The sequence below is a fragment of the Manis javanica genome, chromosome 15, assembly GCF_040802235.1.
Source record: "Manis javanica isolate MJ-LG chromosome 15, MJ_LKY, whole genome shotgun sequence".
Lineage (NCBI taxonomy): Eukaryota > Metazoa > Chordata > Mammalia > Pholidota > Manidae > Manis > Manis javanica.
The window spans coordinates 76,811,826-76,913,888 of record NC_133170.1 but is presented as its reverse complement, the minus strand read 5'-3'; the positions used below and the strand labels follow the sequence as shown (position 1 = coordinate 76,913,888).

The window sequence follows — 102,063 nt, the reverse complement described above, 5'->3', positions numbered from 1 at the left end:
GCGACTGCAGTGGGGTGAGGACTTAACAGTATGGGTGACTGTTGAGACCACAATGTTGCTCATTTGAAACCTTCATAAGATTGTATACCAATGATACTTTAATGTAATTTTAAAAAAAGGACATTAAACAAAGGGCTTCAGTAAAGTGAGCACCACTTGGGGTCAAACGTATTGCTGCTTGACATCTGCCTTCCCAAAGTGATGGGGCTGCCTCTGCCCAAGTGGGCAGAGAGAGTGAGCCCATTTCTAGCAGTGGCCAGCACACACACCTCATGAGGGGCGACCCCACACTCTGGAGGTCATGGACACTTTTGAGAATCTGGTGCAAGCTACAAAATCTCTCCCCTTCCCTAAACACATATGAACAGCATCTTGCACACTATTTCAGAGATTTCACTGATGAGCCAGGGACTACCCAGAATGCTTGGTTAAGAATTTCTGGTCTCTAATCCAAGTCTCTAGTTTTACAAATGTGCCGAGAGAGGGAAAGTGACTTGCCCAAGACCACAGGGCTGGACCGAAGGAAAGGGAAGGAAACCCTTCTCTGAGCTGTGAGTCAGGACTTTCTTACGTTTCCAGACCCCCACTTCCTCTGGGCAGAGACGCCCGCACATTCATCCAGAGGTGGGTTTTTCCACTGAAAATTCCTTGTTTGAAAATGCATACTCAGAAATTTCTGTGGGACCCAAATCTCCCCAGACTAGACTTAAAGAAAAGAGGGAGAAGAGTTGCACACTGATGTGTGTATTGGCAGAGTTTGGGGGAGAGTGGTTTCTGTTGTTAGTTGGTGGGGTGGGAATATGTTTCTTTTTCTTCTCTTCTTACTATCTTTCCCAGGATTTTCTAACCCAGAGGTGAACCAGAGCTCAGTTCTGCTCCACAAGATTAGTTAACAATCTTGGACAGAGCTGCATTCTCAGTGGAAGTCAGAGCCTCTGCAAAACACTGAATTATTCACACCAAACATGTCACATTTGCTGATGGAGCAAGTAGAATTTTTGTGTGTCAAAGGAAGACTCATTAAACTGAGGGCTTCTGTAAAACGAGCACCACTGAGGTCTAATTTCCTGGCGATATTTGACATCTGCCTCCCCAAAGTGATGGGGGCTGCCTCGGCCTACATGAGCGGAGAGAATGAGCCCATTACTGGCTGCGGCCAGGACGCACATCTCATGAGGGCTTTTCCCAAGCTCTGCCCTTCATCCATGTACTGGCACGTGGATCTCCGGGCCTTCGCTATCCAAAGCCCCACAGAGGGCAGAAAGACAAGACTGTCACTTTTTCAATGTGAGCTCCAAGTCCAGTGATGTTATCAGGAATCATCTGGTTGCAGGAAATGGCAACCTCCTTAGACTGACTCACCATAAATGGAGGTTGGTTGAATGGCTAAAAGGGAATCTTGTGGAAACCAAAGGTCAGAAAAACCACTGAAACTGGGATCATCAAAAGCCACCAAATAACTGTGTTTTCCATACTTTCCTCTCTTTTTCTCTCTGGAGCCAAATGACAGAATAAAGGAATGAATGGAGTGAAAGGATATGTTGGGATCCAAGCGCATCAGTTATGCCAGGTGTCCTCACAACTTCTATTTAAATATGGGCCTGACAACCTGGGGCCATTTACAAATGCTGTCCTGTGATGTAAGTTTCCATTGTTGAAGGAGTGCAAATGCTTGTGGCTGTGTGTGGTCCTACTCACTGAGCACAAATATTTTTTCCCTTGCATTGGGACCGTGAAGACCTCCTCTAAACTAGCCCAGGACATCTTAATCAGAAGTTGAAAGAGGGATGAGGGTATAAAAGGGAAGAAAGGAAGAGTGAAATAAAAATGCAGACCCCTAGAGGCGGGCACCAGGGCCAGTCTGCCAGCCCTGACGGGAGCTGAGCATGACCGCAGGACAGGTTATACCAACACGCTCAGTGGGTGTTTTGTTGTTACAGGTGTTTATCTTCCATATTGATGAGCAGTTTGGTATTTCTCCCAGTTGTGTAGGACAAATAGATTGACAGATCCTGTTCCATTCTGATGCCATACTTAGAAGTGCCAGGGAGCCCACTGCTTTGTAATATCATCTAATCCCATTGTGTAAGATCTCAGTTTTTGAAAACATTTCTTGTGTCAGACTCAACCTGCTCTCCCGCGGCCTCCACCCTCTGTTCCCTGTTCTGTGCCTCTCCCACATGACAGCCCTTCAGGCAATGAAAGTCCCTTCTCACTTCCCTCCAGGTCACCCCCTCTCTGCCAGCTCCCTCAGCCACAGGCCAGCTGACCCCCGGGCTGCTTCTAAGCTGCATCAGCACATCCTGACTGAGCATCAGGTGTCCATGGAGACTGAAGCGCAACTGCTGAGCCGGGAGTCGGGGCCAATGACAGCACTTGGATGTTCGGCTCCAAGCAGTCCCAAGCCCCGCCCAGCTACAGTCCGCGAGAAGATGCCCTGAACAGGCCTCCGAATCACTTAGTCCAGTCCCCCCGCTTTCATCCCAGTGTAAATTGCCAGTGTTTGTGAACGTGTATGTCCTCAGCACCCCGGGTGTTCAGAGGGTAGCCCACCGTACCTGTCAGCTTGCCTGCAGGCAGAATGCCGCCCTTTCCCCTGGGGCCTGCATCCCGGTTCAGAGAGAAGGAGCTGAAAGGGTTTGAAATCTAGGGTACGACCCTCACTCTGCAAAGCCTCGCTGCTGTCACCGGCATCCTGCGATCCTGGCGGCCCCTCAGTGGGTCCAAGAGGGGAAGTGTTCAGTTGCCCCACTGCTGTTCCTGAATTCAGGCTTTGGATGTTGGAATGGCCAGGGTGCTGTCCTGCTTTTCCTGATGATGACAGTGAATTCTCTGAGAGCATTTGCCCCACTTATCGCCCCCGCCTCCTCTGAGAACTGCCGCCATGTTTGTGCTGTGATTCTGCACCACGCCCCTGCCCCTACCACGGGCGAATGGACCTGATTACAGATGAGCCAGGAAGACTGTCCTTCCCAGAAGGCTGGAACGAGGACCAAGAGCTGCTGGTCAGTCTGTGCGGCACGTGGGCAATGGCACCAGCCAAGGATGTGGTGGAGAGGACTGTCTGCATCTGGGAAGCTGGTCTGCAGACAGACTGAGAGAGAAGAAGGAAAGCGAGAACAGTCAGGGCCCAGGAAGCATGTGACAGAGAAGCAGTTGGTCCAACATGCTGATTTAGATTGACTCACATCGTCAATATAGATGAAGACATTTCAGAAAGCGTCGGCCCAGGGCCCATACACCCTAGTGACAGCCCAGCTCCGCAGGTCCTGGCAGCCTTCCATTTAATTCTCCCACTCCTTCGGGGGGCCCTGGCCTCTATAAGCAATTTTCAGCACCTTCTTGTAAATTCTGTCGTTTGCTTCAGCCGTCTGAAAGAACTGCTTTCTGCAGTCCCGGCAGCCTAATAGTCTCTTGATCGAGAAATCAGTGTCAACAGGCCTCTCCTGCTTAGGGCCTCTAATGTTTCATCTAAGAAATGGGAGAATAACCCCAGTATCTCCCTCACAGAACTGTTTGAGAGTTTGATGGGCACATTCATTCATGCACTTATTCAGTCATCAAACACTGAGTGCCTACAGCATTCCAGGTGCTCTGTAGGCACTAAAGATGCAATAGTGGACAGACACAGCACAAGCTGCTATTCTCACAAGCCATGTACCTAGCAAGAGGAGACAGGCAAGAATATATTTTAAAATTTATGTCTATTGTGATACGTGTTATGGAGAAAAATCTGCACAATAAGAGGGCAAGAAATTCCCAGGATTGTGGTGTATGCTATTTTACATACGGTGACTGGGGATGACATTTGAGAAAAGACTTGAAGGAGATGAGGGAATGACCCATGTGGACATCTAGGGGAGGATCATCCTTGCAGAGAGAATAGTAAGTGCAAAGGCCCTGGGGCAGGAACATGTTTGGCACAGTACAAAGGCCCATGTGGTTGGAACAAAGTGGAAGAGGGAGAGGAAGGCCAGAGATGAGTCAGAGGTAAGGAGAAGGGTTGGTTCCTGTAGCACTTTGAGAGCCATTGTAAAGACTTAGCTTTTTCTTTGAGTGAGACGAGAGTATAGGAGGGTTTTGTTGACAGAGGAGGGATGTGATCTGACTTACATTTTCAGATCATTCTGGCTTCTGGGTTTAGATTAGACTGGAAGGGAGAGAGGTGGAGGTTGGAGCATGGACAGAGGCAGAAAATCAGTTATGTGGCTATTACAATCATCCAAGCAAGATGTGATGGTGGCTCGGACCAGGGTAGTATCAACAGAGGTGGTGAGAAACAGTGAGATTTGGGAAATATTTTGAAGGCAGTGATCATAGGCTTTCTAATGTGCATATGCACAATTAAGCTCACAGCTACCACTGTGAGTGGCTAAAGAGATGGAGATCTGTTGTATTTTGATCAAGGATCCCCACAGTCTCTGCAGAGAGCAATGTTTCATCTACTCCTGGATGTGGGCTGTGGCACTAAGACATGAGCCCTGGTCTCCCCTCTCTCCCTAAGATTAGACAAGGCAGGAGGTGCTATCCATCCCTGCAACATAAAGGAGGCCAAACTGATGCTCTTTCTCTCAGTCCTCCTTCCTGGGTGCCCTATTCCACCCCACTGTAGCCGTGAACTCCGAAATACAACCATCCACTTTAATGGTATCCACTGATCTGTGGTCCCAATCATAACACTCATAATGCCCATACAATGAGCATTATTGAGCTGCTATCGTGGGCCAGGCACAGACAATACAAAGACTCTTAACACCCAGACCCTACTCCAAAGAAGCCCATGAGCTGGCAAAGGAGATAGAAAAATATTTTTTTTAAAAAGTACAATAAAATAGTCCTTTGAGATAGGGACCAAACTTGACAAATGAACAAAGTGCTTAGAGGCATTATGAAGAGAGGATGGGTTCTGCTCAGCAGATCAGAAAAGGCTTTGCAGAAGAGGGGGCATTTGGTCTGGATCTTGAAGGGTGCATATGAGTTTTCTAGGTGCTAACAGGTGAAAACAAGATTCCAGAGGGCATTTGCCAAGGCACAAAAGTGTGCGAATGCATGGAATGTCTGCAGATGGACTAATGGTCCCATGCAGTGAGAATGTAGGATTCACACTACTAAGTCAACCCACAAACAGCTATGAACCGCTGCTAAGGACTGGGCACCAATAGTATAGCACTGAATATGCCAGGCCTGACCCCTTGCTTCCTGAAGCCTCTACTATTTGAGGGAAAGACTTCAAGAGATGATGTTCCTTAGACCCCGTGGTCTAAGGAGATGCTTTGGTAAATCCTGCACTTCCTGGAGCAGCACCCACCGTTCACCATAGCTGTTGTCTGTTGACTTGTCATGCTCTCTGATTAGATCTTGAGTTCCTTAAGAGCAGAATGTTGTGTTGTTTATGTCTCTCACATCCCACATCCCCTATGCCCAACACAGCTTCTGGCACATAGTGGCCACTCAAGATATATGCAATGAAAGAATAAATGAATGTAAAGTTGGTAGGGTCAGTTTGTGACTGCCCTTTCCTGCCTCCTAAGACTCTAGAAGGGGAACTATTACTGTTGTATTCAATGCAACAAGACAGGACTGTTTTTTTAAGCAGCAATAACTGCATTACCATAACACAGGATTGAATTAAACACAGCCTTTAACATGAGTTATTAAAAATGCTTTACTTCTCCAGTTGGCACTTAGAAGTCAGCTCTCCTCCTGAGCCATTCTCTTCCTTCACTGACTTCTCCTTGTCAGAGACATCAAGGCCATTGGCATTTAGGAAGCACATTATGTCGGCTCTTTTCTTTTCAAGCACTGCAAAAGAAGTGATTTGACCTTTCATAAGGAAAATGGAACCCCAAGCTTCCCTTACATGGCAATGATGTCTGGGGTTTCTTATCTCCATGTCAGAAGACCTCTCCAGCCTGGCAGGAGTGAGGCTAGGAGATAGATGGAGCCTATCTGATACCATTCCCTTGAGAGAAAATGCTGAAGGGAAGGTTTATTAATAGTTCAGACTAGCCCTGCTGAAGGCCACCAAGAGGAGGAGACGGGAGAGCGAGGGGGAGCGCTCTGGCCTCCACAGTCACCGTGAACTCCACTGGCATTTCATTTCTTTGACATCTGTACAGAGACTCCCAGGCTGTCATCCTGGGAGATGAAAAGGAGAGGATGGACACAGTCAGAAAACTAAAATGAGAAAAACTGACTGACCCAGCAGCCGGAGGGTATGGAGTGAATTCCTTCAAGGGAAAGGGCAGGTCTCAATAATGTCCCTGTATAGCTTGGAGAGAAGAAATGGGTCTATTGCCATCATCTGCTCATTGGAGCTCTGTTCTGCAGTTACCTTTCCATCCAGTAAGAATGAGGAGTGCATGAGTCCTTGGAGCAGATTGCCAAAACTGCCTCAGGTCTTCTCCCTGTGCTGTGCCCTTGGCAATGAGACCCTGTGCTGCTCCTTCAAGGGCTGATACCTATTTCCCCACTCCTGCAATCTGCACTGGACCTTGTGATAGGCTTTGGTCAACATTACATGGAGGAAGTGGCATTGTGTCAGCTCCAAGCCTGGGCCTCGAGAGATTATACACTGCTCTTCATTCTGGGAAACCTTCCTGGCTGCCACATGAAAAGCTAGGCTAGCCTGTGGGAGGATGAGACACATGGGACCACAGTCAGTCTAAAACAGTTATCCCAGCTGGGGCCTCAAACCTGAGAGTCCAGCCAAGATCAGTAACACTGTCTACCCACCTGCATCCAAACACAGATGAAAGACTGTGTCCAGCTAAGATGAGTAGAATCACCCAGCTGAGTCCAGCCTAAATAGCCAATGGCAGAATTTTAAGCCAAACAAATGGTTGCTATTTTAAGCCACTGGGTTTTGGAGGCATTTTGTTATACAGCAATAGCTAACTGATATACTCCTAGGCTTATTCAAGCACCCCTAGAGGACAGGAGAATTTAGCACTTAAATGAGAAAATACTTGAACTTTAAGCTGTAACGTAAAACCCGTGAGGGCAGGAACCATGTTGTCCTGGTTCAACCTAATGGGCACAGCAAGTGACACAGAGCAGGTGACAAACAAATCTTGTTTCACTGATTTTGCAGACTGTGCAAAAAACTGGGCATCTTCAGAGCATGCTGTGCTGTGCCATGAGCCTTGCGCTGGTCCAAAAAGAAGTGGAAGAATCAGCAAAACGCATGATCAAAGGAGCATGCACTTCTTTAGATTCAAGATGGCGTCATGAGATATGAGACAGAAAACTCCTCCCAAAACCACAGATGTGTGACAACTAACCCTAAAATGGCAACAGGAAAGAAGGCTTCAGCAGACTGCACACAGACCTCAGGAACAGAGCAGACCTCACAAAACAGGGTAACGTACCAAAGCCTTGATGTGGCAAGACCCAAGCCCTTCACCCACCCCAGCTCATGAGCGGGAGGAAGAGAAATGGAGCAGGGAGGGGGTGGAAGCCTGGGACTGCTGAACACCCAGCCCTGGAGGTCTGCTTTGGAGCACAAATCTACCTGTGTGGTGCTCTGGAGGATGGGGAGCTGGGACAGGCCGAGTGCTTGAGAGACAGATAAAAGCCATTTGTGGAGGACGGGATCCATCCCCAGCTGCTCTGGGACAAGGGACAGGCAGGCGGTCTGAGAGGCTTCTTAGCAGCAAGAAGGCTGCTGAAGGGGTGGGGTTTGCACAGAGCTTGCTGCACAGGAGAAGGGAGAGCTGGACAAGGTTGTCTGGGTGCACTCTGTCCAGCAGATTTGGAACTTTGAGGAGCTTCAGGCACTCCATCCCCCTGGCTGGCTACTCAGCTCTGAGGCCCTCACTGTGATACGCAGCCTGTCAAGCCTTCCTCCTGGCCTGACAGCACCTGCTCCAAAACGGCAGTCACTGCGCTGGCATCAGGCCAGTCAGAGGGAGGCCCCGCCTACAACAGCTAAAGACACAGCTAGAGGCTTACACCTGTGTGCTGGACCCACTGGCTCTGATACTGGAGACAGGCACTGCAGCTAGCAATCAGGAAACAGATCATTCCTCCCCCCAGGTACCACCTACGCTCCCCTACAACCCCCAACCTCACTCTAGGGGCTGAGCAGCTCCAGAGACTGGAGCTCCTGGGCACTAGAGGGAACCATATAGAAATATGAAACGTCAAAAGAACATGGTTCAGACCCAAATCTCACAAACCCCAGAAAAAGGCCCAAATGAAACTGAAACTCCCCAATCTTCATGAAAGGGAGTTCAAAATAAAAATCATAAACATGCTTATGGAGGTACGGAAAAATATTCAAGAACTCAGGAATGAATTTAAGATGGAGATTCAATCATTAAGAAATTCCATGTCTGAAATGAAACATACAATGGAGGGATTTAAAAGCAGATTAGATGTAGTAGAAGAGACGGTAAATGAAATAGAAATTAGAGAAGAGGAAAACAAAGAAGATGAGGCACACAGAGAAAAAAGAACCTCTAAGAATAAAAGAATATTGAGAGAACTGTGTGACCAATCCAAATGGTACAATATTCACATAATAGGGATACCAGAAGAAGGAGAGAGAAAAAAGGACACTGAGGAGGTAATTGCTGAAAACTTCCCCAATCTGGGGAAGGAGATAGTCTCTCAACCATGGAGATGCACAGATCTCCCAACACAAAGGACCCAAGGAAGACAACATCAAGACATATAATAATTAAAATGGCAAAGATCAAGGATAAAGACAGACTTTTAATAGCAGCTAGAGATAAAAGATCACATACAAAGGAAAACCCATCAGGCTATCATCAGAGTTCTCAACAGAAACCTTACAGATCAGAAGGGAGTGGCATGATATATTTAATGGAATGAAGCAGATGGGCCTTGAACCAAGAATACTCTACTCGGCAAGGTTATCATTTAAATGTGAAGGAGGAATTAAAGAATTTTCAGATAAGCAAAAGCTGACAGAATTTACATCCCACAAACCACCTCTACAGTGCATTTTGGAGGGACTCCTATAGATGGAAGTATTCCTAAGACTAAATAGATGTCACCCCAGGGATAGACAAAGAGTACAGAATATGATTCATAACATACAAAAGATGGAGGGGTAAGAAAAAGGAGGGAAAAAAAGAATCTTTAGGTTGTGTTTGTAATAGCATATGAAGTGAGTTAAATTACACTGTTAGATAGTAAGGGAATTACCCTTGAACCTTTGGTAACCACAAATCTAAAGCCTGCAAGGGCAATAAGTACATATCTATTGATAATCATCCTAAATGTAAATGGTCTGAATGCACAAATCAAAAGACAGAGTCACTGAATGAATAAAAAACAACCCATCTACATGCTACCTACAAGAGGCTAACTTCAAACTCAAAGACATACACAGACTGAAAGTAAAGGGATGGAAAAAGATTTCATGCAACTAGTAGGGAGAAAAAATCAGGAGTTGCAGTACTTGTATCAGACAAAATAGATTTCAAAACAAAGACAGTAACAAGACACAAAGAAGGACATTACATAATAATAAAGGGGTCAGACCAACAAGAGGATATAACTATTATAAATATGTACGTACCCAACACAGGATCACCTACATATGTGAAACAAATACTAACAAAATTAAAGGGAGAAATAGAATGCAATGTATTCATTTTAGGAGACTTCAACACACCACTCACTCCAAAGGACAGATCAACCAGACAGAAAATAAAGAGACCGAGGCACTGAAAAACGTATTAGAATAGATGGACCTAATGGACATCTACAGAACACTCCATCCAAAAGCAACAGGATACACATTCTTCTCAAGTGCACACAGAACATTTTCAAGAATAGATCATATACTAGGCCACAAAAAGAACCTCGGTATATTCAAAAAGATTGAAATTGTACCAACCAGCTTCTCAGATCACAAAGGTATGAAACTAGAAATAAATTACACAAAGAAAATGAAAAAGCCCACAAATACATGGAGGCTTAATAACTGCTCCTAAATAATCAATGGATCAATGACCAAATAAAAGCAGAAATCAAGCAATATATGTAGACAAATGACAACAATAATTCAACACCACAAAATCTGTGGGATGCAGTGAAAGCCATGCTAAGAGGAAAGTATATTGCAATACAGGCCTACCTCAGGAAGGAAGAACAATCCCAAATGAACAGTCTAAACTCACAATTAATGAAACTAGAAAAGGAATAACGAATGAGGCCCAAAGTCAGCAGAAGGAGGGACAGAATAAAGATCAGAGAAGAAACAAATAAAATTGAGAACAATAAAACAATAGAAAGAATTATTGAAACCAAGAGCTGGTTCTTTGAGAAAATAACCAAAGTAGATAAACCCCTGGCCAGACTCATCAAGAAAAAAAGAGAGCTACACACATAAACAGAATCAGAAATGAGAAAGGAAAAATCAGTATGGACACCACAGAAATACAAAGAATTATGAGAGAAAACTATGAAAAATTATATGGTAACAAGCTGGATAACCTAGAAGAAATGGACAACTTTCTAGAAAAATACAACCTTCCAAGGCTGATCCAGGAAGAAACAGAAAACCTGAGTAGACCAATTACCAGCGAAGAAATAGAATTGGTAATCAAAAAACTACCTAAGAACAAAACCCCTGTACCAGATGGTTTCACTGCTGAATTTTATCAAATATTTAGTGAAGACCTAATACCCATCCTCCTTAAAGTTTTCCGAAAGTAGAAGAGGAGAGAATACTCCCAAACTCATTCTATGAGGCCACCATCACTCTAGTACCAAAACCAGGCAAAGACACCAAGAAAATTACAAACCAATATCCCTGATGAACATAGATGCAAAAATATTCAACAAAATATTAGCAAACCAAATTTAAAAATACATCAAAATGATCATCTATCATGATCAAGTGGGATTCATCCCAAGGATGGTACAACATTAGAAAATCCATCAATATCATTTACTACATCAACAAAAAGAAGGACAAAAACCACATGATCATCTCTCCATAGATGCTGAAAAATCATTTGACAAAATTCAACATCCATTCATGATAAAAACTCTCAACAAAATGGGTATAGAGGGCAAGTACCTCAACATAATAAAGGCCACATATGACAAACCCACAGCCAACGTCATACTTAACAGCAAGAAGCTGAAAGCTTTTCCTTTAAGATCAAGAACAAGACAAGGATGCCCACTCTCCTCACTTTTATTCAACATAGATCTAGAGGTCCTAGCCATGGCCTTCAGACAACACAAAGAAATATAACGCATCCAGATTGGCAAGGAAGAAGTCAAACTGTCCCTGTCTGCAGATGAGATGATATTGTACATTAAAAACCCCAAAGAATCCATTCCAAAACTATTAAATCTAATATATGAATTCAGTAAAGTTGCAGGATACAAAATTAATACACAGAAATCTGTTGCATTCCTATACACTAACGATGAACTAGCAGAAAGAGAAATCAGGAAAAGAATTCCATTCACAATTGCATCAAAAAGAATAATACACCTAGGAATAAACCTAACCAAGGAAGTGAAAGACTTATACTCTGAAAACTACACGGCACCCATGAGAGAAATTAAAAATGAAGCCAATAAATGAAAACACATCATCCTGTGCACATGGATAGGAAGAATTAATATCATCAAAATGGGCATCCTGCCTAAAGCAATCTACAGATTCAATGCAATCCCTATCAAAATGCCAACAGCATTCTTCAATGAACTAGAGCAAATAGTTCTACAATTCATATGGAACCACACAAGACCCCGAATAGCCAAAGCAATCCTGAGAAGGAAGAATAAAGTAGGGGGAATTATGCTCCCTGACTTCAAGCTCTACTACAAAGCCACAGTAATCAAGACAATTTGGTACTGGCATAAGAACAGACCCATAGACCAATGGAACAGACTAGAGAGCCCAGATATAAACCCAAGCATATATGGTCAATTAATATACTATAAAGGAGCCATGGATATACAATGGGGATATGACAGCCTCTTCAACAGCTGGTGTAGGCAAAACTGAACACCTACATGTACAAGAATGAAACTGGATTACTGTCTAACCCCATACACAAAAGTAAACTCAAAATGGATCAAAGACCTGGATGTAAGTCATGAAACCATTAAACTCTTAGAAAAAACATAGGCAAAAATTTCTTGGACATAAACATGAGCGACTTCTTCATGAACATATCTCCCTGGGCAAGGAAAAAAGCAAAAATGAACAAGTGGGACAATATTAAACTAAAAAGCTTCTGTACAGCAAAGAACACCATCAGTAGAACAAAAAGACATCCTACAGTATGGGAGAACATATTCATAAATGACATATCCAATAAGGGGTTGACATCCAAATTATATAAAGAGCTCACACACCTCAACAAACAAAAAGCAAATAAGCCAATTAAAAAATGGGCAGAGTTGCTGAATACACACTTCTCCAAAAAAGAAATTCAGATGGCCAACAGGCACATGAAAAGATGCTCCACATCACTAATCATCAGAGAAATGCAAATTAAAACCACAATGAGATATCACCTCACACCAGTTAGGATGGCCACCATCCAAAAGACAAACAACAACAAATGTTGGCGAGGATGTGGAGAAAGGGGAACCCTCCTACATTGCTAGTGGGAATGTAAATTAGTTCAATCATTCTGGAAAGCAGTATGGAGGTTCCTCAAAATACTAAAAATAGAAACACAATCTGACCCAGAAATTCCACTCCTAGGAATTTACCCTAAGAGTGCAGCAGCCCAGTTTGAAAAAGACATATGCACCTCTACCTATGTTTATTGCAGCACTGTTTACAATAGCCAAGAAATGGAAGCAACCTAAGTATCCATCATTAGATGAATGGATAAAGAAGATGTGGTACATATACACAATGGAAAATTCTTCATCCATAAGAAGAAAACAAATCCTACCATTTGCAACAACATGGATGGAGCTAGAGGGTATTATGCTCAGTGAAATGAGCCAGGTGGAGAAAGACAAGTATCAAATGATTTCATTCATCTGTGGAGTATAAGAACAAAGAAAAAGCTGAAGGAACAAAACAGCAGCAGACTCACAGAACCCAAGAATGGACTAACAGTTACCAAAGGGAAAGGGACTTGGGGAGGATGGGTTGGAAGGGAGGGATAAGGGGGGAAAAGGGGTATTACGATTAGCACACATGTGTAGGTGGGCGCATGGGGAGGGCAGTGTAACACAGAGAAGACAAGTAGTAATTCTACAGCATCTTACTACGCTGATGGACAGTGACTGTAATGCAGTATGTGGTGGGGACTTGATAATAGGGGGAATCTAGTAACCATAATGTTGATCATGTAATTGTACATTAATAATATCAAAATAAAATAAAAAATTTTTTAAAAATGGGCATCTTTAAGAGATTGCTGTTATGAGAATTTGCCCAAATTGCCTCTTGGAGTAATTATCACCCTGGTTCCAGCTTCAGGAACAATGACCAGTAAAGTCAGTTGAGCTACTTGAATTTGATCTAAAGTAGTAAAGTGGCCAGGTTAAGAAGAACCAGCTAATATTTAAACATCTCTACTACACACACACTCCCTGCCCAACCAAACTGTTCCATCCACCATCTGCCCCACTCCTCCCCTCCATTCAGTCTCCATGTCCTGTTGCCTTTGTCTCTTAAATATATCTCAGGCTCTTCACTTTGTGCAGCCGCTCTAGTTTAGACTTGCATGACCATTATCAGCTTCTTAAACCAGTCTCTTGACTAATCTCATAGCCTCTAGCCCATTCTGCCTAGAGCAGCCTTCCAAAGCATCAGTCTGATCACCCCTTCCCTCTTAGCCTTCAATGGCTCCCCATTACCCCCAAAAGAAGGTCTTAGTCTGTGCGCACCCCCTGCTGACTTTCCTCACTGCCTTCTCCCTTTTCTCTGTTTCCACCAAAACACATGCCTTTCCTCCAATACTGAGCTACTTGCATTTCTCCAGGCCTGGGAATTTCTTGAGCTGGAACAGTCTCCAGGCCATTTCCTTTTTCCTTTTAGGACTTACCTTGGGTGTCAGAGCATCCTTCCCTGATCCCCAGGCTGGGTAAGATGGAAGCATCTCCTCTGCAGTCCTTCAGATTCCGGTCTGCTTCCCAGACTGCACCACGGTGCCTGTTGCCTGTTTTTTGCTCCTCTCCCCCTGCCACTAGAGTATGAACTCCGTGTGGCTGGGGCTATTTCTTTCATCTCTGTGCCCAGCACAGGCTCTGACTTTAAGTGCTTGATTTAATTAATGAATGAACAAAGCAAGCTAAACCAAGAGTGACTTTGAGCCACTCCTTCTGAGAACAAATCAGACTGGAAGGGAATCTTATAGAGAAAACTGGAAGGACCAGGTCCCACATCCAGGTTATACCATCTTCTGGGAAGTGAATTAGAAGTTCAGAAAGATGCACAGTAACTAATGTCTGTATCAGACACAAACATGGAGCAGATTCATGAACTGGTGGTTCTCACCAGACTTCAGTTGTCAAGGGTGAGCTTTGCTGAGAATCAATAAATGTTGGTGTTTACTGAGCACTTGTACCAGGCACTGTGCTAAGGGTTTTACAAGCCTTATCTCACTAACTGATCTACCCACATGGCAAAGTAGGTTCTAGCACCATCCCCTAGTGAGAATTCAGAAGCACAGAGAAGTTAAGTAACTTGCCCAAGGTGACTCAGCCCATAGATTAGGTTAAGTAAAATCATTTTGCTCGAGTATAAGATACATAGTCTTTACCTAATCGCCTACTATGAAATACAGGCTTTATGAAATTCAATACAATTACACCATTTTAAGATATTTTGCTTACTCATGGATACAGATCAAGATAAAGCATCGCATTTAAACGATTAGCCTAATTAATACAAGGGTAAATAAGATCTCCATCAATAAATATAGGGGTTTTTTCCTTTCTGAGATGATAATCTTTGGTGCACATTTCTTGCCAAAACATACACATTCTATTTCCTGCCCCCAGATCCTGAGAGTGAGGAAGTGAAAATTTTATCTGCATTTAATGTTGCCAATTAGCACACTCCTCCTCTATTTGTCTCTGCCTGTTAAGATTCATGTTGTTTTCTCATGTTCCCTCATATTAACTAGTCTTCACTATAAACTGGTCACTTTCCCTGCAATCTTATAAACTTTGACAGCCCCTGGGCCCTGATCCACATGGCTTCCTTTGCTGAAAGCCACCCCCATCTAAATCTGTCACTTAAGGTCAAGTTCAGGACCCCCTCCTTTGGCCTTGCCACATCTTCCCAATCTAAGAAACACTGCATGGGGCACAGCGCTCTCACCATTCCATCTGGTATTGATTGAGACAACTTCCACCACACACACATGCTTTTGTTTGGCCTGCATGGTTGGGCTGCACAGAATTTGTTCTTTAATTTGAATTAGTTGCTGACTTTCAAATATCATGAAATTTTACTTAAAGATTCAGCCTTTGGATTTTTCTTGGGCGTCCACAGATTTGATGACTCTGTAGCCATACTCTTTCATGGCTGTGGTTAACCAGAACCAAGAAGCTCCTTGCTTGGGGTACAGTAGAGGCTAATGCAGCCCCTGCACCCCCGTACCTGTGCACCCAGATGGCTGGCTGCCCACTGACCCGAGTCTGTGTGTGAAATTGCCCTCTGCCTATGGAGCCTGCAATGCCTCATTGCAGGGCAGGAAGTACCAGGACATCAACATCTACTGACCCCCTCCCAAGATAGCTCTTGACCAATGACAGCAAGGAGTTAGTGAGAGCCCTCATCATCTAAAGCTTGCAGAGTATAACATCCTGGTGGTCTGTTTGTGACCTCATGATACATAGCAATCATCCCCAAATGTAGTAGCTTAAAACACTGCATTCCCTCTCACGGTCCTGCAGGTTACCTGGACACTTCCTCTGCTTCACATGGTGGCGGCTGGTCACTGGGTGGCTGTACTCAGGTGCAGGTTCACCGAAATTGGACCGTCCAAGATATCTGGAGTTAGTGCTGGAAGTCAGCTGGGAGCACAGCTGTGGCTGTGTTGGTCTAAGAGTGCGTGTTTCAGGAGACCCAGGCAGGAACTACAGGCTTCTCGTGACCTGGCCTTGGAAGCCACACAGCATCCCTTCTGCCACATTCCATTGGTCAAGCAGGTCACAGGACTAGTGCAGATTCAGGGGAGGAGGATTAGACCCCCACCTGTCCGTGGGAGGCATGACATAGAGCTTGCAGCCACCTGTAACCTATCACCCTGTCCATTTTAAGAAGGAAGCACTGGCTGCCACTTCATTACTTAAATCACTCATTCATTCTTTCTGTCTTGCCAATGGGTTTCAGCCCAGGGCAAGTTTGCTATGGATTCAGTGTGACCAAAGAAAACTACAGCAAAATGTTCTTGGGGTGTGTCTTGCCAATGGGTTTCAGCCCCAGGAAGTTCGCTATGGATTCAGTGTGATCAAAGAATTTGACAGCAAAACGTTCTTTGGGGTGAAAGGGTTATACTCAACTTTATTTCCAGGTGGCAGGTCAGTCACTAAAATCCCATTCACTCAGAGCAAGTCTGCATGCAGCAAGCTGGTCTCTGCCTCTGGGCCCCTCCATCTGCACAGCCATCCTGCACAGTCATCCTCTGGGCCTCTGTCCTCAGTGCTGCCACCACTCCAGCCTCTGCTCTGCTCTCCTGCAGCCTTGCAGCCCTGCCACCAAGTCACGCCCAGAGCACTGGGTGGAGCTCTTTATATAGTCAACAGCCATGTACTGCCCACAGGTGTGCAATGAGCTAGTCAGCCAGGGCCAGGTGAGAATTGTAGCCACAGGAACTCTCATTTTACCCACACTTTCATTCAATATTTACTGAACATTGGAGAAATGACACAAATCAGATATAGTATTTGCCCTGGAGGTGTTCATTTGCTAGAATGGTTTGTGACAAATTCATGTTCTTCATGAATCTCATGTGGCTGCACATGAGAACCACCTGGACCTTGTCAAAAAACATGAGTACTTGGCAGAGCAGGGAGTGCCTCCCAGGCGCCCGGGACCCCAGAAGGCTGCCTCGTTGTGCACAGGAGCGGTCTTCAATGAAAGTGGGCATTAAAATCACCTTGGGTACTTGCTAGGACTCAGATTCTTGGGCTTCCTCTCCTAAAATACCTGGATTATAGGTCTAGCATGGAGACAGAGAATCTACATTTTTAATTAAGGATGTCAGGTGACAGCAGTTGTAAATGGCCCATGGACCTCATCCTGATGTGTTTTCTAAACTCTGCATTTTAAAAGGAGTGATTTGTTGGGTAAAGTGTGTGTGTGTGTGTGTGTGTGTGTGTGTGTGTGTGTGTGTGTGTGTGTGTGTGTGTGTGTGTGTGTGTGTGTGTGTGTGTGTGTGTGTGTGTGTGTGTGTGTGTGTGTGTGTGTGTGTGCGCGCGCGCTGTGTATAAACACTGTGATCGGGTGAATTTAATTGGACCACAGCTGGTGGTGATTACATATTTTTAATGTGGCTTTTCCATACTCACTTCCTTAGCACAGCCTTTATGACTAAAAATCAGCCTTGAGCCCAGCCTTGGCTGTGGATTTTAAGGTTTATTTAAAGACACATGACCACCAGAGTTGTTCATTCTTTAGCAAATGATGCTACATATGGACTCAGTTTAGGTTCAGCACGTTGAAAGCAGAATTTCTACTGTGATTGGGTAGCTGTCAGTTGGTTTTAAAAACTGTGAGTTGCTTGCTCTCAAACTCTGCATGAGCAGATCGTGTCAGGACCCCAGTCTAGCCGAAGGTTTTCTATCCTGAAAATAGTCATCAAGGCTGCTGCAAGCCTAGATGGGCTGCCTCATGTGAATTGAAAAAAGGTGCTTCGTCCCTCAGGGAGAAACAGCCTTTCCTGCTTTAATAAGTGGTATAAAGGCTGAAGTTTTTAAAGGAAGTTTTTAAAACAAAACAAAACTGGGGTGTTACTACTAAAAGAAGGGGAAGGGATGTTGAATGTGTTCACTGTGGTGGGAAACGAGATCTCAGTGTGTTGACTTTGTATATGATCCACTCACCCTCTCAGCCAGGCATCCCTTATGCAGTGCACGACCCACACAACTGCACATGACAGCCATGAAGGAGTTAATGCAAGTCTTGTTCAGAATTGAAGAACTGGAAGCAATTCAAACATCAAATTAGAGGCTGTGAGTATTGGTGGAAAAATAAAAACACAGCAGCAATATTCTGTTAAATAAACCAGATGGGGAGGTCCTCTTTTTGTGAAGGGTGAGCACAAAGAGAGAGACCTGTGGTAGCATTACCCCTGAGTGACCACGAGTTTTTCCCAAAGGCCGTGGTGGATCATCTGAGCTCCATCTGAGAATATGCTTTCCATCAGAGCACAGACTGTGGAGGAGTGGACACACTCAGGGTCCCTTCCCATGTTCTTTGAAGAACTGCCTCACTTCTACTCTAGTTTTAATAATGTGGGCACTGATGACCCACAGCAGCTCCAGAGATGAACAAATTACCCTGGCTTCAGCGGTCAGGACAAGTCTTCCAGGAAGAGCTTTGCTCTGGGTGTCCCAGCTGTGGGACCACCTAGACAGCATAATGTTAAGCATATGGCCTCTAAAGTAAGCTCCCAACTCCGCAAACAACTAGCTGAGCAATCTTGAGTGTATTAAGTGTATTAACCCCTCTGGGGCAGACAGACTCTGAGGTCTGTCCCAATGTCCCCACCCCCTGGTCCTCACACCTTGTGTGATGCCTTCCCTTGAGAGTGTCTGGCTTCTAAAATAAATACAACAAAGATGAGGGAGTGATGTCACTTCTGTGGTAATGCCACATACGATCGTAACATCTATCTTGCTTGAAAACTCTCTCCCTAGTGTGGAAGAAGTGACTGTGTTGGGAAGGCCTATGTGTCAAGAAACTGAGGGTAGTCTCTGGCCAACAGGCAACAAGAAATGGGCATCCTCAGGGCTACAGCCCACTAGAGAGGGGCCACTGCCAAGAACCATATTAGCTCAGAAGCAGATCTTTCCCTTGTTGAGCCCCAGATGAGACCGCAGCCCTGACCCACACTTTGATTGCAGCCTTGTAAGACCCTGATCAGAGGACTCAGTTAAGCTGTGTCCAGCCTTCTGACCCATAAAAATAGTGAGATAATAAGTGTGAGTTTCTGCAAGCTGCTAAGTGTGTGGTAATTTATTATAAAGCAGTGGAGAACTCATATGTCCTCTTGGGAAGAGAATGGAAAGAGAGTCACATGGCTGGGAGTAAGGCCTTCGATAGGATGGCAAGTACCCTGAGAACTGTTGGGAGGATTAAAATGGGATATTGTAGGGATGTGCCTGGCATAAAGTAGGCATTCAATAAATTATACTTCCCTTCCTCCCTCGGTTAGACCAGTGTCATAAGCTGGCAATGTCAGAATGCCATGCATATTTTAAGTATTCATATGAACCCAGTGCCATGGTCATCCCAGGAAAATGCCAGCCAAAGTTAAAAAGCTAAGCTTCCTCTGTGGAGGGTAAAATCATTTTACATTGGACCAGAGGCTGTGCACACAGCAAAGCCTGTTTCATAATCCTGCCATGTAAACCAGCTGGGATTTCCCTTCAGATAAATTGGATTTTGATTTATATGTCAATAAATGCCCCCAGAAACCTCATCATTTGCAGGTTCATCAATCTCAGCTGGAACTTCAGATACGGCCCTAGAGGTATCTCCCAGGGAAATACAGCCCTGGTCTACCAGCCTCACATGCTGATGGGGGCCTGAATAAGGGAGTGGGAGGCAGGAGAAATAGGGTCCCCTATGGGGACTTTTCAGTGTCAGGCTGAGGACTGGATGCCCCATAAGAGTCTGAGTGAGTGTGGTGCTTTGGGGACCTGCACGAAGGTGTGGCATGGCCAGAGCATGCAAGGAGTGACAGCTTAAAAATGTGGACCTGGGGAGGGGCCAGGGTATGATGAGTGTTGAATGCCAGAACACAGGGTTTGGGTTTTGAAGCAAGAGAATGGAATATCAGATTTGAACATTCAAAATAGCATTCTAGCTGCAAGGTGGTGAACAGGATAGAGAAGCAAGCCTGGGGGCAGGGAGCCCAGGCAGGATGCCCCTGCAGTCCCTGCAGGAGAATAATGGTGCCCGGATGTAGTGGCAGTGGGATGGAGAGAAGAGGACGAACATAAGAACTCTGGGGACATTTGTTTTGGCCTGCTTGGTGAGTGACCACATACTGAGGGCTGGTAGGATGGCACTGGTGTCTGACTTAAGGGAGGGAATGGCGGCAGCAGGAAGAGCTAGAATTGTGGAAGAGAAATACCAGTGGTCAACCAGAAGTCTCAAACAGTCCCAGGAGAGGTTTTCATGGGCAAGAACAGGAAGTCTCAAGTCAGGAGAGCACTGCCTCTGGCTAGGAGAAAACTGCCCCAAACCAGCCCCTTCATGCATTACACTGCACAAAGCCCCTGCCCCAGACACTTCTTAGAAAGTCCTCTCCAGGGACATTATGACTCAACTACGAATGAGTCACACCATCCCCTTTAAACCTAGTAAGGCTCTTTCTATACAAGCCATGGCTACGGTGGCTGTTCTGACCTGAAGGATTAAATGGCTTTGGTTGAACGTGTTACCGAACTAGTCTAAGGCAGTATTTGGCTGATCAGTAAAATCGACAGATATGTGCTATGTGCTCGGAGGCTTGTCAATTCCATTTCATTTCAATTGTCTCTTAACTGAGAGGCCTGTATTAAGTCTCAAAAGACTAGTTGTTCTGCTCTTCAATCCTTCTAGCACACAGATTCTAAGCTTGCGGGTCACTGTGAGGATTTAGCACAGTTTTTGACACAAAGGAAGAGCTCGAATTTCCCTATTATCAGCACCATTGGCACTGATGTCAATGACATCATTGCTGCTATCACAGACCCAGCCCAGAGCCGGTCACAGCGCACCCGCACCAGCTCCCCCGCTGCCTCCCATTGCATGTCTCCAACAAGTGTCCTGCATTTTAACTACACAATCATGTGGGTATTTACAACATTTTGCCAAACAATAGGGAGAATTAGGGAATTAGACATGAATTAGATTTTATCCAGCCTCATGAGACTAATGCTGTATATGCAGATTAAGACGCTGTTAGTGAGAGTCTAGAGAGAGCTAAGTACTGGACAAGGGACAACTTTACAACTGCCTGGAGATTTCATTCCTGACCCAGGTGGCCCCTGATGAGCACAAGAGAAGTTCTTGGAAAATCTCCTTGTCTAGACCCAGTAAAGGGCCTTATTGGAGGGCACTGTCCATATTCCTCATTCTGTTTGGGGCTAGGCTCTGTGCTAGGCATTTGGCCTAGATTATCTCACTTAATGAATGATAACTCTATGAGGTGTGTGACTTTGTCCCCATTTTACATAAGAGGAACCTGAGGCTTAGGGAGGTTAGGTAACTTGTCTAAAGTTACCCAATGAATAAATGGCAATGGCAATCCAAGTCAGGTATTTTTTTTTTTGTATCATTAATATACAATTACATGAGCAAAATTATGGTTACTAGACTCCCCCCATCATCAAGTCCCCGCCATGTACCCCATTACAGTCACTGTCCATCAGCGTAGTAAGATGCTGTAGAATCACTACTTGTCTTCTCTCTGTTGCACTGCCCTCCACATGCCCACCCCCCTATACCATGTGTGCTAATCATAATGCCCCTTATTCCCCTTCTCCCTCCCTTCCAACCCATCCTCCCCAGTCCCTTTCCCTTTGGTAACTGTTAGTTCATTCGTGGGTTCTGTGAGTCTGCTGCTATTTTGTTCCTTCAGTTTTTGCTTTGTTCTTATGCTCCATAGATGAGTGGTATATTTTTCTCCGCCTGGCTTATTTCACTGAGCATAATACCCTCTAGCTCCATTCATGTTGTTGCAAAGGGTAGGATTTGTTTTCTTCTTATAGATGAATAATATTCCATTGTGTATATGTACCACATCTTCTTTATCCATTCATCTACTGATGGACACTTAGGTTGCTTCCATTTCTTGGCTATTGTAAATAGTGCTGCGATAAACATAGGTAGGGGTGCATATGTCATTTTCAAACTGGGCTCCTGCACTCTTAGGGTAAATTCCTAGGAGTGGAATTCCTGGATCAAATGGTATTTCTATTTTGAATTTTTTGAGGAACCACCATACTGCTTTCCACAATGGTTCAAGTCAGGCATTTTTAACTAGAAATCTCATAACATGTTCAAGCCCACCAGAGTGGCATTCAGGTTCAGCTTGTAACTGAAATTCACAAAGCACAAATAGGCTCCCCAGGCCTGAGGTTTACTTTGCTTTACGAAGGGATAAGAAATAGGTGAAGGGGATACAGAAGTACAAACTTCAACTTATAAAATAAATCAGTCATAGGAATGGAAGTACAGTATGGGGAATTTAATCAATAATATAGTAGTATCTTGGTGTGGGGAAGTTGGGGTTCCTATGGCCAGGATCCTCACTGAACTTAAACCACCTGAAGATGTAACTGGCCTGTTGCTAGGCTACCGCTTCCACACCTGTAGGCAATAAGCTATTATCATGCTATATAGAGAGCCGGGCCCAGTGCTCTGCGCAGAGGCAGAGATGCTAGTGCTCGACCTACCGCCGGGAGAACAGGTCAGGTAATAAACCCTTTCACCCCAAGGAAACGATCTACTGTCATTTCTTTGGTCACACTGAATCCACAGCGAACTTGCCGGGGGCTGAAACCCATTGGCAAGACACTTGGTGTGGTAGCTGGGGGTAACTACCCTTACTATGGTGAGCATTTAGTAGTGTATATAATTACTGAGTCCATATGTTGTATATATGAAACAAATATAATATTGAATATCAACTATACTGCAACTTAAAAAAGAAGTGATACAGAATTAGGAACGGAGCGGCATGTTAGATGAGCAGATCATAAAGGCTTTGGACGTCCAGAGGCAGTGTTCAGTATCCCAATCATTATTTTGATCTTAACGATGAGAGTCGGTGTGATTGTGGGTCACATCAGCAGAAGTACGTTTCAGGGTCTTGAATTTCAATCCGTCCATTTGAATACCTTGGTAGTGATGTAGTGCCTGGAGGCGCATGTGTCACGACCTCATCCTTCAACATCTGCACTCCATAAACCACAGGTCATGTAATAAACCAGCCAGACAACTAAGCGCAGTGTGCTCAGGGACATGGTTGGGTCACTGATCAGCATACAGCCACCCCAGCAAGACCATCATGTATCTCTAACGGGCACATCCCTTCCATGGATATCACAGAGTCCACCATTCCTCAAGCATCCCTGAGGCTGGAAGAAAAATGGGCAATTCACCTGTTGACCTCAACCCACTTCCTTCTGATGACGATGATCATGACTAATATTTATGAAGGACTCACTATGTGCTAGCCCTGTGCTCAGCTTCTTATCTGTATCATTTCAATTAATGTCCACAAGCCAATAAAATAGGTCTAATTATTATTGTTCCCATTCTGTAGGTGACGGAACAAGCTGAGAGAGCTTCTGTAACATTCCCAAAGTTACACTTCCACTAGAAAGTGAAGGGGCCAGGATTTCACCTGGGTGTGTTGGACTCCCACACTGGTGGGCTGAATCAGTCTATGAAACAGATACAAGACTGAATTCATCACTTACAGTTAAATTGGCTGTGGGCATGAGTCCTAAATCAAACAATAAACCAATACAACAGGGGGAAAAAAATCGATCAAACTAGTGGATTGTCTAATCTGGTCAGTAACTTACCTAAACTGACAAGTCATTTCACTTAAAATGATTGAGCTAATAATCACATGTACGGATGATACCATGGCTTAGTTACAATGATTAACAGCTTTGCTGTTTTATCACAGAATGTTGTATTTCTAGTTCTCTAAGGAGAAAGTTTCGCAGGTATCACTCTGTGGTTAGAGATGAGGAACAGTGGAACTGAGGCACGTTAGGGAGGTGGCTTTACCTCAAGGATCACACAGCCCTGACCGTGATCCAATACACTGTGAACCTCCCATCCAGCTCAGAAATGCAAGGCCCCCCCATATCCTGTTCCAGGGATCTCCTCTTTGGGTGGGAACACACATTCCCGACACACACTGGGAGACATGGCCACATCCCTCTCACCTCCGTGCTTCTCTTGGTCTCTCTCCCCCCAGAACAGAAGCCTTTCTTTTGCCCCCATCCCATCCACCTGAGATCACCTCCCAGCTTCCCAGAGCCCCATCCTTAGTGCCACAGACAACAAAAACAGGACAAGTTACCCGGACAACAAGGGCATGGACTTCACTTTGCATTGTTAGTCCAGCCTAGTCACTGTTGAATACATCAGCTCAAAGAAGTGACTTACAAAGGACACTAGAATGAAGACACGTGAACCCACACGGACACACGCACACACCCCTATTATTGTTATTGGGTTTCACCTAGCAAGATGCCTTTGAACAGATCTCATAAACATTTTTTTCTAAGTTTACGATGGTGAACAATGCACTTTAATATTTCCTGAATGATTTGTGTCGTCAGGAGCACCCATGCAGTATCTTCTCGTTTCTGTCCTCTCCGGCTGCTGCTGGCCATTCTGAAAGAAATGAGCTTCCGACGGTATGAACAGCGTTTTCGTCTTCCTGCCACTGCTCCCCTCTAAGTAGCTTGCTGTTATCTATTCATGAAATAAGTAACTACTGCCTTTCATGCCTCCCAAACTTTCCTTGTCCCTGGCAAGATTAGAGAAATCAAATCTCTCCAAGGGCTCTCCAAATTCCTGTGTTGCAGGGGCCTTGGTAAGACTGGCGCTGTGTGAAGCCAGTGAAAATCAGGTACGTCTGCACATCTTGTTGTCCCAGGGGAGTCTCCACGGGGCATCAGTGTGATGTGCTTTAGTTGGCAGGCATCTGCCTGTCGAGGGAAACCTTCACTGGGTTCATCATCCTTTCCACCAACTCCCTGTGAGTCTTATAGCCATCTGTCCCTGTAGTAATCCACCCAAAATGGCAGGTAAACATTCCATTCCCAGGGTCTAACAGACATGGGTTCAAATCCCAGCTCTGCCATTTACTTAGCTGTGTGACCTTAGGTAAGTGGCCTTGCCTCTCTGATCCTCAACTGCCTCAATTTGATAAAACATCAATAAATGTAAAAAGCTATTAAAACCTTGTGTTATTTAATAATAATTTTCTTACCCTACCTCACATTTGAGCAAATGGATCTAGAGAAGTTCAGCAGTTTGCTCATGCCCACACCTGAGCATTAGTGGCAAGGATGAGATTTTAATCCAGTTTTGTCTGATGCAAAATTTATGCTCATTTCTGCTATGTGGTCAGCCCTGGGCGGGCAAAGCCTTGTCTGTTTATTTCTGCTGTATCCCTGATAAGCAGAAGAGAGCCAGGCCCATGAGAGGTACCCAAGTGTAAGTTTTTTTTTAAATTTTGGTGTCATTAATATACAACCACATGAGCAACACTGTGGCCACTAGACTTCCCCCACTATCAAGTCCCCACCACACACCCCACCGCAGTCACCATCCATCAGCGTAGCAAGAAGCCAGAGTCACTACCAAGGGTAAGTCTTAATCAGCTCTTAATCAGTAGCAGGCAATGTTTTAAGCACTTCCTACACATACCCTCATTTAATCCTTACAACAACCATATAAAGTGGGTACAGGTATTATACCCATTTTAAATACGAGGAGATGGATGGATGGATGGATTCCATTACTCTGTTTCCCAGATTAGCCTGATCATAGAAATCACATAGGTTCTTATTAAAAATCAGATTCCCGACTCCTTGCAACTCCCTCTAACCACGGGGCTTCTGTTGCAGTGGGCTTCTGTGGGCTCCACCCCAGAATATGTATACAAATAGAGTCCTCTCATGAAGTCTGATGGATTTTTTGGGCTGAGCAAGGGTCTGGATCTCAAACACAAAGTCTGGTCCAAGGATAAGAATCACATACAGCTGCTGAGAAGGAAGCCAGTTCTTGTAATTTGACAAGGGGACTCTAGCTGATTGTGATCAACTTACCAGCGTTGTTCTCATCAACCATAAGGTTTGCAGTCAAAGTGAATGGCAGTGTGAGAACAACTTATTGGCAAAATCCTGCATCCTCCTAGGGGATGACGTGGTAGGGTGGGCTGGAAGTGGCTGAAGTTTAGTGTTAAAAATACTTGAGTCCAAATGTGTGTTCGGTTCCTTGTTGTATGTGTGCCTTTCAGAGCCTCAACTTTTCTATCTACAAAACAGGGATGATAAATCCTACCTTAGGGGCTGTTCTGAAGCTCAAGCAAAGTGATAGGTAGAAACCACTTAGCACAGTATTCGTGATCCTCATATCATCACCATCACCAGTGATGGTGAAGGATATAGCCGAGGACCCTACTTGTCCTTCTACTCACCAAGAGCCCCAACAATCTTACCTATGGAGAAAGCAAAGGAAAATATCCTACAGCAGGTACCTGGATGGGCCTCATGAATATGCCTAAATCTCTAAACCAGAGATCACTGAAGTGGGGAGCTGTTACCCCAGACTGCAAAAATAACACAGTCCATTAACTGTCATATGCTGTAGAAAGAAATTAAACAGGACCTCAATAAATGGAAACACATCTCATGTTGATTAGTTTTTAAGATGGCAATATTCCTCAAGTTGATTTATAAATTCAATGCACTACCTATCAAACTCCCAGCTGGCTCTTTTTCTTGCAGAAATTGACAAGCTGATACTTAAATCTCATATGGAAATGCAAGGAACCCAGAATAGCCAAAACAATCTTTAAAAAGAACAAAGTTAGAGGACTCCCACTTTTCGATTTCAAAACGTAGCACAAGTTAAGTAATTAAGTAATTAATGGCAGTGATTAAGACAGTGTGGTAGAAGCATAGGACAGATCAATGGAATAAAATGGAATCCAGAAATAAGCCCTTACGCTGTGGCCAACTCATTTTTGACAAAGGTGCCGAGATCATTTCATGGGAAAAGAACGATTTTTTTCAACAAATGGTGCTGAAATAACTGGATCACACATGCAGAAGAGTGAAGTTGGACCCTTCCTTAGGCTGTACACAAAAATTAACTCAAAATGTATAACAGTACTAGATCTAAAGGTTAAAATTATAAAATTCTTAGAAAAAAACATGGGAGTAAATCTTCATGATCTCAGATTAGGCAAAGCCTTCTTAGTTCTGACACCAAAAGCAGACATGACAAAGAAAAAGTGGATAAATAAGCCTTCATCAGAACTGACAACTTCTTTCTTTGAAGGATACCACCAAGGAGCTGAAAAGATGGCCCACAGAATGGGAGAAAAATATTTGCAAGGTGTATGTATCTAATAAGGGACTTGTATCCAGGATAAGCTAAGAACTCTTATGATTCAATAAAGAAAATGTAAATAAACCAATTCAAAGTGGGCAAAAGATTTGAATAGGCATTTCTCCAGAGATGTACAAATGGCCAAAACACACATAAAAAGATGGTCAAAATTAGTCATTAAGGAAATGAAAATCAAAACCATGAGCTAACACTTCACAACCACTAGAGTGGCTATAATTAGAAAGGCAGATAGTAACAGCTGTTGGAGAGAATATGCATGTAGCAGAACCCTCACACATTATTGGTGGAAATGTCAGATGGGGCAGGGGCTTTGGAAAATGGTTCACCAATTCCTCAAAAGGTTACACATAGAGTCACCATATGACTAAGCAATTTCACTTTTAATTATTCAGACAAGAGAAATAAAAACTTATGCTCTCATAAAAACTTTTGCACAAATGTTCATAGCAGCACTATTCATAATAACCCAAAGTGGAAACTACCCAAATTAATAGAGGTATATTAAATAAAATATACCTCAGATAAATAAAAGAGGTATATCCATACAGTGGTATATTTTTTAGCAATAAGAAATTAAAACCTGTCCACTTAGTTTCTTTGTTCAAGGTAGAAAAGCAACCTAACTTACTTGAAGCCAGCGACCAACTTTGATAACATGAACTAGAATTTACAATAATATGGACATGAATCATCAGACGTTGTCTAGCTCTCAACCTTTATCCATCAATTCAAGTGATCCATCCAATCAAATCAAGTCAAAGACAGCAAGGTAAAGAAACAAAAAACATTTCTATTATTTTTGAATTGAACATAGAGGGAAACTAAAGGCATTTGCTTGGTTGGCAGGGAATCTGGTTCTCTCCAGGATCACTTAATGAATGGTAGACAAGAAGGGGAGACAAGAAAGTGTTTCCCAAACTGCTGACTCAGGGACCTGTCCGTCTCAACAATGTCCGAGGCCTCCTGATTTACTACAAAGCACATCAAGGGGAGCATAAAACAACAGGCCAACCAGGGAACGCACCAAGGTAAGCTGACTTCTTCCTACTGTCAAAAAGAATGATTTATATAGGAACATCCCCCACAGGGATGACAGGCTATACTACATCAGTCATCTCTCAATTATCTTGGATGTGTGTTACCTTCTGGAGAAAGGGAAGTACAGGGAAACCCAGCGATCCTTCCTAGTTAGCCTTGGGGTTCAGCACAAAGGCGTGGGAGCTTCATACGGACCTCAGTCTGAACCCCGTTTGGACCGCTTCCTTCCTGCTGGGTGATCTTGGGCAAGTCATTTCACCTCTCTGAGCCTCAGATGCCTTCTCTTGAAAGTGGAGGTAATCACATGCCTCCCTCCTAACATGTATTGTGAGGACTTAATGAAACAAGGAACACACAGAGCTTAGCAGAGTGCCTACAGCATAGTATGCGTCCATCAACATGGATTCACTTATTGTTTTTGAGATATAGTTAGGAGAGCACACTTGTATTTCTTAATGAGTATTATGTAGATTAATATAAAAGTGAGTCCGAATCCCTGTATTAAATTTGAGAGATGTGGTGGGGAAAGCTGCAAGAAAGGAGCTCACGGCTCATCAGCCTTTGGAATTTTGCCACACTTCTCTGAGCCTCATTTGGCCCTATTTGTCACATAGGGTAGCATAGGGTTTAGGACATGGACAAGGGTTCAGGTCCCAACTCTGCATTTCCTGCCTGTGTGACAGAGCCTTGGTCCCCGGATCTATAAAATGGGATGATGATAACACCACCAGCTTCCCAGTGACAATGAACAAATTAAGTACTCAAACAGGTAGATAATTAATATGATTAAATGAGTAGATCACAGGTCTGTCTTGCTTCAGCAAGCCAGTGGCAACAGCAGGAAGGCAGGAAACAAGATTGCAGCGAACACTGTGCCCCCTGATGTATGCATACAGGAAGCTGAGAATCACATCAGCCACCTATACCCCAAAACTCACCCAGCTCAAACATCCCGCTCTCCTCACCCTTCCAGTAGCAACCAAGATTATTCAGAAAATTTTTTAATGTAAATGGCTCCTTTGCAGTGTTCTTTAGTTCAAAGTCTAGGAGAAAGCAAAGCTCCTATATCAGCATTAATTAAACTGCCAGCTAGTAATGATCCCATTAGTCAACCAATAAATCTAATTCCTATATGTTCGGCAGGAATCCCCGAGCCACATAAACCCAGGCCAGAGTTTTATATAACCTTAAAGAACTCCTGATAGCTTCTGGACTCTTTCTTTTCCCCACCCATCTTGCAATATCAAGAAGGTCTACTCCGCGAGTTAATGGGAAAAATAGCTTCCCTCGGCACTTTCCCCATCTGTCTTAATTTTTTAAATTATACTTTTATTAAACCCTTAAGGAGAATGGACTTGTGGAGTTCTCATTAAACAGGGAACTATGCACTGCATAAAACAGAGAGATGAATTTTTTTTAAAGTTACCCTCACAATTTGCCTTAATGAATTCTCCCTCCACTGCTATATTACAAGAGAGTGTGCAAATAAATGGAACACTTCGTGAGTGGTGGATGGGCAAACGGATATTTAAGCAGCTGATAATAGTTCTTGCAGCCTGCAGCTGGGACCTTCCTTCCTAGGAACTCAACGCATTTGGTGCATTACGGCGCAGTCCTCTCTCCGTGGATACTGACTGACTGCTAGGGTGGGGAGCCAACTCATCCCTGGGCCCCATCATGAAGGGAGAGTCACTCCCACACAACAGCCTCAGAGGAACGCCTGAGGCTGCTCTCTAGAACAATGCACAATGTTTACTGAGAACGTACTCTGGCCAGGCATGTTGCTAAGTGTTTGTCCTAGTATTAGTGGTAATCAGCTGTGGTTAATTTGTATTGTTCTGAACCCCACATCCTCTCTCAATAAAATTATACAGCCACACTCCTTGCCCTGTGACTTGTGGGTGGAGTCTACTTCCTTGCCCCGCTGTTGTTTAGTCATGTGACTTGCACTGGCTAATGAAACTGGGAGGTGATAGTGTTACTGTTCAAAGCTCAGCTTCAAGAGGCATCACAAGTTTCTAATCTCTTACTCTGCTGTTATCACCATAATAAGGTCCTGTCCCCACAAGCTGCCAGTCCCAGAATGAGACCCACAGAGCAGACACACAGCCTAGAGTTACACTCAGATGAAATCAGCCAGAAGTGAAATCACACACAGAAGTGAGAAAAATAAATGTTTGTCACTTTAAGTTATTGAGATTCAGGAGTTATTTGTTTCACAGCCGCACTGTGGCAGCGGCTGCCTGATATATCAACTGCGCATCAGAAGCATTTGGGAACCAAACAGTGTTGATGCCTAGGCTCCATCCTAGTGATTCTGACTCAGTTGGTCTGAGGTGACCCAGGACATCTCCCCAGAGCTCCTAATGTGCAGTCTAGACTAAACACCACCAATCTGCAGTATCACATTCCATCCTTTCTATGATCCTGCGAAGCAGGGCTTACCAACCCCTTTATGGGTGAGGTGACTGAGTGCCAAAGACAGGGAGTAGTTATCTGGGGGCGTTCCAGACAGAAATGGCAAAACTGGGACTCAAGCCCAAATCCGTGTAACTTAGAGTCTCAAAGTAGCTGGGAAGGCTGCTAAAAATGTCAATTCTGGGGCCCCACTATGCCTACTAAATTAATCCTCTGGGGTCAGGAACTAGAAGCCTACTTCTTAAATTAATGTGTTTACAGGCAGAATTCTGAGATGGCTCCTAAGATCCCCACCTGCTGGCGAACATACCTGTATAATCCCCTCACCTTCAGCAAAGGTGAGACCTGCAAAGATGATGAATACCGCTGTCCTGATGAGCTCACACTGTAGGAAAGGTAAAGGAATTTTTAGATGAGGTCCTTAATCAGCTGACTTTAAGTTAATCAAAGGGAGATTATTCTGGGTGGGCCTGCCCTAATCAGGTGTGCCCTTTAAAGAGGACCAAAAGGTCAGAGATGGAAGAACTCAGAGATGAAAACAGAAAAGAAGTGAAACTGCACTTCTCGTTGGCCTCGAAGAAGCAAACTGCCTTGCTGGGAAGACGGCCACATGGCAGATGACAACAGGCAGCTACCAAGTTCTGCAGTCTCGAGTCGAACAACCTCAGGGAGCTAAACTCAGCCACTGATAGATGAGCTTGGAAGAGGTCCCTAGCCCCATGTCTGGCCAATACCTTGATATCAGGCTGGTGAGATTCTGATCACAGGACCCAGTTGCCCCATGCCCAGGCTCCTGCCCCATGGAAATGGTAAGATGATACATTTTTGTCTTTTTTAAACTTAGGGTGTGGTGAATTGTCACACAGCAATAAAAACAAACACAGCTTCACAGGGAATTCACATAAAGGCAATTGTCCTTGGACTGTACTTTAAGAACTACACTTTGAAACCAACTTCTCTAAGCCTGCTTAAGAACTGAAGGCCAATGAAATTAACCGGGTCACAGTTAAATGACTGACAAGAAAGAAAAGTCCTGGACCAGATAGCTTCCCCAGTGAATTCATTCAAACATTTAAAGAAGTATTAAAACCAATCCTTCTCAAAAATCTTCCAAAACTTTGAAGAGAAAGGACTATTTCTTAACTTATTTTATGATGCCAATTTTAGGCAGAAAACAAAGCTAGGTAGAAACATCACAAGAAAAGAAATTACAGACCATTATTCCTTATAAATACAGATGCAAAAATCCTCAACAAAATATTAGGAAATCAAATCCAACAGCATATTAAAATGATTACTCACATGACCAACTGGGATTTATTCCAGGAATGCAGGGGAAGTATGATATAAGAAAAACCAGTTGATGTGATACACCACATTAACCACATGGAGGGAAAAAATACAAGATCATTTCAACTGACATATGAAGAAAGCATTTGACAAAAATCCAACACCCCTTCTGGTTAAAAGCTCTCAGAAAGCTAGGAATACAGGGAAAATTCCTCACATAATAAAGGGCATTTATGAAAAACTCACAAATAATGCCTTATCAATGGTGGAAGACTGGAAACTCTACCTCTAAGATCAAGAAAATGAGAAAGATGCCAACTTTCACTGATGATATTCAACATTGTGCTAGAAGTTCTAAGCAAAGCTATTAGATAGGAAAAATAAACAAAAGTCATTCATATTGAAAAGGGAGAGATAAAGCTGGTCTCTACTCAGAACAAATTCACAGATATGACACAAAAAGCATGGGCTACAGTAGAGAAAAATAATAAACTAGATCTCATCAAAATTAAGAAGTTTTGTGCAGCAAAAGGTCCTCAAGAAGGTAAAAAGCCAACCTATAGAATAGAGGAAAATATTCATAAATCATGTATCTGATAGGAAATTAAGATCCAGAATGTATCAAGGACTAAAACTCAACAGAAAAAACAAAAAGAAAAACCCGGTTCAAAAATGGGTTTTCTCCAAACGGCCAATAAGCACATGAAAAAAATCACCTGTCAGAGATGTCACATCACTAGTCATCAGGGAAACACTAATCAAAATCCCTTCATACCTACTAGAATGACAAAAACAAAGACACAAAACAGAAAATAACAAGTGGTTGTGAGGATGTAAAGAACTTTCCACTGTCATTTCTTTGGTCCCATTGAATCCATAGTGAACTTGTCTGGGGCTGAAACCCATTGGCAAGACAGCGCTACAGTACCAACGGACCCTGAAAACACTATGCCAAGTAAAACAAGCCAGACACAGAAGGACAAACATTACAGGATTCCACTTACAGTAGGTATCAGGAATGAGCGAATTCATAGAGACTGAAGGTAGAATAGGTGTTACCAGGGGCCGGAGGGAGGGTGGAGGGGAGTTAGTGTTTAGTGAAGGCAGTTTTTATTGGCAATAATGGAAAATTTGGGGTACAGTCAGTGGTGGTGGTTATATAACCTTGTCAACACATTTAACACCACTGAATCATACACCCAATGAGTGGTTAAAATAATAAATATCATGTTATGTGTATATTATCATGAAAAAAGTATAGGGGGAAAAAGGTAAATTTTGAGAAAGCTTTTGATGGGGAGGGAAAAGTTTATGATCTAACATCAGGAGAGAAGACTATAAGAAAAAGAAAGACTAAGAATAAAGACTTAAAATTAGTACTTCATCTGTTTAAAAAGAAACTAAACCAGACCACAAATAAATTATTAATGGGTTAGGTTTGGGTTTTTATCAATGTGGTTATTGTTGCTTTGGTATGAAGTTTTTGAACCGTGTTTATGAACTGAAATGCTGATGACAGATGTATTTTCAAAGCAAGAGCATTCCTAATAAGGCTTAGACCACTCATCCCAAATTCTATAATGAAGGGCCAGCTTTGTTTTTCCCCGGTGTATCATGGACTGATATGTGGTCCTACTGTGTGTAATTAGCACCCCAAGCAGCACACCACTGCATTTTGACAACACTTAGCCACCGGGCAGGGCTGAATGGCTATAAATGTTCCTAAATGCCAGTTCTCGGTGTCTGAGTGATCTTGCCCCAGACTGTCAACAAACAGTTCACAGATGCACAGCCCAGAGACCACACTTTGAGTGGCCCTGGCTTAGAGTCAAGCACAGCCCTCACCCCTCCCAGATCCAACGCTGGGTGCAGATGCTGAACACCTCCAAACAGCCACATCAGGCTTCTTTCCATCCTTGGATTCCAGAGAGACCACGAGTCAGGAAAAGCCTTCTGATTGGTAGAGACTTGGTGTCCGAGGTGGGAACTCACAGGAGACCGGGGGCCAGAGCGGATTGGCCATGATGTTCCTGAGGTGTTAAATTTCAGGACCCTCACCTGAATGCACCTGCTAAATAAATATGTACTCCCATACCTGAGTTTTATTGATAATTTTGCTTTTTTAAGGGGTCATCCAAATTGTGCAAGCTTCAGTCCCTCAGACTCCATCTGACCCTGCTGGGGACTTAAGCCAAGTTCTCCAAGACAGTAGTTTCTCTAGGTGACCCTACACAGAGCCTGCGATTCTGCAGGCAGCAATGTTTTATCTATACTCCACCTGCCTTCCCAAGGAGGAAGCTTTAGGTGTGTGGCCAGAGAGCTCTGCAGTGGAACCTCAGCAATGTTATGCGCTTGCTGAACTTGGATGAGGAGCCACAGTTCTCAGAGCCTCGGTTTCTTCATCTGTACAGTGGAGACAAGAACAGCATGCATTAACGTTTAGTAAGGATGCAGGCTCGTAGGCTCAGTGTAGAGCTGGGTGCTCAACTGAAGCAAGATGTAATGGTTTTGTACTTGGCCTCTGGAGGCAGAACACTAAGGTTCAAATGCCGGCTCTGCTACCGACTAGCTGTGTGACTTTGCAAGTTTCTCCAAGCCTCAGTTTCCTCAGCTGTGAAATAGGGCTAACATAGTAACTCCATTCTGGGGACATTCTGAAGATTAATAAGGTGCATCATGAGAAGGATTAGCTGACTCTCTAGTGCAGAGTGAGTGCTCATAAATGGCAACTATTATTATTTTGCAAACACAGGTGATGGCTTTGGTCTGCAGCATATAAGGGAAATATCAGAAGGTAAGGTTAGGGCTGAAGGATCCCATGACTATGGAGTCAGTGATGCCAAGGGGCTACCCAGGGCCTGAACCCATGACCTCCGGTTGTGGTGCAAACCCCATCTCCCACAAAGCCAGCCTGCCATAAGCCACCAAGCCTGTTTCCTTCTGCAGAGACCTGGCAGCCACATGTACCAGTTCTCAATTCATTCCCGTATCACTCCTCCTAATATCTCCCTGGTGGCTGATTGATGGCGACAGGCTACAATCTATAGCTGTGTGACAGAATGTTTACTACCAGCCCTCTAGGAAATGATTACTTTGAGGTAATTTTGAACCTCCAGACTATGATGCAGTGTCTCATATATTAAACTGCAGTGAGCAGTGTATAAAAGTATTACAAGGAGACCTTGTATTTCACAGCTTACCAGGGAAGGAGCATGCAGGGGAAAATTGGTTTCAGGGGAAGATAAGCACAGAGGATTCAAATTCTTTGCATCCAGCCTTATGGAAGGAACAGAGAATTAAGCTTCAAGTTTACATGGCCAAGGGCAGTGCCCATTTCATATCTCTGAACTGTTCTGGGGGAAACCAGATAGCCAATGCGACTAAGTCTACAGACATAGTAATTCATACTACCTGGACTCCAGGACCCTGCCATAGCTTCCTCCAGAAGTTGAATGGATTTCTTCCTGCCTCTGACACAGCCACTACCAATAAGAGATTCCTTGGGATACCTCCTTCTTCACAAACCTCTCTTCCACATGAAAGTTTCCTAAAGGTTAGACATATAGATCAATGGAACAAAATAGAAAGTGTAGAAATAGACTCACACATATATAAATCACCTGATTTATAACAAAGGTTCACTGAATGCAGAGGGGAAAGGATATTGTTTTCAAATACTGGTTCCAGCTCAATCAGAGATCCACATGGAAGAAAAAAATTCATCTTGAACCCTGCCTCACACCTTACACAAAAATCAATTCCAGATAGACTGTACAGCTAAATGTGAAAGGTAAAGCAATAAAACATCGAGGCAAAAACATGGGAGAATGTCTTCCTGACAATGGGGATAGGCAAAGATTTCTGAAATAGGTCATGAAAGTGCCAACTAAGGGAAATACTGATAATTGAACTACAATTCTGTCAGTAGAATCAAAAGATGCCATGAAGGGAATGAAAAGACAACCAATAGAATGGGAATGCATATTTGCAATTCAAAAAGGACTTTTATCTAAAGTATAAAAAGAACTCCTACAAATAAGGAAGAAAAAGACAATCCAAAAGAAAAGTGAACAAAAGACGTAAACAAGAAGTTCACAAAAGACAATATCCAACTAGCCAGTGAATACATGAAAAGGTCCTTAGACATCAGGAAAATGCAAATTAAAATTCTCTTTCTTGTAATACTTTCACTCTTACCATAATAGGCTAAACTTTAAGACAGACACCACCAAGCACTGGAGCAACTGAAAACTCTCGTATATTATTGGTGGCAGTGTTTATTGGTATAAACACTTTACAAAATGATTTCACAGTATATGCTAAAGTCAACTACGTACATAATCTATGACTCAGCAATTCTACTCAAAAGACAATGTATACATATGTTCACCACTAAACATGTACAAGAATATTCATAGAAGCCCTACTTGTATTAACTGAAAACTGGAGACAACCCAAATGCCAATCAATAATTGAATGAATAAACAAACTATGGTGTCATCATACAGTGGAAAATACTACATGCAACTAGACGGATGAATTTCAATTACATCCAACAACATGGATGAAGGAAGCCAGATGCTTCCTTTATAATTATATAATTGCTACATTATATAATTATATAATTACATTCCACTTATGTTCTTATTAACTCAATGGAAATACCATTAATTTCTATATGTATAACTTAATATACTTCCATTTATATAAAGTTCAAAAAGTAGCAAAACTAGCCTATGCTTTAAAAGTTAAGGCAATAGATACTCTTGGGGGTTATTGGATTCTTAGGGGTATTGGAAGGGGTGAGGGGTCTTCAGGGGAGCTGGTATTATGTTTCATGTTTTAGGCATGGTTAAAAGAATAGGTTCAGTTTGTAAAGATTTAACAAATAATATACTTATGTTCTATGTGATTTTCTATATGTATGTTGTTATTTTGTAAAAGTTTTGTATCAACAAAAAAATCCAAGTCTTCTAGGATTGGGTCCCCAGGATTGGGCTACATGCTCAGAAGTGAGTTTGGGGCTTTTCCTTAGAGGTGGGAATTTTAATGAGGGAGAATACCCCACCAATGAGAAACACAACAATGCCTAAAACATGCAACATGTCTCCTAGAGCAGATGGAGATAGAAGAGCTTCTAGTCTTCAGTGCCAAGCCCTGTGCTGAGTGCCCTTGCTAATGTCCCTCCATTCAAGCCGCACCTCTATGCATGAGTGTGTAGTACGTAAGCACTATGCATCCCATGAGGTAGGTGCTGTTGAGGAAACTGAAGCACAGAGAGTGGCCTGAGCACACACACAGGTCTCAATGGCTCTAAGCCCATGCATCCAAGCCATGTAACCCAGGGCACGTGGCAGCATTTGGGACTGGCTATCATTCCAGGGCCCTGTGTCTCAGTGACCTCCCAGCAGAAATGTGGGTACCACAGCCTACAAGAGAAGGCTGGACTTCTCAGCAGGTATGCACACACTGCCCTGAGCATCGTCTGTGCTTTAACTGGCATGACCTGCTCCACAGCGAGGGAAACATTTACAGTGTTAACAAGGCAAACTGTTGATTAAGACAGCACTATCTTCGGGGATTTTTAATTTAGGGTAGGCACCAACCGGCATAAAGAACACATTCAAACCACTGGATTTGTGCAATTTCTACACTCAACTGACTACCATGTGGAATTTAATAAAGATGACTTCTGCTTTCTAATTAAGCCTTCCAAACACCCGCAAACAAGCCTTTGCTGTCTCAGAAGGATTTGGAATCTGCAGTTGGGGTGCTAATAAGAAAGAGAGGACATGGAAGGCAAAGAAGAGGATGTTGAAGGGGATGGTGGGGCTTTCTTGCAGAGAACCAGGAGTTCAGAGACACACCACATGCGTTCTCCATCATGGGGGTCAGTCAATTCTAGGCCACAAACCACAAAACATATTTAGGAAGACTTCAAAACAGGATTCAGTTTGTTCTGCTGGCCATTTGTGGAGCACTTAAAATATACAAATCTCTTTGCTGGGCCTGAGGCAGACACAAGGGTGAAGACACCGTGGGGCAGCCCTCTAGCAGTTCGCAGTCATTGTCATGGAAAACCTGGACTGGATCGCTGACGAAAGAATCAAGCAGCATTTGGAGGGTGGAGGTTTATTTCACACCAGCAGGCTCAGAGGAGAGTGATTTCCAAAGGTCTGAGCCCTGAGTATAAGCAAAGGGAGCAATTTATACTATTTTGCTTCAGTTTATGTGGCATTTCAGTGTGCGCAGTAAGCAGGGTGAAGAGGAGCCCAGAGGAGAGAGAAGGGGAGGGCGGTGGGAGTTTTCTGCTGACCTTGTCGGCCGTGTTAAATATTTTCCTTGTCATCATGAAGGAGAAACAAACACACGTGGAAAAGGCTCCAACAGACCTCACCGAGAGCTCTGTGGACTTGGGAGCCAGCCCTACTGGGGTCCAATCCTGGATCCTCAATTTAATTAATGGCTTATCTAGGGTGTGTTAGTTAATTCCTCTAAGCCTTAGTTTCTTCACCTGTAAAAGAAGGATAAAAATAATATTGTCTACCTCATGAGCTGTTGTGAGGGCGAAATGATAGCAATAACTAGCATTTATGGAGTCTCGCAAGTTCCGGCACTAGGCAACTAGCCCATTAATAAATATTTGTTGAATGAATTAACTGAGCACCTACTGTGTGCCAGATGCTGGGGAAATGGGTGCTTAATAAGTGATGTTATTTTTTATCATGCTTGTTGTTTTTATTACTGAATCTTCTCAGCAACTCTAGGAGGTAGGCATGGCCGCTTTCAGGAGAGAAACCCAAGCCACTGGGACCTGAAGTTCATGACTCAAGGTCACACTGCTAGTAAGTGACAGCACAAGATCCAAACCCAGGAGGTGTGAGTCCGGAGCCTGTATCCTTCACCCAGAGCTTATTAAACTTGTGATGTGTGCAGAGACACAGTGCTCCCTCAGTTCCAGAAGCCTCTTGAAACAAGGCATCTGACTCTTTCCTGTAGATAATAGGGAGCCACTGGAGGGATCAGATGGAGGCCTGACATGGCCACATGTGTAACTTGGGAGATCATTCTTAGCTCCCATGCAGGGCCAGAATCAGGGCGAGGCAAGTGAGGTGCCCACCTCGGGCACAAAATTTAAGGAGAGGTCAGAATAACTCAGTAATCAAGTTAAAGATGGGTCAGTATTCCTGATACCCCCTTTTGCCTCGGGCTCCGGTGTGGCTCAGAAAAGCCCTACTCATCATCCTGTCTTTATTTAAAATGTTTTAATCAGTCATATGTTTCAAAGTGGCTTCCAACTCTACAAGTGAGAGCAGTAGATAGACAATAGTTATGTTTACAGGAGAATAGTAGAAGACTGTGTGAATATTTTGTGTGTCAGATATACTGTACTCATGAATGCCTGTTTATAAACATAAGGCCTTCACTATCATGAAGGAAAAATTTAGAAGAAAAGAAACACTTGAATGATTTAAAAATTGTTAGGATATTTTAAGTGGTTGTCTATTTCAAACGTTTTGTTGTTACTAACTTTTTTTTTACCACTGCCTTCATAATAGTCCACAAATATTGGCATTTACAATAATGTTATTATATGTTCAATGCTTCAGATATTTTACTCAATTTTCTCCTTTATGCATAAGGTAGTAATCATTTTTTTCTTTGTTATTAGGTAACATTTTTAAAGTGCATAAAAATTTTTGTTCATTTTTCTATCTGTAAGTTTCTTTATTAATATCCTGTGACTAAACTGAAGGTTTAACATTGTGTAAGCCAAATATTCCAGCCCTTAAAAGAATACTAATCAATATAGACTAACATTTTTTTCTCATTGAAAGTCATATGCTATGTCCATGGCAAAAAGTCAAAACAACTTGTCCTTTTAAGATAAAAGTGCTTCTCATGGCTCCAGAGAGTCAAATTTTCAGGAGTAGAAACACAAACAAAAAAGAAAAAATAAGCTATTACTAAAGAAAGGACAGAATTCGTGAAGGTGATATTAAAATAACTAGGGTCTGGGAAGCAATGTTCTAACAGGAGGAAAAGGGTGACATAAAAAATCTTGGGGTTACCAAGGGCCTTCCGAAACATTAAAAAAAAATCAGGAGCCACGAAGGGTAAGACAGAGTCATATGAGTATCCCAGGGCTACTCTGAATTCCCCAGATGGTGGCCACTGCCCATTCCCACCCCTCCCCAACTCGTAGGACGGCACGACTGAAAACAAAGCATGGAAAACAACATCATAATAGAGAGGCTCGAATGTTCTGATATTTATTCTTTCAAGCAAATAATATGCCAACTTTGGTATTTCACCAATAGTTCCAAATATTTTCCAACCCTACAGCCACCCAGCAGTGACACAAGACAGTGGCTGAGAGCTGCTGATCTCCAGAACCAAGGCACGTGGTTGAATTAAAAACATCTTGGGTATCGAGAACCTAAACTCAGACGAAAAAGGAAAAAGTTGGCTCCAGCTTTTCCCACTAGCATGCCACAGCCAGAGGGCTGAGACGACCATTGTCATCTGCTATCCTAATTACAGACTTCCCCACTCCCTGGAAGAGAAAGCCATTTTAGGCTGGAAACTGTGCAGGAAGACAAGCTTCTGAAGCAGCGAACATGGGGCTTGGTTGGTTGGGTGTGCATCTGTTTTTACATAAATTTCTGAAGCTCTCTCATGCACATGGAAGGAGGAGAGAAGCTCTTCTTCTTTGGCAAATGCTAAGGTGCTTAAATTAAGTCTTTTCAGATTACCAATGGCAATGGGTTCTCAACTCAGAAACTGTGGGTGAGATTTGGAAGGTCAGTGGACCCCCTGAAATGATGGGTAAACAGTGAAGCCAATGAAATGGGTGTGTGCATGCGTGTGTATTTCTCTGATACATGCATGTGAAATACTCTGCACACACCTGAACTTGAGTATTTCTCTGGGAGAAGACCCATGGCTTTCAATACATTGCCAAAAGGGTTGGGTAGGGTTTTGTCAACTATTTGAAGCATCAGTGATGTGGAATCTTAACACAAAAGAAAAGGGAAAGCCTTTTATCAGCTAAGAGTGGAGAAGGTGGTTTAAGATGAGGCTGGGAAAGCAAAGGTTTGAGAAGTATTTCTGTGGACAATGAGGCCCTTTCACACTGTGGGAGAATTACAGTAAGTGAACGCAAGTCATTTTGAAATTATTCCTGAGATGGTCAGACTGTTCTGTTGATCTCAATACCTCTCTAGTCCATGTGGATCCCGAATTATAAGCATTACACCGATATTTCTCTGCAGGTCTCATGTCTTCCATCAGATGCCAGTCTTCTAGAAGGCAGGAATTCTGGCTAATTATACAGCTTATCCCCCTCCATCTCTGAAGCTGACACTTGGTATTTACTGAAGGAATATGCTGAAGGCATAACATGCCTACCTATAGGAACCATTGTTCAAACACCATGAGCTTTGCATCCAAACAGATGTGGACTGGACTCAAATTGCTCTCTTCATCACATAGTCATAGGGTTTTCTTGGGCATGTGACTTAACCACTTCCATCCTTGGTCTCCCACATGAAAAATGGGGGTGACTACTCCCAGTTTATAGGTACATGAGATGACTAAATGAGTGAGTGGCTTCCACACGCTTAATGCTGTTCCTAGCACACACGAGGCACACAGCCAGTCACAGTCAGTCCTCTGAAAACGCACTTGTTTGAAAGACTGACTCTACTGGTTTAAAAATCATTTCAGGTAAGCGGCGTAAACCTCAAATTGTCACTAACTCTAACAAAATAGTATTTTATCCAATAAAAAAAATGCCAAGAGTCTTCTACGTGCTTTCTATGCAGGGCTGCAATGATGTACCTCTACCTTCACAGGCTCACGGATGGGGGTGGGGTGGACTTCACAAGCTCCCGGATGCCATGAGCATTCGCTGGTCGTGGAGTCAGAGAAGGCTTCCCAGGTGGAAGGACGCCAGTTGGGAGGGAGCTAGAGGAAGGGGCTGGAAGAGGATTCCAGGTGAGGGAACCCACAGAACAAACCCTGAGACAAAAAAGGGCGCTGGTAAGTTACAGGAACCAGCAAGGACCCCAGGGTGGCTGGAATGGGATGAAGCAAAAATCCCTCAGACGGTCTTAGGCTCGGAGCCTGCAGGGTCTCCTACTTGCTCTTCTTAACACCATTCTTGGAGCTGTCTTTTCCATTCTCCCCACAGCAATCGGAGATCATCAAAAAATATAACTTGGCTTCTGTTGCTCTTTTTTACGGCTCCCTGCTGCCAGCAGGACAATGTCCAAGTTCCTTTTCCTATTCCGGAAATGCCCTCCTGACCCCTGCTTACCTCAGTGCTGACTTCATCACTGACTTCATCTCTGACCTCATCGCTGACCGCATGCCGTCCGCTTCAGCCTCCTAACTGCATCCTTTCTCTTCCTAGTCTGGCCCGTGCTCATTCCTGCTGCCACCTGCTCAGACAGGCCCTCTTTGCTTTCTCACTTTTGCTGTCTGCCACATCACCTGCGCTTCACTTGCACCATTATGATCTTCTGAAAACTGTGTTATTCTTCATTTTTCCTTCTTTTCTCTTTATATTGGAATTCAAGCTCCATGAGAGCAAGGAGTTTGTCTCATTCACCACTCAATGCCTAAAACAGTGTTTGTCAAAGAATTAATTTATACGTAATAAATCACAAATGAATGAATAGATGGAATCAGAAACGTGAAAACAGGTATGTATGGACCAAATCTGAGGGGTGGTCCTCACAGCGCACCTGTCACTTGTGGCAGAGGCTCAGGTAAGGGTCACCCCCATGCCTATTCCCTGCATTGCTTCTCCCAGCAAAGAGCTCACCTCCTCTTTCTGGCTACACTGGGGCTTCACCCTGGATATGGTCACCCTTCAGCCACAACAAACGTGCACCTGCCCAGTGCCACGTTCTACTACTGAGCGTCTGGCATAGCAAATAGAAGTCCTGCAATGCATTTAATGGCTTCCTGAGCTTAGGCAAATCTGTCTCCCTTAGTTTATTCATCAAGAAAGTGGGGCCCCTAATAGTATTTGCCTTATAAAAAGATAGAGAGGAAGAGATGAGGTGATCTGGCCAAAGTGCTCAGCTGGCTGACAAGGTCAAGGATGAGCCAGAGGACAGGGGGCGCCAAAGCACCCTTGGGCTAGATGGGGAATGTGGGGCTAGTTGCTGCAGGTTTACACACACTCATAGCTGCAAAACGCACCTTCAAACTGAACACATGGGTGAAAACTTCAAAAAACTCTGGTCAACCTGCATCAACTCTGCTCTGTTGAGGAGTTTTGCACAGCCCTTGGGCATTGCACAGAGCTTGTGTTTGGAAATTGGATTTATTTCTTGATCCAAATGTTGATCCCTTTAATATGCCTCCTAAGGACCTGCAAACTGAAAGCGAAATGAGGAAATGGAATGGAGAAGAGGAGGGAAGATTTTGCCCAGTGTTTTCAGGTCGTTGGGGCCACGCTGGCTCCCAGGGTGTGAATGAGTAAACGGGACTCTTTTCTCCATTCCTACTGTGTTTGAGTGAAGTACTGAATTCACAGTCTGATGTGAAAAAAGCATGTCATTTTACTAACAGAAACTCTGTTTTCCTGGCCCCCAGTAAGTAGCTGATGAATAAAGATTTAAAAGCAATGATACAAAGGGTGTCAATTCTGAGACTTCCTGGGGAATCCACAGGTCTCAGGGAGACTCTGTGTCCGGCTCAGGGAATGTCTGAAAGATGGGGAGCTCACAGAATTATTGGTAGTGGTAGTGGCTATTTCACTGGGAGACCAACCCCCAAGGAGTCAGGTGGCTGCTGCTCAACAAGCAACCCCATCACATTTTTCAAATGGAAACATTTGGTTCAGACCTTTGTACAATAACATAAGTAGATGGTTCTTTTCCCAACTCGACAGCCGCTGCCCTCTTCAGCAGCATGGTGTCTGGCCCAATTGCCATGGAAAACTTGATCTCAAATCCAAAAAAAAAATCCATGACTAATCATAAGGTCCAGGAATTAGAGAGTCTGATTAATTGAATTTTCCAGTCAATTGAGTGCTAATCAGAACATCTTTTGCATTTTAATCCCTCTAGCTGATTATCTTTCAATAAATGTGATGGTTCCCTTTTGTTCTGAATCCCAGCTCTACCACTGAGGAGCTATGTAGCCTTGGGAAAATTACATAATGTCTTAGTTATCTATTGCCACATAAAGAATTCTCTCAAATAGAGCAGCTTAAATTAAGACACAACTAATATCTCCCAGCTCCCATGAGTAAGTAGTCCAGACATGGTTTAGCTGGGTCTTCTCCTCAGGGACCCATAATGCTGCAGTCAGGGTGTCAATGGGCTCCTTTCTGGAGCTCAGTGTCCCTTCCAAACTCACGTGGTTGTTGGCATAATTCAGTTCCTTGTGGTTGTAGGACTGAGGTTCCCATTTTCTTGCTGGCTGTCAGCTGGAGCCACTCTCAGTTCCTAGACACACTGTAATTCTTTGCTTTGTGACCCTCTCACATGTTAACTTACTTAACACTAACTTGTTTAGTGTTCACCATTATCCTCTGAAGTAGATGTAGTTATTTCCACTTAGCAGATGAAGAAACTGAGACTTACCAAAGTGCTATGATTGGTGTAAAGACATCATATAGCAAGTGGCAGAGCCCAAATCTAAGCCAAGTTGGTCTGGCTTCACACTCTATGTGTGTAACCACTATAAGCGGCTGCCTTCTGTTTGCTGCATCTTATTTAAAACTAGTAGTTTTATTGTGTCTTTTGTTATTTTAGAGTATATCTCTTGCATACTAGATTGAGAGGTTTTCAGAAAAAGAGGCCTGTCTTAGTCATGTGTGTCCCAGACATAAAGTGACTAATGAATAAAGGTTCAGTGAATGGATGGATAGGGTGGGTGAGCAGTGGATGTCTGGATGGATGGATGGGGTGAATGGGATGATGTGAGCTGGTGGATTGGGTGGGCAGGTGGTGAGTGAGTGGACAGATGAATGACTATGGTTGGTGGGTGGATGGACGGATGGAAGATGGGATGGATAGTAGGTGGGAAATGGGGTGGGTGATAGATGAAGAATTGAGCAGGTGGCGGGGCTGGTGGTGGGTGGGGATGGGTGTCAGACAGGTGGGTCAAACAGACCATATCTTCTCTCCCATCTGAAGAGCTTCCTTGACATTGTCTACTTTTCCTCTGCAGTTATCTTACATTGTATATTATTTACCTACAAGATTCAGGCTGGCCTAAATTCATCATTAAATCAATACCTATAAATGTATATTCAGATTTAAGAACTCACAAATTCAGAATATTACAGGGACTGGTGCAGATATCTTTTTCTCCAGAACAGAGTGAACTGAATGGTTGCTTAATAGGTGGATGGCACCAAGCCACCAATGGGCTGATCCTGCAAGAAGTGCCCTGCCCAGGGCACCCAGAGCACTGAAAGGCTGAAGGATGCCTCAGCTCCTTCCTGCCTGGAAAGGAGAGGTGTTTTGCTTTTCCAAGTGCTGATGGAATCCTGCTGACAGAACAACTGTGTGTAGCCCTCCTAATAACAGGTGGGTAACCAGGTGCTATGGCATGAGAGCATTTTGTGCCACCTAGCCCCATCCCGAGTCACAGTCTTTATCTTGCCCTCATTAGGAACTGTATAGTAACAATAAAAGTTTACTGAGCATTAACAATGTACTATGCTAAAGGCATTAATGTCTACCCCATTTCATCCTCAAATGGCCCTAGGACCTGGTAGTGTTATTCTCTCTACTGGTTCAGGAATCAGGTGAGGTCATCTGCTCAAGGTCAGCCAGCTACTAAGAGGGCAAGTTGGGCTTTAAACCACTTCAACCTGACTCACAAGTCTTGCCCTGCATTGGTCTGCTAAACTGCTCCTGTCCAGAAAAAGGAGACCCAGGTCTCTTGACTAGCAAGAAATGTGGAGAGGATAAAAGAGAGCTGGGACTCGTGTGAACAATACCACAGACCACATGGTTTTGATGAAGACATTGGGAGGCAGCAGGAGAAGAAAATAAAGATAACAGACTTAAAAATATAAACCATAATAACCTTGGGAATATGTCCTGTTTTGGCTGATGGACTGGGGAGGGGGAAATTCTTAAATATTTGGAGGATTGTTTAAGGAGGCTCTGCTAGTTACTCCATTGAGCTTCAGATCCCAAATCTGATTCCCAATCACTGGCCAGAAAAATCAAGGAAAGAGTAGGCAAGAAAATGCCCAGTGGGCTGTCGATGCAACTCCTGGGCAAAGCCCTTAGTAGCACAGTTCTTTGTCAATTCAGGAGTCCTGCATACCTTCCTTCCTTCCTCATTGTGCCGGATCACTCCCATGAGCCCATCCACAGCCATTCTCCACCTTCCCCACCATGTGCTGTGCCCAGGGGGCTGATCTTTAGTGGTGTTATGGCGGCTCCCTTGCCCTCCAGGTCTCCTTGAGTTCAGCCAATGAGAGACAGCAATAGGGGACAGCAGAGAGCAAAAGGAGTAGGGGTTCATCCCCTCCACTGAGGTCACAGCTCTTACTAGGCACCCAAATCTAGTAACCACACCTCTCTGTGCCCCTACTAAGAAGTGGGCCTTAGTCAGTTTTCACCTTATCACGAACAACCTCAAAATCTCAGTGGCTACAAAAGCGAACATTTGGTTTTCTGTTCACAGGTCTGTAGGTCCACTTTGGCACTGTTTGGCTCGGCTGCTCTGGGTCTAGGCTGCCGGTAGGGTTCAGAACTGATCCATGGGTCTCCTTCTGAGGCTATCGGATACCTGAAGCAAGTTGTTGTTGTTGCTTGCATCAGATACAGAAGCCCAAGAAGGCAAACCAAGCCATGTGACCACATTTCTAGCTTCTGCTCCATCAGTTCCTACTTCAGAGTCTATTGCTGTAAGCAAGTCGCATGGTCAAGTCCTGAACAAATAGTTTGGGGGCGTTCTTTCTTGCTATTCTACTGGGTGGCAATGACAAGATCACATGGCTCAGGAGAAGTGCTAGAACGATCATCTTAGCTACTCAAGATGGTATGCCCCTGGAGTAGCCCTGTCTAGCACTGTCCCCATGCTAGTTTTCCAATGCCCCATCTGCACACTTATAAATAGCACATGTATGTATAATTTTAATGGCTATTTTATTATTTAAATGTTTTTAGTGTCATTTATTGTTTAAGTTAACTGTTTTTATCAAAACTAAAATTGTATTAATTTAAAAACTTGTTGAAAATTAAACCCAGTTTGAGGATATCATCTGTTTCTGGAAGAACACATTAATCTGTGGTGCAACTCAGCCAGTGTTCGCTAAAAGCCTCCTCTGTGCCTAGCTTGGAATGGACAAGAATCAGATTGACAAAAATAATTCCCTCTTCTTGCTGAGCTCACACTGTATCTGTGCATGGTACTTAATTATCTTGATGTGTATTGTAATGATCACAAACAACCCTAGGCAGGGGCTTCCACTACTATTATTATTATTCCAATTAAGAAAACTGAGGCTCAAAGCAGTGGAGTGAGTGACCTAGGGTTACTTAGGTTGGAGGTGAAAGGGCAAGATTTGACCCCAGGTCCACCTGATACCCAGCCTCTTAACTACACCTGATAGCCTTGTATTGCAGTTAAACAAATGCTTTGCAAGTACTCATTTCATCTTCACCTGTGCAATAGGTACAGTCCATTGCCCATTTTATACATGAGAAAATGGAGGTAAACCAGGAGTGCAAATCGCATGTATCCAGGGGCAGCTGCTGGTCAGTGTCATCTGATTCAGGGCATTCAGGCATTTGGTCCAGAGCATTATAGACAACCTCACAACCCCAGAATTTGTTTTTATCAGGGAACAGAGCCCAATTTCCCCAGGGTACCACAGGTAGACAACTGCACAGCTGACACGTGAATCTGGTTTACCCAACTCCAGAACATGTTCTCTTTCTACTACACTTTAGTGCCAGTCAAATTGCTCTCTAGAGACTCTGTCTTGAGCGGAACCCAGCGGAAAATCTGGCCAGCTCTGACCACAGCCCACTGGACAGGGGTCAGCCTCCTCCCGCCTCTGCTTGGTCTCCCCTCTAATAGCCAGGTCCCTCTCTGAGCCCCAGAAGCTCTCTGCTACCATGTCAACTGCTTTTTGGGGTTGCCTGTCACCCATGTTTTACAGCCCACTTAGTGAAGAGCAAATCCATATTGATTTCAGAACAACTCGAGCTGTAAATTACAGTTCATGACTGGCTTAGTCACCCTGAGATGAGAATCTATCCATTGCACCAGGGGTCTAAATCTGATTATAGGCCCAGGAAACCCATTGGCAGGGTAGCCCAATGCCTTGGTAAAAAGGAACTATCAGGGCATCAAGAGCTACCTGCGAAACACCTACCACATAATTTAGAACTGACCCTGGTCTCTGACAGATTCAAGTCTAGCAGCTTACTTTGGTCATCAAATTAAGTGCAAGAGCTGACCTTGAGCCATTTCTGTTATTAATTAGTAGTACTATAATGATAATGACCCCCCAACAATAGCTAATACACATGCATTATTTCATTCTAAAGCCTCAAGATAGTCCTGTCACTTACTGGCTGTGGGATTCTGGGCACATCACATAGCTTCTCTGTACCCCTATTTCCTCACCTGTATGCTGAGGGATAATAGCAGCAACTACCTCATCACACTGAAGAAAGGTTAAATGAAGTAATATATGTGGCATTGCTAAGATAGGGAGCTAGGTATATTCCTACCCTCATTATTCATGAAGAAACAGAAGCCCAGAGACATTAAGAGACTTGCCCAAGGTCACACAGCTACCACAGGGTTTTGTCTGGATTTTTTTTAAGTCATTTAAACGCCAGCATTGAAAAATGGAACTGATTTCCTGTTTCTCTCAAACATTTGGAAAGATCTGGCAGCACTGGGCCCACAATTTTCTCTGCCACACTTCACTGCTAAACAAATCTATTATCTCAGTTTAGTAAGCCCAACAGAGCTCAAGCCTACCCCCAGACTCGTGTCCAAAAAAACCAAACAAATTCTGGGGTTTTGAGGTTGTCTATAATGCCCTGGATCAGAGGACATTGCCAGCAGCTGGCCCCAGGTCCATGGGCTTTGTGTTCCTGGTTTACCACAGTCCTCACCACTCCCCCTGCCCTGCACCTGGCCCTCTTCCTCTCATTTACAATGCCTGCCTGGCCTCTGTAGGCATCTGAGATTGTGGGATTGATTAGCACATTCAGGCTCACATCAAATCCCTGAGGGGTGTACCACTGTCATCCTCAATGTACAGATGCAGAAACAAGGTCAAGGAGACAGGGATTTGTCCAAGGTCACACAGTCAGCAAGTATCAGAACCGAGATTTGAACACAAGCCTAGCTACTCCCGGAGCCAGCCTTCTGTCTCTCTTGCTGAGTCTCCTCCCAGGCTCACAGGCTAAGGGAAAGTTGGCCACAGACACAAGAAAGCAAAATCAATGTGAATCTCTCACACGGGGGAAGGGATGTGAACAGAGTGCTTACAGCTGCTCTTGAGTCTCTCTCTCGTGTCATGACCTTTCTAAGGACTTTTAGAAGGGCTGTTTCCAAAAGCTAATGGCTCCATCAGCTCAAGACCCTTATCAGAGACAGCAGAGAGCTTATATTTGTCCGTTTTGTGACTGTCACAAAAAGGCTCCCACATTTAGTTTGCTGTCCCTTTTACATTCTTTGGAGCTCCCAGGAAGGCAAGAGACAGGGAGGGCAGTGGTGGACAGCCACCCCACACCCAGCCCCCGTGCAGGTGTCAGCGCCAGGGCCCCAGTGCCTGTCAGCCACCGCGGAGAGACAGCCTCCCCCACCCCAAAGAAAACAGTCCCGGTGGTTGTGGGGAAGGGGTGGCCAGGGAGAGAGATTTCATTTTCTCTCCTCTTCCAGAGCTGACAGCTTGGACAGTAGCTCCCGAGGAACAAACTTTATTTTCAGGGAGACGGGCAGGCCTGAGACTTAAATGAATATTTATGGCTTTTCTCCCTGCTGCTGCTTCAGCCTTGGCCATGGACCAGGCTCCTGCTCCCCACCTGCGGATGCCTCATTACTGGGGTGCAGCAGCTCGTCTGTATGCGGGGCGAAGAGCCACTAGTGGCCCTGTTGCTCACGAAGGACCACAGTGATGGCTCTCAGCTGCTGTGGCTAGTGGAGTGTGCTAGGGGCTTTTCACAGCTTTACATCCAATGCTCACGACGACCCTGAGGAAGCAGTGAGGTGCGGAGAGGCCAAACTGCTTACCCACAGTCACACAGCTGGGAGCGCTGCAGAAAAGATTCAGATCCATAAAAGCCAGTGGCAGAAGTTTTCTATAGCGAAAATGTCCGTTAAGGACTCCAGCTGTCCCTGCTTGGGAAGGACTATGGTTATTTTTTTTCTGAAGTTGTACTTCCTGCTCTTTGGTGTTAAGATAGTTTTTCCTTTATGAAATGATGGAGATGGTGTGTGTATGTTGGGGGGGGGGTTTGTCCTTAATAACCAAATTAAAAAAATATATTTTTGGTATCTTATGTCTTTCTCCCCACCACTAATCTCCAGGCCCCAGAAAGTCCAAGATCCAGGCCCATGTCTCCTACAGATCAAGCCGTTGTGTGGAACTAGGAGGAAATTCGAGAATTATGTTGGTGACTTTATAGTGGTAGTATGTTTTGCTGCATTCCAAGAAACCCTCAGATTTTTATTGAACACTTTCTATTCATCCTTTATTCCAATATACTTACTGAGCATCTGAGCTAGGTACTGGGAATACACTAACAAAAAAGATAGTCATTCCCTCAAATTGCTCACAGTTCATAGAGGACATGAGAATTTATCAAATAAACACACACACACATATGTGAGCTATGAAGGACATGTATGCAGGTACTGTGAGGGAGTTATGTGGACTGTGATGTCAGCGGAGGCTTCCCCAAAGAAGCCACCATGAGCTAGGATCTAAAGGATGAACAGGCATCAGTTGGTAGTAGGAGCAGGAAGAATATTCCAGGCAAATGGAAGAGCACAATCAAAGGCCCTGTGGCCCAAGGAAGTATGATGGGCATGATGGCAGCAAGAAAGGTCATCGCGTTGGAGTTGAGTGGTGGGAACGTGGCATGAAATTCCAGTGCGATGCAGACAGAGGTCATGCCTTGCCTTGTGGGGCTGCCCAGGGGACTTATGCCAGAGCTTTATCTCTAACACTTCACATAACAACTGGGTCTTTTCCATCTGGATATCCTCTTGCCCAGATAATTTGGCCCCTGGGTCAGTGTTGGTTCTAGTCAATGTGACCATCTAGTTGACCATCCATTGGACTGGTAAATGGAACACGGGAACCATTGAAGGGTTTTCAGCCTTGGCACTGGAGGAGGGGGTCATGACATCATTATCTGTTTTCAAAGATGCGCTCGGCTACAGTGTAGGAGGCCAGAGTGGGCTGGGGGAGAGAGAGGAGGAGTCCACTGGATGGTGCCAACCAGTAAGTCTCACCAACTAGGACCAATGTCTGAGTCAAGGGTCAGATTATTCAGTTCTTGCCTGAAGCGTCAGGTGCACTGGTGGGCTTTGCAAGGGTCTGAGCAACCTGCACCATTTCAAACAGAGATCACATGTCCTCGTTTGCCCAGGGCTACAGTATGAAAAGTCCCAAGTCAGGGGGAACTCCTCCATCCCAGACAAAGCGGGATGGCTGGTTATCCTAATTTCAGAATGACTGTTGTCCATCAGGGCCCCCCTGTATCTTGCTCAGTTTAGCATATTTCATTAGAATGAATGAAGCAACCCTAATGAACTAACCTTGAAATTTTGCCTTTGTTGTGTCTTCTAGCATTTGTTAAACTATGTTTTCTGTGTAATGACTGGGGTGAGTAGTCTTATGATCATGGGGAGCAAGCAAGATGCTTAATCTACAAGCAATGGGCTCTTCTGTAAACTGGAAATAGGAGGTCTGGATTAGTTTTGACTAATATTTATATCATGCTTTTAAAGGAATCCTATGCAGTAAAGTATTAGATCACAATAAAAATGCACTTTTATTTAAAAACAAATACTTACCAAAGCCTTGTGATTACATGCTCGAGCTGGGTTCAAATCCTGCCTCTGTCTAAGTCCCGTCATCCTCCAAGCCTCACGCTGTCCCCAGCACCATGCAGGAGCTCAATACTCAGCAACTGCTTTGCACTGAGGGACGGACAGCACAGTGGTTAAGTCTCTGGCATTTGGAATCTGGGAAAGGTGGGTTTGAATCACAGCCTGTCCAGTCATGTGCTGGGTGATGCTGGACAGGTCACGTCATCTCCCTGACACTATTTCCTCACGTGTAGAGTGGTGGGAATTTACATCACGGGGTCCTGTGGTGGTTTAAGGTGGTAACCAATGAAAAGGGCCTGGCCCATGTGGAGCGCTCAACAAGCTATAGATAACGGAGTTAACACTGTCCCCTTAAATGTCACAGAGCCCAGGGAACACTCAGGCCCCCCTTCACCTTCTGGAACACCAGAGGCATTCATCAGATCGCCTCTCTCCTGGTCCACACTAGGACCTGGGGATCAGAAACAGTTGTTTTTTGGTGGTGGAGAGCAGCATCTAGTGGAAGGGAAGCAAAAGTGACAGTGTTCCAAGGACGTTTCGAAGAGGAGGTTCTGAAGGCTGAGAAGCCAGGAAGGTGACCCACATGTGCTGGTGTCCCCAGTGGGGCAGGTCAGATGAGGTCAGGACCCCCTCACACCCAGGCCCTGAGTGCTAGCGCAGGAGCCCTTCCCCTCCCCCCGGGGCCTCACTGGGTGCTGGTCTCCCAGTCCTGTGGGCTCAGAGGCCCATCTTTGGTGCTCTGCTCATTGTACCCTGTGTCCAGCTAAGGGCCCTGACTCCACTGCCCTCAGAGCACCAGGGCAGGAGAGGGTCTGTCCCAGGGCACCGGCAAGGCGGCCTCTGCAACTCCTGGCCTCACATCAGCAGTGGGCCAGGTCCCTCTGACCCCAGGTCCTTGGGTTTCTGGCTCTGTTCCACAGGGACAGTCCCCTCACTGTCCCCTTCCCCTTCCCCACCCTCCCACCTTCCCGCACGCCTGTGCCCACTACCCTCCACCCTCCTCCTTCTGCCAAAAGAACTCGGAGCAAAGCAGGGCTGCTCCGTCCTTGTCTGCAGAGATGTTCCCACAGGACCACCTCCCAGGGTGGTGAGGCTGAAGGGGAGACGTCATGGGAAGCCTGGAGCACCGGCGGGGCACACAGTGAGCGCCCCGAAGTGGCAGCCGAGATTGCATCTCCATCATTGTCACCGACAGCAGAAGCAAAAAACCCATTTTTCTGAGAAGAGCATTTGCCTGTTCATGGAAATTCCTTTGTTGTATTTATCATTTCCAGTCAATTTTAAAGGCATACAAAAGTTGAAATATTGGTGTCAGGTATGAGTTATGTTCATATGGCTTTATTAAAATACACACAAGCAAATATAATTCTGTGTCCGTAGAAAATATTTTTCAATCTGTCAAGTATAAATTTTACTAATAAAGTAATTCCAAAGGACCCAGGAGCAGGGTAGTCACATGTATTGAGTACCCACTCTTCCCAAGTACTCGCCATCAAGTACTTGCCGTGACCATCACTTCTGAATCATTACCACAACCCTATAATTCAGGGATCACGTGTCTCACTTAGGAGACAGAGGCTCAGACAGATGAAGTTACCTGCCCAGGGTCACACAGCTAGTGAGAAGGCCATAATCTAAACTGGGGTCTGAGTTCAGATTGCCACCAACCTCCATGCTGCCACCCTCTCTCAAAAATACAAAGCTAAATAAAAAACAATTCACCACTGGCCTCGGGGAACATTTGTTCAGCCAACCAGTATTAAAGGAAATCATCTTACCAGTCCAGCTGTGAACATCCTGAGCCCTCCCTCAGCACCCCCACCTCCAGCTTCTACTTTGCCTTGAGAGCAGCTCTTACCCAGGGCTCCCTGCCAGGCTCCAGCGGGGGCCGGGCCCTGCCCTGATCACACAGCCGGCCCCAGGCTCTGCCTCCCACCCCCCCAGGTCTGTGCCACCTCTGGGTGTGGAGGACAGCAGATGCCATCCCCTCCCCCAGGCAGGAACGAGACCCCCCCAGACTAACCTGCAGACAGAGGGACAGGCTGCAACACCAGTGTGACCTGGAGACTGAGAAGAGGAGCATCAGCCAGCCCAGGAGGCGCTGAGCTGGGACCTGGGGCAGGTCCGGACCCAGGGCAGCCTCTCTCTGTGCATGTCTTTTCCTGTTTTGCTCTCTTTCCCTCTCTTCCTTCCATTGCTCCCTCTCCCTCACCCTCTCGCTCTCTCCACCTGCAGCCTCTCCAATCTCTGCTTCTCTCTGCTGCCCCATCTTTCCCAGCCACCCTCCCATATCCAGGGTGGAAGGTGTCACCTCTTAGCCTCTGCATGTTGACACCTTGGCCCACCTGTCCTGCACAGGTACCCATAACCCCAAGTCTTCCCAGGAGAAAAGCAAGAGTGGGCCCAGCGGAGGTCAGGGATCCGCCTGGTGTGTCGGCCAAGCCCCAACATGGCTGCCTGGTTTGAAGGCCACGGCCCACAGTACAGAAACTCACTCCTGTCCCCGTATGGGGGCCGCCCAGCACCCTCTCCCCACCACCCACCACATTCCAACAAGCTCTGAGACCCATGCGGATGAAGACAGTTCAGGTCCAAGTTTTGCCCAGGCCTCAGAGCCTGGTTGGGATCCAGCTCCTGGACTTTCTCCAGCAACGTACCAGCTTGGTGACCTGGGACAGGTGGTCAGCCTCCAGCATGTCTCAGTTCCCCATCTGCAAAACAGGTGGGACGACAATAACTGCTTTGTGGAGTCTTTGGGAGGATTCAATACAGATGAAGGTGGAGGAAGAACTTAGCACAGTGTCCGTCACAACGAGGCCGTGTATATGTGTTCATCATTATCACCACCACCATCATCACTATCAGTGTGACCAGAGGGGACAGTCCCTCGGAGAGGCCAGTCCCTGCCCTCAGAGCCACACCTATGGTTGAACCAGGTGGGTTTATTACTCAATGAGGGAAGGAGAGAACGAACCGTGGGGAACCGCAGGCATCAGAAGGGGGGCATTCGGATCTATTACAGGGGTGGGGCTTGGGTGGGTGTCAGCTGTGGTTCACTAGCGGCTGGATGGTGTCAGAAAGAGGGGACAGTTCTACAATCGGCCATCTCATTACACCTTATCTAGTGGGGGTGAGGACAGAGTTGTCACTGGTCAAGAAGCAGCAGCCACACACACCCCCTGCCAAGAAATGGGGATGTATGGCTTTTTGTAAGGTGCATGAAGACCTTACCTCTATCTCCCATTTTACCATGGCCTCAGAGTGACCTGTCCGACGTTGATGTTCTGTGAGATCGTTCATGTCTGACAAGAGAACAATATGGCACGTCTGTTGGCCTCAGACCCATTTCTGGAAGTCAGAGGCTGCTTTTCATTCCCAGGCCCCCTCCTTTATACACATTCATCCAGCAAACACTTCAGGAGCACCTCCAGGGGGCTGGGCCCTGCAGCTGGCTTGAATGCTGCACAAGACAGACAGATGGGTCCCCTGCTCCTGGGGGCTCCCGGCCTAGAGGGGAAGCAGGAACAGGAGTGAGCAGGAGCTGCTGCGGGAGGGCCAGGAAGGGTTGTCTGAAGAAGGGACAGCCGTGGCGTGGGCAGGCATTAGCCGGTGAGAAGGAGGGGTTTGCAGATAGAAGCTGCAGAGTTGGGTCCTGTAGGCTATGTTAACACTTTCATAGCATGTTTTATAAAGAGCATGCATGCACACACACACACACACACACACACACACACACACACACAAAGATAAAAGAAACAAGGCAAGCATTCAGTAATTTCTAGTATAAGCAATGCTATGCCATGTAGGTCATAAAAACTATGATGTAGGTGTACACAAAAAATACAGTTTCCTACTACATCCTGCACCCTTCAATATTCCCCTGCCCCCATTAGGAATTCTCTGGAGCAAGGGGAAACATGGCAAACTTAAATAGTTTGAGTTCTTGTAGTTTTTATAACCTCATTAGGGACCTATTAAAACTATCAATTTCAAACAAAACAGAAATAGACTCATGTCTTGCCAATGGGTTTTGGCCCCCGGCAAGTTCGCTATGGATTCAGTGTGACCAAAGAAAATTACAGCAAAACATTTTTGAGGTGAAAGGGTTATACCCAACTTTATTTCCAGGTGGCAGGTCAGTCACTAGAATCCCATTCACTCAGAGCGAGTCTGCATGCAGCAAGCTGGTCTCTGCCTCTGGGCCCCTCTGCCTGCACAGCCGTCCCACATAGTCGTCCTCTGGGCCTCTGTCCTCAGTGCTGCCACCACTCCAGCCTCTGCTCTGCTCTCCTGCAGCCTTGCAGCCCTGACACCGTGTCATGCCCAGAGCACTGGGCGGAGCTCTTTTTATAGAGTCAACAGCCATGTATTGCCCACAGGTGTGTAGTGAGCTAGTTAACCAGGGCCAGGTGAGAATCCTGGCCACAGGAACTCTCATTTTATCCACAACTCATAAACACAGAGGACAGACTGGTGGTCGCTATTGCTGGGGGACAGATGGGTGAGAGAGGTGAAGAGGATAAAGAGGTACAAGCATCCAGTTATATACTAAGTCAGTCACGGGGATGCAAATGCAGCATAGGGAATATTTCCTGCCACCTGGAAATAAAGTTGGGTATAACCCTTTCACCTCAAGAATGTTTTGCTGTCATTTTCTTTGGTCACACTGAATCCATAGCGAACTTCCCTGGGGCTGAAACCTATTGGCAAGACAATTACCCCAAAGAAATTCTACATGCTTCTAAACTCTGCTCCAATTTCAGTCATTCTGGTAATAAATGTAATAAAAAGCATAGTGCAAGAAGGGGTGCTTATTAGAATATGGCTTGTGACAGCGAACACTCAGAAACAACCCATGTCTAGCAAGAGGGATGTCTAAGAGGATTCTAACATGGCTTTCCAAAGAATACTGTCCTCGCCTTACAGCAAATGGGTTTGCATGTGCAATCTGAATGAGAAAGATGTCTGAGGTGTACTGTTCAGATTAATACAAGTTGGAGACCCATGGTGCCATTTTGGGGATAAAGTTTTTGCAACAGAAAAAATCGTGTATCGAAAAAGAGCAGGAAGAAATGCCCTATGGGTTCAGCTATTACTCTGGATGTGGGGAGGACTTTCAGTTCTTATTTTATATTTTAGAGATGGGATTAACTGAGAGGTTGAACCTTATTTTCTGTGTGTGTATGTATGTATTTGGTATTTTGTTAACTAAAAGAAAGTTTAGTTTTCCCACTCGCGGCTGAAGCTGTGTGACCCTGCAGAGGCACGGATGGGGTGTGTTTCCCCCTCTTACATTCAGGCCAGAAACCGGGGTGCCTCCGCTGCCCCTGCCTGTGCTGCACCCCACATCTGGCCCTGGGCTCACTCAACCCAGGCTTGGGATGGCTTTTAGCTCCTACCCGCTCGAACAGCCTATCTCTGGGCCTTTGCACATGCTATTCCCACACTGTTCCTACCTGCCCTTTCTTTTCGCACATCACCTCTCCTGAGGGACCCTCTGTGCACCCCATGCCATCCTGCACCATGCATGCGTCCAGTCCAGTCACCTTCACATTGCCATCGCCAAACTGGGAAACAGGCACAGAGCGGTGAGGTCAGGAGCTGTGGTCACAAAGAGTCCTCCCAGCACCTCCCCTCCTACTGGTGACCAAGGCTGTTGTCAGCGGGTGGCGGGGTCAGGCCCGAAGGTGCAAGTGGGCGCGTGCCAGGGGTCGAGGCAACGGGTCTTCCCAGGTGTCATCTCCCCACAGGGCCCACCCGCCCTGGGGAACTCCCATGACACCCCGGGTTGAGGGATGTGGAGACAGGTTTGACTCCCCCGGACCCGGACACACGGGAACCCACGGGCGGGGTGGGGGAACTTCCACCCAGGGGAAGGTAATGGTAATGCGGGCTCGACTGGCTCATCCTGACCCGGTCCTGACCCCTCAGTATGGGAACTTGTGTCGAGAACCCCTGGGAGGCCCGTGCACTGCTGGCCAGTGGCCCCGAGGCCACCTGCCCTGCTCAATGCAGCAGCAAAAGGCTCCATGATGGAAGGGGGGCATCACCCAACACATCTCAGCTAGGCCCCAGGTTGAATCAGCAGGGGCATGTCAGGAGACCGCCTAGACCAGCAGGTCCGGGGAGAGGAAACCCCAGGGAAAAATACCACTAAAAACCGAAATCTCTCAGAGGGAGAAATAATGTTTAAAACCTGTTCATTGCTTATAAACTGCAGTCCAGCGCTGTCTCTCTCCCTTGCTTAGGGAGAAGCAAGCAAGCAAGGAGGTCCCTCCTCTTAACCTCCCAGGTTCAGACACGCCCTCGGTGGCCCAGGTAATTACCCATTGATGTGGAGATGAACTTCTCTCCACCCCTGAAGATATGCACATGCACTAAAGCCAGGGTAGATGTTCTGGAAATGTTACAATTTTACCCACAACCCCATACAAGAGCAGGACAGGGGACTACAGTGTTGTACTTACGCAGGGTTCAGTAAGCCCGGGAGGGGCCGGCAGGCCCTGGCGCTTCACTCCGGCTCTCCTCTCAGCTGTCCCCCAGGCACTGGCTCTCTGGTCCCCTGAGCACAGCACCTGGCCTCCCAGAACTACAAGAGTCATGAAAGGGGCCTTGGGCCTGAGGTTCCCGGGGCCCTGGTCCCAGCCGCAGGGGACACAGCCTAGAAAGGTTCCGCCTTCCTTTTCTCAGAGCGGAGCAGCTTTGGCGAGCAGCTCCTACCAGTCCGCTGTTTCCAGTTTGAGCCCCAGGGGACACATGATGATCTATATGAAAATGTGTACAGCGCTGCCCTCAAGGAGGCCAAGGGTGGTGGCGGTCACACTGCACCTGAGGCGGCAGCATGGCCATTGGCCCGGGCACTCTCCCGTCCTCTCTGAAAGGCTGACGGTGGCCAGGGGCACATGGCCAGTGCACACATGTGCATGCACGCAAACAGACACACACATGCACATACCATCATGCAGAGTTGCAGGTAGGTACCCTGTCTGTGTCTCTGGCCGGGTTAGTGTCCACACCACTGTCAAACCTGTCCCATGGAATCCAGAGCCATTCTGTGTATGTAAGCTGTGCTCAGAAATAAAACTGTATCACTTGTCTGGAACCAGTGGTCAGGAGCGGTCATCCTAACTTTGGTTTCTGTCTTTCTTGTACCTCTCTCTGTGTTTTTCTTGAATCTCCCATCCACCCCTCTCAGGTTCAGCTGGATTATTGCAGAGATGGCCTCTGCAACCATGCACACATTTAATGCTACTGTTTGGGGGCTATTCAAAGTACTTCATTTAGAAAAGCATTAAGTCTAAGTTTCTCATTTAACTCGGTCAGCCTCAAAGAAATGCAGTGGTGAAAAATACAGTGACTTTTTTTCCCCTTCATTATTTAGTGAAGTTGTTGGATCCTCCCAGAGGAGGACGCCGCCCCAAATCACTCACGAAAGGCGTCTCTTGATGCAATAAGCAAGAGGAATTTATTCAGGAACCAGCTAGCTGGGGTCCAAGTCAGCCCGACGCAGCGGGTCTCAACAAGGACCCTGAGCACACAAAGCCAGAAGGTTTTATAGCATTTTCAAAGGGGGCAACATTTTCCACAATCACAATACAGTGTTTTTTTCATAGACACATAAATCTTTGGCTGGGGCCACATCCTGGGGTCTGGTTAGATAAGATTACCTTCGGAATGTTTAGGGTGGTTCTAGCAACATAAGCTTGGTGTGTATGATTAACTGATTTGAGGTCAGCTAATTAAAGGTCACTACATTTAACACTGGCTGACTAACTTGTTTTTCAAGATTCTAATAATTGTCCTCCTTCTAGGTTAGGGGGTGGTATTTAAGCCTTTAAGATGGCTGCACTTATGCTAACTTTTGATTCTTCAGATCCTACAAAGTTACCTCTTCACACACACAATGACCAAGCAACTGTCACTAAATTCACAAAGATTAAGAGATCTAAGTACATAGTCTTGGCTCACACAGAGAAAAAGTAGGTAGGATACATATATGATGAGAGAAAAACATATTTCAATGAATATATGCTTAGAGAAATTGACTTTCTAAACTGAATTTTGATTAATGCTCTTTATTTCATCTGGAACTGTTTAAAAAATTCTAAAAATGTCTGGTGACTCAGGATGCTAGAAATGGGAAGGGATGGTATTTCACAGAAAAAATGGGACCCCTATTTATTCTCAAAATGCTTGCTTTGTTTTTCCCACTTACCCCTGAAATTTTGGTTATTGACTGTATCTGGGGGGGCTGGTGTTTAAGAAATGGAGAATAATGTGTGAGACTAGGGTTCAGTTCTTGAAACAGAACTTTCTTTCAAGTGCCACACTTGTCCACTGAATACACACTTGTCTTGACAGAGGTAGTGGGACCTGAGGTGGGTGGGGCTGCATCCACTCTCAGGCTTCTATGATGCGCTGTGGCCATGGTAACGTGGTGATGCCCACCTTGGGTTCTGTTTCATCGGCCACACTGTGAGCTGAGTGGTTCACTCTGGTGAGAGGTGAGAAACTCTCAGCTTCATACCTAGAGACTTCTGAGATGGGAAACCTCAATTGTTGTACAGGTATGTTCGTAAAGATGTTCTCAGAATACTGTTGCTACTAATGGACTAGTTAGCTTTTTCTCAAAGTACTTTTCTCATCTTTTAAAAATTTCCTTTCTCTAATTTGTCTTACCGAGTTCACTGGAAACCTCCATTGTTGTTGTGAAGGTATGTTCATAAAGATCTTCTCAGGATGCTGTTGCTACTAATGGACTTGTTAGCTTTTTCTCAAAATATTTTTCTCATCTTTTAAAAATTACCTTTCTCTAACTTGTCATACACAGTTACAAATATGCTGTATAGTTTTGTTTATTCCTCAATTTCTATTTTTGGTTATTCTATCAAGTTGGTTGCCTTATCTTTTCTCCATTTAGAAAGACATACCATTTCCTCTTATACTCTGCACCTCTCACTTCCCAGCTCTGGGGAAAATATGGCAGTTTTTTTTGCCTCATCAATTAAAATTAACTTCAGAAATTTAGAAGGGTTGAGATGAGCCCGGAGGCACTTCCCACAAGGAAGGGAATCTATCACCATCACAAACCTTCCCTGCGCTCCTGACACTGAGTGTGTGTTGAGGTCCGCACACTGTCGGTCCTGTTACTCCAGTTCATATATAGTTGACCCCTGGACAACGCAGGGCTGGGGGCACTGACCCCCACCCAGTGCAGCTGAAAATCGAATACCTTTTTTTTAAAACTGAAGTATGGATGATATACAATCTGATATTAGTTTCAAATGTAGAACACAGTGGTTCACATTATTCAATTCTGACCCCCACTAGTGCAGTTACTGTCTGGCAACATAGAGAGACATGAGAGAATCATTGGCTATATTCTCCATACTGTGTTACCAGTCCCACAAACAACTCGTATTATGACTGAGATCTTTCGTGCCCCTTTATCCCCTTCCTGCTCACCACCCACTAATCCCAACCCCTCTCCCAAGGTAACCACCAGTCACTGCTCAGTGTCTATGAGTCTACTGCTATTTTGTTCACTTTGCTTTGTCTTTAGATTCCACAAATAAGTGAAATCATATGGTACTTGTCTTTCTCTGCCTGGATTATTTGACTGAACATAATACCCTCTAGGCCCATTCATGTTGTCACAAAAGGCAGGCTTTCATTCTTTCTATGGCTGAGTAATATTCCATTGTGTATATGTACCACCTCTTCTTTATCCGTATATTTATTGATGGACACTTTGGTTGCTTCCGTATCTTGGCTATTGTAAATAATGCAGCAGTAAACACAGGGATGCATTTACCTTTACAAATCAGGGATTTTATTATCCTCAGGTAAATTTCTAGAAGTGGAATTACTGGGTTGTGTATTTCTATTTCAATTGTTTGAGGAACCTCCACCCTGCTTTCCATAGGGGCTGCACCAATTTATATTCCCACCGAGAGTGTAGGAGGGTTCGCATTTCTCCACATCCTTGCCAGCACTCGTTATTTCTTGTCCTTTGGATAATGTCCATTCTGAACGGTGTGAGGTGGTACCAACTTGTGGTTGTGATTTGCATTTCCTTGATGATGTGAAGCATCTTTTCATGTGCCTGTTGGCCATCTGTACTTCTTCTCTGGGGAAATGTCTGTTCAGCTCCCCTGCCCACTTTTTAATCAGTTGTTTTTTCTTTTTGGTGTGGAGTTCTATGAGTTCTTTATATATTTTGGATGTTAAACCCTTATCAGATAAATCATTTATGAATATATCCTCCCATAATGAAGGCTCCCTTTTTGTTCTGTTGGTGTCCTTTGCTGTACAGAAACTTTTCAGTTTGATGTTGTCCCACCTATTCATTTTTGCTTTTTTCTCTTCCATGAGATGTGTCCAGAAGAAATTTGCTTATACTTTTGTTCAAGAGATTTTTGCCTAGGTTGTCTTCTAAGAGATTTATGGTCTCATTGTCTTACTTTTAAAAATTTTATCCATTTCAAGTTTACTTTTGTGTATGGAATTAGACAATAACACAGTTTCATTCTCTTTCATGTAGCTGCCCAGTATTTCCAACACCAGTTATTGAAGAGACTGACTTGTCACTGTATATTCATGGCTCCTTTGTCATATTGAACTGCAGATGCGTGGGTTTATATCTCGGCGATAACTGACTTCCCCCAAATTTAACTACTAATAGCCTATGGTTGATCTGAAGTCTTATTGATAACAGTCAATTAGCATATATTTTGTATGCGAAATGTATTACATATTGTATTCTTTCACTAAAGTAAGCTAGAGAAAAGAAAATATTAAGAAAACATTAAGAGAAAATCCGTTTCCTGTACTATAGCGCATTTCCTGAAAAACAATCCACTTATAAGTGGAACCCCACAGTTCACACCCATGTTGTTCAACTGTCAACTGGAAATAGTTTTCCAAAAGAGATCATTAGAATGTGAGTGTCTATTTGTGGAGTATAACAAGAAAGCAAAGTGTAGGAATAAAACAGCAGCGGACTCACAGACTCCAAGAAGGGTGTAGTGGTTACCAAAGGTGGGTGAGGGGAGAGGGGGTCAGGGGAGAGGGAGGGGTCTGGGAGGAGAAGCGGATTGAGGGGCACTATGACTGGCACACATGTCATAATGTCACAAGTGTCAAGGGGAAGACAGTATAGCACAGAGAAGACAGGCAGTGACTCTCTGGCATCTCACTATGCTGATGGACAGTGCCTGCAGTGGGGTGTGAGGGGGTCTTGATAATATGGGTGAATGTAGTAAGCACAATGTTTTTCATGTGAAACCTCCATAAGAATATATTTCAATGATACCTTAATAATAAAAAAGGAATGTGAGTGTCTAGGTTTCAATTCACTTTTATGTTGTAGGTATTATCCAAAATTACATTTTACAGAGAAATCAATTATATGCTACCACCCAACTCATTCAGCACCCCATATGTAAGCATGGTGAAATAGAGTGATTTTTTTCCCCAAAGAATAGCCATTCTTTCAACATACAGTGAAAGACACAATTGGTTAATGAATTGATTTAGTGCCTGGTAGATAACCAAGTACATAGATTGTTAGTAACACACAAAGAAAAATAGGTAACGTACGTAGCTGACAGCAATGAAATTTTAGGTAACTAGACAATTGCATACATTTGCAGGGAGAATTATAGCTTCAAAAAAGAATGAGTATCTATTAAAGTGGTTTGAGTGTAATGTGTTCCTCAGTCCCTTGACCTTTCGTCCAAATCTCTTTCTGAAAGCTAAGCTATGGTCTTTTCTATGACTTGCTTTTCTATGACTTGGCCAGTATCTCAGGAATTTATGTTCTGTTTGGAAGCACTTGTGTTTGTGAGGAATAAATAATGCAGGATGACATTGTTTCCCATATTTGAGAACACAGGACTTTCTAACAGCCGGCTACCGAACCTTCCTGTGAGCTGGATGGGGTTCATCTCGCCTGAACACACTGTCTGCCCACCGGGAATCTGGCCCCTGGATCGATCTGGAGGACAATGACGCATATATTTTGTCTGGGGCCACAGGGTGTGGGTCCAGAGTCACCTGATATCACTGACTCATGTGTAGACGGACTGTTTCACCAGGCCTCGGGGGGTCTTTACCTGGAAAGCCACAGGCTTTGATTCTCCTGTCTCTCCTGCTCACTCCGCCGTCCTTCTCCCAACAAGGGGACGGCCCAGCAACAGCTCGGTCCGTGCTTGTTAACCACCCACACCCGAGTCCCTCCTTTGTCCAGTCACTCGCAGTTCCCTGAGGAATGCCCGAGCACCGCCACTGTACTGACTCAATTCCGCATCTCCCTAGCTGGCCCTGAGGACGCCGCGGAGCCCTGTGGAAGCAAGGCAGAGCAGAAGGTCCGGTCAGGAGCCACGGTAAGGCTGCCTTCCTCCAAGACAGAAACTGGGATTGCTTTCTCGGCTTCCTTTCCAATCAAGTTTAGATAGGAAAGCTGATCACATACAGACAGAAGATGTTGGGTAGTGCTTATTTGGGAGAGAGGGATGGAGAAGAATCTTAACCACTGATACCTGATTTAAAAGGGCATCCAGTTTTCCTCAGCAATTTTTCCTTTTTGGATTAAGGATTTTGTAATTGCCACACAAACCAGACCGGAGAGCTACACTCCCCAGGAAAAGCTTTTGTCTTTTCCGTATGTGCCCTCGATGCTTGTTTGAGGGGCCTTTGACTCAACCACGGCATCTCATCTGCTTTTCTACAGTCACCAAGAGAACAAAATTCCTGTGCAAACAGGACACAATGTGGTCTGATTCTCACAGTGTTTTCTCCTCTGTCATTGCAGGTGGCATCAGGAGCAGGAGAAAACCGTAAGTCTCCCAGAATTCCTCACTCGCTATGGAAATAATCTAGATAAGTAACGCGGGGCTTGCTTGCTGACTTTAGTCTCTGGAGCCACCCTCCTTCCAGGTACCTGGTGGGGATGGGGGTTGGGGATATAGTCAGAAATGAGTTTTCCAGGTAAGGAATTATGGCCAGTTCCACAATCCCTGGGTGCAGCTGCCTTCCTTTTATCTAAGCATTATCCTGGGCTGCCCAGACTGGGCTCAGAGCAGGAGTGGGACATGGAGGGTCCCAGACGTAATTCATGAAACCACTGAAGCACCAGCCCAAATGGCCGCTTCCCGGTTAATTCACTCTAGCTGTTCATGCAGGGCTGGTCAGCTGAAGGGAAGCTAATTCCTGGCAGACCCTTCATGGGGTCAGAAAGGGACAGAGCTGGGTAAGCAGACAAAGGCCTGAACTAGCTTGACTAGCCAGAGAGGGGGGCAACTGGCAGAGGGGTCCAAGACTGATAAACAAGATGTGGTGGAAACTGACTGGAACTAGATCTACCAGGATGGCATCCGGTTTGATGGGGAACAGATCTCTGACTTCATCAAAATCTCATTTACATAGTAAACATCACACCCATCAGTGCCATGACAGTTTCTAATTGTAATGACAACCCCTGGAAGAGACTTAATAAGGAAAACATCCCCTTTCTAAGGCTCTCCCCAGGGAAGTCACTCATGTTCCACCCTGTCCTTCAGCTGCTTGTTGTACTTCCAATAACAGAGCTAACAGACCACCCGGGAGGGGCTCCTCTGCCTGGGGAGCACCCTCTCTGCTTTACTGCATGCCCTGCAACCCCTCTTAATAAATCTGCCTTCTGCTGCACCATTTGATTTCCACCCTGGACATGGCTCAGCACTCGCCTCCCGCGTCCTCCTGTAATGGTCACTTGGCACTTTGGAATGTCCCAGGTTCTGAGTCAGCTTGGGAGCCAAACAGACCACTGGTCCCTCGGGATGGTCACCTGGCCATTGGGTGTCAGGGTGAGACAGCTGACAGTGTGCAGAGGCTGGGGCGGGTGCCCACAGGGACGTCCCCTGCCCCTTCAGAGGCGCTCCCTTTAAGGGAAACTGTGCTTTTGTTAGGATCGGAGATTGAAACAGAGAGAAAAGGCCTGGGTTAGGATCTGGGCTCTTCTCTTGGCCCAGTCACCTCCTCCAGGGCTTCCACTGTCTCCTGCAGAAGCCTCGGGCAGAAGGATTTGAGAAATGAAGCAAGGGGAGACATTGGTTCAGGGCTCCAGGGCTGGATCTCAGGTGCCCTGGGCAGGTCTCAGGGCTTCAGGGATCTCTGTCCCCATGGGACCAATCCGTTTTGTCCCAGATCCACCATAGGTCAGTGTTGTGACTCTGGGCAAATCTTTTAAGATCTGATTTGCCATGCCATGAACCACATGCTATGGATCCCAGACCCTGTTCTGCCCACCCAACAGAGCTAACATGGGGATCACAGGAGATACTAACAGATATTCTCCATGAGCTGCAAAGCATCACAGCTATGGAAGAGATGAAAAGTAGCCTCTCACCGTCCCCCATCCCATAGCCATCCAAGTCCCCTGTCTGGATTCAACCACTACCAAGCATCTACCTTATTTGTGCAGCCATTTAATAATGAAACACTTACAGTGTACTTCTGAATCACCAGTCTGTTTTTGAAGACTTTTGCTACATGTAATCATTTTGAGCCTCATGCCATGATCCCAGGAAGTAGGCACTAGTAACTTTTTCACAGGATGGTGCAGAGACCTGAGGCCCAGTTCAGCAGGCACTGGCCCCGGTCTCTCAGCCCCTGTGCTCTGCCGCTTTTCTATATTGTCTCACCAAAAATAAGATACTTTCTCACATAATTTGCCTGTTGGATTTTTTTTCTTCTGTGGTAGAGGCACTCAACATAAGATCATATGATTCTTAGCAAATTTTTAAACACACCACGGTGTCTTTAATCATAGGCCCTAGGTTGTACTTATTACACAAATGTATTATATACATTTACTTACAAGTAAAAAATGTATCCATGTGAAAACATGAACTCTGAGCCCTTGCACAACATTTCCCTCCACACATACCTGACGACCACCATTCAACTCTCTGCTTCTATGTACTTGACTATTTTAGACTCCACACAGAGCTGATATCGTGAAGTATTGTCTTTCTATGGCTGGCTTATTTCACTTAGCATAATGTCCTCCAGGGCCATCTGTGTCATCAGAGATGCCAGGATCTCCTTTTGTAGGCCAAACAATATCCCATTGTAGATATATACCACATTTTCTGTCCCCATGTCACTGTCCACGGACACTTAGATTGTCCCCATATTTGGGAACTGTGACTAGCGCTGCAGTGTGCGTGGATGGGCAGGTGTCATTGTGAGATCCAGATTTCAATGCTCTTGGGTATCTACCCTAAAGTGGAATTGCCGGATCAAATGGTAGTTTTATTAATATTTTGAGGAATCTCCCATATTGTTTTCCATAGTAGCTGGGTCTGTTTTTACTCTGTTGGGAGTTTTAAGTACACATCAAGCTGCAAGATCTTCCTGAAGTTCATTCCCAGTCAGGTGGCTCCCAGGCAACTGTTGAATGGGATGAAATAGTTTGAACAATGAGTAAATTCTCACTTGTTTTACTATGGTCTTCTGACACCATAGTAATGCTCTCTCTACTGTAATGCTTTTTCCAGGATCTTGCCTCCAGTATAGGAAAAAAGGCACTTCTGAGAGGTTTAGGAGGTGTACTGACGGCCTCCACCTCCAGGAGAGAACAACTGGCATCTGCCGAGGCAGGAGACTACCTACCAGGAACAAATCAGTTCAAGGTACTGTACAAATTCATTGATCTAAACTGATTCAAGAATTATTATTCTAGTTTAGTCAGTGCCTCACACTTAAGACAAAAATGCTACAGCGTATGTTTTTTCCATGTGTGGATACTTTACCTGGTCAATCACTAATGCCACAACCACAGAGCTAAAAAATGCATTTACAGGATTTTTGGAAAAAAACATGGCAGAGTAGGAAGGCAAGGTGGAAACTCCTCACAAAGTACACACAAGGGAAGCAATTATGACAAATACAGCTCACCCTGACCATGACCTGAAGACTGAAGAACAGACCTCCTACACCTGGGGAAGAAGGGAAGCCCACACTGAGGATAAATGGGCAGAGCTGTGATCGATTAGGACCCAAGCCCTTCTCCCATCCCAGCCCACAAGCAGGAGGGAGAGGAACAGAGGGAGGGCATAAGGAATGCTGAGCATCTAGCCCTGGAGATGGGCTCTGGGCTCTGGTGATTCATAGGGCTGGACACCAGGGAGAGCCGGAGCACTCTGGGAGGCTGAGACTCTTGTTGCTTCTGGGACACGCATGCTCCATTGGTCCCATGGGGACCCAACACAGAGGTGGCTGTTTGAAAGATGTCCCAGCAGCAGGAAGGGTGCCAGAGGGGCGGGGGCTGGGGGAGCTCTCTCCCGAGGAGAAAGGGCAGGTGGATGATGCTCCCCTAGCCCTGCTCACCCAACTGTTTGGGGACCTACAGGAGCCAGCTCCAAATGTGCCCTGCCCTTCTGGGGGCACAGCCCTGCAGAGCACTCCCTTTCCTGCATGCAGTACCTGCCCCTCTGGCCCAGGAGTGGCTGCCATTTCCGACCTGTAGTCATAGGATGGCTCCAACCACAACAAACCCTAGCAGAAGTGCCTCCAGGCACACAGAGGGCGTGTAGAGGGTCGCTGCCAGTCCCTGCCACTGCAGACATACAGGCAGGAAGGCAGTCCCACCCACAGCCCACTAACAGCAACCGTGGCCCCACCACAGAGGAGAACCAGGCACCGGTGAGCAGAGTCTTATGCTTTGGGCGCCACAGGACACCTTCTTCGTAAAGGCATTGCTTTCTAGGCCAGGTGGCAAAGCAGATCTCTCTGATACAAAGGAAGGAACACAGACACCCAGACAAAATGAGGAGAGAGAGGAATATGTTCCAAACAAAAGAACAAGATAAGACACCAGAAAAAGGGTTAAATAAAGCAGACCACCACTCTTCTTCATAAGGATTTCAAAGTAAGAGTCATGACAGTACTCAGTGACCTGAGGGAAAGAATCAATCATCTCAGTAGGAACTTCAGCATAGAGATAGATTTGAAAAACAGCCCCTGAGACTGAAGAATATAGTAACTGAAATGAAAAATATAATGGAGAGAATGAATAGCAGACTCTGGAAGTAGAAGGAAGAATCAGTGAGATGAAAGATAGAGTCCAGGAAAGCAACAAGCTCAGGACCAGAGAGAGAAAGGAATTTCTAAAAATGAGAGGATACTTAGAGAGCTGTGTGACAACAAACAAAAGAATATGCTCATCATAGGGGTCCCGGAAGGAGAAGAGAGAGACAAAGCAGAATTCTCTTTGAAGAGATAATAACTGAAAACATCTGCAATCTGGGGAGGGAAACAGATACCAGGTCCTGGAAGCACAGAGAGCCCCTAACAAGATGAACCGCAGGAAGACAACACCAAGACATACAGTAATTAAAATGGCAGAGATTAAAGATAAAGAGGGAATCTTATAGGCAGATAGCTACCAAGACGGGAAATTGCAGAAGGCTATAAGCAGATTTCTAAGCAGAAACTCTACAGGCCAGAAAGGAGAGGCATGAAATATTCAATGAATTAAAAGGGAAGAACCTACAACCCAGAATCCTCTACCCAGCAAGGTTATCATTCATAAATCCAGTTTGACCTACACATCCTCTTCCCTTTCTCTATAAAATCCTAGCAACCACCGATCTTTTCCATCATCTCCATAGTTTTTCTTTCTCCAGAATGTCAAATACTTGGAATCATTATGGACTTTTTCACACTGACTTTCTCACTTTTCTCTACTTAACATTCATCTGTGTGGGGGGAGGGGGGGCTTGGTAGCTCAGTTATATTTATTACAGAAAAATGTGTCATTGTGTGGATGTTTCACTCTGTTTATCCAGTCACCTGTTGAAGGACAGCTTGGTTGCTTCTAGTTTTGGTGGTTACAAATAGAGTTGTTATAGGCTGACTTGCTGTTGTCCACCAAGGAAGGTGACCCAGTGGCACCCGACTGCCATACACTCTCTCCCCATGTCTGTATCACTAAAGACCCCCAAGTAATTCCTGAGCAGCACCACCAAGGGGCTGACATTTTCTCTGGGTCCTAGATCTCCCTGAGAGCCTGGATGAGGAGCTTCCTGCAGACGGGGCAGAGGGAAAGTCTCCATTTACCTCCAAGGTAAGCTTGCCTGTCTTTGCCTAAGAGACAAATGTTGCTTTCTTGGTTCCTCTCTTTTTGAGTTGAGTTCAGATATGAAAAAATGACAGCGTACATTCTAGATGTTAGATACTATTTTCTTGGTGTGGTGGATGGGGAGGATGTGAACTGTATGGTAAGGAGCCTTTTACTCAAAAACCATTTTTTTCTCCATGGGTTAAGAGTTTTGAAATTGTTCCCTCAATGGACTTGACAGACACATTCTCCAGGAAAGGCTCATGCCCTGTCCCATTGGAGGGCTCTATGCTTGTTTTGGGGGCCTTTGACTTACTACTGATTCTCATTTCGTTTGCAATAGTTGCCAAACCACCAAGGACACAGTACACACAAAATGTGATGCGACAGTGTTTTCTCTCATTGCAGGTGGCCTCCAGACGGGACAGAAACAGTAAGTATTTGGGGATTGCTCACGTGCCAATACAGGTGGTACACCCTTGCTATCTCCAATATGGAGATGTATACTGATTCCAATTTCCTGCAGAGAATAAGAGTATGAAGTGTGGGGTGGGGAAACGGATTGCCATGGGAAAAACATGTCCTTGTTTCTAAATCACATGGAAACAATGGTGTTCCTATCCTCACCGAGGAAAGTGTTCACAGGATGGTCAAAGGAAAACAACGTGTGAATTGGAGTCACCATGACTTGGCCAGTAACAACTTCTGATAATAATAAACCTCACCTCTGAGTAGGCTGTTGAATTCTCCTCAACGCTGTTTGTGCGATGGCGGTTAAAGACAAGCAGCCAAAACGGTATATAACTGGCCTGTGAGAAAAGATGAAATAGAGTCTTGGTTTCTTCTGAAGGCCATTGTGAGGAAATAGGCCAAGAAGAGTGCTGTAAGATAGAAATAAAAAACAAGGTCACTTACGATTTCACTTCCTTTTGAATCATGACTCCTCTGTGGAGAACACTGCAGTGTAGCAGAATCTCATGGTCCTGTAGATGTTGGCCACATGGACAGAACATCTCCATCGTCCCTGAGTGGTAGTTGGGCATTTCATGTGAAGGGGCCTTGGGATCCGATCACTACACCTGCAGAAAGTAACCTCCCCCCAACAGTTGGAACTTCAGGGTGTGGATCTGCAGGTGAGAGCGAGAACGGCCCAGTGGAAACGGGCCGAGTGACAAGGTCAAAGGGGATCCTTGCGCTCATCTGAACCTTTCACTGTGATCAATGTCTTGTTGAAGGGCTCTGACCCCACGGAGCCCAGGGAAGGTCTGAGGACCCAGGGAGAGAGCAGGGCAATGCTGTGAGGCGGGCTGGTCCAAACTGGGGGAGGAAGAGCGGGAGCCCCTTTCTCTCATAACCTTCCTGTTCGCGTTTGTGTCCCTAAAGACTGTGATGCGGAGAGCTTCCTCAGCAACGGCAGTGACAAGAAGGACTATCCAGGTAGGGAGCTACCTCGGGCCAGAGCCAACGGGACTGGGGTTCCACCTGCAGCTCTGGCAACAGGGTATGGGAAGCGTGGTATCAGAAAGGCAATAGCAGAGGTACTATGCCTTTGGGTTTTCAGAGTGCTGTGCGTATGATCAACTTTTCTTGCTTTCTTACTTAAATATGATTTTTCCTAGACCAGGGCTTGCTGGCTTTGCCTCTGCAGAGCACCAAAGTCTTTGGTCCTGGGGTTGCATGTGGTGGGAACAGAGCAGGAGGCTGCTGGGTTGGGTGTTCCCCCGGGAGGGAGGCACTCTGGCTGGACACAGCTCTGCCACCTGCCCTTGAGCCTGCAGGGAAGTTCTCTCATGGACACCACGCAGGTGGGGAGAAGACGCTCCCCTGCACATGCAGAAACCAGTGGGCACCTCCCTGTCCTGTCCTCATGTTCCTGATCAAAAGGGAGCTCCCAGGGCTGGTGGCAGAGACATTTCCCCTCAGCCAGTGCATGTGCTCCAGGACTGGGTGCCTTTTATGTGCTGTTGGGTCATGTGCACAAGGCTTGGGGTGGTTTGGATGACTCTACAGAGTGTGATTGTGAATGAGTGGGGGTGTGTGTGAGAGAAACAGAGACAGACAGTGGGATGAGGTTGTATGTTTCCCCAGGGGGTGTGTCCCACTTACAGTAAACTTGCCAGGACCAATTTTCTTTAAAAAAAAAAAAGTGCCTTTGTATGGCACATTTTACAGCCATATTGTCAAGGATGGCCCATAGCAGTGGGTCACTCATGCTTGGTAACCACCTGCTTCTGTACTTTCTGGCCCCATGTCCATATCAAGCATCCCTCCCTGACTCATTCTTGAGCAGCACCACCAATGGACTGACAGCTACTCTGTGTCTTTCTTGGCATCCCTTAACGCAGTAACCGAAGTCCTTCCTATGGACCAGGCTGAGGAGACCATGCCTGTTGCTGAGGAAGAGCCTGTTGCTCTCTCCAAGGTAGAAATGTTGCTTTCTTCATATCTTTCCTTTTGTTAAAAAACAAAGTTCACCCAAGTAAATCTGGAGATCTAATTGGCTTCATTAAGCGATTCATGAATTGGGAAGCATCCGTTGTACCAAGTACAGAGATGCTCCCAAGGGCTACGGATAGGGTGAGGGTTTTACAGGCCGGACAAGAAGTCATAAAAAGTAAAAAAGGAATATTTCAGGTGAGGACATCTTCATCTGGGGACAAAAGTGTTCTATTGGGTGGATTCCTTCGGGGGATGGTAAGGGCACATGGGATATTACCTTATCACTGCTGACCAGAAAATTCCTGAGTGACTACATTTTGGGGGAGGTTGAAATTGCCATCAAGATTGGTGAAGAGCTCCCGTTTGGTGACTTGACCTGGCAGAAGTCACACCACATTTGGCCTGTGTCTTTTTAACATTTTCCAATCAAATTCAGTGGAAAATTTGACAGTGTACATTACAAATGATACATATAATTCCTCTGGCGGGAAGAGTGTTGGGTGGTCGTCTCGGGCCTAGTGGTCCCTGATTCAAGAGGGCACTTGCCACAGGCCACACCAAACCTGCATACAAATAGTGTGGTTGGGGAGCCTCTTCCTCAGCAGCAATTTCTCCTCCTTGGATTGAGAGTTTTGTCATTGCCAATCTCAGTGGACTTGAGATACAGCCTCCAGGGAAATCAGCTTTCTACCTACTGCGGAGGCCATTGACTCAGCCTCAGTGTCCTATCTGGTTTGCTAAAGTCACCTAGAGAACTAAAGACCTGTGCAAACCCTGTGTGGGGTGAAGTGATTCTCATGGTTTTCTTCTCTGTAATTGCAGATGGCTTCAGGAACAAGTGAAAGCGGTACGTATTCTGAAGTCACACCCTTGTTGGGGAAAACCCTTGCTGTCTATAGTTAGGGGAGCCATCTGACTCTGGGTTCCCACTGGAATGAGGACTAGAGGTGAAGTGAAACAGAAAATAGGATTTTCCAGGCAGAGAACTGTTGTCACGTTTCTAGAAGCAGTCGCATAGTTCTCCAGGTGGCGGGTAGGATGCAGGGAGATGAGCTGTGTGTGTATGTCAGTCGATAAGATGGGATTCTGAGTGTGTACGTGTCTGTGCTTCCGCCTCCCTAGATTTGTATCCCCCCAAGCAACACATTTGCTATTACGAACTTTCCAAGTAAGAAAAAATCCCATCACCTTCCTTCCTCAGTAGTAATATATGGGAATATGTATAAAACTCTACAGTTTCAATATGTGTAATTTATTATATGCCAGATACACCTCAAGTAATCTGAAAAAACAAACACACAAATAACCAGAAAAGCCCATCCACACCCAGGAAAGTGTTCACACAGTTCTCAAAGGAAAACAAACTTGGAGTTATCATCACTCAGCCAATAACTACTTCATTTCATAATAAAGCTCACCTCTGAGTCGGCTGTGCAATTCTACTCAAGGCTATTTGTGCGATGGAGGTTGAAGACAAGCAGAAAAATGGCATTTAATTGGCCTGTAGAAAAAGGCAAAATAGGGCCTTGCTTTCCTCTAAAGGCCTTTCCCAGGAAATAAGCCGAGAGGAGGTCTCAAAGTGGGTAGAAATGTAAAACAAGGTCACTTACGGTTTTGGCTTCCATCTGAATTAACACTCCTCTGTGGAGAACATTGTAGTTCAGTAGAATCTCATCGTCCCGTAGATGTTGGCCACATGGACAGAACGCCTCCACCGTCCCCGAGTGGTTGGTGGGCATTTCATTTGAACCGGCCTATGCTTCGCACCAGTGAACACATTGAAGGTAACTTCCCCCCTCAGTTGGAACATCAGGGTGATGGTTCTGCAGGTGAGAGAGAGAACGGCCCAGTGGAAACGGGCCGAGTGACAAGGTGAGAGGCATCCTCGCTCTCATCCGAAGCTTTGCATGTGTGATAAATGTCTTGTTGAAGGGCTCTGACCCCACGGGGCCCAGGGAAGGTCTGAGGCCCCAGGGAGAGAGCAGGGCAAGGCTGTGAGCCGGCGTGGCCCCAACAGGAGGAGGAAGAGCGGGAGCCCCTTTCTCTCATAACCTTCCTGTTCGCATTTGTGTCTTCAAAGACTGCGATGCGGAGAGCTTCCTCAGCGGCAGTGACGAGGAGGACTGTCCAGTAGGGAGCTACCTCGGGCCAGAGCCAACGGGACCGGGGTCCCACCTGCAGCTCTGGAGACTGGGGATGGGAAGCGTGGTATCAGAAAGGCAAAGGGAACAGGAGTGTAGGATCATTTTGTTCTCGTATTTTAAATACCCAATAGCAGAGGTACTGTGCCTTTGCGTTTTGAGAGTGCTGTGCCTATAATCAACTTTTCTTGCTTTCTTACATAAGACAATCTTTCCTAGGCCAGGGCTTGTTGGCTGTGCCTCTGCAGAGCACCAAAGCCTTTGGTCCTGGGGTAGCATGTGGTGGGATCAGAGCACGAGGCTGCTGGGTTGGGTGTTCCTCCGTGATGGGGGCTCTCTAGTGGGACACAGCTCTGTCACCTGCACTTGAGCCTGCAGACAAGTTATCCGACGGGTGCCAGGAGGGTGGGGAGCAGACCCTCCCCTGCATCTGCAGCGCCCAGTGGCCAGCTTCCTGCCCTGTCCTCATGTTCCTGATCAGAAGGGTGCTCCCAGGGCTGGTGGCAGAGACATTTCCTCTCAGCCCCTGCACGTGCTCCGGGATTGTGTTCCTTTTATGTGATGTGGGGTTGTGTGCACAAGGCTTGGGGATGTTTGTGCGACTCTACAGAGTGTAATTGTGAATGAGTGGGGGTGTCTGTGAGAGAGAAAGAGAGACAGACAGTGGGATGGGGTGGTGTGTTTCCCCAGGGGATGTGTCCCACTTACACTGAACTTGCCAGGATCAACTTTCGTAAAAAAAATAATAAGGCCCTTCGCACTGCACATTTTATACCTATGTTGTCCAGGCCCATAGCAGTGGTTCAGTCATCCTTGGTAACCACCTGCTTCTCTACTTTCTGGCCCCATGTCCATGTCAAGCATCCCTCCCTGAGTCACTCTTGAGCAGCACCACCAATGCACTCACATCTACTCTCTGTCTTTCTTGTTACCCCTTAACACAGCAACCAAGGTCCTCCCTATGGACCAAGCAGAGGAGACCGTGCCTGTTGCTGAGGAACAGCCTGTTCCTATCTCTGAGGTAGGAATGTTGCTTTCTTGGTGTCTTTCCTTTTGTTACAAAACAAATTCACCCAAGTAAATTTGGAGATCTGATTGGCTTCATTAGCGATTCATGAATTGGGAAGCATCCATTGTACCAAGTACAGAGATGCTCCCAAGGGCTACGGAGTGGGAGAGGTTTTTACAGGCCAGACAAGGAAGTCATAAAAAGTAAAAAAGGACTGTATGAGGTGAGGACATCTTCATTACGGGACAAAAGTGTTCTATCGGGTGGATTCCTTTGGGGGATGGAGAGGACACATGGGACAATACCTTATCAGTGCTGACCAGAAAATTCCTGAGTGACTACATTTTGGAGGAGGTTGATATTGCCATGGAGTTCAGTGAAGAGCTCCGGTTTGGCGACTTCACCTGGCAGAAGTCACACCACATTTGGCCTGTGTCTTTTTAACATTTTCCAATCAAATTCAGTGGAAAATCTGACAGTGTACATCACAGATGATACATACAATTTCCCTGGCGGGGAGAGTGTTGGGTGGTCTTCTCTGGCCAAGTAACCCCTGATTCAAGAGGCCACTTCCCACGGGCCACACCAAAGCTGCGTAGAAATAGTGTGGTTCGGGAGGCTCTTCCTCAGCAGCCATTACTCCTCCTTGGATTGAGAGTTTTGTCATTGCCAATCTCAGTGGACGACTTCGGAGACAGCCTCCAGGAAAATCAGCTTTCCACCTACTGCGGGGGCCTCTAATTCAGCCTCAGTGTCCTATCTGGTCTGCTAAAGTCACCTAGAGGACTAAACACCTGTGTCAACCCTGTGTGGGGTGAAGTGATTCTCATGGTTTTCTTTTCTGTAATTGCAGATGGCCTCAGGAACAAGTGACAGCGGTACGTATTCTGAAGTCACTCACTTGTTGGGGAAAACCCTTGCTGTCTTTAGTTAGGGGAGCCATTTAACTCTGGGTTCCCACTGGAATGAGGATTAGAGGTGAAGTGAAACAAAATGTAGTATTTTCCAGGCAGAGAACTACGGTCACATTTCTAGAAGCAGTCGCATAGTCTCCAGGTGGCGGGTAGGGTGCAGGGAGATGAGTTGTGTCTGTATGTCAGTCGATAAGGTGGGATTCTGAGTGTGTACGTGTGCGTGCTTCTGCTCCCCTAGATTTATATCCCCCCAAGCAACACAGCTGCCAGTATGAACTTTCCCAGTCAGAAAAAATCCCATCACCTTGCTTCCACAGTAGTAATGTATGGCAGTATGTATAAAATTGTACAATTTCAATGTGTGTAATTCATTAAATGGCAGTTATACCTCAAGTAATCTGAAAAAATAAATTAAAACAAAAACCCATCCCCACCCAGGAAAGTGTTCACAGGGTTCTCAAAGGAAAACAAATTTGGAATCACCCTGACTCAGCCAATAACAACTTCATTTTGTAATAAACCTCACCTCTGAGTAGGCTGTTGAATTCTCCTCAAAGCTGTTGTGTGATGGTGGTTAAACACAAGCAGCCATAATGGTGTTTAACTGGCCTGTGGGAAAAGGCAAAATGACTCTTGGTTTCCTCTGAAGGCCTTTGCCAGGAAGGAAGCTGAGAGGAGGTATCTAAGTGAGTAGAAATGTAACACAAGGTCACTTACGGTTTTGGCTTCCTTCTGAATCACGACTCCTCTGTGGAGAACACTGTAGTTTCGTAGAATCTCATCGACCCATAGATGTTGGCCACAAGGAGAGAAGGTCTCCATTGTCCTCGAGTGGTCATTGCCCACTGCATTGGAAGCCGTCTAGGCTTCAGACCAGTCAACACGTCGAGGGTAACTTCCCCCCAACAGTTGGAACTACAGGTGATGGTTCTGCAGGTGAGAGTGAGAATGGCCCAGTGGACACGGGCCGAGTGACAAGGTGAGAGGCAACCTCGCTCTCATCCGAAGCTTTGCATCTGTGATCAATGTTTTGTTGAAGGGCTCTGACCCCACGGAGCCCAGGGAAGGTCTGAGGAAACAGGTAGAGAGCAGGGCGATGCTGTGAGCCGGCGTGGCCCGAACAGGGAGAGGAAGAGCGGGAGCCCCTTTCTCTCATAACCTTCCTGTTTGCGTTTGTGTCTTTAAAGACTGGGATGTGGAGAGCTTACTCAGCGGCAGCCCTGACAAGGAGGACTGTCCAGGTATGGACCTACCTCGGGCCAGCGCCAACGGGACCGGAGTCCCACCTGCAGCTCTGGAGACTGGGGATGGGAAGCGTGGTATCAGAAAGGCAAAGGGAACACGAGTGGAGGATTATTTTGTTCTCGTATTTTAAATACCCAATAGCAGAGGTACAATGCCTTTGCATTTTGAGAGTGCTGTGCCTATAATCAACTTTTCTTGCTTTCTTACATAAGACAATCTTTCCTAGGCCAGGGCTTGTTGGCTGTGCCTCTGCAGAGCACCAAAGCCTTTGGTCCTGGGGTAGCATGTGGTGGGATCAGAGCACGAGGCTGCTGGGTTGGGTGTTCCTCCGTGATGGGGGCTCTCTAGTGGGACACAGCTCTGTCACCTGCACTTGAGCCTGCAGACAAGTTATCCGACGGGTGCCAGGAGGGTGGGGAGCAGACCCTCCCCTACATCTGCAGCGCCCAGTGGTCATTTTCCTGTCCTGTCCTCATGCTCCTGATCAAAAGGGTGCTCCTCCCAGGGCTGGTGGCAGAGACATTTCCTCTCAGCCCCTGCACGTGCTCCGGGATCGTGTTCCTTTTATGTGATGTGGGGTTGTGTGCACAAGGCTTGGGGATGTTTTGTGCGACTCTACAGAGTGTAATTGTGAATGAGTGGGGGTGTCTGTGAGAGAGAAAGAGAGACAGACAGTGGGATGGGGTGGTGTGTTTCCCCAGGGGATGTGTCCCACTTACACTGAACTTGCCAGGATCAACTTTCGTAAAAAAATAAGGCCCTTCGCACTGTACATTTTATACCCATGTTGTCCAGGATGGCCCATAGCAGTGGTTCAGTCATGCTTGGTAACCACCTGCTTCTCTACTTTCAGGCCCCATGTCCATGTCAAGCATCCCTCCCTGAGTCACTCTTGAGCAGCACCACCAATGCACTCACATCTACTCTCTGTCTTTCTTGTTACCCCTTAACACAGCAACCAAGGTCCTCCCTATGGACCAGGCAGAGGAGACCGTGCCTGTTGCTGAGGAACAGCCTGTTCCTATCTCTGAGGTAGGAATGTTGCTTTCTTGGTGTCTTTCCTTTTGTTACAAAACAAATTCACCCAAGTAAATTTGGAGATCTGATTGGCTTCATTAGCGATTCATGAATTGGGAAGCATCCGTTGTACCAAGTACAGAGATGCTCCCAAGGGCTACGGAGTGGGAGAGGTTTTTACAGGCCAGACAAGGAAGTCATAAAAGGTTAAAAAGGACTATATCAGGTGAGGGCACCTTCATTAGGGGACAAAAGTGTTCTATCGGGTGGATTCCTTTGGGGGATGGAGAGGACACATGGGACAATACCTTATCAGTGCTGACCAGAAAATTCCTGAGTGACTACATTTTGGGGGAGGTTGAAATTGCCATGGAGTTCAGTGAAGAGCTCCGGTTTGGCGACTTCACCTGGCAGAAGTCACACCACATTTGGCCTGTGTCTTTTTAACATTTTCCAATCAAATTCAGTGGAAAATCTGACAGTGTACATCACAGATGATACATACAATTTCCCTGGAGGGGACAGTGTTGGGTGGTCGTCTCTGGCCAAGTAACCCCTGATTCAAGAGGCCACTTCCCACGGGCCACACCAAAGCTGCGTAGAAATAGTGTGGTTGGGGAGCCTCTTCCTCAGCAGCCATTACTCCTCCTTGGATTGAGAGTTTTGTCATTGCCAATCTCTGTGGACTTCGGAGACAGCCTCCAGGAAAATCAGCTTTCCACCTATTGCGGGGGCCTCTAATTCAGCCTCAGTGTCCTATCTGGTCTGCTAAGGTCACGTAGAGGACTAAACACCTGTGTCAACCCTGTGTGGGGTGAAGTGATTCTCATGGTTTTCTTTTCTGTAATTGCAGATGGCCTCAGGAACAAGTGACAGCGGTACGTATTCTGAAGTCACTCACTTGTTGGGGAAAACCCTTGCTGTCTTTAGTTAGGGGAGCCATTTAACTCTGGGTTCCCACTGGAATGAGGATTAGAGGTGAAGTGAAACAAAAAGTAGTATTTTCCAGGCAGAGAACTATGGTCACATTTCTAGAAGCAGTCGCATAGTCTCCAGGTGGCGGGTAGGGTGCAGGGAGATGAGCTGTGTCTGTATGTCAGTCGATAAGGTGGGATTCTGAGTGTGTACGTGTGCGTGCTTCTGCTCCCCTAGATTTATATCCCCCCAAGCAACACAGCTGCCAGTATGAACTATCCCAGTCAGAAAAAATCCCATCACGTTTCTTCCACAAGAGTAATGTATGGCAATATGTATAAAATTGTACAATTTTAATGTGTGTAATTCATTAAATGGCAGTTAACCTCAAGTAATCTGAAAAAATAAATTAAAAAAAAACCCATCCCCAGACAGGAAAGTGTTCACAGGGTTCTCAAAGGAAAACAAATTTGGAGTCACCGTGACTCAGCCAATAACTTCATTTCGTAATAAACCTCACCTCTGAGTAGGCTGTTGAATTCTCCTCAAGGCTGTTTCTGCGATGGTGGGTTAAACACAAGCAGCCTTAATGGTGTTTAACTGGCCTGTGGGAAAAGGCAAAATAGGTTCTTGGTTTCCTCTGAAGGCCTTTGCCAGGATGGAAGCCGAGAGGAGGTCTCTAAGTGAGTAGAAATGTAACACAAGGTCACTTACGGTTTTGGCTTCCTTCTGAATCACGACTCCTCTGTGGAGAACACTGTAGTTTCGTAGAATCTCATCGTCCCGTAGATGTTGGCCACATGGAGAGAAGGTCTCCATCGTCCTCGAGTGGTCACTGCCCATTGCATTGGAAGCCATCTAGGCTTCAGACCAGTCAACACGTCGAGCGTAACTTCCCCCCCACAGTTGGAACTTCAGGTGATGGTTCTGCAGGTGAGAGAGAGAACGGCCCAATGGAAACGGGCCGAGTGACAAGGTGAGAGGCATCCTCGCTCTCATCTGAAGCTTTGCATGTGTGATAAATGTCTTGTTGAAGGGCTCTGACCCCACGGAGCCCAGGGAAGGTCTGAGGACCCAGGGAGAGAGCAGGGCAAGGCTGTGAGCCGGCGTGGCCCCAACAGGAGGAGGAAGAGCGGGAGCCCCTTTCTCTCATAACCTTCCTGTTTGCGTTTATGTCTTTAAAGACTGCGATGCGGAGAGCTTCCTCAGCGGAAGTGACGAGGAGGACTGTCCAGGTAGGGAGCTACCTCGGGCCAGAGCCAACGGGACCGGGGTCCCACCTGCAGCTCTGGAGACTGGGGATGGGAAGCGTGGTATCAGAAAGGCAAAGGAACCACAAGTGGAGGAGCATTTTGTTCTCGTATTTTAAATACCCAATAGCAGAGGTACTGTGCCTTTGTGTTTTGAGAGTGCTGTGCCTATAATCAACTTTTCTTGCTTTCTTACTTAAAGACGATCTTTCCTAGGCCAGGGCTTGTTGGCTGTGCCTCTTCAGAGCACCAAAGCCTTTGGTCCCGGGGTTGCATGTGGTGGGAACAGAGCACGAGGCTGCTGGGTTGGGTGTTCCTCCGTGATGGGGGCTCTCTGGCGGGACACAGCTCTGTCATCTGCACTTGAGCCTGCAGACAAGTTCTCCCATGGGAGCCTGGAGGGTGGGGAGCAGACCCGTCCCTGCACTTGCAGCACCCAGTGGGCAGCTTCCTTTCCTCTCCTCATGTTCCTGATCAGAAAATGGAGCTCCCAGGGCTGGTGGCAGAGACAACATTTCCTCTCAGTCCCTGCATGTGCTCCTGGGTCCTCATGTAGAAGTCATGTCGTTGCACATCCTGAGGTGCGTGTCTCTATCCCTGCCCACATTCCACCTGGCAGCTGATTTCCTGGGACACAGGTACTTGCCCTGGGGCCTCCATGGCTTCAGGGATACTAGATGGCTGCGGGAAGGGCTACTAGGCTGCAGCACACCTGCTCTCAAGCCCGCTGTCCTGGCCTCAGGTGCCGAGGCCCAACACAGAGCCTGGTGCAGCGGGGCAGGGGGCTACTGCTCCTCTCAGATCCCAGTGTTCTGGCCGCACAGTACCACCCTGCCCCAGACCCCGGCCATACCTCCCATCCCGTAACTTCCCTCAGGTCTCCAGAGGCCCGTCCCTCCGGGTCTGCTGGGGCCCAGCGCCAACCCCGGTGGGTACCCTGTACCTGCGCCACCACGTTGTTCTTCACACACAGACTAGGGGTATTTTGACAAGTTCCTTTACCTCCAATATTGTGTTGCAATTTCAAAAAATGTTTGGTGTTGTGTGGTTTAAATGTCCATCAAGAACCTATGGTCATTCCAGACACAAGACAGACACTAGATATGTGGGGTCTCCCACAGGCCCAGCACACCCTGCAGGCGCTCCCCATGTAGGATGAACTGGAGAAGGTGGGGTACATCGCCCAGCTTCCTCTAGTGTGACCTCATTCTACGGCAATATGGCCTGTGGAGGCTGACAAGGAGCAAGGAAATGGGCGCTAATCAGGAGAGGTGGGGAAGGAAGGCAGCAGGGAGGGAAGGAGGGTGGAAGGCAACTTCATGCCCGGAAACTCAGGGACACAGTGACAGCCTCGTGGGGGACAGAGGAACACGGCCATCCTTCATGGTCTGTTATGGAATCTGTGGGCTGGGACTGGCCTGGAGATCAGAGACCTACTCCGCATGGCAGGGGCGAGGCGACTGAAGCCCAGCAGGGATGCAGAGCTCGGGATGGCGCTCAGTCTGGGGTCGGGCCACACCGTCTCGTGAGCAGTGGGGCCCAGGTTCTCTCCTCAGGCCTGAATCTGCCTTTTCCTTCCCAAGGCCTTCACGTGATTACTGTTGAACACTATTTCGAGTATGTGGAGGAGTCGGAAGAACAGATCAACAGTCTGCATGTAATTTCTCTCTTCTTTTGTGACGCTCTTCCTGAAGGACCTGGTCTCATGAAGGCAGACGAGGTCCTTGGGTCATCAAGGTCTATAAAATCTCTCCAGCCCTGATCATGTATTTTCTTAGCATTGACCTGGTTTCTGACCCCCAGTCTACAGTGAGACACTAAAATTACAAATGATCCATAGGTATCACATGTGAAAATAGGTCCCTCGATCAGCAGCAATCAACCCAAGGACCAACCCAGTATCAACAGTTTTCAGCCCAGGAGGTAGGCCTACTCCTTGTACATTAGGCTTGTTGGAAGTCTGTCTGTAGTATCTAGCAACCAGCTCAGGACTTTAAATAACCCTTGTAACAGTTGGCCCAAAATGGCCGTATTTATAAGAGCTTCCACGTTGGTCTCCATTCCCAACTTAAGACCAACAAGAGAAAGCCAAATATATACCCCTGACAAAAACAGAGGACGCCCGGCACCTGGACCACTCACTGCAGCTTCCCCCTGCCCATGGCCTCCAACCAGAGCAGAGCTGAGGCCTTCCCATTCCCCACAATGACGGTTTCCCACTCCTCTCCCTGATTCTGAGTCTCTGCCACAACCCAAGTGATGGCAGTTGACTTCCTTGCTCCAACAAGCTCTGAATAAATATCCTTTGCTTCTTCTCACTTGGTTGGCCTTTGTTTACTGACAGTTCATCGTGGAGTCCTCCCAAGACCCAGAATGAGCTGTCCATTGCTGCAGACCCCAGCCTCAGGCGAGTGTATTCCCACCGAGGCCCCCCGTGCCTTGCAGCCTGCAGCTCGCCGAGGCTGGGATGATGTGGTAAGTTAGCACTGGACAGTCAACTGTGCTCTGTGTGTGAGTTTTCAGGCTATTTTTTCTCAGTTTGCCGTCTGGGTTTTGTTTTAGGTCTCCAGGTGTTTGACCTCCTTGGTGGGATCCAGACATTCTTTTGGCTGTCTTTGGTGTTACAGCTTTGTGTTGTGCTGGGCAAAGGTGTGTCATGACGAGAATCAGAGGGTAGAATGAGGAATGGGCCTTATGAGTCTTGTTTGAGCTGGCCTCTGGGACCAGTGAGTTTGACTGACATCTACCTGGATGAACTTGGCTGAAGGCCACCGATCAAACCATCTGTCCAGGTCTGCTTCCATCTAGATCCTGTATCCTAAGAGAGAATTCTATCTGGTTTTCCAATGGCTGAGGACATTGTAGGGTCTATGTTCAGAGGCAGCCAACTGTCATTTTGGGGCCCCAAGGCACGAGGTACATAAATGTTTCATTTCTACCAACCATCACCAGCTCTCTTGGGGTTATGTAAACTTAAGTCCTCTCCTCTGGCAGGAAAAATCCCTACTTCTCCCATGTATGCACTGCAGTCCTAATTCTTGTGCCCTTTGTAAATGGCACCTTCACCAAGGGTGATTTGGGTCTTCAGTGCCTGACGGTGCCTGATGGTGCCTGCCGTCGAAGTCGAACAGGCTGAAGGGGAGGCGTGGAGCTGATTATATGTACAACTCACTCTGAGAGGACGCCCCACGTTTGAGCGCCTGATGAGAGAACAAAAAACACAGACAACACAGATAGACAGACAATGGCTGCAGCCCCGATGTGGCGCAGCACGTTTATTTTTATACTGCCTTTCTCGGACCTCAGCAAAGTGCTTTACTCCTCTTTCCCTTCTCGGGGGCGGGGGCGGCAGAACAGAAGCAGGGGCGGTGTTTTCACACATCCTCAAGGTCTCCCTATTTTCAGAGAGAGGCGTCTTGGCTCGTCTTCGAAGACAAGATATGTTTTTAAGGGCAGATAACTTCCAAGGACTGCACCGGTTGTTCTCAAGTTTGTGCTTTCCCATGCTGCATTCAGACCTGCGGGAAGGTGCTTTCCCATTCTGCCTACAAACATGTGACAAAGGCCGTCCCCAACAAGTGCCAACTCCAGAGAACACTCGATTTCATCAAAATGTTCATTTGAGAGGTACCTTGGAAAAGTAGAGAAATAAGATTCCACGTGTCCAATGAGCAGCACATTTTTTATTGATACGGTGAGGTCTCCAAAAGAAATTGTTTTTCTTTTTCTCCATTGGTTTATTTTTTTTTTATTAAAAAAATTTGACTTGATTCTCTTTTGAACAAAAAAAGAGTATGAATCCAAAATTGTTTCCCTAACATATTGGCCACAGCAAATGAACAATTTGACAAACTGAAGCGTGGATAAACTAGACTCATTTCCCCAGTGAACCCGCCTCTCTTGTCCTTCAGTTGTGTCCCTCTACCCACTTCTCATTACCTTTATTCTTCTCATGCCCCTCCTTCTGCACCTCCTCCTTCCTCTTCCCCTTGTCCAAGTCCCTTACCTTTTCCCAACAATTCTCCTAAGACATCAAAGTGTCAGTTGCCTCCAAGGATCCATCCTTCGCATCACTAGCAATGTAGGTAAATGTAGAATTTCAACCTTGAAACTGAGCTTAATTAAGGGTTATAAATAATTAAAGGTTTCTTGCATTTTAGGAGACTTCAACACACCACTCACTCCAAAGGACAGATCAACCAGACAGAAAATAAGTAAGGAGACGGAGGCACTGAACAACACATCAGAACAGATGGACCTAACAGACATCTACAGAACACTCCACCCAAAAGCAGCAGGATACACATTCTTCTCAAGGGCACATGGAACACTTCCCAGAATAGATCACATACTAGGCCACAAGAAGAGCCTCAGCAAATTCAGATTGATTCAAATTGTACCAACCAACTTCTCAGATTACAAAGGTACGAAATTAGAACTAAATTGTACAAAGAAAACAAAATGGCTCACAAACACATGGAAGCTTAACAAACATGCTCCTAAATAATCAATGGATCAATGACCAAATTAAGACAGAGATCAAGCAATATATGGAAACAAATGAAAACAACAGCTCAATGCCCCAACTTCTGTGCGATGCAGTGAAGGCAGTTCTAAGAGGAAAGTATATAGCAATTCCAGCCTGTTTAAAGAAGGAAGAACAGTCTAAATTCACAATTACTGAAACTGAAAAAAGAATAAATGAGGCCCAAACGCAGAAGGAGGGACATTGTCGGGTCCCTTCCCTGTCTCTGACCCGCAGATGAGGGAAGAGACACGATTGTTCGTCGAAGATCTTAAGGACCAGCCAGGGGACTCAAGGCGTGACAGCGTAACAGTGGTGCCGAGAAGGCATCTCTCATATTTACTGATGAAATGGTTGTTAACAACAATATTGGGGTTTCCATGCACAATCATTAATTAAGTCCAACTCTCAACAGTTTCACCTTCTGAAGAATAACGAACAAATCCTCATGGTGAACGAACACAGAAACTCTTTCTGTCTTGGCTACTGTTTTTGTCTTGACTACAAACAAACCATCAAGGCAAATGTGCTTATACATATGATTTTTATACTTTCTATATAAATTCCATATAACTTCCCACAGACATAATAAAGCTCAGAGAAGAAATAAATAAAATTGAGAATAATAAAACAATAGAAAGATTTAATGAAAGCAAGAGCTGGTTCTTTGAGAAGATAAACAAAATAAATAAACCCTTAGCCAGACTTATCAAGAAAAAAAGAGAATCTACACACATAAACAGAATCAGAAATGAGAAAGGAAAAATCACAATGGACACCACTGAAATACAAAGAATTACTACAGAATACTATGAAAATCTATATGCTAACAAGCTGGATAACCTAGAAGAAATGGACAACTTTCTAGAAAAATACAACCTTCCAAGACTGGCCCAGAAAACAGAAAAACTGAACAGACCAATTACCACCAATAAAATTGAATTGGAAATCAAAAAACTACCCAAGAGCAAAAGCCCAAGAACAGATGGCTTCACCACTGAATTTTACCAGAAGACAGCATACCCATTCTCCTTGAAGTTTTCCAAAAAACAAAAGGGGATACTTCCAAACTCATTCTGCAAAGCCAGCATCACTCTACTACCAAAACCAGGCAAAGACAACACAAAAAAAAGAAAACTACAGACCAATATCCCTGATGAACATAGATGCAAAAATACTCAACAAAATATTAGCAAACCATATTCAAAAATACATCAGAAGGATCATACACATGATCAAGTGGGATTCATCTCAGGGATGCAAGGAGAAACCTGGACTGGATCACTGACGGAAGAACCAAGCGGCACTCGGAGGTCTTGGAGTGTTGAGGTTTATTTTACACCAGCAGGCTCAGAGGGAAGTAATCTCCCAAGGTCTGAGCCCTGAGCACAAGCAAGGGGAGCAATTTATATTATTTTGATATGTGGCATTTTGGCATGTGCAGGGCAAAAGAGCCTGGAGGAGGGGAGTAGGAAGCTGGGAGTGCTTTGCCAACTGGAGGAAAAAAGTGGTTTGCTGACCTTCAAGGCTGTGTTGAATATTTTCCTTATCAAATGTAGTAACCACATTATTTTTCATATGAAACATTCCTAAGAGTGTGTATCAATAATACCTTAATTAAAAAATTGTAATAAAGTAAATGCAAGTTGTTAGGCCGGCAGTCATTACAGCACTGGGAATTTGGTACCTGCTGGGGAACTGAATGAATCCACGAGTCACCTACACTGAGGCATTGAGGTGATAGCTGAAATCAGAAAGAAATGAGCTCACCCAGGGGGAGAAGGCAGAGAACAGCTTCGGACTGAAATCTGGAGGAGACAACCATGCGCCCTATTGCACAGGTACCTGGATGGTGTTCAACCGGGAAGTGACTGTTCTCATCACCTGCAGCTGAAACAAAAGTTTCCTCCAGGACTTGAATGACTCTCCGATTTTGGTTCTAACTCTTTAAAACTGTTTCTCCCACTTGATTTCAAAGCCTCTTCTTCCCTTTCAAAACATTTCCAAAATGGCAAATCCTACAGCTAAAGAGTCCATTGAAGTTGGGTTGCAAACATTAACTGCTTTTGTCTGCTAAAGATTAATGATGTTTCTGATAAGCACAGTTCTGATTAATTGCTGTTGAAACTCCTGAGCTGAATGTGAAACCTGGGAAATTAACTCTTAAATGAACTTAAGACACAAAAGGCCATGTATCCTCAACATAATCCAATCTAAGAGACTGCAAAGGAAAACACAAGAGCCAATATTAAATTCATGACATGACTGATTTGTGTTCCATTTGTGGAAAAAACTACAAAAGCTCATCATTCTCTAGGAGACTTTCCTTTGATATTAACCTGCCTGAACTGTGAAAAATAGTCTGAAACATAACTTTTGACTGCACTCATTGAACATTTGTCATCCTCCAAAATTTTTCATTTGCAAATATTGATGTTCAGTCATATATTAAAAGAACAAAATAAAAAGAAAATCCAGTCCATTAAAAAAGAAAAAAACTAAAGTAAACGTTAAAAGCCAAATAGCCAAATTCTTCCATCGCTAGCCTAGCTGTGGCCCCAGGTGGCATTACTATAAGACCAGACTGAGATTCTATGCTTGAAAATATTTTTAAGGTATTAATCTTTGTACTAATCAATGGCATAGGTAAGATAATTCATTCTCCAGAACTTTTACTTCTAACAGTAGGATTTTTGGGAAATCAATGTAAATTTATGGGAGTTTATAAACTCAAGAGTATACAAAGATTTAAAAGTTAAGGCTGTCAGTTTCATGGAGACAGGCATGCCTACCCTGCTCTATTCCACAACCACCCAGTTGTCAATTACATGGAAATTTCAATAGCTATGTGACCTCTGAGCATTACATGTCTTAGCTCTACTAGTGATCCACCCTTTTTTATCATACTCTTCATGGTTCTGCTCCCAAAAGGGCTTGAGGGGACAAAGGACCTCACTCTTCCCTATGTGGGATTCCATTTTAGTGGGCAGTTTCATTACCCCAGACTTAGTATCAGAAGGTATAAGAAGGAATTGGGGAGGAGGTGGAGCTACCACCATTTAGGGTATGAATAAACATCTATTGAATAGTCTGCCTATTAATAAAATTTAATTCAGATGCGTTAAAAAGTAATAATAATAAGGCTGTCAGGCATGGCCTGAAGATTTAGTCAAGTCTGGAAGGTAAAGCTAGACAACTCAGGACAACAATTAAGATGAGGAAACAAAGTCAAGCACTATACTTAGGTCAAAATGTTTGTATAACCAGGCTGAAGAAACAATTAACAAAACTTTGCTACACATGTCCTAGTTAGGTTAAGAAAGAAGCCCAAGTCTGAGGTCCTCAGATGAAGGGAAATGGGCGTGCCTGGCAGACTTGGTGTGGAGTAAGGAAACAGATAAGAAACTGCTAACATCCCTTCCTCAGGCATCTTAGGGTTGAAAAATTTCCTGTGCATTCCACAGAAAACCAGAAGACCAGGATTATCCCCACCACGGCTCTCTCCCCTCATTTGAGTAGATCATGAAGGAAAATGCCTTCAAAAGATCAAAATAAAACTATCTTACAGAACTTAGCCTTTATCCAATTCACAATTTTTCTTCCTTGCTTTGTGGAATATGGCAATGGGCTATGAAACCTGAGACTAAACGGAAATGACCTTATAACACATTTCGAAGGCAGCAATATAAGTCAATGAGAGTTTGCAAACATTTCTATATCTTTCTAGATGGCATTATTTAGACATCTCAATAGAGTTCTCACAGAATGGACATCTCAAAGACTAAATGCAGCTAAACTGTGAAGAAAAATCATTTCTTTAGTGAGGAACTCTATATCTAGAACCTATCTGCATCTAACAATGCGGAGAACAAGTAAATTGCTTTTACTTTCACTTAGCAATTTACAGAGCATTTTCACACTATCTCATTGAATCCTTGAAACAACCCTGTAAAGTAGGACAGGAATAACCATTGTATAAAATATAACACTGGGACTAAGACAAGACTAGGTCACAAATAATCAGAGGTGAAAATCACCTTCAAACTAAAGATTTCCTGATTCTAAGAAACCAGAACACAATTAGATCCTCATATCTTAAGATCTCAAAAGAGTATTTCAGTGGCATTGACAGAACTGAATACTTTGAGTGATCATATATTTAATGTAATTCACAATGTAATTCAATATAACTCACAATTCCCATGTAAAAAACAACTGGGGCACGCTTTTGCTTTAATGGACTTAAAAAAAAATCCTTTAGTGGGTCTTCACAGCCAATATTGGAATTCCAAAACAGAGATCATCAAGTGTTCCTACCAGATAAGGGTGAACCCTACACGCAAAGAAATGAGATTTTCTATTAGGTCTCTATTAGGCCAATGTATATTCATTGGTATAACACCTTAAAAACATTTTCAAAGCTAGTCTTATCACAGCAATGAGTGAGTCTGTAACCCTAATGAGACCTATTAATAAAATCTGGGAGGTAACAATTCATTTTGAGTATGGTGGGGACTAAATGTAGACTTTCTGTATAAAATTTAGCTTGGTGACCTGGCGCCTATAGACACGAGGTTAACATTCCCAAAGAGGAGCACTCTGTCTCGAGCTCTTTACGTGAGGATTGGAAAACTTGCAACAGAAACTCAAAAGCTGCAAACGTTCCTTCATTTATACATACAACAAATGAAACCAATATTTTCCTTTAACTTCTAAGAAGGAACCATAAAACGCCAGGAAATGTAGAATTTAAAAAAATAAATTTCTACTTATGGTTCTACTGCCAGAGACAGCAGTCACATAAAGTTTCAGATGCCAAATATAACCAACTAAAACACTTAGATACGCTCTTAAGACATTCCTTGATTTTTCATGGCTTGATGAAACAGATAAGAATGTTGAAATAAAATACAATCATATACAACGACTTAACACCTCGATTCAGTGGCATGTCACCTCTAAAATGATCACACAGAAATCTACTTTGAGAAATGCGTGAACATGAGGCCTTTTAATTCAAAGTACTACTTGATAAATTACAGGCTGATACAGTTACAAACTCTCCAGCTACTCCCTCCCTCCAAAGGCTTTATGAGAAACACTGAGGAAAATAATTTCAATACAGATTTATGGTCTTAGCTTTGGCTAATTTAGCCAAACCATTATTTCACCTACAGACAAAACATTAAAAATCTTAAAAATGAGCAAAATCAAATAAGTCAGAAAGACAAATACATGATTTCACTTAATATGTGGAATCTAAAAAACAAACAGAAAGAAACTTATAAATCCAAGGAACAGAATGGTGGCTGCAACAGGGGACACATGTGGGACAATGGGCAAAATAAGGAGAAGAGGATAAAAATGTACAAACTTCCAATTATAAAATCGTCACAGGGATGAAAGTACAGCATAGGGAATATAATCAATAATGTAGTTACCATCTTTGTATGATGACAGATGGTAACCACACGGTGAGCATTTAGTCATGTATATAATTGTTAAACTACTACATTGTACACCTAAACCAATATAAATAATCAACTACATTTCAATTTAAATAGTTTTAAAATATTAAAAATGTGCAAATGTAAAGTCTATAATGCTAGACACACATTTTCAACTAAACAATTTCTCTGAAAAACTTAAAAGTTGCGATGACCACAAGATGCAATCAAGATATGATCTCAACAGATACAATAATACACAACAGAAATCCCAAAAGTACAAGTGACTTCCACCTGTTCTGGAGATCTGCGTTATTTTTCACTATTTGCAAATACCAGACAGGATAATGTCCATTATCACAATTATATATCACCTCTATATAATGCAGTCCTTAGAGCAGATCTTAAAATAGGCAGCCCAGAGGGAAGAATTCTCATTCACTTATTCAGTAAATATTTACTAACTACCTATTATATACCAGACACTGGACAGAATACCAAAATAGAAAGACACCACTGTGTAACCTTTAGTTTGTTTATTGTCTGTCATCTCAGGGATACACACAAGATGAGACCATGAAGAGCCATACCAAGGAATTGAGATTTTATTCTAGGTGGCTCCAGGCCACGAGGAGTCTTAAGGGGAGGACTAACATGATCTGAGTTAAGTTGTTGGAAGGCCACTCAGGAGAATGTCCATTATGTAAAGAAGGGAGGGAAGCCAGTGAGGAGGCCACCAGGGAACTCAAGCAAAACAAGTGCTAGCCTAGTGACTGCAGAAGTGGAAGTAGACAAGTTCAGTGTCAGAGTCTTGGTGTCAAACATTCTTGACTTTGAACCTTTTTACCATTTACATCCTTGGACAAATTCTTACAACTCTTTGAGCCTCAGTCTCCTTACTTAGCAATGCTTGTAAAGCCTAGCACACATAAAACACACAATACATTATTATCATACTACTTTAGTAACAAAATCCATCTGAAGGAGGTCACATGGACTGACTTCCTTTTCCCCCTATACCAACATTAACCCTAAGTAATTTTTAAAATTTTACTTAAGCAGAGTGGACATCCAATACTAACGTAAGTAATCTTTACCAAGATTCAACTGCAGTCACATACAGGTACTGCATTAACTCCACCAAAGGCAAATTCCTATTTCTCACAGAACTTACACTAAAACAACTGCTTATAAATATACATTGAGCAAGGTGTTTTGGTCAAATTAATGAAAGTCTAGTTTGCACCTTCAGTTTGTGTTCTCACATATATTCTTTTATTTCTCAGTGTTTATGAGTAAAAAGGATATAAGCAGAATTTTGTAGTTAAATCGTGATCAAGATTGTGCTGTTACTATCAATTATTTTAATTTCTACTGTCAACAGCTTTTATTTAAAACTTTATTAAGGGACGACATTCCTCATTGTTATAGCACTGAGACACCAGGAAACTAAGTTACCAAAAACCTCTTTTTGTAAGTATATGGATTATCAACATTCAACTATCTGTGGCTTCCCCTTACACTCAATATTCTTTCAACAAAAGATGAACCACTTTGAAAATCTATAATATTCAGTCATTCATTATGTATTAAGCAGGACTTATAAGAAAGACAATGTGCTAGGCACTACATAAGGGTAACAGTGTAATGTGGCCTTATCCTCACGGAGTTTATAATCTAATGAGACGAAGTATTCACACATAACAGGAAGGAGTGATGTGGACAGAATTACAAGTATCCAAAATAAAGAGATCATTTTCAGTTGAGGTAGTCAGAAAATGCTTCACAGCTGGGTGGAGTTTGAGCTGGACCCTTGGATAACTAAGTGGATTTTTACAGAATTTGCCAGGAAGAAAGTATGGGACAAACAACTTTTGAAGCAAACAACTTCATTTTTCATTTTTCTGAGTTGTTTCCTACGCATTTTACAGTATGCTAACCCTAATCACGCCCGAAGTCTGGATATTTAGATGAGGATTTAGGTTTAGGATGCCCACCTTAAGTTCCCACCTCACTTTCCCCCAGGGACACCTTTTAAAATAACCAGATTTAAAGCCCAAAAAGTAAATAACCTACACCACAATTATCGTGTAAGTGACAGATGCTGGATTCCCTATTCTCTATCTCCTGCTCACCCGTCACCTGGGACAGAGGGCTGTCATTCCCCCAGCTCACTGCTCCCTCATTCTGGGATCTGGAAGTAATAACAGTCTTGTGACTCTACAGTCGTCCCCTCATATCTGCGCTTTCAGTTACCCACCATCAACCATGGTCCAGAAGCACATGATGCCCTTTCTGACAAATCATCAGAAGGTCAACAATAGCCTAACACTACATCACACTACGTCGTTTCTTCACTTCATCCCTTCACAGAGGCATTTTACCACCTCATGTCGTAAGAAGGGTGAGTACAGTACAATAACGTATTTTGAGAGGAAGACACATGCAGGTAACTTTATTAAAATATACTGTCATAATTATTTTATTATTGTTAATAATCTCTCACTTTCTCTTAATTTATGAACTTTATCATACTTATGTATGGTATAGGAGAAAACATAGTACATAGAAGGTTCAGTACTATGTACATTTTGAGGCATCAACTGGGGGGTCCTGGAATGTATCCCCTGCTGAGAACGGAGGGGGGACTGCTGTAGTTGCCATGCGTGAGTGTGCTGAAACGGTCTTCAATCAACAAGACCTCAGAGTTTCACTTCCCCAAAGTGGGAGCTTGGATGCTAAGAGTACTACTTGGCGACCCCATGTGGGTGGCTTGTACACCCCGTTCGGCAGGTCACAACTTACAAAGCCCTAATTCAATACAGCAGTGCCAGCTTCTTAACGCAGAAAGCATGCACAAGAAACCAGAGAACAGCATCAATTTATGTGTAGGGGCTTTTTTTTTAACTTTTTATTATAAAAATTTTAAGTATGTAAAAGGTATACACAATAGAGTAATAAGCCTCCATGCACTCATCACTGAGCTTCAACAATTATCAACTCACAACCAATCATGTTTTATAACTTACATGTCTTATTATATGAAAACCCCATAGGACCCTATGTTCGTGTACTTCTACATTCTTCACTGACTCCATCCTCAGATAAATCCACACTGCTACAGTAGACTCTACAAGGCCAGTTTTTCTTAAAGCCACACAGAAGTGCAAGTTTGATTTTAAAAAACAATCAACTCGAGTGCTCAAACCAAGGAAACAACAACAAAGAAAATGCGAAATAAACAGATCATCCAAACTCAGTTTGCATGTACTTTTGGAATTGCCTGTACCTTCTCCATATTCTTATTTCAGCGAGAATGAATAAAATGATGGGAGAATTCATGTCAAACAAAATAAAGCTTCACAGATGAGGTGTCTTGAGCAAATCACTTGGCCCCCTGAGCTGTTTCCTCCTCTATAAAATAGAGAAAGATCACCTACCTCAAGGACTTGTGAGAATTAAATGAGTGTTTATTAAATGCCCCATGGACAGTTTTTTATATTACTACACAGCTGACTCAGGAAGAACTAGAAAGCTGTTGGGTTTCCCAATTCTCTCCCTTCATACACCAACTCTGTCTCATGCTAAAGGTGAGGGGCTAAACACTCTGATTTCAAGAAGCTTCCTTGCCTGTAAAGCAAATAAAGGGAGCTGAGATTGAAGGAGCGGGATAAATCTTGTAAACTGTCAGGCTTCACAAAATTATTTCCCCTTAACTAGTAGAGCCATCCAACATCACACAGAGGTAGTATGTGGCCAACCTACCTAGTAAAACACTCTGATTTCCCCCATTTCTTGGTCACTATATTTACTCTTTCAGCCACCCACAGCCTCCACACAGCACAGTAAAAACAGCAGGGCGGCCATCAGGATTCTTAGCTGAGCCACAGTGTTAAGAAGCTCAAGAGGAGTTAGTCACCACAAGGCGACCAGCTTTACCTTCATTTCTTACTGTGTCCCTAAGGAAGCTGGGACCGTGATTGTGTTCCGTGTCACCTGCTTTGGAAAGGGAGCTCACTTGTTACTCAAAACTATCAAATTAATTTAAAGGTCTTAGAAGGAAAACATATGCAGTCACAACTGTTCAAGATGTTAACTCTTCCTTTAGTGTTTTCTTTTAGTCTCTCAGTTTACCTTCTTTTTGAGACTGAATATACATCACGGATGTGCCCTTTTGAATCATCACCCCAATCACCGATCCTCTTTCCCTTCGTGAAGATGCACAGGTTGTGCACTAGAATAACACCAACCACAACAAATCATCCACTTACAGTGTTCTACCTAAAACCAGTCTTTATTTCACATATTACCCATTTTTGCTGTTTCCCTAATCATAATATAGTAAAATACAGCATGGAACAGTTTACCATGTGCTTTGTAAACCTACTCGCTTAATTCTTAACACCCTATGAAAATGATTAATTCCCCTACTTTATGAGTAAGGAAAAAGTTAAGAACTTACTATCTCGTGTAGGTATAAAGCACGTTAGCGCAAAACCGGACCTCTAAGCCTTCCACACCTCCACTAACACCATTCTCTTTCCACGCTACAAGGCTCTCTTTTCTAAGACGCGGAGGCCTACAGTTCTCACCTAAACCACAGTTGCTGCAAAGAGTAAACCATCTTCAAAAAATCTCTCTAGATTGCAACCAGATTTCCCAACCCTACACCTACAAATCATCCCATTTCTTGCTTCCTCACCCTTCAGCAATTCCTCCCTCCCCACAGCCCAGTGTCCACTCTTCACAGATACTGTCATCATTCCCTCAATCCCTCCTGCAAATATTCCACTTCTTCAAACTGAAGGGAGGCCTCTCATCCCCCTTTCCTCAAATCTTGGCACTCCCTTCCCAGCACAGGTACGTTCTCACTGCATAAACTACACAGGACAATTCTCGGTCCTTAACAAACCTTTTAATAACTTGAAAAGCCCCATAAAGATGGACATGACTTGCAGATCCTCCCACCTGCACACCTGACCCAGGGGCACCAGGCCACTTCCAATTCCGAAGAACAGAGTACCAACCCTTACACAGATTCTGCCCCGGCCCCACTGTCACCAGCGACTTCTTTCCCGTAATGTGGTCATCCGCACTTACAAACTCTCCGCCAGGGACTCCCTTCCAGGGTTCCCAGACTCTCCTTCCTCGGTTTTCTTTCCGCCCCTCCTGGGCCGCTGCCCACCTTGCCAACTCTCCCTCCCTGCCCGCCGCAGTGCTGAGCAGCGGCTGAGGCAGCTCCTCCTCTCCCGCAACTTCCAAGTTCGGCCTCCTACCACCTGTTCTCACCAGTGGCCCACCTTTGCCCGGCCCGCCTCTCCAGACACCCCTGCAATTCGTCCCGCCCAGAAGCCGGCACCTCGAGGCAGTTCCGGGGTGCCTGTGGGGCTGAACCTCCCATCCGTGGGCTTCCCAGCCCGGGGTCCTGCTCCCCTTCTCCACGCCCCGCCCCGCCCATGGGAGATGACATCCGCCGCGGCCGCCGCCTCCTCCACCTCCATCCCCCTTCGCGGACGCCAGGCCCGCGGCCGCTCACCTCCCTCCCCGAGCGCCAACCACCCTCGCTGGTGGAGACGAGGGGGGCGTGCACCCCCGCCCGCTCCCCAGCCCCCCGACGCGCACCTGTTCCTCCTCCTCCTCTTCCCCGCCGCCGGCCGCGCGGGAGCCCCGACCCCCACCCCCGCCGCGCCCCGGCTGCCCCAAGCCCCGCACTCACCACGAGTAGGTCTGCTCCGCCATGGCGCTGACTCTGCTGGTATCCGCTGCAGGCTCCGGCCGGGCCCGGCGGCCGCGGGGGAACGAACGGGTGTCGGGCTCGCTCCCACCGGGGGCGGAAGACGCGGCCGCGGCCCGGCGCTCGCGCGCTTGCTGGCCCGGCGGGCGGGCCGGGGACGCGGCTGCCGGGGGGAAGCCGGGCTCCGAGGCGGCCCCGCTCCCTGGGCCCCGGGGCGGGGCGGGCTCCGCTCTCAGCCTCCCTCACCGGCGGCGGCGGCGGCTCCGCGGCGGCTCTAAACCCAACATGGCGGCGGCGACGCTGAGAGCAAGGGGGCCCCGGGGCGGGCGAAGAACGACAGGGCCCCGCGCTCACTGCGCGCTGGGCCGCGGGAGCGCCGCGCTCGGGCGACGGCGGCGGCCTGGGGACATGGCCGGCGGGCGGAGGCAGCGGCGGCGGCGGCGGCGGCGGAGGGGGGCGCTAGGCGGTGAGGCGAGGCTGCTCGGCTCACACCTGCCGAGGGGAGGAGAGCCGACGGCGGGCGCGAGCCTTGGCCCCGGGCGGGTCACGTGCCCAAAATTCCCCCCTGCTTTATTCTTCCTTCTCAGGATTGCTTTGGCTATTTGGGGTCTTTCGTGGTTGCATATGAATTTCAGAACCATTTGCTCTAGTGCATTGAAGAATTCTGTTGGTATTTTGATAGGGATTGCATTGAATCTGTATATTGCCATTGGCAGGATGGCCATTTTGACAATATTAATTCTTCCTACCCATGAACACAGGATGTGTTTCCATTTATTGGTATCTTCTTTAATTTCTCTCTTGAGTGTCTTGTAGTTTTCAGAGTACAGGCCATTCACTACCTTGGTTAGGTTTATTCCTAGGTATTTGATTCTTTTGGATGCAATTGTAAATAGAATTGTTTTTCTGATTTCTCTTTCTGCTAGTTCATCGTTAGTGTATATAGGAATGCAACAGATTTCTGTGTATCAATTTTGTATCCCGCAACTTTCCTGAATTCAGATACTAGATCTTGTAGTTTTGGAGTGGATTCTTAAGGGTTTTTTATATACAATATCATGTCATCTGCAAACAGGGACAGTTTGACTTCTTCCTTACCAATCTGGATGCCTTTTATTTCTTTGTGTTGTCTGATTGCCGTGGCTAGGACCTCCAGAACTATGTTGAATAAAAGTGGGGAGAGTGGGCATCCTTGTCTTTCCCCAACTTAGGGGGAAAGCTTTCAGCTTCTCGCTGTTAAGTATGATGCTGGCTGTGGGTTTCTCATATATGGCCTTTATTATGTTGAGGTACTAGCCCTTTATACCCATTCGGCTGAGAGTTTTTAGCATGAATGGATGTTGAATTTTGTCGAATGCGTTTGCAGCATCTATGGTCATATCATGTGGTTTTTGTCCTTTTTGTTCATGTGGTGGAAGATGTTGATGAATTTGTGAATGTTGTACCATCCTTGCATCCCTGGGATGAATCCCACTTGATCATGATGGATGATCCTTTTGATGTGTTTTTTGAATTCAGTTTGTTAATATTTTGTTGAGTATTTTTGCTTCTATGTTCATCCAGATATTGGTCTGTAGTTTTTTTGTGTGGCGTCTTTGCCTGGTTTTGGTATTAGAGTGATCTTGACCTCGTAGCGTGAGTTTGGGAGTATTCCCTCCTCTTGTACTTTTTGGGAAACTTTAAGGAGGATGGGTATTAGGTCTTCACTAAATCTTTGATGAAATTCAGCAATGAAACCACCTGGCTCTGGGATTTTGTTCTTAGGTAGTTTTTTGATCACCAGTTCAATTTCCTTGCTGGTAATTGGTCTATTCAGATTTTCTGTTTCTTCCTGGGTCAGCCTTGGAAGGTTGTATTTTTCTAGAAAGTTGTCCATTTCTTCTAGGTTATCCAGTTTCTTACCATATAATTTTTCATAGTATTTTCTAATAAGTCTTTGTATTTCTGTGGTGTCTGTAGTGATTTTTCCTTTCTTATTTCTGATTCTGTTTATGTGTGTAGACTCTCTTTTTTTCTTGACAAGTTTGGCTAGGCGTTTATCTATTTTGTTTATTTTCTCGAAGAACCAGCCCCTCCTTTCATTGATTCTTTCTGTTGTTTTATTCTTCTTGATTTTATTTATTTCTTCTCTAATATTTCTTATGTCCCTCCTTCTACTAACTTTGGGCCACATTTGTTCTTCCTTTTCTAGTTTCATTAATTGGGAGTTTAGACTGTTCATTTGGGATTTTTCTTCTTTTCTTAGATAGGTGTGTATTGCAATATACTTCCCTCTTAGCACGGCCTTCGCTGCATCCCACAGATTTTTGTGGTGTTGAATTATTGTTGTCATTTGTCTCCATATATTGCTTGATCTCTGTTTTTATTTGGTCATTGATCCATTGATTATTTAGGACCATGTTCCATCCCTTTACTTTACTTTCAGGACCATGTTATTAAGCCTCCATGTGTTTATGGGCTTTTTCATTTTCTTTGTGTAAATTATTTCTAGTTTCAGACCTTTGTGGTCTGAGAAGCTGGTTGGTACAATTTCAATCTTTTTGAATTTACTGAGGTTCTTTTTGTGGCCTAGTATATGATCTATTCTTTAAAATGTTCCATGTTCACTTGAGAAGAATGTGTATCCTGTTGCTTTTGGATGAAGTATTCTGTAGATGTCCGTTAGGTCCATCTGTTCTAATACATTGTCCAGTGCCTCGGTCTCTTTATTTATTTTCTGTCTGGTTAATTTGTCCTTTCGAGTGAGTGGTGTGATGAAGTCTCCTAAAATGAAGGCATTGCATTCTATTTCCCCCTTTAATTCTGTTAGTACTTGTTTTGCATATGTAGGTGATCCTGTGCTGGGTGCATAGATATTTGTAATAGTTATATCCTCTTTTTGGACTGGCCCCTTTATCACTATGTAATGTCCTTCTTTGTCTCTTGTGACGTTGTTTGTTTTGAGGTCTAATTTGTCTCATACAAGTACTATAACTACTCCTTTTCTCTCTCTATTAGTTGCATGACATATCTTTTTCCATTCCTTTACTTTCAGTCTGTGTATGTCCTTGGGTTTGAAGTGAGTCTTGTAGGCAGCATATAGACGGGTCTTGTTTTTCATACATTCAGATGTATTTTTATTGGTACATTCAGACCATTTACATTTAGGGTGATTATCAATAGGTATGTACTTATTGCCATTTCAGGCTTTAGATTCGTGGTTACCAAAGGTACAAGGTAATTCCCTTACTATCTAACAGTCTAATTTACCTCACTTCGTATGCTATTACAAACACACCCTAAAGGTTCTTTTTTTCCCTCCTTTTTCTTCCTCCTCCATTCTTTATATGTTCGGTATCATATTCAGTACACTTTGTCTATCCCTTAATTGACTTTGGGGGTAGTTGATTTGATTTTCATCTGCTTAGTAATGAATTGTTCTACTTTGCTGTGGTTTTATTTCCCCTGGTGACATTTATTTAGCCTTAGGAATACTTCCATCTATAGCAGTCCCTCCAAAATGCACTGTACAGGTGGTTTGTGCGACATAAATTCTCTCAGCTTTTGCTTATCTGAAAATTGTTTAATCCTGCCTTCAAATTTAAATGATAACCTTACTGGGTAGAGTATTCTTGGGTTGAGGTTCTTCTCCTTCATTGCATTAACTATATCAAGCCACTCCCTTCTGGCCTATAAGGTTTCTGTTGAGAAGTCTGATGATAGCCTGATGGGTTTTCCTTTGTATGTGATCTTTTATCTCTCTAGCTACTTTTGAAAGTCTGTCTTTATCCTTGATCTTTGTCATTTTAATTATATGTTTTGATGTTGTCTTCCTTGGGTCCCTTGTTTTGGGAGATCTGTGCACCTGCATAGCTTGAGAGACTATCTCCTTCCCCAGATTGGGGAAGATTTCAGCAATTGCCTACTCAATAACACTTTCTATCCCTTTTTTGCTCTCTTATTCTTCTTCTGGTACCCCTATAATGTGAATATAGTTCCATTTGGATTGGTCACACAGTTCTCTCAATATTCATTCATTCTTAGAGATCATTTTTTCTCTCTGTGCCTCAGCTTCTTTGTATTCTTCTTCTGTAATTTCTATTCCATTTACCGTCTCTTCTACTACATCTAATCTGCTTTTAAATCCCTCCATTGTATGTCTCATTTCAGATATGGAATTTCTTAATGATTGAATCTCCATCTTAAATTTGTCCCTAAGTTCTTGTATATTTTTCTGTACTCCATGAACATGTTTATGATTTTTGTTTTGAACTCTCTTTCAGGAAGTTTGGTGAGTTCAGTTTCATTTGGCCCTTTTTCTGGGGTTTGTGAGATTTTGGTCTGAATCAGGTTCCTTTAACATTTCATAATATTCTATGTGGTGCCCTCCAGTGCCCAGAAGCTCTAGTCTCTGGAGCTGCTCAGCCCCTAGAGTGGGGTTCTGGGTCGTAGGGGAGCGGTGTTGGTGTGTGGGGGAGGAAAGATCTGTTTACTGATTCCCATTTGCGGTGCCTGTCTCCAGTGTCAGAGCCAGTGGGCCAAGCACACAGGTGTAAGCCTCTGTGCTTTGCATCTCTAACATGTCAGTGGGGCCTACCTCTGGCGGGCCTGATACCTGCATAGTGACTGCTGGATTGCCAGCAGGTGCCATCACCTCCTGCCAGCAGGAGGAAGGTGCAGCAGGCTGCGTGTCACAGTGAGGGAGCCTCAGAGATGAGTAGGCAGCCAGGGGGATGGGGTGCCTGAAGCTCCTCAAAGTTCCCGCTGGGCAGAGTGCACCAGACGACATTGTCCACCTATCAAGGTCCACGCAAACCCTGACCCTTCAGCAGCCCTCCGCTGCTCCAGAAGCCTGGTGAATCACCCGCCTTTCCTTTGTCTCGGAGCATGTAGATGCGGATCCCCGTCCTCCACAAATGGCCCAGAATCTCAGTCTCTCAGGCACTCTACCTGTCCCAGCTCCCCAATCCCACCAACCTCCAGAGCACCAAACAATGTAGGTTTGTGCTCCAAAGCAGACCTCCATGGCTGGGTGTTCAGCAGTCTTAGGCTTCCACCCCTCCTCGCTCCAATTCTCTTCTTCCCACCATTGGGCTGGGGTGGGTGCAGGGCTTGGGTCCCCCCAGATCAAGGCTTTCATGCATTACCCTGTTTTGTGAGGTCTGCTCTGTTTGTGAGGTCTATATGCAGTCTGGTGCAGCCTTTTCTCCTGTTGCTGTTTT

The 102,063-nt window shown here is 45.1% G+C and overlaps 1 long non-coding RNA gene across 1 annotated transcript; it reads right to left on the bottom strand.

The window, feature by feature from the left end:
• Positions 1 to 62,907: 62,907 nt before the first annotated feature.
• On the bottom strand, positions 62,908 to 97,360 carry LOC140846609 (uncharacterized). Its single transcript, XR_012125901.1, has 8 exons — positions 96,845 to 97,360; positions 80,621 to 80,833; positions 80,427 to 80,511; positions 77,447 to 77,659; positions 77,256 to 77,338; positions 74,276 to 74,488; positions 70,952 to 71,107; positions 62,908 to 65,063 (listed from the first exon to the last, which is right to left on the bottom strand). It is a non-coding gene; the product is annotated as an uncharacterized lncRNA (long non-coding RNA).
• Positions 97,361 to 102,063: the final 4,703 nt, after the last annotated feature.